General features: G+C 39.8%; 4 protein-coding genes across 5 annotated transcripts; 1 reads left to right on the top strand and 3 right to left on the bottom strand.

Annotated features, from left to right (window-relative positions):
- Positions 1-9,638: 9,638 nt before the first annotated feature.
- ADAT1 (adenosine deaminase tRNA specific 1) lies at positions 9,639-33,188 on the bottom strand. The gene is made up of 10 exons (XM_090259501.1): positions 33,132-33,188; positions 29,351-29,541; positions 28,976-29,044; positions 27,975-28,029; positions 27,384-27,514; positions 23,493-24,111; positions 20,954-21,099; positions 20,347-20,446; positions 14,161-14,247; positions 9,639-11,161 (listed from the first exon to the last, which is right to left on the bottom strand). Exons 2-10 carry the CDS (start codon positions 29,517-29,519, stop codon positions 11,029-11,031), a joined length of 1,509 nt encoding a protein of 502 aa, XP_090115627.1. The 5' UTR covers positions 29,520-29,541; positions 33,132-33,188; the 3' UTR covers positions 9,639-11,028.
- A 1,716-nt stretch (positions 33,189-34,904) lies between these two features.
- Positions 34,905-48,259, bottom strand: KARS1 (lysyl-tRNA synthetase 1). 2 transcript variants are annotated; one of them, XM_090261340.1, is made up of 15 exons: positions 48,166-48,230; positions 45,315-45,494; positions 43,690-43,849; positions 42,649-42,814; positions 41,759-41,852; positions 41,210-41,396; positions 40,997-41,122; positions 39,244-39,363; positions 38,062-38,224; positions 37,781-37,954; positions 37,537-37,622; positions 37,199-37,284; positions 36,581-36,707; positions 35,737-35,880; positions 34,905-35,182 (listed from the first exon to the last, which is right to left on the bottom strand). In XM_090261340.1, exons 2-15 carry the CDS (start codon positions 45,458-45,460, stop codon positions 35,084-35,086), a joined length of 1,878 nt encoding a protein of 625 aa, XP_090117466.1. In that variant the 5' UTR covers positions 45,461-45,494; positions 48,166-48,230; the 3' UTR covers positions 34,905-35,083. The 2 variants fall into 2 exon arrangements, with proteins under 2 accessions (XP_090117466.1, XP_090117467.1); XM_090261341.1 differs by lacking the exon at positions 45,315-45,494 and having other exon boundaries at positions 48,166-48,259.
- A 52-nt stretch (positions 48,260-48,311) lies between these two features.
- On the top strand, positions 48,312-56,275 carry TERF2IP (TERF2 interacting protein). Its single transcript, XM_090261342.1, has 3 exons — positions 48,312-49,118; positions 53,598-53,722; positions 55,062-56,275. The coding sequence occupies exons 1-3, from the start codon at positions 48,443-48,445 to the stop codon at positions 55,455-55,457; spliced, it is 1,197 nt and encodes a 398-aa protein (XP_090117468.1). The 5' UTR covers positions 48,312-48,442; the 3' UTR covers positions 55,458-56,275.
- Positions 56,276-64,237: 7,962 nt separating this feature from the next.
- DUXB (double homeobox B) lies at positions 64,238-64,852 on the bottom strand. The gene has a single exon (XM_090261080.1). It carries the CDS (start codon positions 64,850-64,852, stop codon positions 64,238-64,240), a length of 615 nt encoding a protein of 204 aa, XP_090117206.1.
- Positions 64,853-144,179: the final 79,327 nt, after the last annotated feature.

Genomic DNA, 144,179 nt, shown 5'->3' on the forward strand with positions numbered 1-144,179 from the left:
TCTGGAGCCGCTTGGGACTGTGCTGCCACTCTGTCACCCCGAGGCCTTGTTTCTCCTGCTGCTGGCTGATTTCTCAGCCCAATAGGCCTTGCGGTGCTGGGATAGAAGGGCATTCACAATGGCACTGGATAAGTGAAGAACAAAAGTAGAGCATGAAAATACCAGCTGAAAACGCTGTCACTGGAGGTCAGGACAGTTCACAAGTGGCAGTAATAAAAAAGGAAGTTGATGAAATCTTGGGGTGGCCAGTGGGATATACATCAAGAAGAACTCTTCTTTCTCTCAATTATCAGCATCTAATTCAATGAAAATGGACGAACTAGATTGTATGCATCTGTTGTTGGGCAAAGTTTGGGCTGCCTGCAGTATAGTTTCTCAGAGATTTCCTGAGAGGTTGCACATAAAGGTTTTGTTGTTAAACTGAAGAAAGATGCTGGGAAGGGGCTGTTGTCAGGATGCTTTCACTGCCACAGGGCCCACTGTGTCTGTCCCCATGGAGACACCGTGGGTTTCAATGCGCTTTTCATTCTCTGGGCTGCCTGAGCAAACAGCCATCACTGTTTCCATTGTGAGCTCGTCTCCTTCTGGAGCCAAGCCCAAGTTCAGGTAACATGTGCTTGAGACTACCATCTGGCAGCCTGGCTCCCCACTGGGGTGACTCTCTGCCTTTGCCTTTTCCCCATCAAGACAATTTTCTGCATTTGGAGGTTGAAAAGTAGTGCTGAACATGCTTAGTTCTAAAAGCTGAATCCTAACCCTGCTGGCTCACTGAGAAACAAGAAATCCACACCCAAATACAGGACCCAGGTTACTAAACTCAGAATTATTTCCATCCCTTCCTTGTTACAGACATTACTGAGGCCATAGGTGTCTCAAAGTGTCAATGGGCTCAGTTTCCTGGAGAAAATTTCTCTTTGTATTATCTACTCCAGTAAGAATTTTTATGAGAAATCTTACCTCACAGTTGAAAAAAAAAAAAAAAAAAAAAAAGAGCTTCCTAATAGCTAGGACCTCATTTTGTAGAACAGGTGACAGGTTAGAAGTCAGAGATTAAATACTTTCCCTACATCTCCATAGGTAGAGGCAGAGCTGGTACTAGAATATAATTACTTGAATATCCAGATTATAAGGGCTAGGTTTTTTTTTTAACATTTTTAATTTGAGGTATAAATTATATACAATAAAGTGCACAGATCTTATAAGTGTAGAGCTTAATAAAATTTGACAAAAGTTTACACTATGTACTCAGCACTTCAATCAAAACAGACTGTTTCCATCATCCTAGAAAGTTCCCTTGGGCCTTTTTCCACTCAACCCCAGTCTCCCATCTTCTTCCACTGCTGTTTTCATTTCTACCCCTTTTGATTAGTTTTTACCCCACTTTTAAGAAATGAAAATTAAATTCATGCAACTTTGCCTGCAGCCCTGAAATGTTTCTTTGCAGAATTTTCCTCCCCATTTCAGACCACAAGTATTACTTAAGTTTTGTTTTAGATCTGTCTGGAAAGCCTTCCGGGAAGTCAGTCTTCATCCCAGTACAGATCCATTTAAGTTTAAAGGAATTCATATTTAAAAGTTATGAAGACCAATTGTGATTCCTCAACATGTGGTAGAAAAAGAACTCTTCTTTCTGGACAATAAAGTTGCTTTCTCCAACCTATATGTCTTCTTGCCTCTTTCTGTATCCAACCACTCCTTCTGGGTAACTGCCTTTGTTTCTATGGAAAAAAATCAATTGAGCCCTTGAAAGTAAGCACATGTGCACACATCTTTCTGCTTGGAAGCCACTTACTGGTGTCAATTACCTTCCTGCTGCAATGGGACTTCTCCTAACAGCTCAACTGACTTCCCTAGACATCACAGGACAGTGGTAGCTGAAAATATAATAGCCAGCAAAAGAGGCTGAGAAACTGGAAACTGGGTGCTAGAGACTGGAAAACTTTGAGTAAGGCTTGCTCAAAGCATTGTCTTAAAGCCAAAAAATGTTGCCAAGGTCCAAGTGAAGGCAGCCTTCCCCTAACACAGACACGACCACGTCAGATGGGGCCTGCTTCTCTCCTAACCGCAGCGCTGGCAGCCAGGCTGGGTCATTTTCTCCACAGCAGATTCGTCTCCCCAGACAGTGAGCTAATGCTTGGCACTGGCGAACTCCATAAAAAAAGGCATTTAACCCCAAGCTTTGCGGAAGAAATAACTACATGGAATACATACACAAAATTAAAGCAAGCCAAGTTGTAAAAATTCTAAAGAAAAAGAATAAAAGCGATGTGATGCACACAGTCATAACATTAGAACCCACTTGGGAACACAGAACAAAGCAGCAATGCTGAAAGTGTAAACTCCCCTGAAAGAGCCAATTCCAGAAGACGTTTTGTTGGTAAAGAGATAATTCTGTGGAATTATAAGCAGAGCTGCTGAAAGCATGTGGTGAGTCCTTCTTTCCTATGCAATATCACTTCTGAATATTTTCTGGTGTTTCTACAGTTTAAAATAGGAAAATGTTTCTCCATTTTTAAAAAACTTTCTAGAATGTGTTTTTAAAATAGGTACTATATTAACATGGTTTGAAAATTTTTATTTCTTTTTAAAACATTTTATTGATTTATTTTTAGAGAGATGGGAATGGAGAACGAGAGGGAGAGAAACATCAATGTGAGAAACATTGGTTGTACCCCAACTGGGAACAAACCTGCAACCCAGGCATGTGCCCTGACCAGGAATTGAATCGGTGACCTTTCGCTTTGCCCAAAGACACCCAACCAACTGAGCCACTCTGGACAGGGTGGTTCAAAAATTTTTTTCAATGAAATATAACCCAATTTAAAAATGGGCAAAGGAGCTGAAAGACACTTATCCAAGGAGGACATACAGAAGACCCATAGACATATGAAAAATGCTCAACATTACTATCAATCAAAGAAATGCAAATTAAAACCACAATGAGTTATCATCTCACACATGTCAGAATAGCTATCATTAATCAATCCACAAACAACAAGTGCTGGCGAGGATGCGGAGAAACAGGAACCCTAGCGCACTGTTGGTGAGGATGCAGACTGGTGCAGCCACTGTGGAAAGCAGTATGGAATTACCTCAAAAAACTAAAAATGGAACTGCCTTTTGATCCAGTGATTCCAATGCTGGGATTAATACCCTAAGAATCTTGAAACACCAATTCAAAAGAACTTATGCACCCCTATGTCCATAGCAGCACTATTTATAATAGCCAAGTGTTGGAAACAGCCTTAGTGTCCATCAGTAGATGAGTGGATTAAAAAACTGTGGTGCATTTACACAATGGAGTTCTATGCAGCAGAAAGAAGAGGGAACTCCTGCCTTTTGTGACAGCATGGGTGGGACTGGAGACTATTGTGCTAAGTGAAATAAGCCAGTTGGCGAAAGACAAATACCTCACTTATAACTGGAATCTAACAAACAAAATAAACTAATGAGAAAAATAGAACCAGAGAAATGGAAACATGGAACAGACTGATAGCTGTAGGAGGGGAGGAGAGAAGAGGGAACAGTGGAAGGAACAGGCAGGGACTAATCAAAGAACATGAATGAATGCTATATAGACATGGACAACGAGAAGGGACTGACTGTGGGCTAGAGGAGTAGGCTGGGTGGAGGGGGCAAAAGGGAAAAAAATTGGGACAACTGTAATAAACAATAAAAAAACAATAAAAAAAATTAAAATGAAATATAAAGGGTTTTCAGGGACAAATATTTCTCCCACTCCTGTGCCCCAGCCATTCCATTTCCTTCCCCATAGGCCTGTGTAAGTGGTTTCTTGTGCATCTATCTCTTCAGAGATAGTTTAGCATATATAATCAAAACATAGAGGTCTGTCCAGAAGGTATCCATCCATGTACTATGAAAAACAGAGACATTTATTGAAGAAGATACAAGAAACACTGTACATAGGACAATGATGCCTCAGTCCCCTTCAAAGTAGGCACCTAGGGACCTCACACAGTTCTCCCAATCGCCATCAGATGCCCTGTCATATTTTCCTGAATCTTATCAGCAGTCTGAAATCTCTTCCCTTTCAAAGGTGGTTTTAGTTTTGGGAAAAGCCAGAAGTTGCAGGGCACCAAATCTGGGCTGTAGGGGGGCTGAGTCACCTGAGTGATTTGATGTTTCACCAAAAAAACTCTGCATGAGACGTGATGCAGTAGTGGGCGCATTGTCATGATGAAGCTGCCAATCACCAGTTACCCATAGCTGTAGCCTTCTGAATCATCTGAATAATTTCCATGGAGGAATGTTCAAGCTCAACACAAAATCTGATAAAAATTTGTTGCTCTCCTTGCTCAGTCATTTTGAATGTGACGGCCACACAGTACACATGCTCACTGAACAGTGTCTGCTGCCCCCACTGACTAGTACAGTGAAGTCATCATTGTTCACATGCGTATTCCAGTCCACTCTCCTTGGCTGCCAGGTTACATCGATGTCGTGCAAACCATTCTCATTATATTAACAATGGCTGGACTTTTTCCAGACATACCTCAGTATAACTTTCATCATCTTTTTTTTAATCCTCACCTGATACATTTTTCATTGCTCTTTTAGAAAAAGAGGAAAGGAGAGATAGAAACATCCATGCGAGAGAGAAGCATCAATTAGTTGCCTCTCAGACGCACCTGGACCGGGGATTGTATGTGCCTGGACTGGGGATTGAATGTACTTGGACCAGGGACCAAACCCACAACCTAGGTAAGTGCTCTGACCAGGAATTGGACCTGCAACCCTTTGGTTACAGGATGATGCTCCAACCAACTGAGACACATTGACCAGGGCTCATTGTTCTCTTTTATAGAAATGAAATGTTTTAATGCTGTCCTACATTTTGCTATTTTTTTTTTTTGCACTCATATTTAGAAAGAGAACTTTGAAGATACATTTAAGTAAAGCAAAATTATATGTTTATTTACCTTTTGACTTAGCAAATCCCACTTTTAAGTATATCCAAAAGATATAATGGCAAAAATCCAAAATATTTTATGTAGATTATTCACAGAGCCTTTCCAAAGGAAAGAATGAAATGTCTGCCAACAACTAATAAGAATAGTTATGCTGGGGGAAGGAAAAAACAGAGGTGAGAAGGTAGGATGGAAGACCTTTCTAAATATATCATTTTTCTTCTTTTTGCCTAATAACTGAAACCAAAAAAACCCCCCAAATAAACTGTGTGTAGATTTGAAGTAATAACTAGAGAGGAACTACCCTTAGACTAGGGTTTCTCAACCACAGCACTGTTGACATTTGGGCCAGCTAACTCTGTTGTGGGGGCATCGCCCTGACCATCAGGGTGTTTAGTACCCAAGGATCAGGTGAGCTTTCCTGACTGGCATCACTTTGAACATACTGTTATACTTCCTTGCTGGGAGAATTAGGTGCTGGATGGGCCAACTGCATGGAGACTTGTAAAATATAGAAAGAAGGGGCTTGCTGTGGCACAAGGAGCAATGCAGGGAAGCACAGGGAGCCAGGCATGGGTGAGAGCCATTAAAGTGAAGGGGAAGGAAGGGGCAGGACTGGGTAAGCAGGCTTGAGATTGGCTAGGTGACTAATCTCAGTGTACCCTGAGGCACAGAAGCTGTCCCTAGTTTTCTGGTACTGGTCCCTGGGAGATTAGGGCAAGTGGAAGGTGGCTCAGGGGTGAGGCCCCAGACAGGAGATGGTTGGAGTACCGGCTATGCATTGGTTGGCTTGCTTATAAAAGGTGCACTCACCAGTGAGTCATTTACCATCTCTAGGGATGGGCTAGTCCCGGGAGGGGCAGTCTCTCCCCGGCCAGAAAGGCCTCTAGTGTCAAAGCATCAGAAACACATGGTTAACACAAAGAGGACAAACAGAAGCTTGTACCTGCTTTCTCCAAGACTTCGCCCATGTATCTTTCCCCTCTGCTGACTTCAATTCTTTCACTGTCATAAATAGTAATTACAACAGCTTTTCTGAGTTCTGTGAGCCTGTCTAGTGAGTCACAAAACCTGAGCATAGTCTTAGAGACGCTCACACAGACGCTAAAACCATTAGGTGAAAGGGTGATAGGGAACTTCAAAATGGGATAGATCACGCTGATACCATTGCTTAGTAATGGAAAGTGGGACAACTAGATGTTATGTTCTTCTTGATAGGTGCAACAGAAGTATGCAGAATCATCTAAGAAGTATTAATGTCAAATGAACAGAATCTAAATATAAATCTAATCAGGCCTCTCCATATGACTTCAGATTCATAAGAAAGATGGGGAACTTAGGAACCTGTTATCAACACTGGAGGAAATATGCAGACAAATCCAGGATAGGGGAGATTCCACAGAACAAATGACCTATTTGTTCAGCACATAAAAGGAGAGTGAACTGTTACAGATTTTATGAGACAAAAGACAAATTATTCAAATGCATCACGTGGACTTTGTTTGGATCAAATTTAAACAAACCAATAGTCAAGCCATTAAAAAAATTCTTTTTTGATAGATGGAATGGAATAAAGTTCCCATTCTAGACATGACTTCTAGTTCACCTTAAGAGTATTTTTTTCCATTGCTCAAAGTATTCTTTCATAGAAGAACCTTTTACTAATCTTGTCATGGTGACAGTCAAGCAGTGCATTCTTGGAAACATCTCATAAACTGCTCTCTCCACTCCTCCTCAAGTGAGAGAATTGTAAGAGAACCTAGTCTGATGAAACATTCTACTTAAATGTTGGTTCTTCCTTAACAATACCAGTAACAGAGTGTACGAGCTGTTTTAGGGTCATTGAAACCAACACCTTACACAAGCTTGTCGATTGTAAGGTCTGTGTTGATCTGCCAGTCAGGCAGTTAGCAAATATTTGTTGAGTACCTTCTATATGTATATGCTGTGCTAGAAGTAGTGATTTATAAATAAAGACATAGAATAAAATAGAGAGCCCCCAAATAAATCCTCACTTATGTGGTCAATTAATCTACAAAAAAGGAGGCAAGGATGTACAATGGGGTAAAGAGAGTCTCTTCAATAACTGATGTTGGCAAAACTCAACAGATACAGTAAAAAAAAATTAAATTAGACCACATTCTTATATCACATACAAAAATAAACTAAAAATGGATTAAACACTTAAATGTTAGACCCAAAACCATAAAACCCCTAGAAGAAAACATAGCTGGTAAACTCTTTGACATTGCTCTTAGCAATATCTTTTTGGATATATTTTGTCAAACAAGGAAGCAAAAGAAAAAATAAACAAATGAGACAAACTAAAATGTTTTTGCACAGGGAAAAATAAGGACAACTGTAATAGTGTAATCAATAAAATATACTTAAAAATAAAGAATAGCATTACTCTGACCTTAAAGTATAAAAAAATAAAATAAAATAAAAATAAAATAAAATGTTTTTGCACAGTGAAGAAAAGCATCAACAAAATGAAAAGACAACCTACTGAACAGGGGAAGATATTCACAAATGATACACTGGATATGGGTCAATATGCAAAATATACAAAGGACTCATACAACATCAAAAACAAACAAACAATCCAATTAAAAAATAGGCAGAGGACCTGAATAGACATTTCTCCCAAGAGGACATACAGATGGTCAACAGACATATGAAAAGATGCTCGATGTCTCTAATCAACAAGGAAATGAAAATTAAAACTCACACCTGTCAGAATAGCTGTCATCAATAAATCAACAAATAACAAGTGTTGACGAGCATGCGGAAAAAATGGAACCGTTGTGCACTGTTGGTGAGATTGTAAACTGGTACAGCCATCAGGAAAAACAATATGGAGATTCCTCAAAAAATTAAAAATAGAGCTGCCAATGATCTAGCAATTCCACTTCTGGATATTTATCTGAAGAAAATAAAAACAGTAATTTGAGGAGATATATCCACCTCTCTGTTCACTGTAGCACTACTAGTAGTAGCCAAGATATGCAATCAACCTAGATGTCTATAAATAGATGAATGGATAAAAAGATACACACACACGCAGAGGAATATTTTTCAGTCATAAAGAAGAATGAAATCTTCCCATTTGTGACAACATAGATAGACCTAGAGGATATTAAGCCAAGTGAAAAAATTCAGACAAATACCATATGATCTCAGTTATATGTGGAATCTACAAAAACAAAATAAATAATTAAAAGAGAAACAGCCCCACAGATGTAGAGAACAGGCTGATCTTTGCCAAAGGAGAGACCGTGCATGGATGGGAATAAAAAAATTAAAGGCCCACCTATCTGGCTGTTGTGGGCCTCAAATTAATAATACATGTTAACCGACAACTATTTTTTCATACCTATTACATACCAAAGGCTGTTTTAGTTATGCAAATAAGCTATAACTAAGACAAAGTTCCTATCCTCAAGGAGCTTCTGGTCAAAAGACATTTTTGAGACAGAGGAAAACTGAACACAAACTGCATATTAGATATTAAAAAACTATTGTTAATTTTTTGGGTGAAATATGATGGTTAGGGTTCGCTTTAAAATGCTCCAAGAAAAATAATTGAAGGGGAGTTGGGGAATAGATCACATAACAGCATAAAGCTGATGGTTCTTAAGTCTGGGTGATGGGTGCCTGTAGGTCCACTGTTTTTTGTGTCTATTTAAAATTTTCTATTACGTTTTTTTAAAAGGTATTTAAAAATAGAAGCAGTTGTCAGTAAAAAAAATGATCTAATTAAACATAAAATTTTAGAACCTGCCAATATTGCAGAGATGTGATTTTAAGGCACAGTTAAGATTCTAAACTTAGGTTTTAAAAGATTAAAGTAAAATTAAAATGTAGAAATTTGATGTCTAATAACCACTCTTAGCTCTTGAGAAAACAGTCAGAACCCACGGTGAAGCTGTCTTTCATCTCTAGTGTACAGGATTTTTATAGCCTCTGCTCTGAAGTCTAAATTTAGGTTTTGTTTTTTTAATATTTAATTCTTTGGTGCAAATTTCACAAACTTACCATACAATTTAGGAATAAAAAGACATTACCCCTTTATATTCTCCTATAAACCTTTATCTTTTGAAATAGAATCTCATATGAGAGATATGCCTAATCTTCTGTGGATAAAAGTTCCTGCCAGTCAAGGTTTCCTAACTGCTCTTGTAACGTGGGATTAAAGGAGCATGTGGGAGAGCCTGGCCTTCAGGTAGTGGGGCTTTTATCTTTCCTTTCTGCTGTGTAACAGGATTTCTTATTAAAAAAAAAAAATCAAGGATAACTTGTTATGACAAACGTATTACTTCTATAATTTTAGTTTTTAAATCTTTTTTAGATTTTATTTATTTTTAGAGAGAGGGGAAGGGAGGGAGAGAGAGGGAGAGAAACATCCATTGGTTGCCTCTCGCAGGCCCCCAACTGGGGACCCAGCCCACACACAGGCATGTGCCCTGACTAGGAACTGAACCAGCAACCTTTCGGTTCACTGGCCAGCATTCAATTCACTGAGCCATACCAGCCAGGACACTTCTGTAATTAAAAAAAAAAATGTAAGAACATACACAAACTTGTATGTGAATGTTCACAGCAGCACTATGTACAATAGCCAAAAAGTGAAACAAATGTCCATCAACTAATGACTATATAAACAAAATGCAATATATACAAACAACTGAATATTATTTTTTATTCCATAAAAAGAAATAACGTAATGATTCATGGTACCAATTCATGTTACAACATCATGAATCACAAAACATTATGTAAGAGAAAGAAGCCAGTCACAAAAGATCAGCATTGTATGATTCCATTATATGAAGCATTCAGAATAGGCAAATCCAGAGACAGAAAATAGATTGCTGCTTGTCCTGGGCTAAAGGGCTTGAGGGGAAATGGGGAGTTACTGTTAATGAGTACTGTATTGAATTGAATAGGGTCCCCCCAAATTTAGAACAAAAAAAATAATGTTTAGAACTTGATTGTGGTGATGTTTGCACAACTCTTTGGATATACCAAAAACCACTAAAATGTATACTTTAAATGGGGGAATTTTATGGTATGTGAATTATAACTCAGTAAAGCTTTTTATTAAAAAATATTTAAAGTGATAAAGAAATGCTGAAGAACTGAAGAGGGCCTTGAGTAATCTCAACATGGAGAGCTTCTATTGTGAGGCAATAATTCAAGTGTGAAGAGGTGAAGAGTTAAAAATTAGATGTTAAACAGGCTTGGTTGCTAGGCCTGTTGCTGGTTTACTCTAAGGACTTTTGGCCTTTTAGACAGAACTCTTTCCATTGAAAGTCACAGAAAACCTTCTCAAACAGGCTTACTCAAGACAATAGGAATTCATCTCACATAACTGAAGTCCAGGGTAGGAACTAGCTTCAGGCATCTGTTTCATTCTTTGTTGCCTTCATTCTATGTGGTAGGCAAAGTTCCAAGAGTATGTGGCCTTTACGGCTCCTGATAAAAGAGGAGAGAGAATCTTTCCTGATAGCTGTTGCAATAATTCCAGGACTGTCCAGGGCTAGCTAGCTCACATTCCTGGAGCCAGGAGTAAGGTTTGCTTCAACCAAGTCTCATGGTTGCATAGTGTCCCAGTGAGCAGGAAGGGGTGGCTCTCTGAAAGAGGAAAGACTGCGTATACAAAATATATGTCCATTGTGCCAGGCAAAGCTCTAGAACTTGTTGGCATTCAAACATCAATTCAGCCCAATATATACTTGCTGAATTAATGTTGGAACACATAAAACAGAGCATCACTTTTAAAGTATCATATTTCAAATTCTTATTCCATAGTTTTGAGAAGCAATAAAACACAATTTAGGACAGATGCCAAGGTCATTAGTGAGATGCCATTTTAGCAGAGAGCTACTTCAATCAAGTATAGATTGTTCCATGTTCTGGAATTCTATCCCTCTTACACAGAAGAGATATGTTTCTCTGGAAGATGGCAGACTTTTGGTCCTGATTCAGCCACAAGAAAAGCTAACACTTGTCCAGCACAAAGGAAGAAGAAGGTGGTCTAGCATGAAGGGCAGGAAAACCCTTTGCTACCAGCAAGCTCTTTGCAAACTTTCCCTTCTCATTTAAACTGGTGATAGTCCGGTGGGTTTCTGATCCAGGCTCCAAATGCGTGCTTCCGGAGTGTGCTCCAGGCTTCCTGGTAGGCAGATGCCGCCTCCTTGTACTCTTGATATGTCTCTAGCTTCCGCATCCTAATGCACACAACATCACCAAGCACACGGTTTCTCATTGAACAGCTCGCAACCATGGCCAACAAGACATTTGAGCGATCAACTGGACAGAGTCCTTACAAGAGACTTAGGAACAGGAGAAATTCAGCATGCTTGCTTTCCTAAAGAGACTCTGTCCTCTTTGTAGGGAATTCACTGCAAAGTAACACGGATTAAAACAGGCAAGAATGAAAAGAATGCTAGTTTTGTCTGGTCCTGGTGAAATTAGGTAAAACAAGAATAACTATATATTTTTTGTTGGTTTAAAGTTTTCTAAGTGTGTATAATTTCCACCAGAGGATACAGCCATTAGAAACTTCTTGGCTGCTTTTTCCCTGACAAAGCAAAGCATTTTCTATTTCACCGTACTCTCCTCCTATAGGCCGACAGTCAGCACCCTCCCAACCCCTTAGTCATCTCTGACTGATAGAAAATGACTGATATGTTAAGAACTATTTGTAATACTTATATCCAATTTTAAAAGATTTTCATTGTAACAGACTCGTCTCTCCTTTCACCAAATTGAGTCAAGCTCCTCCCAGCTCTCTTTTCCACTTGGACCTTGAGCTCTGTCCTTGTAACTTATAGTTGAAGAAACTGACACTCATGTCTTATTGATCCAATTTTATCCTGCTTTTAAGTTGTATCTTAGCTCACTTCAGCAGAACAAAGTTGCTAACTGCAGCAAAAATTGATTTCAGTTGTTTGATCAATTTCCTACAGCTTTTTGTTCGTTAATGGATGGGATCTACACACATGACAATGTTAAACTTTACCTGAGCCCCAAGTTCCTAAAAAACAGCTATGGTTAAGAAATCTTCTGGATCCAACTGAGAAGAGGAGCTCCACAAAAAAAAAAAAAAAAAAAAAAAGAAAAAGAAAAAGAAATCTTCTTCCCACCCTTCTGTGTTCTGGGACATGGCTGACTGCAAAGAACTGCCCTTACCCAATGACTTAAATAAGACTCATGGATGCTCCCATTGTTTACCTATAACAAGGCTAGACATAGACTGTCCAAATTTCCATTCTTTATCCCATCACGATTAGCTGAAACCACTGACCAATCTCGACAAAATATTAGTTATACTTTTCTCCTTATTCCAGGCCTTAGAACTTTGATCAACCCTCAATCTGAGCCAGCCTCAGAATATGTTACAACCCCTTAACAGCCCCTCCTGAGAATGGACTGACAGCAAGAAAAGACATTTCCTGTTCAACTGTCCTATCATACTACCTACTCATCCCACTCCCCCATTCCAGCTGCGGTTCAGCTTGTTCACCTTTCTATATGAAAGAAAACCGCTTTCCATTTGCCCTTTGAGAAGCTTACAAAGCTTGTGTTTGGAGTGTTCTTGCTATTGCATCAGCTCTCTCCTACTGTAATAGACTCCTTCTCTTACTACAATAATCCTTTTAATTGAAGTCTCTCTTTATCTAAGTCCAGATTTGTTTTTAATACACAGAATGTACGGAAATCCACTCAGTTCCAGTTTGATTCATTTTTCTAGACAAGAAACAAGCAAACTGACCATGAGTGCATCAATACTGACCACAGTGTGGATGATGGTGATAACAGTGGCTAGCCTCTTCATATAGTAGTTTCTGGATACTCCTCTGCTTCTCTGCTGTTGTTTAATAAAAGATTTTGGCTGGTCTTTGTTGCCAGTTCCTGGCAGGGAACCTCTAAACCCTTAGAATTTCCCAGGTAATACGTGGTGGACCCCTCAAATCACAACTAAATTTATGCTTATGTTTGATGAGGTGACTCATGGTGGGCCACAGAGAGGTTCAGGATGGGGCTGGCCATGCCAGAAAGAGCAACAGTGTGGTCGGAGAGTTGGAGCACTGAGCCCCCTGATTTCACTATACTCTCCTACGGTGGGAGCAGGAGAGAAGACTGAGTTCAATTACATCCTATGAACTAGGATTTAATCAATCATTCTTATTGATAAACCACCCCAAAACTCTGGACCTTGAAGCTCAAGTCAGCTTCCTGGTTGGTGCTGAAAGGGTGATGCATCCTGAGGACATGGAAACATAATTTGGGACCCTCCCACACCTCACCCTATGTGTCCCTTTGTTTAGCTGGTCCTAACTTGTATCCTTTATTGTCAAAGGTAATAGTAACTGCAGTGCTTTCCTGAATTCTATCAGTTGTTCTAGGGAATTGCTGAACCTGAGTAGGGAGTGGAAATCCCAAATTTGCAGTCAATTGGTCAGAAGTGTGAGCGGTTTGGGGACCCCAAGCTTGTGGCTAGCATCTCAAATGAGGGCAGTTTGTAAGGACTGTGCCCTTTATCCTGTGAAATTTGGCCCACTCTGGGTAGTTAGTGTCTGAATTGCATCCACCCACCTGAAATGGTTTATAGTTTTCTACGTTCCTGTTTGGAGAGTGAATTCAATCATGGGGTTGCAGTTCACAACCAGTGATGTGAACAAAGTATAAGAGACCTGAGCCCTGGCTGGTATGGCTCAGTGGACTGAGCATCAGCCTGTGAACTGAAAGCTTTGCTGGTTTGACTCCTGGTCAGGGCACATGCCTGGTTTGTGGGCCAGGTCCCCATGTGGGGGCATGTGAGGGGCAACCGATGGGTGTTTCTCTCACACACTAATGTTTCTCTCCCTCTCTTTCTCCCTCCTTTCAAAAGAGACTTGACATTCCTAACTATATTGCTCTCCAAGCACTCATATTTCCTCAATGCTCTCTGTCTGAAGATGAAATGAAAGGAGGGCCTGGAATGGTCCTAGGCCCAATTGTACCCTAGTCTCTTGTGACTTTGTACCACCCAACTACCTGTCCTCCACACGTCACATCATATACATGTCAGCAAAGCAGAGCCATTGGGATGGAAGAGCATGTGGTCAGTAATAGGTGCCCATGGGCCTTCTGAAGCATCGCTCCTACTAAAGCTTCCTGCTGCTCATCAGTCCGAATTAAACCAGAGGTCTAACTATGAGAAAACATGGGTCAACAGCATCACCTGAGGGAGTCTGGCCACTTGTCCTCTGAAATACTGCTTAGCAGCTTCTGGAATGATCTAAAGAGTTCCACTTTGCTGATTCGAGATCTGTTTGGAAAAAGACAGAGGATTTATTAAGTGTTTGCTAAGTACCAGATCCCTATCAAGGATACCAGGCTTCACATGGTATTGGATGTGCCAGGGCCCCCATTTTCACCTGTACTTGGTAAGGAGAAAATCTAGACCTGAGGGTCTGATTAGGTTGAAGCACAGAAATGAATCTCATCTTAAATTTCTTAAGATGAGCATGAAATCATCAAGCTGACAGGTTCAAATGGGATAAAGGCAGAAGTGAAATGACTAAATTCCCTGTGGATACCTATCAGCCATGTTGGCTACCTCCTTTCAAGGGAGCTGGCCCCTTGAGTAATACTGCTTACAAGAAACTGAAAGCTTTGTTTCAGAAACTTGAGTGCTTCTACCTGTATAAAGTCCACTTCGATGAGCCATCTGAGGCAGAATCTCTAGACTACCCCTTTGGCATTAAGGGCATTTGGAGGCCAACCCACTGCTTCTAACATCAAGCTTCATAGAGGTCAGAGTTTGGAACAGTGAAGGAAGTGAGTGTGGATTCCTTACCAGCCCACGTGGGCCTCATTGGTTTGGTCCATCCATGTTGGCTGTGGCCCAGATAGTATGCGCCTCCTTCCTTTCCCTCATATACACAACTTATGAGCTGATCTAGAAGTTGGGAACTGTTGTGTGTGCCCCCAATATATAGTCTCATGTTTACACACCACACCCTTCACTGTTTTCACAAGCTGTACCATCAGCGTGGACACAGTGGCCCTACTGGCACCTGTGAGATAGGGGATTGTACAGTCTGTCAATAAACTCCCTTACCTGGCTGGGACCTAGCCTACTGAAGGAATCACTGCTTAAAGCAGAAGCCTGAGCCCTCACAGGCTGCTCTTCCTGGGCCTTAATTGTGGTAAGTGGCTGTTGGCACTCGGGAACATAAAGCTGCTTTAACATTTAAAAACCTCCAAAGCCAAAAAGCTAATGGAACTCATTTCATTAACAGATTAAAGGAGAAAAGTAATATAACTATGGAAAATGTATGCAGAAAAATCATTTATTAGAATTCAACATCTATCAAATGATTTAAAACCTTTTACAAATGAGGACTAAGTGAGGTATTTAAATTCATAGAGTATGGTATCTATAAAAACCTACAGCAAATATAGGTCCTTAAAATCAGGAATATGACAAGGGTCTTGCTTTTACTGCTTTTATCCAATATTGTACAGAAGGTTCTGGCCAGTAAGACAAGAAATAAAAGGAATAAAGATTGAAAAGCAAAAACCAAAGCGATTACTTGCAGATGAGTGTGATATTATCAGTTCTAGCCAGCATAATAAGTCAAGAAATGAATGGAATGGAGGATTAGAAAGGATATATTACTTGCAAAAGATTATCTATATTAAAAAATTCCAAAAGAAGTCTCATATAAATTAGCAGAATAATAAGCATGAGCAAAGTTGCTGGATACAAACAATGATTGCAGCAGGGAAACAAAAAACTGGTTGCAACAGCAATGCTCAGAAAATGAGTTAAAAATTACTTAAAATAGCATCTATAGTAGCCAACCTGTAAGATGGTGATTCTCGCCTTCTGGATTTCATGTCTGTGCAATCCCCCTGTGCCCCAACACTGAACAGGGCTGACCTGTGCACCCATTAGGAGGTGGCAGATGCATTGTGACCTCGGAGGCTAGGTCATAAAAGATACCATGGCTACTGCCTTGCTCTCCTGGCTCACTTGTTCTGGGGAAAGCCTGACACCATGCTGTGAAGATGAACACTGGTAGCCTCAGGGAGAGATCCAACCTGTGAGGAACTAAGGCCTCCCGCATGGCCAGCACTGACCTGTCGTAACATGAGTGAGCCGTTTTGGAATCAGATCCTTCACAGTCAAGCCTTCAGGTGACTGCAGTCCTGACTGACATAATGGATTGCAACCTCACGAGTCCCTGAGTCAGAATTATCCAGCTAAGCTTCTCCCAAATTCCTGCCCCAGGGGAACTATGAAATGATAAATGTTGGTTGTTGTTTTAAGCCACCGAGTTTTAGGGGGGTAATTTGTTACACAGCAAAGGATAACTAATAAAACAATTAAGGACTACGTCTAATAAAAGATGTGAAAGACTTATATGAAGAAAATTAAACTTTACTGAAATATATATATAAGAAGACCGAGGAAAGCTATACATATATATGTAATTGTTCTTTTAAAAATATTTTATTTATTTATTTTTAGAGAGAGGGTAAGGAAGGGAGAAAGAGAGGGAGAGAAACATTGATTGGTTGCTTCTCGTACACGCCCTGATCGGGGACAAACCCAGAACCCAGGCACGTGCCCTGACCAGGAATTGAACTGGCGACTTTCCGCCTTGTGTGATGATGCCCAACCAACTGAACTACAACAGTCAGGGCAGTAATTTTTTTTTTTTAATTACACATTCACGTTGATATTTTCAATCTAGCACTATCTTTACTCTAACGTACTTAGATACATTTACATTTATTTATTTTTTAATTCCTTTGTCTTTTCTTTTATATTCCAGTGAGCCATACAATGATTCTCTAGGATGTTTGGTATCTGGACAGGAAGGGGAAGAGAGTTTTCTACTTTATGGCAAATTTGCCTATAAGAGGCCGAGTAAAATTAAGCTTCTTAAAAATGAGGGTCCTGTCATCTTATTGCTGGTAAAACACACACACACACACACACACACACACACAATTTAAATAAAAGAATTCCTTTAGTGTTGCACTCGTATATTAAATGTCTCTAACAGCCTAGTCTGAGTTCATATTCCTTAGTTCTAAAGAAGGTGTCCCTGGATGCCAGCTCTCAGGGATGAGCAATGAGAAAACCTGCTTTCTCCACAGCAGTTGCTGGTCTTTAGAATAAAAGTAATGGATTCACAAATAATATGAAGCTTTATTTGACAAATGAAGGGGAAATCAATCTTAAGAAGGTATCTACTGCAAGCCCTGCACCATTCAGTTCTCATAACATTCTTGTGCAATAGATACTCTTAGTTACCCTTGCTTTATTGCTGGGGAAACGGGGGCTCAAAGAGGTAATTTTCCCAAGTTCACACAACTGGGGTAAAAGGGAGCCAGAAACTACAAAGCATCTACTTTTTCCACCATATACCCCCTGTTTGGAGACTGCCATCTAAATGGAGAGGCCTCCACAATGTGCCACAGACCTCAGATCATCTACCCCAACGTCCTTGTTTTACACATATGAACCCACTGAAGCCCAGAGAGCAACTGGGCTTGTTCAAAGTCACCTGTGTAGCTGGAGACGGAGCACGGTGAGAACAGGAGGCACTTGCAGTCACACAGAGAACAATGACACACCGGGAGAAGCTGGAGAACGATACTACAGAAATTTAAAGTAAAGATAATAATTTTGAACCAGAAGGCAGTGGTGGCTGAGCAGAGTTTTTGAAGTAAAAGAGGGTGTGGGTTCATAATGAAGAAGAGCATTTTAGACTTAAGCAAAGTAGCACACCGAGACCACAGTCGGGTGTGTAGGGCCGGTATGAGTTGCTGCTGGCCTGTCACTGCACAGCTCAGCAGCAGACACGTGGTTCCTGTTCCTCATGAGCTGCTTTGCTCACACAGCTTTGGTCCCTGAGAGGTGCTAACGGTGCTGTGAAGCCAGGAAGGCACGTGGGGGGAAAATGTCCAAAAATCTATACCTGCAACAGTTTTGTAAATATTACTCAAATCAATATGCTAGGCCACCAGGAGACAGGCCAAGTCTGCCATCTAGGCTGTTTGAAACTGGTTAATGGCTACAAAGAACAAACTTTTTTTTCAAAGAAAGTCTAATAAGAGGTAAGTTGCTGTTGTTTGTATTGAATAAGGCAAATAAACATGTAAAAAAAAATCCACCTGTGAAATTTAATTATAAATCTATAATGGCATAATACAAAATGGAAAATCAATTTAGACTGAAAAAGACTACCTGTAAATTGTGGGAGTCCTGCAAGAGTCACTCAGCACAGCTCAACCCAGAGTGAGAGGAAAATGCCTTTGGTGGAGAGGGCACAACCCCACAACCCCTCCCACCCTCAGGCTACTGCAGAACATCTGTGGCTCCGTGGGAGGGAAAAAGAGGGTAGATGAAACCAGCTGAGCATTTAGCAAGAGAAACTGGCATGTTAGATGTATGAGCCTCCAAACACACAACAATGAAAAGTGTCTCATGTCCAGCAGCTCTTAAACTCTACACTTAGCAAAAGCCAATTTGAAGACACAAAGTCCTATTCCCATGGTGCCCTTTTTGCCAATCACTCTGGAGCTTTATAAGTGATTCTTGGGTTCCAGTCTTGACCTACTAAGCCAGAATCCCTAGAGGAAAAGCACAAGAAAGTGTTCTTTTCAAGATCTCCCAGGGGAAAGAAAAATGTTTCCAAAAAATAGTGCTGGGACAACTGGATGCCAAAGAATGAAGTTGGACCCCCACCTCATACCTTATAGAAAAAGTAACTCCAAATGGACCAGCTATAAACATAAGAGGTAAAACTAAAAAACTATTAAAAGAAAACATAGAGTAAATCTTTGACGTAGGATCAGGCAATGGTTTCTTAGATATGACACCAGAAGCACAAATCACACACACACACACACACACACACACACACACACAAAGATAAAACAGACATAAAAAATTTAAACTTTTAAACAGTCTCAGAAAGTGAAAAGACAACCCACATAACTGAAGAAAATACTTGTAAATGTGTACTTAATAAAAGACTAGTGTCTAGAATATATAAAGAAATCTTGAAACTCAACAATAAAAGATAAATAAAACAATTCTTAAAATGGGCTAAGGCCCTGGCTGGGTAGCTCAGTTGGTTAGAGCATCATCCCAATATGCCAAGGTTGTGGGTTTGATCTCCAGTCTGGGCACATCCAAGAAGCAACTGATGAATGCATAAATAAGTGGAACAACAAATTGATGTTTCTCTCTCTCTCTCTCTCTAAAATCAATCAATAAATTTTTTAAAAAATGGGCTAAGATCTGAATAGATATTTCTCCAAAGAAGATACACAAATAGCTCATAGTATGTGAAAAGATACTCCACATCATTAATTATAAGAAAAATGCAAATCAAAACCACAGTGATAGCACTTCACGTCCACTAGAATGGCTTCAATAAAAATGACAGACAATAACAAGTATTATAAATGATGAAGGATAACTGTAACTCTCATACATTGCTGGGGGAAGTTTTAAAATGGTGTAGCTGTTATGGAAAATAGTTTGTATTTCCTCAAAAAGTTAAACCCAAGGTTATAATATCACCTAGGAATCCCACTCCTTGGTATACACGAGAGAACTGAAAACACATGTGTAGGTCCCTCCTGGGAGAACGCCCGCACCTTTCCCTTCCCCCTCTTCTTCCCCAATAGGCATGCATCTCCTAAACTCTAAAGGACTCCATGAGACATGCAACCAGGGAAATAATGGGCAGTGGCAGCTCGTCCCAGGCTAAGTCCCTGAACGTGGTTCCAAGGCCCCCTTTCTCTGACTTCCCAGTGAGTTGACAGCTGCCGAGCCTTGGTTCACTTCTTTCCTATAACATTTCTAGAGAGCCAAAGCGGCCCCGCCTAGGCTCTCTCCTGTTGCTTCTTCTATCCTAGGCCCTTCCTTGTTACACTATCCCTAGCTTTAATAAACATACCCTCAAAATAAAAAATATGTCCACCTCAAATATTGAATACAAATGTTCATGGCAGCATTATTCACAACAGCCAAAAAAATGAAAGAATCCAAATGTCCATCGATGGATGAACAGATAAACAAAGGTGATATATCCTTATAATAATTATTTAGCCATAAAACCGAATGAAGGACTGATAGATGCTACAATATGGATGATCCTTGAAAACATGCTAAGTTAGACATAAAAGGCCACATAATGTATATCCTATTTCTATGATGTGTCTAGAATAGATAAATCCACGGGAGATAGAATATAAATTAGGCGTTGCCAGAGGTGGGGGGAGGAAGGGGTGGGAGGTGACAGGGTTTTCTTTTGGGGGAGATGAACATGTTCTGGAATTAGCGGCGAGGCACGAGTACACAGCCACCATCGCCTTCTGCTCCAATAGGCTGTACCTGGCCTGAAGGCTTCTCAGTCCCCTCTTTGTTGCTCCCTGTGGAAAGCCATTGGCAGTGACATCCAGTGGCTGCTCCGGAACTGCACTCCAGCTGATGGCTACGGAAAGATAAGATTCCAGGGTTAAAACTATTCCATTTTCTATAAGTTCCAGAGGAGTTTAATAAAGATTTCCCTGCCTTTGCAGGCCCATGAGAGCTGGATATAATGTCAAATACAATGACTGTAACTTTGACAGAGTACAAGTGGTTTATTCATGATTAATCATCATCATCGTTGCAACAACTAACAATGACTGAGCATCTATAATATGCTAAACAGATAGTAAGTGAATGAAACAGAATTTCTCACTTAATTCTCATAACAATCCTGATAAATGATATTTTTATCTGGAGATGAATAAACTGAGGCTGAGAGAAAATAAGTAGGTTGCCCAGGGTCTCACAGAACATGAACCTGACACAGTGTGGGTGTCTCTAAAGCCCACACTATTGATCATTTCAGTGTTAAACTGCCTCCCCAGGGTGGGGAGATGTAGCCCATCCCAAGCCACTCTGTGGTTTGGGGACGAGTTACTCTAGGGTAAGTGGAACCTGGATCCCTTACCTGCTCCGCAAGGAACAAGTCGGCCTGGGCTGTCAGCCCTTTGTGCCTGCACTGCACAGCGGCTCTGATCAAACAGTAAATCTGACTGCTGTATTTTTACTTCTTGAACTCCAAAGCCTTTGGGTAAAGCCGAGATGTTCTGACACCTAAGTGGGAGGGAAAATGCATTCAGTTTCAGCGTGCTCCTTGAGGAAGAGAATATCTCAGATTGTGGGCCCCATTGCCACCACTGTGTCTTGGTGGGAGGCAAAGACCTTAGGAGGTGTGTGGCTTGTTTATTTACGGGAGGGAGGTACAGGGGTGTGACAACAGAATCTAAATCATGTGAACCTTATAGCTGGATGAAGATCCCTTCCCATTACTCTGAAGTGATACCTATTTGAGTCACCCTCAATGACTTCAGTAACAGCAAACTCCATTCCTGATACCAGTTTTGAAAGATCTGAAAACCTTAAGCAGAAATATTAACTTGTTGGCAATTGCTTCCTAGGGAATCCTTCAAACACAAAAGAAACCAAAATTAACCAAACTTCATTTGTTTCTCATACCATTCACATAAACTCAACACCAACAAGATGCTGGTTTACACTTGAGCAGACAGCAATTTAAAAGTTTCAGGGTAGGGGAAACATGGAAAACACAGAAAACATCTTGGGAAGAGTGGTTAGGGTTGCTTTTATTATTTTTTTAAACATTTTTATTGGGATATAGTTTATATACAAAAAGACTCACCCATTTATAAGGTATAATTCAATTTTTTAAAAAATATATTCATAGCATTGTGCAACTATCAACATAATGTAAGTTTATAACATTTTCATCATGCCAATACCAAACCCTGCACTGCTCTGGCTGGTGTGGCTCAGTGGATTGGCCATGGACCTGCAAATTGAAAGGTTGCTGGTTGGATTCCTGGTCAGAGCACAGGAATTGGTTGGTAGTAATGTGATAGGTAACCTATCAATGTATCTCTTGCATGTTTCTCCCCTCTCTTTCTCCCTCCCTTCCCCTTCCCTAAAAGTAAATAAGTTAAATCTTTAAAAAAAAGAAAAAAAAAAGAAACCTTGTACCAATTAGCAGTTACTTCCCACCCCCTTCTCCAGGCCCTGGGACCCACAAATCTACTTCCTGTCTCTATAGATCACCTATTTTGGATATTTCATCACATGAAATCATATATTGTGTGGTTTTTTTCACTTGGCATAAGGTTTTCAAGGTTTATCCATGTTGCAACATGTATCAGTCCTTCATTTTTCGCAGCTGAGTAATATTCCACTGTATGGATATAGCATATTTATCCATTCATCAGTCGCTGCTCATTTGGGTTGTTTCACTTTTGGGCTATTATGACCAATGCTGCTGTGAACATTCATGTACAAGTTTTTATGTGGATATATGTTTTCATTTCTCTAGGCTATGTAGCCAGAGTGGAATTAGTGGGTCATATCCTGGGGCTGCTTCCTGGAGTGCTTTCAGGAGTGGTCATTTGACACAGGCCCACAGGCTTTGCCTGGCCACAGCTCATCCTGCCCTCAGTTATCACAGCATCACTGGGTTCGGCTGCCTTCTTTAGGAAGACCACACTTGAGTGGTCATCCTTTGTCACTTATCTTTTCAAAAATTAACACTAATGTTTGAAGTTTTTTAAAACTTTAACAGCAATATATGTACACTCTGGAAAAATGAGAAAACAGTAATCACAATGAAGAAAAGGCTACCGATAATATCACATCTCAGAAGTAATAACATTAATACCTTTGTGTATATCCTCCTACAATTTTTCTATATGCATATGTACTTTAAGACCAACATAAACTTATTTTATCTTCTAAATTGCCCTTTAGACTCAGAGAGAGAAAGAAGGATGACAGCCATGGAGGGTGGTGGTTTAGGGGGTGGAGGGATCGAGCAAAAAGGAAAAAGGACTCATGGACACAGACAACAGTGTGGTGATGGCAGAGGAGAGGGGGATAAATGGTAATGGAAAAAACACAACAAAGGAAAAATAAAATAAGATAAATTGCTCTTTAAACACAATGAGCATCTTATCATATTAAACTTCTTCAATAGGAGTCTTAACAAAAATCACTTGTTCCATTGCTGGCCATTTTAGTGGTTTACCCTTTTCTTTTTTTTAGAAATGGCTACAAAGCTAAAGGCTTGAACACTTCCCTAATTACTTCCTTAAGTCAAATTTCTACAGTGGAACTGCTGGTTCAAAATGCACAGGTATTCCTTTCTTTCTTTTTCAATACTTTATTTATTTTTAGAGAGGGAGGAATGGAGGGAGAGAGAAAGGGAAAGAAACATCAATGTGTGGTTGCCTCTTGCATGCCCCCAAGTGGGGACCTGGCTCACAACCCAGGCATATGCCCTGACTGGGAATTGAACTGGTGACCTTTCAGTTCCCAGGCTGGCACTCAATCCACTGAACCACACTAGCCAGGGCTGCATGGATATTTGTAAGGCTTTCTGGACATACCCTCAGACTGCTTCCTGGAAAGACTTCCAATGGAGCCCTCCCTCCCTGCTCTCTCACCTCTCAATTAGTGCTCTCTGCATGGCATCCTGGCTGTATGGGCACTTCCCGATGACAACAGCTAACAGGTAGATGGGCTCTTCTAGGAAGTGCATCAGCAGTGACCCCTGGCATCCAAGGATGTTCCACCGTGCCAACTTGTCACTGCAGGACATGGAGCAAGTCCTGTCTCCCCGGCCTGGCTTCACTCGGAGCAGGCCCACCTGGTGATACGCAGCACCAGGCTTCCCCGAGTCTCCAGCTTCCCCAGGCACACACTTAGCTCCAGTTCTATAAACATCCACCACTTTGGCACCGCCAGGGGCCAGGCTAGCGACAGTGGTCAGTTCCTCTGAGGTGAGATTAGAGCTGCTGGCACTTGGTGGGACTAGGCCACTTTCCTGATTGCCAAAACTCTGATGGTGAGCCTCACCGTTGGCAACTTTTCTGGCAGGAGTCCTGGGCTCCAACTTCATTTTTTTGGTCACAGGACTGTCTGGGTCTTCACATTTCCTTTTATCTTCAGTAGCCTCCAGGTCACCACTGGCTTCTACTGATGGGTTACGGGCCCAGTCCCTACCTACAGGACAGCAAGGCTGATCTTCAGACTCGAGCATTGGAATGATGGAGGCGTCCCCACCTACAGGAGAAGAAACCCCTTAGACCAGTGGTTCTCAAAGTGAGAACTTGTTAGAAATGCAGATTCTTGGGACCCAGAGCAGACCTGCTGCGTCGGAAACTCTGGAGGTGGTATCCAGCTGTCTGTATGAATAAACTCTCCAGGTGATTCTTATGCAAGCTCAAGTTTGAAGACTATTGCTTTAAATAAAGCTTAATATTCTTCCAGCTGACCTGAGAGGAATTAAGATCACTTGCCCAAATTTCCCTAATATGATTTGTCTTGTTGATGACCTCTGACTCTCTCCTAGACTCAGTGCGTTAGAATTTCTGGAGGGGAGGGGTCTGGAAAACTGAATATTTTAACAATGATCCCAGGTAATTCTTAACACAGGAAGCTTTAGAAACACTAGTTTAGACCAGGGTTTCTCAGCCTCCACATTATTGACATTTTGGGTCAGATAATTCCTTGCTGTGGGGTCTGTCTTATATGTTATAGGATGTTTAGCAACCTCCCTGGTTTCTAGTTATTAAATCAATAACAGACTCTAGTCTGACCATCAAAAATGTCTCCAGATGTTGCCAAATGTCCTCTTGGGAACAAAGAGCCCTAAATTGAGAACCATTGGTTTAGAATGAGCAGTTTCCCAAGTGCATTTTGTGGACTGTTATCCCACAAGCCATACTGGAACACAGAAGTGGGTGGCTGAGTTCATGGTTAAATATTGGGTTCGCCAAAATTTCCGTAAGATGACTCTAGTAGTGCTTAGTTGTCTTTAACTTCATTCAAAACAATTTTGTTAGATTATATTGTGACAGCTGTCATATAGCTGTGCATTTTTTAAAAAACTTATCAAAATTCATGAATTTTTGTTTATCCATTTTAATATTGAAAATAGGAGAAAATAAGCAACATTTTCAGCATATAATGCTTTATTATTTCAAGAAAGGTAAAAACGAAACTGGATTGAGTATGGAGAAGTTGCTGTGACTGATCTAATGTGTCAAAAGAGGTTTGCGAAGTTTTGTGTTGCACATTTCTCGTTGGACAATAATGCGTAATGGTCGGATAGACCAGTTGAAGTTGATAACAATCAAATTGAGACATTAATTGAGAACGATCAATGTTATGCCATGTGGGAAATAGCCAACATACTCAAAATATCCGAATCGATAAAGTTGTTGGTGAAAATGAAAACTGCATCTTTTATTTTATGGAAAAAACCATACAGACATTTTGGCCAAGTCTATAAGTTTGGCAAACAATGCTTACAACTTCCCCATCTTGGAAATGTATGTGTATATCTTTAAATTCTGAAGTAAATTACACAGCTGGTGTTTCTCTGTGTTGGTTTAGGGATTTCTGACCTACTCTGTGCTTACAGGGAATCCCCCCCACCAAAAAACACCACCACTCCAGGTTAGTAAAAAGCACAGCTTCCCATTGAGAAGGGAGTTACTTCTTCAAACACTAACATAATGTGTTGCTTTTCTAAAATGTGTGAATAATACATCTGTAGCCTTATAACCCAAGAGTGGGAAAGGCAAGAGATCCAGAAGTGGGAGTGTTGCCAGAGAAGCTAGCTGGCAGGTTTCCAGGGACCTTGCAAGGTGACAGTGACTTTGGAGAATTCACCAGGGCTCACCTCCCACTCTGCAGGCTAAGAGATTTGATCTTGACAGATGCCTGAACTCGAGAGGCTGACTCATGCTAATAAAACTCATAAATAAGAGTCTGAAGTAGCTAACCCATGTACCAAATTATTTATTAGTAATGAGGAATATTAAGAGAGCCAGAGTCACATTCTCTAAGTAATGTTCTTTCTTTCTGCAGACAAACCATGGGTGAACATCACATTAAAAAAATTTTTTTTAATGAGCCAGGAGGTTAGATCAATAGTTCTAGTTTTTGATTTCCAAAGGATTTTAAGATCAAGAGAAGGTGGTCAACTTTTTATTCTATAAAGTAAGATCTTTAAAAATCCCAGTTACAATGATTAAAAATGACTAAAGTCTCATAAACTTTAAATGGAAAGAAATTAGCTTTTGGGAAAATTCATTACATAGTACTGACTTTTCTTATAGATCAGTACATTCTCACAGAGCAGTACCAGCCTGTGGATATGCTGTTTGATTAGGTGGGCATCAGGCTAGCTTGACCTCCAGATGCATCTGTCTCCACTAAGACTACTGAACTGACCCACCCCTGGCTACTCAAAGTGTGGTCCACAGGCCACCATTGGCACCAACCATGAGTTGATTAGAAATGCAGAACCTCAGGCTCCACCCCAGAATTTGAATCTGCATTTTAGCAAGATCCCTGGGTGATTCGTATGCATATTAGAGTTTGAGAAGCACTGAGTTAGAAAACATCCTTTGGTCCTTGAACCAGAGCACTCACTACCAAGAACACTGTGGATGATCCCTCCCTACCTCTGTGTCATTTTTCTGACCTTTGACTCTGACCAACTCTTTTTCAATGGACTTATTCTTTCTTAAGTTATATTATATTTTTTATATTAGTTATGATCAAGTCTTGACAATTATTCTGTCTCTTAGAGTGATTACCTATCTCTGCTCTAATTGAATGTATTACTCTTAAAGTTTAATACTCAGAAGGCAATCTTATATCCTTATCTCAAAGTTTTTTGGGTGAGGAAATTTTACTGCTATCACTGAGTTGTTGTCTACAAAGGTCAGAAATTATTCTTAATTTTCAAGACAGAAAAACAGAGGATGGAAATGATTATCTGTAGGCCAGGTCTGGTCTTCCTGTCTAATTCGACCACAGCACCTGAACATCCCTTTATATTTTATCAAAATTTGTCTTAACTAACCATGACTGTCAACATTGCCTAAAAGACTCTATTAGAATAAGCGAGGGACTAATCTTATTCTCTGCTATGTATCCAGTATATCATACTGTCCCTGACAAGTAGTAGAAAATATTTGTTTAATGAGTGAATGAATGAATAAAATGAGTTTGAACTTCTAAACCTTATGGTTGGCTTCAGAACTGGTGGGGTTTCAGTTTTAGGTTTCCCAGTCCTGACCGGGAACTGAGAAGTGAGCAAGTGTGTCCCCCCCCCCCCCCCCCCCCCCGCAATACCCTCAACCCGACCTTTTCTTGGCAGAGAAATGATTAGGCATACTGGCCTGTTCACAAAGAGGCATTGTTGCCGGTTGTAGCTACACTTCACCCAGAAGTGCTTTCTTGAGAAACCTATGTATGGATAAGACAAACATAAGGAAGTAGACAATGTAACATTAATCCAAAGGCTTGAATATACGTACAGGGTGTATGGCTGGAGAAAAATACAAATGACAGGTCTGGTTTGAGTTTCCACAGTCCTCTCTGAGTTCCTGGCACAAAGATGCTATCCTCCTTCAGGGCGGACACCAAGTAAAGTTGATGGAGAAGGTACCTAATGGGTGCAGGATGTTATCAGAATGAGCACCAGTCTCTGTGGTAAAGGGGAAGATTCTGGCTGGGTGATTATTAAGAAAGGAAGATCTACAAAAAACCAATGGGACTGATAGTGATTTGGAGTTATGAGAATGACCTAGGCCAGTGATTCTCAAAGTGTGGTCCCTGAACTGGCAGCATAAGTATCATCTGGAATTAGATAGAAATGCAACATCTCAGGCTCCTCCCTTGACCTGCCAAATCAGAACCTCTAGGGGTGGCCCAGCAATCTGGATTTTAACAAACCCTTTAGGTGATCTGATGCATACCCAAGCATGAGAACCACTGTACAGACTAGTGCTATTCAAAGTTTAGTTCACAGGCTAACAAAATCGGTTTAACCCAGGAGCTTATTAGAAATGCAAAGTCTGAGGCCCCCAAACCAGGCTAAATCAGACTCTCTGGAGATGTGACTTTACCTTTGGAAACTCCTTCTGGCTATGACCTCAGCATGGCTATCATTGAGGATGTCTCCTGTGGCAAAGACAGAACACTAGTGAAGACATATGGAACCCAGAGAAGCTCTGGTTTCTAAAAGCAGAACACAGCAGTTTCCCTCCTCCAGTACCCAGGATGGCCATGTAGCTCCTGGAGAGCTTTGCCAGAAAGTATCACAATAATTAATGTCAATGCATTTACAGAAGGGTTCCTCAACTCAGCACCATTGACCTTTTGGACCAGAAAAGTCTTTGTTGTGTGTGTGTGGGGGGGTCCTGTCTTGTGCATTATAGGATGCTGAGCAATGTTCCTGGCAAGCCAACAGAATACTCTCCTCCCACCCTTGTGACAACCAGAAATGTCTCCAGACATTGCCAAATGTCCCCTGAAGGACAAAATCTTCCCTAGCTGAGAACTCCTTATTTATAGGGAAATCTTTATCTGGAGGACAAGGGTCCAGATCATTTGTGCCCTGGTATCATACTTGTGCTCATGGTGATACAATTCCATGGAATTCAATCCATAGTGGTCCTGGAGCAGCTTCCTCATATACAGGAGGAAAAGCTAGGAAAATGGAGCGCACTCCAGAGGCCTTTGCTAACTGGAAGCAGAAGATAAAGATGCCAGATCTCTAAGGAATTTCCATGTTCTTTTTGGTCCTCCATTTAATTTAAGAGTGCTTTCCGGGGCATCAGCAAGATAATGTGGATTAACTAATCCCAGGGAACTTCTGGTTTGAGCATGAAAATACTGGCCAACTTTCAATCCACTCAAAAAGCATGTTCCGGGCAGCCTCTGCTTCCATTGTTTATTTTCATTCTTTAAATGAGTTCTGTCCTTCCAACTGGAGCGACAGTCAATGTGAACTGAAATGTCAGCCATCTCAGTAATATGACCCCTTTACCCTGAAGAGAAGAAAGGACGTGGACAATGTTTCCAAAGCTCCCTAGACAGGCACTGTTTAGATCCCATAAGGGCTTACCGCTCTTCCTCATTTTGGACTGGCCTATGCATTTTGTTCCTGTTCCCATGGAGACAACTTCCTTTGTCACTGAGGGGAAAAAAACCAAATCATTAAGCGAGCTTTGAGAAACTGAATGGTCCTCAGTCCTCAGGTGTAATAAGTCTGCACATTCCTCTGGACCAGAGCATTCCCGTAGGCTGACCCATGTAGGAGGAATGCTGCGTTCCGGCTGGGCCAACTCCCATGACCTGGGCACTGCGCCACCTGGCGGAGAGCTCGGGAACGTGCCCAACATCGCAGTTCATACCTGGCGACGACTCTCCCTGTAGAGCCATGTACAATTCTACCACCTCCTACAAGGAGAGGGAGAGTTTGTAAGAGAAAAGGTCTCACCTTGCACCTGTTTGTCAGGGCAGTCACAGACCTGGTCAGCTGTAAGCTGTATCTTCACCACGGCTGCTAGTAACGTCCATTCCCGGTTGGGCTCGGGCTTACCCTGCTTGGGCAGCCTGCTCCTATAGTGCTCATAACACAGGCTTGCAATCTCATCCGGGGTCCACATGGCCTGAGCTGGTCCTAAGACTCTAATCAAAAACCACAACCATCAGAAGCACAGAAGCCTTTCCCTCCCCCCTCTTCCTCCCCCACAGCTGTGCCTCTTCTAAACTCTAAGGTACAGGACTTGGAAGCATGGGCACAATGGGCAGTGGCAGCTCATCCAGGGCTAAACCCCTAAAGCTGTCCCCAAGGACCCCTTTTCTGACTCTCCTGTGAGCTGTCAGCAGCCCCACCTTGGCTCTCACATCTCTACCTTAACAAACGTACTCTCAAAATAAAAATTAAAAACAAAAAACAACAAAAGAAGTACAGAAAGGAAGACCAATGCACACTGCTACACCCTCGCCCCCAGTAACAGGCTTTCAGATGTAGCCCAACCATGTCATACTCGGATTTCTCTATCTGAAACTCCATGGGTGACTTACTCCCACTTGCCTGCCATGTTTCATCTTTAAGGAAAGATCAAAGAAGCCCCAAATCCCACCAACCCCAGAAGATACCCTATTTCTTCAAGGTGTTTTTAAATCCTCTTTTTCAGGAATTTTTATCTTTTTCCCTCCACAGATTGGCTCTTTATCTTCCTGTGGAAAACCTCCCACCGATACTCCTATCAGGAAAGCAGCCCTTTAATTTCTCCAATAACTTTTTTTTTTATGACGCAGAGGGGAGAAGTGACAGAGCCTAGTGGTTTCTCACCAGTCAAGTGTTCTCATAGGAAATTGTGAAGTGTGTGGGCTTTAGAGTCACCTTTTCTGGGTTCCAATGATAGCTTTGCTTATACTAACTGTGTGGAATTGTCTTTTTCTTCATCTGCTAAAATAGGGATAACAGTATTTAATCCACGGGGTTATTGTGAAGATTAAATAATATTTGTAAAAAGTAACTGCTGCCCTGGCTGGGTAGCTCAGTTGGTTAGAGCATCACCCCAACAGGCCAGGCTTCTGGGTTCAATCCCCAGTCAGGGTAAATACAAGAATCAACCAATGAATGCATAGCATCAGTGGAACAACAAATCAGTATTTCTCTCTTCCTCTCTCTCTAAAATCAATTTAAAAAAACTTAAAACTGCTATAATATTGAGCATACTTATTGTCAACTGTGATTAGTATTATTAAAAAGAAACTTTGATTTCCCTGATTGATTTGCCTTGAGCTCCTTGAAAGGGAGGGGAGCTGTAATGGGTACATAAGGACATGAATAAAAACCATTCAGCAGATCAGAAATTCTCCCACTCTTGACTGTTGACTCTATTGATGACCTCATTTGGACTCAAATATATGAAAAGCTTCTTGGTAGAAAATGAGATCATATGGCGATCAGGACATAGCTAAACATTTAAGGAAACAAACAAACAACCTTTACTAAGCCCCAATGCATGTACCTTCTGAAATCTGATTTTCTACAATAAGCTCCATACCTTGTGTTAAATTAACTACTTAAGGGGGACCTGAGACCAATGTGGCTCTAATGGCCATGGTGGCCTATGTAAGCAAATCAATCTAGCCTGTAAGTGCTTCAAGGCGTGGAGGAAAGAGGGGCCATATACTAAACCTGACAAGCTTGGCCATATACTAAACCTGACAAGCTTAGGGGAGGCCTGCACACTCTGAGACCAAAAGTAGCTACAATAGGTGGTCTGAACACAAAAATTCCTAACCTAAAGCCCTGACCGGTGTGGATTGGTTGGACGTCGCTCTGCAAAACAAAACATCACTGGTTTGAGTCCTGGTCAGGGCACATGCCTGGGCTGCTGGTTTTGTCCCTGGTGGGGGTGTGTGCAAGAGGCAACCGATTGATGTTTCTCTCTCACATCAATGTTTTTCTCCCTTTTTCCTTCCTTCCCCTCTCTCTAAAAAGAAATTTTAGTAACATTAAAAAAAAAAAAAAAGAATTTTAAAGAAGTCCTAACTAAAAGTGACTTATGGTGGGTAGTCACATCCTAGGCCTGTAGCTTCCTTGACGAAGTTCAATCTTTACCTTAAGTGAAACTGTCTAGCCTTTTTGCATCTAAGATAACATACTTTTGAAATATCAGAGTAACCTCCTTTTCCACAACTCCTCGTTGTTATCTTGTTCCCCATATACCAACTCCATGTGCTATAAATGTTAATAATTATCCTGTACCCATACATGTAAAAGGAGTGTGTTTTCTGGCCTTTTCTTTTTAATCCAATCCCAGAGACTTCCCTGCTTAGCTTTCTCCATCCCCCTTAATGTACATGGATTTCACGTAACCCTCCTTATGTCTCCTTTTATCTAATACATAAAATAAGCTGCAAAACTGCCATTCTCCAGAGTATTTTCTCAACCCACCATGATTTTGCTTCCTGGCAATTGTCAGTTTGGCTCAAATAAACTTTTAAAAATTCTCTGTAGGTTTGGACATTTCTTACCTGGATAAAGCTTACATCAAAACACTAAGGACAACCAATCACTAACAGTCAATTAGGTTTTAAGCTGTAGCCAATCAAATAATTTCCTTTCTTGCTGATGCACTTGGTCTTTCCCCTAGCTGTATCTGCAAAGTACTTCAAACCACTTCCGGTTTGGTGCTAGCGGATTGGTATTGATTTTTGCTCAGATAAACTCTTGAAAAATTAATGTTTTTTTAAAAAAAACAGTTCAGATGTGCAGTCCTGTTACTTCAATAATTGGTCATGGAAAATCAGACCATAGTGATTTAAAATAAGAATCTGTCAGGAACTGACAAATTGTTAAAGTCAGAAAACCAACAAGTCTCGCATCTACTGGAGCAAAAGAAAAGTTTGGGAGATGTTAAACTCCTCCATTTGGGCTTCCCTATCATTTCGGGGGCAGCGGTTGGTGGGGGGCTTTCACAGGGCAGTATATTTTATGAAGGCGGATACTCAGGAAACCAACCTGTAATAAAACCAGACACATCACAAACCATTAACAGTGCTCCCTGAGATGAACTATAACATCACCTCATTCGTAGAGTAAAAGTCTGGATGAGTGTGAACAATGGTTGAAATGTTTCTGATATACTGGGCCCACTACAGTTCAAATCCACTCTCTCCTAGGTCTTGAATAGCTTCTTCCAATGCAACAATAGCTCAGTTAAACAGGCCTTTCCCCTCACAAGACCGCTTGTTGTGACAATTGCAAAAAGCTTAAGAACCCACTTTCTTTTCAAATAAAACGAAGGTAGATCGGCTGCCAGCAGGGTAAGGGGTTTAAGCGATGTTGGGAGGAGGTTAAGCCTACTTCCCTCAGGCCTCCTTCTCAAAACCCTGTCAAGCTGGCCCTTTTCTCGAGTGGCTCTGAGTTCCTGGCTGGGGCCCATTCTGCCGGTTGCAAGAGCGACTCAGGGTTACAAGGCAGACCCCGGCCCGTGAAGCGGGGAAAACGTGCGCGCCTGCCTCCTTGAATTACGCGGCTGCGAGGGCACAACGCCCCACGCTCGCCCGCAGCAAGAGCTCTACATGCGGCGTCTGTTGGCACTTTCATGCAAGGAGCAGCACTTTTCCACGTGCCTCGCATCGTGGGTAGCACGGTCCTCAACGCCTCCCAGAAGCCTCACAGTGCCCCACCTCATCCCTGCTCCTCGGTCGCGTAAGCCCACCACCTTACGGACGCTCCCCGCCCCCCTGCCCACCTTTATGACACACGCCCTCGAGGGAAGTAGCGGAACCCCGGTAGCGTAGGATGTGACGTCACAAAGAGGCTGTTCTTCCAGGCCCCGCCCCCAGAAGTGCGCAGTGAACGCTGGCCCTTGTAGTCCTTCTTGAGGTAACCAGGGGGAGTGGTGCGTGGTGCTTAGTCCCGCAGCTTGCGGAGCTGTGCGCAGGGAGCGATGAAGCGGCCTGAAGGAGGCTGACGGCGTGGTAAGACGTGGTTCGTGTAACAGTAGAATGATATCGTGTCTTGGAACACTAGCCTGGATTTCTGTATGAAACAGCGCTGTCCCACAGAAATATAATTTGAGCCAGATATGTAATTTAATATTTTCTAGTGGAGATATTTTAAAGTCAAACGAAATAGGTGAAGCTAATTTAAAAAATATATTTTATTTAACCCACTATATCCAAAGTATTATTTCAACGTGTAATCAATGTTAAAAAATAGAGGCATTTTAATTATTTTTGTATACAAGTCTATAAACTCTGATGTGTATTTTATACTTAAAAGTACATCTCGATTTGAACCAGCCACATTTTAAATGCTCAATACCCACATGTGGCTAGTGGCTACTATATTGGACAGCACACGTCTAAAACCTTCAGAATGCTAGTAATAGGTAGAATAAGCTGTTTGGGTTGTATAATTCTGCAACTGTATACCTCAATTTCTGAAGATAAGAGAATTCACTTTTCTTCTCGTTACCACTCGAAAGTTAGTTAAATTTACTTCGTCCCATCCTTCTCTCTAGTTCAGAGGACAAGGACCAGAGGACAAGGACCAGAGGCCTTCTCCAAATGTGAGGACCCTGATCCTCATTCAGTCTCTTCAACCTCTTTAATCTGCAACTGACTCCCCCTTCCATCTTTAAAAGAGCTGCTCTTGGTGGGGGAATCTGGCCTTCCTGTTTTTTCCATCTCTGTAAACAGGGCAATTCTACTTTTCACTTGTTTAGGCCCCAAACCTTGAAATCAAATTAGGCTCTTTCTCACAAGCCACTTCCCATCAGCAAATTTTGCTGACCGACCCCAGGAACTCAGGCAGAGTCCCATGACTTGTAACTACCTCCATTACCTTAAACCACCCAAGTCTAAGCCAGCATGTCTAAGCCCACTGCAATAGCCTAAGTGGTCTCCCTATTTTTACTCTTGCCTTTCACATGCTAACTAGAACAATCTTAAAAAAACACTCCTTTGCTCAAAACCTAATGGCTCCCCATTCATAATAGAATACTCCTCTGCATGGTTTACAGGGACCTGTGTGATCTGGCCCTTCACTGATCTTCATTCACCACTCGTCACACCAGAACCTTTGCTCTTCCTCAAAAATGTGGTCCTCTAGTCTGGATTGCCCTTTTCTCTCAGGTCTCCATCTTCGGATCTATACTTAGTGACCTAAAAGAGGTTTGTCCCCATCCACCTCTTTCTAAAATAGCACCTGTCTCCTTACTCTGCTTTATTTTTCTTAGTATGTACCAATACCAGAAATAACATGTACTTGTCTCTTGTTGTCTGCTCACCTGATCCACCCTCCCACCCCCCCCCCCCCCCCCCCAGTAATCCAAGTTCAATGAAAGCAGGGACTTGTTTTTTGTTCACTGCTGAGTCCCTAATCCCTAGAACAATGCCTGGCACATAGCAGACACTGATATAAATTTGTTGAATAAAGCAGTATAATCCTAAACCTTCATTAGGCAGCAACCTGAGAAAAAAGTTGACATTCCAAAAGTGACAGAGTGAAGAGGCATGAGTAGAGACAAATGGTTTATTTGGTAACAAGGAGTAAAGGGGAATCCTTAATTCCTTTTCTCTCTGGTGACTGAACTGCGATAGTCAAATGGATAGCAACATACAAGAATTCCCCTGTAGTCCTTGATCTTCTGCAGAAGTGCGAAGATGCCTGAGTCAGGTGACTTGCAATTATCATTTTCTAGACAGAAGTGCCAGCTGTTGTGCTTTCCAATGTATTAGCAGTTGCTACATTTTCCTTCTTGTCTTCAGGTTTCATGGCAGGAAACAGAAGTACTTCCTACAAGAGATAAAATGCATTTTGAGGCTAAGAAATACTTTTTTTCACAGCTATTCACGCATTCTTTTTGCTTCTGGTTATTGTTACAACAAAAACCCAAAGACTTGTACATCCCAACTGAAAAGACAGATGTGTTCTTTAGTTCAACTAAGTTCTTTTCAGTTATAGAGGATGGAAAAGAACGCATGCATCGTGTTGCCCAGAGCAGAATGTAAAAAGAATCAATAAACATAGGGGTTCTCTGAAAATTTGATTCCCTCGTCTATAAAAATGGGATAACAACAATTTGTGCACCTCAAAGGGTGGGCTTAAATTAAATAAGATAATGCATGTAGAGAGCCTAACATGTTTCTTGAATCCTCAAGAAATGCAAACAATTAATATTCCTTCTGCCTCAAGTTCTGAAAGAGTAGAGGCTCTGATCTTCTGCCTGTAGTTCTGCTGTAACACCTTTGCCTGCCCCCTGCTCCAGCCAGAGCCTGCTCTTGGTCCCTAGGCCCCATGTCCGACACAGTGGAACTCCTCAGGGCAGTGTGCACGGAGGGCTGCTGTACCTTGATGTTATTGGAGTCTGTGAGAAACATGGTGACGCGGTCAATGCCCATGCCCCAGCCAGCTGTGGGGGGCAGCCCGTACTCCAGGGCAGTGCAGAAGTTTTCGTCTATGAACATGGCCTCATCATCACCAGCGGCCTTGGCCTAGAAGAGAAGAGGCCCAAACAGTGACACTATTCTGGGCTGCATCATCTCTCAGTGTCTGAGTCATCATGTTAAAACACTCAGAGGGACGACCATTCCAAGGATGCTCTGGACACCCCAGCACTTGCTGGGAACTGGGTTTCCTACTAACTCCCGGACAGAGCCTGGAGGTCAGGACTGATGAAATCTACCTCAGAACACACGCAAATTTCTCTGAAATGAAAACAGCTCCACTGAGCGGGGCTCTGTGAGCCCAGTGAGTCTGATTTTCAGACTCTGATGATTCTCAAGGGTCCTCTAATTTCCTGAAACCACCAGTCAGTGGCAATGTTAGTGCAGGATGTCTATGGGGGCCTTGTGTTCATTAATCTTTATCTCCCTTCACTGCCCCTAAGCCACTTCAATAAATGTACCATCTGAGAAAAGTTATGTTCTTGTTAGGCAAATGCATTTTCAAGACAAGTGTTGCACTTCCTACATAGATAATCATGCCTCAAGCTCCTCTTATGTAGAAATTCTGGGGCCAAACTAGTCAAGGTTCTCAATCTTGAAATGTGACTTCCTCTAGTGAAGCCAATGGCTTTATCCTTCATTTCTGTTGAAGTCACCAAGAGATGCGGACAATGACACAGACCTGGGTTTAAGCTAGTGAGTACAGACACTGATGAAATACGTCCCTCTGCTCACTCTCCTTCCTTACCTTGGCCTGGTCTTCAAAAAGCTGCCGCTGCCTCATGGGGTCATTCAGCTCGGTGTACGCATTGCATATTTCCTTTTTCATGACAAAAAGCTCAAAGCGCTCAGTCAGGCCCTTTTTAGAGCGGTGCCTGGGGACAACAGATTAAAGGGGAGGTTCACGAATAATCTAACATCTGGTACAAACATAAGTTCCTGAATTCCAGTTGACTCAAAGTGTTACTGAAGCCCACATGCATTCCCAGCACTACATCATTTGGTATAATAGTGAGGAGGGTTAGAGGGAGACAAGGAAGCACTAATTATCTTCACAAGAAACTTGTGAGGTAGACTGTTATACTGAACCACACCTCCTGTAGTCATGCCTTCTGTAGTCCCCATCACATGGACTCTGGGTTGCCCACGTGACTTGCTCTGGTCAATGGGATATCGGCAGAGGCTTGATGTGTTTGCACATTAGGATTTATCCTTTTGGAACTCTTCCTCTGAGAACCCAGCTGCTATATAAAGCCACTTGAGTTACTCTAGCCAACACTATGCAGAGAAGAGAGACTATTTTTATGCTTCTAAGGTCGGGTTGTTAAGCAGCAATAGGTGACTGACACACCATTCTTTATCTTACCATTTTGCCAAAGGGCTCATTATCTGCGGGTGGTCACAGATGAATGTAGGATTGATACATGTCACTTCCAGGAACTCCCCAACAAGCTTAGTGAGAAAGAAAAACAGAGCTAGAGATCCTTTCTGAATAGGCTGGAAGAGGCTCAGCTTCCACCCACACCTGAAGCTAGGGGAGTTTATCTTAAACTCCTCAATGGCTAAGGATTATATGAGATAACATCTATCACTATTTGGCACAGCAAAACTTGTTTATTCTCTTATCTCTAGTTCACCTTCATAGGGAGCAGGGGGCTGGTTACCACTGGATGAGGGCATGTACTGAAGTGCGTGGCCTTTTACCTTATCAAGGAGCCTGGCTGTGGTCCGGGGTGGAGGGCATTCAACAGCTTTTGCCACACAGATATCATCAAGAATTTTGCGAGTTTCTGTAATACAAATGTATGGGTTAGAAGAGAAGACATTACGCTACCCCCATTAAAAAAGTATACAAAGATAACAGTGTGGGAAATGCTAGCCCTGACACAATCTAATGCAGAGCTAAACAGGGAGGAGGGGCATACAATGGGGAAGCGCATCGTTTTACCTTCAGTTTCGAAGAGGGTGGTTTCTGGCAGCTTCACCCCTAGGGCTTTCTCAAGCTCTTCTACCATGCTGATTTTCTGGAAGGGTGGGGTGAAGTCAATTTCATAGGCTTGGCCCTCTGGGCCATCTGGATGGTAGGTGACCTTGTAACCGCCTGTAATGTGCTTTACCATCCCTGGGAAAGAAATCTCACTTAAATAGGACCTACAGGAAGTTCCCCTGAAAGCAGCACACCAGCCCCCTTGGACTTGTGTGAAAGACAAGAGAAGCAGGAGGGGTCACCTGAAATCATCTTCTCTGTGATTTCCATGAGATCATGATAGTCTGCGTAGGCCATGTAGAACTCACAGGTGGTGAACTCAGGGTTGTGAGTCATATCAATTCCTTCATTCCGGAACTGGCGTCCAATTTCATAAACCCGGTCAATGCCACCAACCACCAGCATCTAATAACAACATAGGGGATGGTCATGGTGCCTAATCTTAACGGCTCTGGTAAGTTTCTGTCTATAAAAGCTCTAACTTGGTTTTTACAGCTCAGGCATGATCTCAGGTCCCTACCTAAATGCTGAGTACCCTGATCTCATTAAGCCTTTGTAGTGGATAGTCATCACTTATTTTGGCTGCCCAAGACCTCTGAATACTGTTCCTTTGTCTGGACTGTTCCCCCATCTTTGAGTAAGCACCCTTCCCCTCCCCAAGAAAGAAGCCTCTACTGGGGTTAGGCTGCAGATATACGACCAAAGCTCCCTACCGATCAGATCCGACTGTGAGACTTCCAACAAGAAAGCTACTGAAAGAAGATGTAGGTATTGCGCAGAATTCCTTCTGGCCAAGGGGGCCAGAAAAATCTAGCTATCAGAGGTAGTAACTACAGAGGTCCTAAGGGCAGTGACCTAATGCCTAGTGCCAGGGCTATGAGCTGTGGTAACTGAGCCTAGTGGAAAAGATACTGGGTTCTCCATGGGATGATTTTTGAGCAGATTCAGAACCCTCACCATGTGGTCTCCAAGACTGATTCTTTGATTCTCCTGGAAACTGAGCTTCCTCATATATTTTAATATATTATTCTTTTGCTTAAACTAGTTATAATAGATTTTTGTTGTCTGCAACTAAGAATCTTGAATGACAGTTTTCAATATTTACTCTGGCAATTTGAAGGTAGTTATTTTGAACTTCTAGAGAAATTATTCAAGGAGAACTATAAACTTATAGTATAATGGAAACCAAAGTAAGTTAGGAGGATCTGTACACCTAGGAAAAACAATCCCTTTGCTCTCTGACCTGCAACACTCTACTGATCTTGTAGAGAAATTCTGTAAGTTTAACACAAGCCTGACAAAGTAGAATCTTCTCCTGGCTGTTCTACCCTCGCTGCTCCTCTTATTTCTGACTGCACCTGTCTAGCCACGGTTTCCCAGTGTTCTGCTTCTTGAAGGGAACAGGGCATCTTCTTCTTGATTACCTTATGGTAGAGTTCTGGGGCAATTCTCATATACAAATTCATGTCCAGCTCATTGTGGTAGGTGATAAAAGGCTTGGCCACAGCTCCCCCTGGGATGATGTTCATCATGGGAGTTTCAATCTAAAGGACAGGGAGAAACATTTAATTATTAGAGGTGCTCAACCAGAGGCCTTGGGGAAAGCTCATGTTATATCCCCAAGTAAAAGTTAAGTTCAAAAGTAATGCGCAAATGCTTGACAAAAAGATAGCTTGATTTTCCAAAATAGCCTCAATTTCTACAATGACAAACACCATTAACATAGTACATCAGTTCCTTGAATAACATTTCATTAATGTTAGTTACAACATTGAGATGCCACAGGAGCGTAACTCTTGTCTTATCAATTAGCCTATGGTAAAACTGATTTCATTATATGTTGTTTTGCTTGCAGTCACAGAATCTATCGATGATATTAAGGGAGGATTCACTGTACCATAAACTTTCACAAGCTGTAAGTGGGAATCTAAATGGGAAAAAGCCTTTCTTGAGTGCAATTCATTAAACTTCCAGTATTTATTAAAAGTTTAACTGCTTATATCCTTTGACTTAGTTATTCCACTTCTAGAAATTCATCCTACGGACACACTTGCACACGGAAACAAAGATGTTCACTGAAACATTGTAGAAGAAAATCAGAAACTTAAGAGAAAGACATACATGCAAAGGGTTCCAGAATAGATTAGGTGGGAAAAAACCCCAAACAGGTCCATCATAATACATATACTATGACTTCATTTATGTTTATTATTTTTTAAATTTATTGATTTTAGAGAGGAAGACAGGGAAAGAGGTGGGGGGGGCGGGGGGGGAGAGAGGGGGAGAAAGAGAGAGACATTAATGTGTTGTTCCACTTCTTTATGCACTCATTACTTCTTATATGTGCCTTGACTAGGGACTGAACCCACTACCCTGATATACTGGGATGACTTTCTAACCAACTGAGCTACCTGGCTAGGGCCACTGATTTCATAATAAAACCTTTCCAAAATGTGTTCCTCATCTACAACATGCAGTGAATATAGTATATGCATAGTAAATGGAGGGGAAGAATACATATCAAATGCAAGTTCGGGGAGGGAAGTTAGTTGGGAGAAATAAAAGGGGACTTTCAGTTTTGCTTCTATGTACTTCTTTATTGTTTGAATTTGTTTTATAGTAACATGCATTCCCCATTCTCATACAATTAAAATATATGTTTTAAAAATGTTTTTCCTGCCCTGGCTAGTGTGGCTCAGTGGATTGAGCATCAGTCTGCAAATTGAAAAGTCGCTGGTTCGATTCCTGGTCAGGGCACGTGTCTGGGTTGCGGGCCAGGTGCTCAGTTAGGGGCATGTGAGAGGCAACAGACTAATATAGCTCTTGCACATCAATGTTTAAGAAAGAATAAAAAAAATGTTTTTCCTAAAAAACATATTTTTAAATAAATTCAAAAAAATTTTAATGCTACAGAAAAGCAAAATGAGTTGACTGCACATTGAATATGGTATCAGTACTGTGTGGATGGCCTTATACTGTTCTTTATCTTAAGTAAGGTCCTGCCTTCCTATTCGGGGCACTAAATAAATAAGGTGGTACGTGATGCTGGCAAGAAAGGGGACTTTTCATTGAACATGAAGGATATTGACACAGGACATGCCTTAAAAAAGGGAAGGGAAGGAACAGTAAGAGGTAAGCACAGCAAGGTAGCCTATCATGAAAGGAACTCTCCATCACCTCTAGAAATCCCAACTCATCCAAGAAACTTCTTATATATGTGATGATCTTTGAGCGGATGATAAATTTCTGCCTCACAAAGTCATTCAGGATCAAGTCCAAGTATCTCTGACGATACCGTGTTTCCTAAACCAAAAGCAACAAGACAGAGGTCACTAATACATCTGATCCAATGGTATGATAAACCACAGCTGGGAGGTCCTGAGAGCTTACCTTGTCTTTGAGGCCAAAGTGAAGATGAGGTAACATATGCAAGCAAGGAGACAGCAGTGTGATCTCATAGGGAATGATGCTCAGCTCACCCTTCTTGGTTTTCCCAGGATTCCCCCGAACTCCAATTATGTCTCCCCGACGCAGTTTGTTATTGATACGAATAAATTCTTCTTCTGACTTATAATTCCTGAGTAAAAGGAAAATGTAATTCAGTACAGAATATTCCAAATGAAAACTAACCACTGTCTTACCTGGAACCCTCACTAAACTGTAATGCCTAGTTAATGTGAGCCCAAGAAAAATCTCAGATTCAAGATCAAGTATTAAAAAGTATTATCTTTTATTTTTAAGTGCTACACAACCCAAGAGCGGTCATTATTCTCTGGGTGACCACATGGCCTTTTTATTCTCTCTTCAGCTTTACCCAACCATATCCCACTTCTTCTAACCTTAAATACCAAGGGAAAAAGAAGACCACATGGGGTTTTGTCCCCAACTTTGTTGTTCTGGTCCAACCTAGCAACCATGTAATCGGATACTTCTATACACCTGGAATTGGCCATGACTTGCAACTTGACCCCCTCTCCTCGAAGGTCATAGAAGATGAGCTTTCCCCCAGATGCTCTTTTGGCATGGATCCTACCTAGAAAAAGAACAGCAAAAATATCGACTGATATCAGTGCCAAAAAGTCCTCCCTCTACATGTTTTATGTCTGGGCACGACATAAACCAAAACAATTTGACTTTAGCCTCTGTCTTTGTCCTCTAGACAATGCTGGATCCCCATTCCAACCAGTTAAAGATGTGCAAGTAGATCTGACTTTAAAGATATTCACTGGATTCCTAGAAGATGGTAATGTTGGTGGCAGCATGGATTTTTTTGATCTTCCTGAATTCTCAGATGAGAAAGTACAACTAGACAGGCAAGGCCAAAAAGCCATTAACAATTTACAACAAAATTATGTGGAAAAATATTCCCAAGAATCCCCAAATATAAGCAATGGGGTAAATCACCAAGAGCCCCAACACCTCTATGTGGGAGCAATGGGTGTCCAATGGGTCTGAGAACTGGAAATCTCCCAAATACCCATAGTTACTCACTGGAAAATGTGGCAGGCTAAATGGAAGATAGCAGCCGAAACTGGGAAGGGATCTGCCTACTGCCATATGAGTGAGTATAATGGGCTGCATTAAGGTGTCTAGGGGATGAAGCCCTTTAGTGTAGCCTGCAGGAACTCTCGAAATTTAACAGCCAGGGATCCCTTCTAGGACAAGGCCCCATAAAATTGAATAAAACTAGGGAAACAGACAAAGAGAAAGTCCAGCAAAAATGAAGGGGAAAGAGAAGCTGGAAATTTCAGAAAGTAAGCTGCTATATTTCTGAACACTTCACTAAAACACCAGAAGAGGGAGGTGAGTGAAGTTGGGAGTCTTCCTACCTGCCACCTTTAAGGTAATGTCACTCAGGTGGTCCCCTGGTTGCAGATGACTGTATTCTTGGATGAACTGAGTCAGCGAGATGTCTACATGGAACTTGTGTGGGTACGGGTCTTCCCCACTGACCTTCAGTTGGTGGATTGCTTGGCTGCGGATCTTGTAGTATTGCTATTGAAATATGAAAACAAAAATGACAATGCCTTGAGAAGCTGAACCTGGTCCATCTGGCAGAGTACTATATTCTGCCTCAGAGTGACCCTAATATACTGAGGTTTCTTTAACTGCCCCCACCCCAATAACCTTGAAATGGCAGGATTGGATATGGAGTGAGATTTGCACTTCAAAGCAAGATTCGACAAATAGAAAAATTGGAGTTCTACCTAAAATAATAAACTTAATTGGCACAAGTTGCTTGGTTACCAGTTCTGCAGACACACCGACATGGTGAATCATTTTCCCCCCACTTTCTCACACAAATCAGACTTTTCCTGAAGGCAGGCCCATGGGGCCCGGAGGATGGTAGAAAAGGAATATTCTGTAACAGGGGCCAGCAAACTTTTTCTGATGCAACTACTCAATTCTGCAACTTCAGACATTTTTTAAAAAATGGGCATGGCTGTATTCTGATACAATTTTATTTATAATACTACGGAAAAGGGATGAGAAGGAGGACGAGGGGGAGTGGACCTGGCCTACAGACCAGTTTACCAATCTCTGGTCTAAAGTATATCCTAGTCCATCTTTAGGGAGACACTTTCTCTGGAGCTGAATTAAGGCCCAGCCAGTTCCAAGAGGAAGCTAGTCATTTTGAAGTACTTAATTCTCCTAAATGCCTGTTGACATCCAATAAGAAAAAGCTCTGGGTCTGTGCTTTTACCCAGGGGGAGTGGCAGGCTCTCCCTCATTCTTTTGCAGTGACTCAGGGTCCAGTACCTATTCCAGTTCCTATTTTATCTTCTTGGTCACTGGTTCCCAGGGATTTGCCAGAAGCCCCATCAAAAGCCTCCCTGTGCGCAGCCAGGGAGGTAGTCCAGGGGACTCACGTTTGGGTCCAGGCCTTCCTCCTCAGCACCCACGTCATTGTCATTTGTGTGGTTGGTGGCAGCAGTGCTGGCCTGGCTTAGTTGTTTCTCACTGATCTCCTTCTGCTTGGCCTCCTTCTCCGCTATTTTCTTCTCAGCTTTCAGGCGTCTCTTGAGCTCACTGTTGGGAAGATGAAAATGTTCAATGTGACAGCTGCCTGAGGAGTCCTCTGCTATGTTCCGCCCCTTGGCACTTGTCCAAAATATGAGCAGCCTGGGGGAAATGCTCTTGCTCAGTTTTCCACCCCCGCTTCTAGTCTCTTGGTCACTAAACTCTATACGTGAGATATCTACTTTCCAGTCTGAGGTCCATGGCAAAGAAAACTCCTACATATTAGTTTATAAGCTAATTAGGCTAGGGAGCCCCTTGAGGCCACATCACCCACCAAGTTCGTGGTAGAGAGCATTTTAGTTGTCTGGTAGCTAACCTTGGTAGAATAGGCAGTTCCTGGAGTACCAAACCTGACATGATAAGGCACCATCTCCAGTCTGCCACCCCTCCTTACCCCTCCAAGGAGTGCATTAGTCTGAAGTGGGGAAGGGTAGCTTTTCAGAGTTCAAGGAGACCCTCCACTGATAATCTCTTTCTCTCAGCATTAAACAATGCACTGACAATGGCCTTCAGCATTAGTCTCACTCTGCCCACTGGAGCCTGGTTCTCACAACAAATTGGATAGAACAGTGTACAAAGTGGCATAGCATAGGGGGTAATATACCATCTTTGGAGTTAGATGCACTGAAACTAAATTCTGACCCACCTACCTATCAATTATGTGACCTTGGACAAGCGACTTGACTTCTCTCCATTTTGTAAAGTGGATTATAGACTATGTATGAAAGAGATGACCCTGTCCTTAACATATAGTAAGCACTATTTTAACCTTTTATTCTCTGTATGCAGGACAGAAACCTTACAGATTTGGTCAAATCTCTCACTACCCCTCTTGGTAGTTGGTCTGAGACTCAAAAAGTAAAGCAATTCACATAACTTATGATCTGAAACCTTGCTATATGACCCGAGAAACCAAATAAATCTGGATAGAAAGAAACCCTCTCATTATTTAAATAAAATTGACCATTCTTTCAAACCACTAATGTTAATAGTGTGCTGGGCTTATTGTGCTATAATTCGGTTGGGTCATGTAGTCCTATCTAGTTCTTCCTAGCATTAGTATAATAAACCCATTCAGCTATGTTTTGCTATTTAAATCAAATCAATTCTAAGGACAATCCAAAAAGGTCCTGGGGATAGAAATAAGACTGGATACCAATTTAATCTCAGCAGCAACCAAATTCCAGAAAGACAGGAAAGGGAAAAAACCTGAACTAGAAAAATTCTTCATTCATACAAGGATTTTGTTTCAGCACTGTTCTAGAATAAGAACCACAAGTCACCTCAAGAATTCAAGGACAGAGAATATGAATTTATTAAAGACAAAAGTGAGAAAGGGCTGTTTTTTGGTAACTGGGCTTTTTATTTCCTTAGCAACAAGGCCAAAGACTTAGCCAGAGACTTAACAGAAAAGTACCTAAGTAAGTGGAGAACGTTTGCTTCCAGAACAATAAAGAAGGTAATGGGCACCAACCTTCTTTTATTATAAAGTGGCTTGTCCTTGTGAAGCGCTGTGAAAGGAGCAAGTGGACCCAGTCGCAGCTCCCTCTGCCCCCAATGTGCCCAGGAGGTTTGGCGCAGGGACCCCCTAACAAGCCTTACAGCAGCTTGCATCAACATGGCAGAACACCCTGGAACTAATGATCACCACCACCTAACAGGAAACACAGAGATGTGGTGTCAGATGGGACAGACAATATACATAAATCCAACCAGCCCTCCTATTCTTATCGGTTGGAGAGTGGGAGGCCACAAAAACTTTTAGTGTTCCATTTTACTTAACTGAAAGCAGCCCCTAACACTCACTCTGCTGCAGCTGGAACTAACAGTGTTCTCAGACCAGGCTATGGTAAAAAGATGCATATCTGGGGTCAAAAGTCAACAGCAAGTAAATCAATAGCTTCCAGGTAGAAATGATCAGAGCATTCTAGAACACGGGAGACAGGACCTAAAGTAGTGTTTCTGAAGCCCCTGAAGTGGATTTCTCTCTTGGCACTGGAAAGCACATAAAATTTCACTGTCAACTGCAAACTCTAGATGAAACTAAAAGCAAGCCACACAAAACGACCTCTGAGTCAGGATAAAACTTGTTTGGAGCTGCAAAGTCACAGAATTATAGGGATCATGTTCTTTACTGCATTTCAACAAATTTGGCCATTTATTTGGAAATGAATCACCTGTCAGGCAGCTCATGTTTTTAAACTGGGAGAAAATAACTGGCATAAAATGGTGCTCACTAAACATTTAGACCAAGGAAGTTCCAAGAAGAATAAGAAATAGGGGAAAATATTAATAAAATTATTTTAGCCCACGGTCACTAGAATAATATATACCATCAACAGCAGATTCTTTTACATAACATGATGTATGGTGCAGTCAGTATAAAGAGCTTGGATTGTAGTTTGGTATCAGATCTCTGCTCCAGAGCTTCAGATCAATGATAGATCATACTTCAGGTATACACACTTCAGCAATGTATTGAAAACACCCAGAGCCTCAGCCTATTAAATTGCAAGACGGACACCTGCAAGGTTGTTACTGAAATTAGATGAAATGTCTATATAGTTCTAGCACAGTGCCTGACACATAAAAGCTGCTTTAAAAAGCAGCTATGATTAATCTAAGAAAAGTCAGTAGAAAGGAATTGGCCAGTTTCCTCACTTTACCTTTAAATCATACTATCAACTGGACCTTGCTTAGGACCTATCTGTGATTTACAACCCTAAAGTTCAATTACTGATGTAATAGATCAAGTCCAGTCAATCTTCCCAAAGGCAGAAGTCCAAGACTAGGTTCCAAAAATTAGAGATCCATCAGACACTCTCAAGACAACATAAACTTAGGTATTTCCTTTTTCACTTTTCTCAAATATTTAAAGAAACCCAGAGACACAAAGGAAACATCAATTTTTACTAGTTGAGTGCAATTCCATCAGGGCTCAGCAAGAGAATGGAGCCCTAATGCACTGAAGCAGCCATTACATGTAATGAACTAACTTCTCTCCTATGCTTCTGGAATGGTTCTATTTATTTTATGTACCATTCTTGGGAGTATTGAGAAAAGTCACTCAAATCACTGCCTATGTTCTGTGAAGAACCATGGTTAAGAGGGAGTGTAGTACGTATATAGAGAATACTGTATGAAACAGTTAAAAAGGTTGGCTAATCTTGATTTATTTATATTAAACTTTACACTCCAAGGATTTGGGATGATTAACAAAGTTATACTCATCAATGCTAAGTGCAGCTTGGTGTGCCCGGCTGAATAAGACAGTCCCTACTGCTAGATATTGGTCATTCTCTCAATACTCACAGGCCTTTCAATTACTCATATAAATAGGTGCATGACACTGATTACTTTAATATTGGGTTGGTCAAAATTTTAGTTTTTTCTGTACAATAGCTTTAGTAGTGCTTAGTAGTCTTTAAGTTTATTTGAAACAATTTTGTTAGACTGTATTGTGACAACTGTCATATCAGTGTGCATTTAAAAAAACATGACCAAACCTGGTGAATTTTTGTGCAGCCCTTTTAATACTGAAATGGAAGAAAATAAACAACATTTTCAGCATATTATGCTTTATTTCAAGAAAGGTAAAAACACAACTGAAACACACACACACACAAGATTTGTGCAGTGTGTGCAGAAGGTGCTGTGACTGATGGAACGTTAAAAGTGGTCTGCGAAGTTTCTTGGTGCTATTGACATTTTGGCCAAATAATTTTTCGCTGTGGGGCTGTCTTATATATGCATTGGAAGATGTTCAGCAGCACCTTTGGACTTCACCCACTAGAAACCAATAGCGGGAGATAGCCAACATATTCAAAATATCCAGATTAATAAAGTTATTGGTGAAAATAAAAAATGCTTCTTTTATTTTATGGGCGAAACTAAACGGACTTTTTGGCCAATCCAATACAGAAGGTTCAGAATGGCCTTAGTGAGGCTAAGGAAAATTAAGGTCTTTCTGAAAAGCTATTGTATTTAAATTAACATTTCTCCAACCTACTTATTGGGGTGTGGCCCTTCATTAAAAGAACGCGGATCTCGGAAAGGGGCAGGAAGGAGTACGTTTCGCTTTCCAGTCACCTCTCAGTCCTCGGCCTTCTCGTATTCCAGGATTCCGACAGGTGGGGACCTCACCAGCCCCAGGCTCCACAGCACACTGGGGAATGTAGTTCGCGGAGTAGCGGCCACGACCCGGCGTGTCCGCACCCACGAGAACCAGCAGGTAGGCCCCAGGCAACGCTGCACCTGCCGGAGCCTGGAGGCACTTCCTAGTCCGGACTCTCCGGCTGCAAAGGACTTAGTGACCGCACACTTACTTTTTGCTCAGTTTTGGCTCGTCTCCGTCCACACTGACTTCAGGACCCTGCACCGTAGCCATCTCTCCCAAGGCCAGAACGGAAAGGAATGAGAAGCGTACGGCAATTTCCAGGTCAAGGGCGAAGCCCCGCCCCTTCCGGAGAGGGGCGGTCCTCCATGTGCTGCCGCGGCGCAGGAGCACCGAGGGGGTTTGCAGCTGCTGCCGTCTCGTGGCGGTACCTCAGCTCAGTCGTTTCTCAGTGCCCGAGGCGTTAGTTCTAATTCCTGGCGTCAGCTATGGCGGAGGCAATGGACCTGGGCAAAGACGTCAACGGCCCCACTCATTCCTCGACTCTGTTCGTGAGGGAAGATGGCAGCTCCATGTCCTTCTATGTGCGTCCCAGCCCGGCGAAACGCCGGCTCTCCACGCTCATCCTGCACGGCGGCGGTACCCTGTGCCGGGTGCAGGAGCCCGGAGCCGTGCTGCTGGCCCAGCCCGGGGAGATGGCTGCCGAGGCGTCGGGCGACTTCATCTCCACGCAGTACATTCTAGACTGCGTGGAGCGCAACGAAAAGCTCGAGCTGGAGGCCTACCGGCTGGGCCTGGCCCCGACCGCCGACCAGGCACCAGAAACGAAGCCCGGGGCTCAGGCGGAGGGCGGCGCGGCCGCCGAACCAGAGCGCCCGCCGCTCACGGGGCGCATCGCCTTCACGGATGCGGACGACGTGGCCATTTTGACCTACGTGAAGGAAAATGCCCGCTCGACCAGCTCTGTCACGGGCACCGCCTTGTGGAAAGCGATGGAGAAAAGCGCCGTCACTCAGCACTCGTGGCAGTCCCTGAAGGACCGCTACCTGAAGCACCTGCGGGGCCAGGAGCATAAGTACATGCTGGGGGACGCCCCGGTGAGCCCGTCCTCCCAGAAACTCAAGCGGAAGGCTGAGGAAGACCCGGAGGCCGCCGATAGCGGGGGTGAGGCCTGCTGCTGCGAACGTGCGGCCTCTCTACCTGCACTGGTGCTGGCGGGGGCGGGTCGTCTCACCCCCTTTCTGTCCGCCGTCCATTTTGGCTTCTGTGGTGTCATCCTCCGGCCCCTCCCCGTTTTGACACCCGGGTAAAATTGCACCATTTCCTAACTTCAGTTTCCTTTCCCAATAACTAGGATATTGCCATGGTTTGCTAGTCAAATCGTACAAGAAGAGTACTATAAAATTCTCCAGTTTTCTTTCCCAGAAGCAATGGGGGAACAAGGTTCTTGGGTATCTTCTAAGAGATATTTGAGAGGCTCATCCTCTTTTACTGCAGTGAGTCTAGTCATCATCTGTCACCATACAAAGTTACATTACGTATTATTATTACTTTTAGAGCAGAAAGGAGAGAGAGGGGGAGAGAAACCTGGAAGGGTTACCTCTCTCCTGAGCCACTCCAGGGGTATGGAACCCGCAACCTAGGTGTGTGCCCTGATTGGGAATCTACCCTGTGACCTTATCTGCCCTCAGACCAACTGAGCCACAGTGGCCAGAGTCAAAGTTGTATTATTGCCTGTATTATCTATGCTAGCGATTTTCAGCCCTCGTGGGAACACTGGTGTGCTGCAAGGGTTTTTAAAACATGCAATTCCTGACTTTAGTCAGGGGCACTGACCTCTTTTCCCTTAATTGTCAAATTAAAAAATGACAACAGCCAACTGGTGTGAATGAATCAAAATTTCTCTTTTTTTTTTTTGGTCCGATTGGCAAAAAAATACTTTTGGTGTGCTGCAGAATTTTAGTAATTAGTTTATGTGTGCCATGAGATAAAAAAGGTTGAAAATTGCTGCTCTGTTCTGTACATGACATCCCCGTGACTGACTTACAACTGGAAGTTTGTACCTTTTAATCTCCCTCACCTATTTTGCCTGTTCCTCCCATTACCCTCCCCTCTGGCAATCACCAGTTTTTAAAAATATTTCTCCCGTGTTCAGGTATGTTTAGTGTAAATCATTTTAAAGGCATGCCAGATCAGTTTATTTTCATGTTTTCGTTTAATTGTGCATTCATACAAGAGGGTTCTCGTCAATTAGAAGTTCCTTCCTGGTCTCATGGGTGAAGTGAGTTTTTAACGCAGTTGAATTGAATGTTGAGATTGAGTTGTGGTTAGTACTCAGTGCAAAGCTTTTAAGATGCTTCCTTTTGCGTAATAATGTCTACGGACATCTCAAATTGACCCCCCCCCGCCCCCTTTTTTAAAAAGAGGCATGCTTTTTTCCTGCTTCCCTTCCTTATGTGACTATTCCTTGTAGCAGTTGACATCTGGGGAGGTAAAGTCTATTTCTCTTGTTCAGTATGCTTAGTAGGAATTTTGTTTTTGGTAAAAGTGACATTTCAGATTTATTCATTCAACAGATATTTGAGTGCCACTGTTATCCTGCTGGGATGTAACAATAAGTAAAAGTCCCTGTGGTCATGGAGCTTAACATGCTAGCTGGGAAGTGGTAAGTGCTATAGAGAAAAATCAGGGTAAAGGTTGGGGGAGGAGGTTGTTTTCTATAGGGTGATAGGGAAGGTCACTATGATAAGCTGATATTTGAGCTGAGACCAAAGGAAATGAAAGTAAGCCAGGTGGTTATCTGAGAAAGTGTTCCAGACAGTGAATAAGTGCAAAGGCCCTAAGGTGGAACTATGTTCTTGGAGCACCAAAGAGATCAGTGTGGCTGGAATGGAGTAAGAAAGATGGAGAATTCTAGGTGGAAGACAGGGTTAGGTGCATGGGTGAAGTAGATCATGTAGTGACTACGGGCAAGCCATTTATGACTTGGGGCAAAATTAGCCTGGATTCACCCAACTCACAATGTTATTTTGATGATCAGATATATAAATGTAAAAATTAAAATCCTAAAATGACTAAGTAAGTGTGAATTTACTTTTTAATATTAGCATGGTGATAATCCTGAAACCAAGAAGACTAAGAAAAAGGCTTCTGTATTTGAGTACTTAAAATTAAAAGCTTCTCATGATAAAGTCAGAGGACAAACTGGAAAAATAGTCTCAATACATTGCAACGGAGTGAGTTTCCTTAATGTCCAAAGAGCAGAAGTTAATCACTAAAATAAAAATAGTAGAAAAATGAGCAAAGGAAATGGAACAAGAAGTTTCCAGAAAAGGAAATAAGTAAATGGCCAGTAAACAAATACAGAAATGTTATTAAATAAAAGTAAACTAGACTGAACAGAGGACCAGATAACTCATGCCTAGATTTCTGACTCATGGAAACTGAGTGTGTCTTGTTTCTGTCTTTTTTAGAAAAGTGAAAGTAAACCAGAGCAGGGAAATATCATATTTTATGTATCAAACTGGCAAAAATTAACAAAATGGGTAATATCCAAAATTAGTGAGGTGTATGGAAACAAGTACACTCCTACGTTAATAGAAGGAAATTGGTACAGTTTCTTCGGAGGGCATTTTGAAAACATCTAACGATGTTTAAATTGCATGTGCCCTTAAACATGGCCATATTGCTCCTAGGAATTTATCCTACAGATATACTCAGTGTAAATAGAAAAGGGTGCATAGTGAAAAGTAAGTCTCCCTTTCCCCTGGTTCCTCTCCCACAGGCAACCACTACTACCATCCTTGTTATGTGTCCTTTTTGCTGATAATAATACTAATACACTAGAAGTCAGTTCTGCAGTTTGCTTTTTTAAAAAAATTTAATGATAGGTCTTGAAGTCTTTGTGTCTCTGCATTGCTTTGACTCATTCTTTCCTTATTGATTGCATTGTATTACATTATGTGAGTGGACCTGAATTTGTTCACTTATTATAGAAAATTTCAAACATTTACAAAAGTAGTATAATGAACTATACTGCATGTATCCATTACCCAACTTCACCTGATTATAGTTGATGGTCAGTTTTTTTATATCTATTCCTTTCAATCCAGACTTTTGGGATTATTTTGCAGCAAATGCCAGGCTTCACACCATTTTATCTATTTTGGCACATATCCCTAAAAGATAAGGCTTTGTTTTTTAATTACTATTTTTAAAATTTATTTTATTCTTGTGTACAATTCATGCATTTAAAATTTTTTATTGTGATAAAATACATATTACATAAAACTTGCCATTTAGTTTTAAATGTTCAGAACTTTTACAGAACTTTTCCACCATCCATTTCCAGAACTTTTTGATTTTTCAAAATTGAAACTGTATCCGTTAAATACAAACTTCCCATTTCTCCCTCTCCCTAGCTCCTGACAAGCTCCATTCTACTTTTTGTCTATGAGTTTGATCTCTCTACCTTATTATAATAAGTGGAATCAACATTTGTCCTTTTGTGTCTGGCTTATTTCATTTAGCATAATGTGTCAGAATTTAATTCCTTTTTAAGACTGAATAATATTCCACTGTATGTCTATACCACTTTTTGTTTATTGTTCATTCATCGATGCACAATTGGGATGTTTCTGTCTCGTGGCTATTGTGAATAACGCTGCTATGAATATGACTGTAGTAGTAGTTGTTTGAGACGCTGCTTTCACTTTTGGGGGGTAAAACCCCAGAGGTGGAATTGCTGGTTCATGTGATAATTTTACGTTTAATATTTTGGGGGAACTGCCATACCATTTTCCAATTACTTGTTTTAACACATGTATAGCTTTGTATCCAAAGATCAGGACATGGAACTCTTCCATCACAAAAACTCCCTCCTTCTGCCCCTTAGTAGTCTGTTTTTGTTAAGTGGAAGAGACAGCAAAGTAAAATCATTGAAGAACAAAGAGTAAAGGTGAATCAAGAGTATGTTTAGGGGGCCCTCCTTTCTGTTGATGGAATGTGGTAGATTGTGGTGCATCCCTTCCTCCCAGATTTGTCTTCAGTGCCTGGGAGAGCTGCCTTGCCCAAAGTCCTGTCATTTCAGGATGACTAATATCCAGTGGCTCATTTATATAGAATTGTGAAATCTTCGCTCCCTTGCCCCAGCTGGGTCACCTCTACAGGACCTTGCTAGCTTCAGCTGAGGCCTTGTTGGTACTCTTTCACAGCTCAGCTTTTCTTTGCCCATCCTGCTTGCTTCTTTTCAGTGGGGGTGTTCCCAGGCACACTCCTTAATGAACGCCTTACAGAGTAATCTCCATCTTGGATCTGCTTCCCAGAGAACCCAACTTATTCCACAGTTTTAATTTGTAAATTCTTCAATACAAGGCAAAAATGAATTAAGCTTAAAGAGTATTTTTATTTTACATATCAGAACCTAGAAAAATTATCAGTTTGGATAGTGTAACTTTTCAGAAGCAAGAGTAGAAGTTGTTGAGGATGCATGTATTATGTTTTTCTTTTTGATCACAAACATGTCTTCTAATGGAAAAAAAGTATAGGCTCACTTTTGGTTGAGAGCCCACAAAGCATGCTCTATATTTTTGTTTTCTGTAAAAGAGGCTTATTCTAATCTGGTACTGTTCTTCTCTATAATAGAGCCACAGAATAAGAAAACTCCAGACTTGCCTGAAGAAGAATTTGTAAAGGAAGATATTAAAGAAAGTGAAGAAGCAGTCAAAAAGATGCTTGTAGGAGCCACCCGGGAGTTTGGAGAGGTTGTGGTATGTTAACTAGATTGAACTCATTTTTTCTGTACCTCCATACTTCTCCTTTGAAATTGGTCATCCCATGTACCCTTTTTATACACCCAAGGCCCTAGAGGTAAGAGAAGTTCAAGACGGAAGAAGAACATGGAAAGTGGGACTGATCTAGGTTGCAGGCATGTAGCTTTTAGTTTTTGGCAGGAGAGATTGAGGGGGAGAGGTAGGAAAGTTGGGGAAAATTATTCTTAAACAGTATAAAGCATCCCATTTTGAGTACTTTGATCTCAGTATAAGTTTTTCAAAGTTTAAGAATGGGTTTATCTTTTAAAAATGTTTTTATTATTCTTTTAAAAGAGGAATCTTTTTTAATCAAGCGGATATAACTTTTTGTGTATTGAGCTTTGTGGGAAATTTTTAGCTCTTCCATATTCAGTCTAGCTTCTAATACTCTGTTGGAATCTCATATTTAATTACTGTTTTAGAGAAAGGCAGGAGCTGTAAAATAATGAGGAGTAATTGAAAAAGAAAGCCAAATTATATGGCCATAACTTCTTCAAGAAAAAAGATCTTTTAATTTTTTAAATTAACACAAAGAAAAGTGGTTAGTCTAACTGAGGAAAATGAAGTTTCTGTAATTGGTGAGAGAGGGAATGCACAAGAATTGGCAGAATTTAGGGATTTTTGCTTTTTGTAATCTGACTTTTGTTTTATTATTTGATATTAGGTTCATTTTCCATAAACTTCCAAATGCTCTCAACAGCTTTCAAACATGGCTTACATAGGTCTCTTCTCATATAAAATACTTTGTAATGTGCCTAAATGTATAGTATAGCTTAGAGGCCCTAGTACAGCATACTTTTTTATACTTATTACGTGGAGCCATTGGTAGACACTGGGGATGTAATGATAAGCAAAACAGATATAATTTTTGTCCTTATGGACTTTACAATCTGGGGATGAAGTCATACTTTTAACAATCTAACACAGATATGTGTATACATATACATATATTTTTTCATTTCAGTGTAGCTTCTAATGTTCTATTGGAATATCATAGTTAATTATACATATATATACACAAACATGCACATGCATGCACATATATATGCATCCCACCTGCACACACACTCTTTACCCTGTCACGTACATACTGCATGCATACGTACACACACACACACACACACATCCCAGACAAATAAATGTAAGAAGAAACATGGCCTGTTAGAGGAACTAAAAGAAGTCCAGTGTGATTGGAGTGCAAAGGGCAAGGAGGTGGTAGTTGGGAGAGACCAGATATTGCAAGAGTAAGCGTTTGTAACTGGGTAATTAGACTGGTTTTATTTATCACTTTCTCTAGGTGGAGGAAAGCCCTGATTTTGAAATACACATAACAATGTGTGATGATGATCCACCCACACCTGAGGAAGACTCAGAAACACAGCCTGATGAGGAAGAAGAAGAAGAAAAAGTTTCTCCACCAGAGGTGGGAGCTGCCATTAAGGTCATCCGGCAGTTAATGGAAAAGTTTAACTTGGATCTGTCAACAGTTACACAGGCCTTCCTAAAAAATAGTGGTGAGCTAGAGGCTACAACCTCTTTTTTAGAGTCTGGTCAGAGAGCTGATGGGTATCCTATTTGGTCCCGACAGGATGACTTAGATTTGCAAAAAGATGATGAGGATGTCCGAAATGCATTGGTCAAAAAATTTGGTGCTCAGAATGTAGCTCGGAGGATTGAATTCCGAAAGAAATAATTTACAAGATAATGAGAAAAAAGGTATGGCAGATGAGGAGATGTGGCAAAAGAGGTGGTAAAAATATTATGTGACCATTGAATTTCAGAGATTCTTATATTGGTGACACTTGTCTTCTGACCAGTGCTGTCATTACTCTGTGAGTCCTAGATTTTGTAGCTACGCAGAGTTGTATAGGAGGATAAAAATAAAAGATACTGGATACATTTAGAGCTGCCCCTGGCAGTATCAGTGTGTTTCTGAAAGGAAAACAGAGCCAGAGAGAAGTTGGTCTATATAATAATCTTTTTCTGGAATGAAACCTCTATTATATTGGTGACAGGAGCTAGTGACCAAGTGAGAGGAGCAGTGTTAGAAGACAGGTCTTTTTAGGAAGTGCGAATAAAGAGCCTCCTATTTGGCAGAAGCTCTTCTAGATTGCGATAGCTTCTAAATCAATACTCTAGAAATATGGAACATGGACTATCCCATACCCTTGCATTCCCCCAGTGAGCTCTGGTTTCTAAACTGCTTTGAAACCCTGTGTTTCCTTTGTTAAGAATATTTGGGGACCCTGCTCCTGGGCTGTTCTTTTTTTGAGTGCTGTCAGTCAAGTATCTAGCTTATGTTTCTTTACTTACCACCTAGTTTTGTTTAAAATACACACACAAAATCCTACAATCTCAATAATAGTCTTATGTGGTTATTAGTAATGTGTTCTTATTTATTGAGGGTAGTTTTATGCTAAGGCTGTGTTAGATTTAAAAATCACTTAGTGGACTAATTCCTTTTTGTTGTGTTGCTTTTGTTATTGAAAATAAATGGAACTTTGTATTTGAGTCTCCAACAAGTGTTTGATTGTATTCACAAAAACTTTAAAGGAACTGACGTTTTTGCTTATTATTAATTAGGTGAATAATCAATAAAGTGCTTCCATTTTAGAATTAATAGGCCATTAGAAAGATGCTAGTTCTTCTGGATGGAGCAACGAGAAGACCTGTGTCAAGGACTGTGAAAGATGGCAAAATAAGGTAAATTTCTGAGCACTAAAGGGGAGAGAAGCCAATCAGGAACAGTCAGGAACCATCAAGTGTGTAACCGAAGGTATCAGTGTGCCACCCATATCCTCTAGGCAGTCACCGTTCCAGCTCATACCACCAGCAGGAGTCCTACAAGCACCTGCTTGAGGCTTTGTCTCTGCTTGAAGTGCTGTGGAGTGGCTTTCAAGTAGTAGTACCTGGGAATTAGAGGGTGTATACCCAGCTTTCCTTGCTGACCAGAAAAATTACACAACTGAATACATATTTGAGAATTAACCCATGAGTGGGATTAATGGATTTCATGACATCTTTCAAAGGTCCTCAGCAGAAATAAACATAGTTTCCTACAGTGGTAATTGGTTTACAAATTCATCCTGCTTAGGCTTCCTTCTCTTGTCTCACATCCCCGCTCCCTAATAGTACACCCTCGAAGCACACAAATTCTATTTTTAGAGTCTGCTTCTGGGGGAACCCAGACTAAATAAAAGTGCTCAACCTTCTCACAAAATGTTCACAATACATCACCAGGACATAGGACTTAAGCAGCAAAGCGAGACGTTTATTCACGAGTCTGCAGAGTCGGGTGCACAGCTAGCTAAGGGCATGTGCACTGAAGTAGACAAAAGAAAACTGGTTTTATACTAATGCGATTAGCTCCTTCTCCACCTCTAACCCCCTCCCTTCCACCACCACCGCTCCCCCCGCCCCCGCCCCCTTTCTTCATTACTGGTTAATCTGGGTTCACAACCTAACATGATTACTTAACTCAGGGTGTGATTAACTAAGGGTAATTTAGTTTTAGGTCTGTCTCCAACTTACTTGCAAAATTATCTAGCTACATCTTCCCATTTCTCTGTGTTTGGTGATAACAATCTTCCTCCTTTTGATCCCAGAGATATGTGTGAGGAGCTTCGGAATGTCATTTCCTCGCCCCTTTTCCATGATTCATCTGTAAATTATCTCCTACTGGTTTGAGAGTCACTGGCTTGCTTCTTTATCCCTAACATGTTGAAAGGTAAACCTCTCCCAGTAGTACATAGCTCACTACAGTGGTAACTCTTTTTTTTTTTTTTAAGATTTTATTTATTTTTAGAGATAAGGGAAGAGGTAAAGGGAGAGAAACATCCATGTGTGAGATACATCAGTTGGTTGCCTCTCACATGCCCCCCAACTGGGGACCTGGCCCACAACCCAGGCATGCACCCTGACTAGGAAGCGAACCAGCAACCTTTGGGTTTGCAGGCTTTGCACTCAATCCACTGAGCTACACCAGCCAGGGCCACAGTGGTAATTAAATGGGGATGGATTGGGAAGGGTTGGGTGGTGGGCATTTGATGTCTTCTAGGATATCTATACCATAGTAAAGCTACCATAGGCTATTGACTTTACAGGACTAAAATTCCAGTTTTGTCAAAGCAGGTGAAAAGACATGTTTAAACCAAATACACACCAATTTATAGTGCTCCTAATAAACCACTAACTTTTAAAATACCTGGTTTTATAATTTCTCTGGTCATTTCATTTCTTGGACTGGGAGATATATGTGGGGAAACAAATTATGAGAAGTATCTTTGGCAGCACAGATCTAAGCAGGCAAATTGAGTTGGCTCTTAATGGTTAATGCCATTGAGCTATGGCTGCATTGACTCCAAACATAACCTGTTCAAGTCCGGAAGTTGAGATACCTCTCCTTTGAGTTGGCTTTTCTTTTCTCGACTTCATGAATCTGGCTCCACTTTTCTGCTTGTGCTCTGGGAGACATCATTTCTTATTGTTGTAGCTCTTGAATTCTGGGCCTTACTCTTCTTCCCCTACTTCTTAACCTCGTACTTCACCTTTTGAAATTTTCTAGGTCTTAAATAACTTCTACAGCTTCATTAGTGGCAGAAGCATTTCCTTGTCTTTTTTTCCCTGCAGCAGTGGGTTTTGCTCCTTGTAGTTTTCTTCTGTATTTTGTTTGTTTGTTTGTTTGTTTTGTTTTCTTCTATTCCTTTTAAGTGGAGGCGGTTGAGTTTTAAAAGTTTAAGCTGTGGCCCTGGTCAGGTAGCTCAGTTGATTAGAGCATCATCCCAGTGTGCCAAGGCTGCGGGTTTGAATCAACCAACGAATGCACAAATAAATGGAACAACAAATTGATATTTTTCTCTCTAAAATCAATAAATACATTTTGTAAAAAAGTATAAGTTGCTGCTTGAACTGTTATGATCTCATTTTTATTTTAATGCTGTTTGCTGGATCATGTGCCAACATGCCTTTGTGAGTGTGTTGTATTTTGTTTCATGCAACAGAAAACACCCAAAGGACTTTAAACAGTAGGGGATTTATATCTTGTATATATAACAAGAAGTCCTGGGGTAGGATGGCTTTGGGGTTTTGTTTTTCTTACTTTGTCATTTTTAGTTTGTACTGTGGGCTGCTCCCCTCATGGTTGAAAGGTGGCTGCTTCAGTTCCAACAGCAGGAGAGGATTTCTTCCAGGTGTTTCCTTGTATTGGGGGGCAACCTTTCCCAGAAGCCCTTCCTAAACTTCTCATTGGCCAGAATTATGGCACATGCCCCTTCCTAACTATTCCTAAATAAAATTGACTTGATGGATATAGATTAATCAAAGTCTGTTCTCCTTGGGCTGATTGTGTAATTTTTCCCAGGAATGTGGCCTGAAAGGGGAGGGTGAATACCCAGACAAAAGTCCGGGAGTTAGGGTCTGTATTTTGCTTCCTGAGCATATTTTCTTATAGCAAATACAACTTATGCTTTTCTATCAATAATAATCATCACCTCGAAACTTTGCGTATCTTCCAGATCTTTTCCTCATTGGATCTGCAGCTTCCATTATTATTGTCAAGAAGGAGAGCTTTCTCTAGTTGTTCTTTCGATTTTTCTACCTGTAGCTTTCAGTTTTGTTAATTTACTGGCACTGGGATCTTTCTGAAGAATATATCAGGTTGTTTTCTGAGCTCGTCACTTGCTACCTGGGGCTCCCTCGGACATGAACTCATAAATTTGTGTACAAAGATTTGAAGAGTTCTGCAGAGAACTTGCTGATGACTATTCTGTTGGATGGTTTATGTGTGTAATTGATACCTGTTGTCCACAATGCAGATTAAGTAAACCAGATTATTTTCTAACATTTTAAAGTAGGCAGTAGAGGCCCTGGCTGGATAGTTCAGTGGATTAGAGTGTTGTCCTGATACACCAAGGTTGCTGGTTCGATTTCCAGTCAGGGCGCATACAAGAAGCAACCAGTGAATGCATAAATAGCACAACAAATCTATGTTTTCCTCTCGCAAATCAAGTAAAAAGTAAATAAAATAGGCAGTGGAAAATTTTTAAAATAATTTTGTATACGTGTTAAAGTAGTTAAACAAGGAGGGCATTAAACTGGGGTAGCTTTGGTACCCTTGTAAACAAACCAAAACCTAAGCCAAAGCCAATGAATGAACTTGAATCTAAAAAAGAAGAGGAAATTGGATACACCAACAGGCATACCAGGGACGTGCACACAGAGGAAAGACCATTTAAGGGCACAAGTAGAAGATGGCCATCAACATAGCAAAGAGACTTAAGAAGAAACCAAACCCGTAGGCACTTTGAACTTGGAATTCCATTCTTGAGAAGTGTGAGAAAATAAATTTCTGTTTAAGATGCCCAACTGTATACTGTCAAATCAACACTATCAAATAATTATATCAGAGCCCTTTTATTTGTGGGGGGGTGTAGATTTGTGCCACTAATGTGTGTGTGTGTGTGTGTGTGTACATATGTATATGAGTTTTAATTCCCTGGGTGATAATGAAAGTACAGCTAATACTAGGAAAAATAACATGCTGAGCATAATTTGACCATAGATATTGATGTTGGAATATTTCGGCACCTGTACTTTAATGTGCAAACACATAGAGATACTCTTGCACATAGTGCATCAGTAAGGATGTCTATGTGTGTGTATTGAACTCATTCTGATACCTTCACATGGGAAGTAAACCAACCAATAAGACAAAGCAATGCAAACTGATAAAATGAACAAAGGAGTAATATTTTTCTAAGATACTTTTATTGTACCAAAGTAAACCCAAATACACTTTAATATACCAAAATCTGATTTTAGAAGTTACTATTTCAAAAGAAGGGAAAAGAGCAAGGACTTGCAGTCAAGATGGAGGCATAGGTAAACATGGCTTGTCTCCTCTCACAACCACGTCAAAATTATAACTAAACTATAGAAGCAGCATCACTCAGAACTGTCAGAAATTGAGTTGAATGGGAGTTCGACAACTATGGAATTGAAGAAATCACATCCATCCAGACAAGTAGGAGGGGTGCAGATGTGGAGACAAGGAGTAGCCTGGTCCCACACCCACGTGTGGTGGATTAGAATTCAGGAGGGCTATTTCAGGAGTGAGGAGTCCCAGCCCCGTACCAGGTCCCCAAACCGAGGGTTGCAATGCCAGGAAGGTGTCCCCTGGCAATCCCCTCAGCAGGGATTGAGTTGGTGGAAGAAGCTGCTGCAGTTCCTCTTAAAGAATCCATACCCAGACTTACTCAGACTCACTCTCTCAGCTCCAGCAGCAGAGTAGCAGCTTAAAAGGCACCAGTGGCATTGAGGTGAGAGCTGGTGTACAGCTTTCTCCCAGACGGAAAGGCAGGCAAGGGGCCTTTGAACTTTTTCTGAGCCCTACTCTGATAGAACCTAGAGGTGGCAGGCTATATCTGAGACTCCATCAACCTAGCAAACACTGTTTGCCCCACCCTGAAAAGCACCTGAGGCTCTGCTCCTCCTAATCTGCTAATAGTGGCTTTTCCATATGAATGGCAGGTCTTGGCTCATGCTTCACAACTTCCTAAATTCTCTGACACAAGCAACAGCCAGCCTCAGGGAGCCCCCAGCCAGCCCCAACACCTTGCTAAATGGCCCCAGGTCTGGCACTAGCAGCAGCCAGCTTAGGTTCACAGCTTGGCTTCATCTGGGAGCTGCCAAGCCCACAAGTAGCAGCCATTTCAGATTTCTTTATAACTCAGGCAGGGGTCCCTGGGAAGAACACAAGTAGGGGCTGACCTTGGTCTACACCACCCAGGAAACCCCAGAGACTATGTACCCAATAGACAGCTACAGACCACGTTGGAGCACCACCACCCTGCCCCTGCACAGCTGATCCTCCACAGAGGGCAGAGGTTGGTGGTCAGTGGCCACAGCCAGTCCTTGCAGCTGGTTGGCCTGGGTAAATTCTTCCCATTGACCTGCCCACAGCAATCAAGGCTCAAGTACAAGAGGAGCGTGTACTCAACCCACATGAAGGGCGCACCTTGAGTACCCAGCTTGGGTGATAGGTAAGGTTGTGCTGCTGGATCCTACAGACACCTACTACAGTAGGCCACACTACCAAGACAGGCAGTCATAGAAGCTTGACCTAATACATAGGAAAAAACAGGGAGGCTTCCAAAATGAGGAGACAAACATGGCCCAAATGAAAGTACAGATCAAAACTCCAGAAAAGAGCTAAATGAAATGGAGATAAGCAATCTATCAGATGCAGAGTTCAAAACACTTGTTATGAGGTTGCTCAAGGAACTCAGTGAGGATCTCAACAGCATAAAAAAGATCCAGTCAGAAACAAAGGATTCACTAACTGAAATACAGAACATTTTATTGGGAAACAACAGTAGAGTGGATGAAGCCAAAAATAAAATCAATGTTTTGGAACATAAAGGAGTAAAAAACAACCAATCAGAACAAAAGAAAAATGAATAGTAAAAAAAAAAAAAAAAGTATAGTGTAAACAGCTTCTGGGACAACTTCAAGCATTCTAACATTTGCATCATAGGGGATCCCGAAGGTGAAGAAAAAGAACAAGAAATTGGAAATCTATTTGAAAAAATAATGAAGGAAAACTTTTCTGGTTTGGTGAAGGAACTAGACATGCAAATCCAGGGAGCACAGAAAGTCCCAAACAAGACGGATGCAAAGAGGCCCACACTAAGACCTACTATAGTCAAAATGCCAAAGGTTAAAGATAAAGAGGAAAGCTTAAAAGCAGCAAGAGAAAAGCAGTTAGTTACCTACAGGGAAGTTCCCGTAAGACTGTTAGCTGATTTCTCAAAAGAAACTTTGCAGGCTAGAAGAGATTGGCAAGAAATACTCAGTCATGAAAAACAGGGACCTACAGTCAAGATTGCTCTACCCAGCAAAGCTATCATTTAGAATAGAAGGGCAGATAAAGAGCTTACCAGGTAAGGAAAAACTAAAGGAGTTTATCAGCACCAAACCATTATTACATGAAATGTTAAAAGGGTATTATTGAAGAAAAGATCAAAACTATGAACAATAAAATGGCAAAAAATACATATCTATCAACAATTGAATCTAAAAAACAAAGTAAGCAAACAAGAACAGAGACAGAATCATGGATACAGAGAGCGTTTTGATGGTTGCCAGATGGGAGGAGGGTTTGGGAGAAAGGATGAAGGGGTGAGGGGATTAAGAAGTACAAATAGGTAGTTACAGAATAGCCACAGGGATATAAAGCACAGTATAGGAAATGAAGTAGCCAAAGAACTTATATGCATCACCCATGGACATGAACAATGGTGGGGGCATTGCCTGAGGGAGTGGAATGTGCTGGGTGGAGGGGAGCAAAAGGAGAAAAATTGGGACAACTGTAATAGTAAAAATTATAATTAAAAAAAGAAAGAATGAGGATGGTTTCCTAGTTTTTAGATTAACCTATTGAATATAATAAAATGAATTTTATGCATATGTATATATACATACATGTAAGTATATATGAAAAACCTAGAAATGTCAAATATTAGCATTGATATAGAGCAATGACTGTATCATGTTATTATGTTTTCGTTGTAATTTGGTATGTTTAAGTAGTGAAAGGAAAAAAAATAGGTAAAAAAGTACTCAGTATTATGGGCCTATCCTAATTCATGTAATCATTCCTTATTTATGGATACTGAAGTAGTTTCTAGTTCCCAGTTTAAACCCTCAGAGCTTCAGGAAAAAGCTCAATTTTATAAACTTACATCATGAGGAAATAAAGCATTTCTTCATTTTTCACATGAGAAACTAATTTTAAGTTTGCCTTCCCATCTTGCCGGAAGGGAAAGAAGTGCCAATGTGTCCCTTGTAGACCTGTTCTCACATGACTTTGGTTAGCTTGTAGATTTTCCAGATGCTGGAAGGCATTGTAATTACAGAGAAGAGGTCATATTTGTCTGTAAAATGCATTTGTTCAGAAGGAGTCAGCAGATGCTTCCATTCCCTCATGCCCATGGTGTTTCCAGAGGCAGTATGGTGCTTGGAAGCAATCCTTTACTCTGAAATGAGTACAGAAAAGAATGGCTGCCCACAACACAGAGTAAAACTTTTATTTGGATTTCCGGGTGGTTTCTTTTCCCGCCTGCAGTAGTTTTGTCCTGAACAGGATGACTTCATTATTTATCATCCTTTAAATTGCACTGACCCTGTCTCTAAAGGAAAGAGGCCTGGACTAGGTTCTGTGAGAATGATGTCACTTTCCTTTTCCTGAAAGTGAGCTTTGCATCATGTGGAGTAGAGCTGAAAATCTTCAATGAGGCACAACTGGGATCCTAGAGTGTCCTTTTCCTGTGATCAGGACTCAGAAAAGGTTGTACCTTTTCCTGAAATTTTGGGGGCTGTAGAAGTTGACCTAAAGGCTTGAGGTTTCTACATATTGTTGGTGCAATTGGCCAAGGGGACGAGGTGGTTCTCCAGCTGACCTTGTGTGGTGTGGGCTCAGTGTGTCTCTTTTTGAGGGTCCCATTCTGCAATCAGTGCCTGGCAGTACTCATCCCACCATTGTATAATGGAAGATATGTCCATCTGATCCAGATCCTGTAATTGATGTTTTTTGTGCTCAGGATGAGGCTGAGAATAGTCCTCCAACTGTAGTACTTCTGTGGCAGACTGTTCTTTGTGATTCTGGCATTTGACTTGGTTTTGGGGCCAGAAAGGAGTGTGAATATTGGGTAGGTCCCCTCCTGGAGTTAGCGATATTGGCATGTAGTTTGTAAGTGTCAGAGTAGAGGGAGAGTTCTCTCCTCCCTGCACAGCCTCTATGGGTTGCACCATCATGACACTTGGTCCTTGGCTTACACAAGGGACAAAGGACACATGGGATGGGAGTAGAGCAATTAGAGGTGTTTGGTTCTTGCTGAAAGAATTGGAGGAAGGAAAATGATGAGACCAACCTGGGAGAGTGGACAGGTTGATTTCGTGCTGCTGAACTCTCAGATATGGTGTCCCATTTATGCCAGCTACCAAGGGATTCACAAGCTCACTTCCACTTTGCTCAGGGTATAGAGATCTTTGGTTCTGAAACCACATGTATGTGAGGAAAAGGGGAGACATAGATATCATAAGACAAGTAATTCTGGCTGTTTCTCATACTGTTTAAGACAAAGGGAGTGTTAATGTAGACCTTAATATCAGGATGGTTTTATATATATGAACAAACAAATTGAGGTCATAACACAGTCAGCAATAGATAAACTGAAATTGGCTGAAAAAGCACATGTTCTAGAATCCTCCCTTTAATTACAATAAAGGATTAACAAACAAGTTCTCTTGACCAGGGTGACAGTTTTCTCTTCTTTGAAGATCTATGCATAACAATATATATCTTGCCCTGGCTGATGTGGCTCAGTAGATTGAGCATCAGCCTTGAACCTAAAGGTTGCTGATTCGATTTCTGGTCAGGGCACATGCCTGGGTTGTGGGTCAGGTCCCCAGATGAAGGCATGCAAGAGGCAACCAGCTGACGTTTCTCTCCCTCTCCCTCCCCTCTCTCTAAAAATAAATAAATAAATAAATAAAACAGAAAACAAAAAACAAACAAACATATCTTATATATACTTGTATAAATCTGAACAAGGGTTAGTAAGTCTTTGAGGGTTTCTATTCTGATAAACCTATGAATGTGCTTCCTAGTATAAGCATTTAACATATATTAATTAAACCACTATCCCCATAATTTAGGTAGAAGGAACTCAATGGAGGTGGTTTTGTTCTTCAACTGAAGACATTTGACATGTCTATAGATTTTTTTGGGGGGGGGGTGTTTCACAAATGGGGGGAGCATAAGCAGGCAGGGTATTAAGTTGGTAGAGGCCAGGAATGCTGAGAAATATTCTATTAGGCATAGGACAGCCTGTTACAAGAAAGAATTCTCTGACCCAACATGACAACAGTGCCACGGTAGAGAAAACCTGACTGTTCTCAAAATAGGTATTAACTTTCATAATTTCCTACATTGCTGCTGCTGGTGATTTTAAATGGACACACTACTGACAATTTGATGTGAAAATTCTTCCTTTTGTAGGAATCTGACTTGCAATGCCAGGTTTTACCATCTATACTTTTGCCCCTTGATGACTGATAATTCGAGATAGGTTAACCCTTTTTCAGCAATCCTTGAGGAGGCAATATCATCGATATTTAGTGCCATAGACAGAACTTACTTGAATTCTTGATTCCTGAATGCCTGTTTGTTTAGCCAGTATTTTCCAGGTTGCAATACCAGGGAATTGGTCCCTGTCAAAGGCTTGAACTAGGATGTTTGATTGAGACCTTGTAATGGGCGTCTGGTCTTGTCTGGCTTCTTTTGGTAAGTATTCTAAAGAATAGCACAGGAACAAAAGGCAGTTCTAGGACAGTTTTCACATTTGAACTGGGAACTCAAACTTGAGAAGATAAAGCTGATCATACTTACTTCCTCTGAATCCCCCTGAGATGACACCATGCTTAGAGCAGCAAGATCAAAAGGCCCAGAGCCTTGCTTGCTAAGAACTTGCCTGTCTCAGCCAACTGTGGGACCATGCTTATTATTTCTGACACTATGGTGCCTAGAACAAATTGTAACTCTGTCCTAAGATACGGAATTTTTACGGAAAATGTGGATACAACATGTGGAATCATTTTTACCCTCAACTGGACCCACCGAAGAAATGCACCTGGATCTGTGGGTTCTTACCTTGAGTGGGATGCTGATGACTGTGCTGTTCCTGGGTTTGGTTGTTTCTTAAGAACCATTCAGATTTTCTCGCTTTTGCTCTCTGGTTTTTAAACCAACTCTGTGGGAGAAGACATGAAAGTCGTGTAACTCAGTCTGTGTCACTGCGAATGTCAGTGCAATTAAATTAAACCAATCAACTGCCGTTGAGATAATATCCATAAAAAAAAAAAGGCAATGTATTATCCTAGGGATAATGTAACTACTAGCATACAGTTTAGGACAGTGCAATCTGCTGTCAGCTCAGTTTAGCATTTCTTTTTATGGTCATCCTCATGGCATCCTAAGTAAATTTCCCTGAGTTGAGATACTGTTAGTTCTCTCAAAGGAATCAGTATTTCTCTCCTTCCAATCTCTCTCTTACAGCAGGTCTTCAATGTTTAAATGTCTTCTTGGCCGCCATCACCTCTTCATAAGAAATACCATTTCATAATACACAATGCATATGGATGTGATCTTGGGAAAGAATTTTTTAACCAGGTAGTAGAATTAGCTAGTCAAGAGATGGACTAACACTTGTCCACATTTCCTTATATTTTATCCCGTAGTCAGCAATAGATAAAGAGACTTCTAGAGACCTTGTACACCTCGCTGTGAAGCTACTGTCACTAATAAGTGAATTCTTTTCTTGTTTCCTTATTACTAGAGTCAGAATTGCAATGTAGTTTCTAATTATTGATGAATGTTTTACTTTTGTAATTCGATAATTTGTGATGAGTTAGATTAGTAATGACAACCAATATCCAAAGAACCACTCATATTCCAGGCATTATGCTAAAAGGTTATATCTGTACTCTAAATTAATTAATCAAAATATTTTTAGATACGTTTTAAGCACAGGTGGAAACTGGAAACTAATGAATTAATTAGTCAACACTGTGGCAGAACCAACCTCATCCATACATTGTTTTCTGGACTTCCCATCTTCCATATCAGTTCAAATGGGCTCAGTATCTTTCATGCAGCTAATCACCAGATATTCCCATAGGATGAGATTTGAATAAACTGTCTCTCACACTCAGAACAAATGAATTAAGAAGAAACAAAAATTTCTTTTTCCCATCACCTCATCAGATTTGAAGACCTTATAGCAATAACTTATTGGAGTGTATATATTTGGTACAAAAACCTGAATTCCTTATTTTCCTCTAAAAGCATATTTGGTTTTCATTTCATTTCATATTTGGTTTTACCCGGTATAATTGTATTGTTTACAGCTATCTTATTGCTAACTGAAGAAATCCAACTTAGTTTCAGTTTTACATTACTACTTCTATTCAAAATAATACAAAATGGGACTTTAATTCATACACTCCTGTTTATGAATCACATTTCAGATATTAATTTAAAAAAAAGAAAGCTAGTCTGAAAATTGGTGTGAGAAACGCTCACAATAAAAACCGGGACACAGGACTTGAGCAGTAAAGCGAGGCCTTTATTCATGAGTCTGCAGAGCCGGGCGCACCCTCACAGCCAGGAGAATGTGCGTGCCAAGTAGACAAAGGAAACTGGTTTTATAGTCTTGGCTTCCCCACCCTGAAATTGCCACCCTAAAGTGATTATCTTTTCCACCCTAACGTGATTATCTTCCTTGCCCTAAAGTGAGAGCGATTAGCTTCCCCGCCCTAATGCAATTAGCTCCCCCTCCCCTCTCCTCCTTCCCCGTTTCTCCATTACTGGTTACTCCGGAGTTACAATCTCACACCGTTATCTAAATGCCCCTTCTGTGGTTTGTAGATATGCCAGTGCTGTCAGCTCCCTTCTCAGAGACCCTCTAATTACATTTGCCCTTAAGACCCTCTAATTACATTTGCCCTTTGTTACTAATGACTTTTTACTGGTTTGGGAGTCACTATGTCCTTATTTCTAACATTGGGAATTTACATGAGTTCTTGCCGCACATTTTCCTCATAATTGGATATTAATCATTATTCTGCAGTAAATATTCAATACCTAATGATACCATACTATTATCAGAGTGATCGCATTTCCTACATTTGCTAAAATCGATTTAAGTATCTCCTATTGAGAGAGCCTGGGTCAGTATAGTCTCCTTCCTCCACCAAGGAATATACACAAACAATATTTCCCACACTGGTAAAAGATATACACAGAGTTTTTGTCCCTTTTGTTTTTAATGTTATGTAACAGGAAGAACCTTCTGAGCAACATGCCTGACATAAGAGAATTGCCTGACAGAGCTGAGCACAGATTTTCTCTTTACCTTAATGCTTGACAATTTATGAAATAGAAGCCCAATGCTTACCTGAATGTTATGCTCTGAAACACCAATATCCTTGGCCAACTGTTTCCTAGTAGCTGTATCAGGGTAAGGGTTTTGTTCAAACCATTTTAGAAGGAAGTACTTTTGACTCTGGTTGTAAAAAGTCCTGCGTTGCCAGGTTGCTTTTTGTTGTTTGCCTGATGAACAGAAATGGGAAGAGGAGTATGAAGGATGTATTTATGGATCAAAAGCTGTGTGAACATATGTCCTATGTTTATTTCAGGTTGAAAGCCTGTAGGTCCAATGATTATTCTGTATTTTTACTATAGGGATACAGCTAAAGTCATGCTAAGTTTGAGACATAGAGTTTGAATATACATACGATAGTAAAAAATGACAGGCTGTGGTCTGAGTTACCAAAGGAAGAAGTTACCCAAAATCCATAAAACTTCATGCAAAGAGGATAGCAAGCAGGAGGAGCTAGGAAAACTAATAAAAATACATGACACAGTAACACATGGAAAAAATTAATAGGATAAATACTGTACAGAAAAACTGGTACCTTGTGCTAAAAATACATTTTAGTAGAATTAAATATAAAATATTAGGTATTCCAGTCCTGGCCGGTGGTTGAGTTGGCTGGAGCATCATCCCATACACACACACAAGGTGTGGGTTCTATCCCTGGTCAGGGCATGTTCAGGAGGTGCTGGATTGATGTTTCTCACATCAATGCATCTCTCTCTCTCTCTCTCTCTCTCAAAATGAATAAATACATACTCTTGGGTGAAGATTAAAAATATATTTTAAAAAATTAGGTATTCCATATATATGTTTTTTCACTTAAAGTGTCAACTTTAAAAGTTTTGACAACCCACATTTGGGACTCATGGCTATCTCTTATGTCCTGCTATGTAACATCTTACTTTTTAAATTCCAAGCCTCCAACTTTAAAGCACCCATCAATCCCTTGATGCAACACATCACTGTAAAACACCCCTGGCTTCTCTAATTGTGACTGTGATTTTAACCTTAGTAAAGACTGGAAGATAGATAAAGTATGTGGTATTAGTAAAGAAGAGAGCAAAAAGCAGATGGCAACTTACCACTTGCAGTGCTGTTCAAACTCATCTTGGGAAGAGGTACCTGGATTCCACAGCGACGACAGTGGGGTACTAGGCAGCTCTCCAAGACACAGGGCTTATCAGTGTCGGGGGTGACCTACCTGTTTCTTAAATACTCTCCTATTTAATCCTTTAAATATTTCACACATTTAGAAAGAGATCTGAAGTAATCAGATTAAGAGGTTCTATTAGGCAGTTTTATACCTATTGTATCTTTCCAAAGATGACTTAGAATCTGTGCTTTTTAGTTTACATGACTATAACAGAGCGGGGTGGGGTGGGAGGGCTCCCTGAAGTCCCCACAGCCCATGGTTTAGGGGTGGGGAAAGGAGATAATACGGCTTTCAAGATACTTTGCATATCAATGGCAAGCTGATAGCTAGATAATAGCTGTGTTACCCGTGTAAAAGGGCGGATGGTATGGCTTAAGATAACAATGACAAGGTAATAGCAGAGCCTTTCCTGAAGGGAAGCTATGCTGCCCCCAGGCAAAAGGGCGGAGGATGTGGTTTAAGACACTTTTCATAACAATCACGTATAATGCTTGGGGTCAGCATTTAAAATTAGGGGGAGCCATGAGATAGAGCAGGCCATACTGTTTTAAAAGATCTAGAAGAGCCCCACCATCTGCCATGAGGTCCAGCATGGAAGAAGGGGCAAAGCGGTTTGAAGAATGAGGGGCCCCTCCACCTGCCATGAGGTCTGGTGTGAAAGAAGGTGCCATGATGAAGGAGCATGTTATAGCAGCCATGTGAGGAGGAGGATAATGTAGCAGCCATGTGGGAAGCAGCAAGCATCTGTGCAGTTTGTAGTCAGGATTTGGCCATGCAGCCTGGGCTAGTAAGGAAGCAGGCACGCTGCTGCTTTGATTGTGCTGTTCTAGGTGACTCCAAAGCCACCAAAGACTCTGCCTTGCAGACCCGAACTCTGTCTGGACTCTTGGAACTAGGGACATATGGAGAGGACGCTCTCTTAGGACGTGTGGCTTCCCTGGACTCCACCATGATCCAGAGTAACACAGTGCATGATTTCCTGAACTATTATATGGAGGCTGAGGACAAGGTACCCCAGATCCTGAAGGAGAAAGCTGACAGATAAGGGATGGGGAACAGTTTGGCTTGGTTTTGGTCTATAGCCTTTTGGGGAGCAAGGGAAGTGCTGGCTCTCATGGGAGAACAGGGCTCTGAGCCGGAGTGCTCCCAGTTGTTAGGGATAAAGAAGCAAACCCGTGACTCTCAAACCAGTAGGAGATAATTAACAGATGAATTTAAGTAATCTCAGTTTTACTTCTTCCTTTCCAATTTGGATGCCTTTTTTTTCTTCTTCTGTCTGATCACTGTGGCTAGGACTTCCAGGACTATGTTGAATAAGGGAAGTGAAAGTGGATATCCCTGTCTTGTTTTGGATCTTAAGGAAAGTGCTTTTAGTTTTTGTCCACTAATATGATGTTGGCTGTGGCTCCATCATATATGGCCTTTATTATGTTGAGGTATGTTCCCTCTATTCCCATTTTGCTGAGAGTTTTTATCACAAATGCGTGATCGATTTTGGCAAGTGTTTTTTTCTGTACCTATTGATATGATCTTTTTTTTTTCCTTTTTATTTTGTTTATGTGGTGTATCATGTTGATTGATTTGCAGATATTGTACCAAACTTGAATCCCAGGAATAAATCCCACTTGGTCATGGTGTATGATTTTTTAAAAACATTTGTTGGCGTTGTTTTTTAAGATTTTTTTTCATTTATTCTTAGAGGAGAAGGGAGAGAGAAAAAGAGGGAAAGAAAATCAATGTGTGAGAGATACATTAATTGGTTGCCTCTCGCATGCCCCTAACCAGGGAGCTGGCCCTCAACCTAGGCATGTGCCCTTGTTACAGAAACAGGGGAGTCCAAAAATCCCCAGAGTTTGCTGCTGGGGGATGGGGAGAAGTAAGCAGCTTTTCAAATGCTTCCACATGCCTGAGGCTGGTGGCTACTGTCTTTCTTATGCAAATGGCTTTAATGCATCCAAAGCCTCAGGCAGATGGGAGGAGTCTTGAACCAGGGGAGGTATGGAAAGCACACAGAGCCTACGTGAGGTTCTGTGAATGGTCAGAACTGTTTGCAACGCCCACTGCGTCAGATGACGCAGTCAGGGATATATAAGCAGCTGCAGATATTTTAGCTCGGACTCTCTCAGACGCTCGCTCTGAGACTCTCTCAGACGCTCGCTCTGAGACTCTCTCTGGCTCTCGCTGGTGCTCTCACTCTGAGACACTCTCGCTCTCTGACTCGGGCTCTCACTCTGGCTCTGGCGCTCTGACTCTCGCTCGTGCTCTCACTCTGGGACTCTCTCAAGCTCTTGTTCGGGCTCTGGCTCTCACTGGCACTCTGGCTCTCGCTCTGGCGCTCTGACTCGGGCTCTCTCTCTCTCGCTCTCCCGTGTGCTCCCTCCACGTGGCTTGGTGAAGGGGCCTTCTCCATGTGGCTTGGAGAAGGGGTCTCCGGGCTGCTTTAAGAGGCTCTCGCCATGCGGTTTTGAGGAGGAGAGGAGATCTGCGCGGTTTGCAGGAAGAAGGCAGTTTGCAAGGAGGCTGAGAATCCAGGTGGTCCTGCATTGAGAGCTGGAGGGCACCACAGCACAGAAAGGACCTCCCCAATCAGGATTGAATGATTGGCAGCTGCTGGTAAAGCTGAACTGTGTTCGGAAAGTAGGGAAACAGTTTCTCTGACTTTCTGAAAACTAGCCTGGTTTGGAAGGGGGTGAGGCAAGGATATGTGTTTGTGGGTATTTTAAAGAGCATAAGACTTAACAACAGAAATCCGCAAATAACTAAATCTATATAACTGTTAAATAAACAATTCTTTTTCTTTTCACCAAACTCTGGTATTGAGAGTTATAATTTTGGCGGCGGGCAATCGGGCCCCTAACTAAAGAGCCCGTGGGTTTGTTTTCAACTGGAGCAGCCCAGGGGTTCTGTAACACCCTGACCAGGAATTGAACCAGTGATCTTTCAGTTCACAGGTTGGCACTTAATCCACTGAGGCATACCAGCCAGGGCAGATCTTTCTAATGTATAGGTGAATTCAGTTTGCTAATATTTTGTTGAGGTTTTTTATATTCATGGTCATCAGGGATATTGGTCTATTATTTTCTTTCTTTGTATTGTCTTTATTTGGATTTGGAATTAGGATAATGCTGGCCTCATAAAACAAGGTTGAGAGTTTTCTCTTGAATTTTTTGGAATAATTTGAGCAGGATAGGTGTTAGTTTTTCTTTGAATGTTTAGTAAAATTCACCTGTGAAGCCATCCGGTCCAGGTCCAGGAATTTTGTTTGTTGGAAGTTTTTTGATTACTGCTTTGAGTTCATTAGTTGTGATCGGTCTGTTTAGATTTTCTCTTTCTTCTTGATTCAGTTTTAGAAGATTGTATGTTTCTAGGAATTTTGTCTGGGGCAGGCATTGAGTGAAGAGTGATTGAATTTGACCTGTGAATACAGTCAGGCTCTCGTGTCCTAACCCCCCCAACTCCCCCAAACCCTGAGGCACCTTTCAGAGTCAATAGTCAATATTAGGTTTCTTCAAGGAGTTTAGGAGGGTGAGGCAGCTGTGGCTTCAGAGTTAAATCTGATTCACATTTACAAGGGACAAAGAAGCCAGTGACTCTCAAACCAGTAGGAGATAATTAACAGATGAATCATGGAAAGGGGAGAGGAAATGACATTCTGTAGCTCCTCACACATATCTCTGGAATCAAAAGGAGGAAGATTGTCATCACCAAACTCAGAGAAATGGAAAGATGTAGCTAGATAACTTTGCAAATAAGTTGGAGATAGACTTATAACCAGATTACTCTTAGTTAATCACGTCCTTGATTAAGTAGTTAATCACGTAGATTGTGAACCTGGATTAACCAGTAATGGAGAAAAGGGGAAAAGGAGAGGGGTGGGGGAACTAATTGTGTTAGTATAAAACCAGTTGACTTTGTCTATTTCACATGAATGCCCCTGGCTGGCTTGTGCCTGACTCTGCAGACTCATGAATAAACGTCTAGCTTTGCTGCTCAAGTCCTGTGTCCCGGTGTTTTATTGTGAGCATTTCTCATACATTCAAGGCAGGAATAAAATAATCCACAATCTTTAACATTGTTATCCATTGGTCTCCTTTTGAGGTATATGTAATCACTATATATAATGGTAATAAAATCAATAGAAAAAAATCAAAATTATTTTAAAAGAAAGTTAAAATAAAATATTTACTTGTTTCCTGGATTTATTAAAATATTTACTAAAAACAAACAAAAACCTGTAATTACTCTGCTTGCAAATAGAGTAAAATGTAAGCAATTAATTTGGTGCTGCATGCAAATAATCTGCAAATATAGAACATTATGTATGAAGCATAAGCCCATGTGATTTTTATTCTAGGCATTATATAATCACTTACTAGCAATAAAAATAAAATAGAAAAATTATTTTAGTAGAGAGAAAAAGGGCATCTTGCTGTGGTTCTGACTCTATAGTTGTGTTACAGAAACAAGGGAGTCCAAAAATCCCCAGAGCTTGCAGCTGGGGGATGGGGAGAAGGAAGCAGCTTTTGGAATGCCTCCACATGCCTGAAGCTGGTGGCTAGTGTCTTTCTTATGCAAATGGCTTTAATGCATCCAAAGCCTCAGGCAGATGGGAGGAGTCTTGAACCAGGGGAGGTATGGAAAGCACACAGAGCCTACGTAAGGGTCTGTGAATGGTCAGAACTGTTTGCAACGCCCACTGCGTCAGATGACGCAGTCAGGGATATATAAGCAGCTGCAGACATTTTAGCTCAGATGCTCGCTCTCGGACTCTCTCTGGCTCTCGCTCATGCTCTCACTCTGGGACTCTCGCTCTCTGGCTCGCGCTCTCGCTCTGGCGCTCTGACTCGGGCTCTCACTCTAGCTCTCGGGCTCTCTCGCTCTCGCTCTCTCGTGTGCTCCCTCCACGTGGCTTGGTGAAGGGGCCTTCTCCATGTGGCTTGGAGAAGGGGTCTCCAGGCTGCTTTAAGAGGCTCTTGCCATGCAGTTTTGAGAAGGAGAGAAGATCCACACAGTTTGCAGGAAGAAGACAGTTTGCAAGGAGGCTGAGAATCCAGGTGGTCCTGCATTGAGAGCTGGAGGGCACCACAGCACAGAAAGGACCTCCCCAATCAGATTGAATGATTGGCAGCTGCTGGTAAAGCTGAACTGTATTTGGAAAGTAGGGAAACGGTTTCTCTAACTTTCCTAAAACTAGCCTGGTTTGGAAGGGGGGAGGCAAGGATATGTGTTTGTGGGTGTTTTAAAGAGCATAAGACTTAACGGAAATCTGCAAATAACTAAATCTATATAACTGTTAAATAAACAATTCGTTTTCTTTTCACCAAACTCTGGTATTGAGAGTTATAATTTTGGCGGCGGGCAATCGGGCCCCTAACTAAAGAGCCCGTGGGTTTGTTTTCAACTGGAGCAGCCCAGGGGTTCTGTAACAGTTGTAGGCTAAATGAAAGATGGGGTCAACTCGGAGGTGACTCACTTCTGTTTGTAAGCTGTATGGACACCCTTTGGTGCAAAAACATACCTTGTGGTTGACAGAAAGTGGGGAGGAAGTTCGGAGCCACATAAGGCCCTCTGTGGAGAATGTTCTGTGGACCAAAAAGGACTTCTTTGGAAAGTAACCTCACATGGTGATCTGATCATAAATTCCTAACTGGGCAGGTCAGGGTGGGTAGCCATGCCCCAGGCGCATAACTTCAGTAAAAGGTTTATCTTTGCCTTAAGCAAACCCTGTCCATTGTTCTTGTGCATTCAGGTTAATATGCCCTTAAAATGTCCCCTTTCAGATCCTTCCTTCTCAATGTGACCACTTTTAAAAGAGCATGTAATCTTGTTAACTGTCCTGCAACCCCATCTCCACCCTGCTTTCTCCCACCTTCTAGGACTCTTCTTTAAGTCCCTCCTTAATTCCAAATGCATAAAAGAAACTGCAGAACTGTAACTCTCCCGCACATTTCAGATCTTGCTTCCCAGCAATTGTTGTCAGTCAGTTTGGCTCAAAAAAACTATAAAATTCTCTGTAGATGTTGAATGTTTTTTATGTCAAGAATTCTTAGCTAATTTTTTCCTGAATTTTCAGAATGGCGGGGGAGACCACAGTCTTCTTCTCTGGAACTGCCTCTTAAGCCTCTAAAACATGTGATGTTTGCCAAGGCAAGGTAGAGGACCAGAGTATGGGCCACTGGAATTGTGATCCTGTGATTTGTTAAATCAAAGGACAGTCCCAGCAGCTGCCTGCCCCCCAGAGACACTCTTGATCTTGAGAAAGCTCTGCTGTGTCAGGATGGAGCTGGCCTGCTGGCAGGAACTTTTCTCTGGAGTCCTGATCTTTGGAGGGACTGTGGATCCTCATGCTGCTCTTCCTTGGGGATCTGGTCATCCTCTCTGGCCTCTGCCAAATGTCCTATTGGCAACATCAGGGACATAGAGATATTTTTCAAAACCTTACATTCTTCCTCACTTTTTCTTGTCTTAGGTATGATTTTTTTCCCCCTTAAGCTATGTAGGTACCTCCCAGCCAGGAGGCCTCTCAAGCTCATTGCCATGAGCTTTTCTCTAAACAGGCTTTGATAATAATGCAGGATTCTTTCAAATTTTCCCAAAAGAATTTTGGCTTCTATTATATTTTGTAGGTATCTAACTCTGCATTCCTGGCTGGTCTTCACGTCTGGTTCCGAAGGATTTGCCTGTGCCTTTCTTTGCAGGGTATATTCTCTCTAAATCAGGTATCTGGTGAACATTGCTTTTTTCCTGATGTAGTTCAAGGAGGACTTGAAGTTTCCACTGGAGCTGTGGCGCCTCCCTTTCTAACTGTGCCTTTATCTGGCTGCAGTGAAACTGTCCCAGTTTGGAGATGCTTCATATTACTCCTTTCACTGAGTATGCAGTTGGTTTCTTTTTTTTTTTTTTTCAAGAATAGTTAAGTAAACACTTAACTCAGTCATATCAATCATTGTCCTTAAAACTCCCCTTTCCACGTGGTCTCTGTTTTCCGGAGAATTTGTTACATCTGGTTCTAACCTCCCACCATCCATTATCTTCTCCAGGAGCAGAAGTCTGATCTTTCATATTCCACAATGTTTATCCAGAAGCTTGATCTGGCTTTTTTCTTGGAGTTTTGTAATATCCTTTTATTCTGTATGTAAATGTATTCCCTTGTTTACACATTTTCCTGATGGATTTTGAAGGATGTTACAGTAGCAGCTACTTGACTTTGGATGTCCTCTGCCTATACCTTCTACAAATCTAGCTCTTAAAATTGGTCTATGATATTTGAGTTAAGTTTTGTGTATGTTGTATACATCTATTTTATTATTTCAGTAGCATTTGTTGAAAGATTATCCTTTCCCCATCAAACGTTCTTGATGGAAAATCAATTTATATGTATGAGTCTATTTCTGCACTTTATTCTGTTGATCTGTTTATCTATCTTTATATCAATTATACTGTTTTGATCACCATGACTTTATATTAAATCTTGAAATCAGGTAGGTTAAGTTCTCCAACTTTGTTCTTCCTTTTCAAAACATGTAGGATATTATTCATCAGCATTTTTCAACCTTGGTTCTGTTGACATTTTGTAAAACTCTGTGGGAGCTGTCCTAGACCATGCAGGATGTTTAGCACCATCCTGCTCTCTATCTACTAGATGCCAGTAGCATCCTTCCCCACCATTACAATTAAAGATGTCTCTAGAATGTCTGCATCATGGCTGTGTAAGATGTGCCTTGGTTTTGTCCTCCCCGACAATAAAAATTTGGCATACATGCATGGGCCAAAGTGCCTTTGTGGGAGCTGTGGGATCCAGCACCATATGCCAAGGGACTCAGGAGAAGTATCACCCAGCTGTGCACTGGGTAATGGGCAGACTGACTGTGGTCCTGGCTGTGTACACTGCAGTGGCCTGTGAATTGGCCCCAGTCCCTCTTGGCCGCAGTCCAGGAGCCTCTGAAAACACTGATGAGAGAGCCTTTGTGGAAGTCCAAGCTTCCAGAGCAGAAGTGCCAGCACACCGTTGGTACAAAAGAGAAAAAAAATTACAGCTTTGGATGCACTGGAGTGGATAAGAATAGCTTGACTTTACCCACATCACTCTTTTCCCAAGGCAGCACAGTTTAGGGCCAAGAGATATTTTTTAGGTCTGTGATTTCTCCCACGGGGAAAAAGGAGGGCGTGTGAGTGAGCACCTGTTTCCCCAGCTGTGCGAGAGGTTGACAAAGTGGCTCATTTCTCTCTTGCCCCATCCAAAAGACTGAATCATGAGCCAAGTGACTGGGAGGCAGATGGGACTCTCAGAGGGCATAAACGGACACAGACCCTATCACTATGCCCTTAGACTCCATCTATAGGCCTGAGCATGAGCTACTAGGAACACCTCACCCGTAGACCCCCACCAACTGGTGCAGGTGCACCCCTAGTGCTCTGTATGCCTTGCCCACACCCACTACACAAAGCAGTTTTAGGTTTACAGAAAAACTGAACATAAAGTATAAAGAGTTTTTATAAGCACACAGTTTATAACATATAGTTTCCTCTATAATTATAGACATCTTAAATGAGAGTGGCACATAAAAAAAAAAGAAAAAAAGAAAAAGAACAATGGGGTAAAAATTGGGACAACCGTAATAGAACAACAATAAAAAAAGGATGAACAAATATTGACACAGGATCAATAATGTGTTCACTAGGCTTCCTCAGATTCCTTTCCTTGCACTGTAGCCTGGGATCTCTTTGAAGGCAGCAATCTGGGGACAATTGTAGGGCTGACGTTTTCTGTTTCACAGAACCACTGTCCTTTATTGCCTGTTTTCCACTGTCTTGCATACCACTGCGTGGTTATTTTGTCTTTCTTTTTTTCTGGTGGGAGGGAAAACTGGTTCCCTGTTAGGTATTCCATCATGGCCAGACGCTAAGGTCCTGTTGCGGATCTTTGAAACTATGGTAACAAGATTGTTTGAGGCATACCGCTAGGTGGCAGTATTACACAGCAAAGATGCTGTGTAGAAAAGGCGCTGCACGAAGCGTTTCTAGGTTCTTTTAAAAGATACCTGAAATTATATATTTGGGGAAGATGGCGTCCTCCACACTGAACGGGCAACCAGAGTGGCTGGGAAAAGGGATTTCATAACCAGGAGCGGAAGCTGGAGAACCTAGCACGTTAATGCAACCCCGGACCTGATCGAGGGCAGCATGACTGTACAACAGAGTTATGAATTAGGGCCAGAGACAGAATAAAACTATTAAGAAAGAGTGTTTCATTTGAATAGTATGAATTCTTCAGGATAATGTTGCATGTGACATCATTAAAATCTTAATCATTTTATTTTGTCAACTATCATTTAATCATTAAGGTTTTAATACTATAAATTGGATGAATATTCTCCATAGTACCTAGGACTATTTTTTGAACTTCTTTTAAGCCACTAAAACGCCCAATGGCTGAAACCATGTTTCCATGAACCATAATTTAAGTCTTTTCAGAGTTCCAATGCTTTTGATGTAGATCCTTTGGAACTAATAATACATTGTCTTCTTTTTACAAATCTGGCTTTATTTCTTACTAAAGAACCTGTTTTAATGATGTCTCATACAACATCCTCTGGAAGAACTTGTACTGTTCATATGAAACACTCCCTTCATGCACTGTTGTTGGGAATGCAGATTGGTGCAGCCACTGTGGAAAACAGTACGTAGTATCCTCAAAAAATTAAAAGTGTAACTGCCTTATGACCCAGAGATTCCACTTCTAGAAATATATCCAGAAGGATATATGCACACCTATTTTCATTGCAGTGTCATTTACAATAGCCAAGATTTGCAAGCATTCCAAGTGCCCATCAGTAGATGAGTGGATAAAAAAGCTGTGGTACATTTACAGAATGGAATACTATTTGGTGTAAAAAGAAGGAAACCTTACCCTTTGCAATACCATAGATGGACATGGAGAAATTATGCTAAGTGAAATACCAGAGAAACACAAATACCATTTATATTTGGAATCTAATGAACAAGAAGTAAATTAGCAAACAAGATTAAAACAGACTCACAGATACAGAGAACAGACTGACAGCTGTCAGAGGGGATGGAGTAGTGGGGCTAGGGTGATAAAGGTGAAGAGATTAAGCCAAAAGTGATTACAAGAGGGAAATATAGGAGAGGATAAAGGAAGGATAGATGGTGATAGAAGGAGACTTGACTAGGGGTGATAAACACATAATACAATATACAGATGATGTATTATAGAATTGTATTCCTGAAACTTATATAATTTTATTAACCAATGTCACCCCAATAAATTCAATAAAAAAAGCCAAAAAACAATAAATAAATAACTAAATAAACAAATATCAAATGATGCTTCATTTCTAATATGTTCTGAGTCTGACACTGAAAGAAATATAATTATTTCTAAATTTTAATAAATTCAAAATAACACATAAAAAATTGGTTAGGTGTGCCCTCCCCTCAGGGGAGCATGTATATGATTTTTCCCTTCCCCTTTTTCTCCCCCAGGTGCATTACCTTCCCCTTCCTGTCTCCTAAGCTCAAAGGGCCCTTCTTTTGCTTCTGTAGCTTGTTTCTTGAGCCTACGCGGTCCAGCTGGCTCACTTCTACTACCTCTGTAACTTTCTAAGTAAACTTTCTCTTATAATTTGAAAAAAAAAAAAGAAAAGAAAAGGCTGGTCATGACTACTTTCTGAAGGCAAGTCAAAAGAAGTGACAGAAGTGGAAGCAATAATGGCTAAACAAGCAGAAGTTTCAGTAAGAGACAAGAGGAAAGAAACAAAGTTTATATTCCACCTAAAGAAAAATCAGTTGTAAAACCTAAGGCATCTTCTACCGAAACTAAAATTGATATGGCTGCCATTAAGAAAAGGATCAAGAAAGCAAAGAATAAGAAACTGGGAGCTCTTAAAGCTGAAGAAGTTAAACTTAAAACGAAAATAGAAAAAAAGACCAAAAAAAGTAATACACACACACATACACCTTCCCCCCTTAACTAGAACTTATTAAGCTATCTCCTTTCATGAAGAATTTTGAGATTCTAGGGCATTAGTTGCCTAATGTGTAAGAAGTAATACTCTGATTACTTTTTTCTGAGTTTGTTTTGTTTCTTATAACAGTGTTTATCTGTGTATATACAGTTGTTCTTTATAAATATAAACTACTATATTCTGCATTTGTTTTTTGAAAAATTTTGTACTAGAGTAGTAGACATGTCTTTCTCTATATTGTACCTAATCTATTCCAGGCAGGCTTTGTCTAGCATGATGTTAGGAGTGACTGTTTAGATTGTTTATGTAAAGATTTGTGGAGTATGGCTATTGTAAATAGTTATCCATCAAGTTCAATGTCTGATGCCATTGGTTAGTCTTTGAATACAACCATGTCCCAGCATTTGGTTTTGAGGAAAATAAATGCAGATTTCTCAGGGCTCTTTTTCCTGATAAAAACAACAACAGAAGGGATATATTTGGTATTACATTGGGCACACCAGTCTGTTTTGCTGAGCTCCACTTTATTCCTATATATGTTGTGGGATTTTTACTTCAGTGTAAAATTTATGAAGGTATTTTGCCTCAAACAATACATGTTATAGATTGGAGTGATTCATGATTTTCTCCTAACTAGGACCCTGCAGCAGAAATAATACAGTTGTTACAGTAAGTTTTCTATCTTTAAATGAATTTTAGTGTATTTATGAGGGCACTGATTAACATTCATGCATGTCTGGTATATAAGCTCCACACAGAGAAGAATGATAATATGTGTCTTCTGCCTCAGAGGGCTCCTGTCCTTGTGGGGAGACACAGATGTGGACCCCCAATGACAGTACAAGTAGTGTTCTGGGGGAAGTCTTCCGGGGACCTTCAGAGAGTAGGTGACCATTTATCAATGTTTGAAAGATGTGTAGAAATTTTCCACTTGAGAAAGGGGCCAGTTACAGTTCATCCCCAACAGTGCAACTATCATACAGAAGGTGATAGACAGGTACTCAAAATATCACATGGTTGCCAGGAATTAGAACAGCGGGAGGAAGCAAAGATAAGAAAGGGGTTGGGGCCACATTGTGAAGGGCCAAGTTCACCACAATAAGAGTTTGGATGATACTTGGTAGCCAGTAGAGGTTAAATGATTGTTTTCAGTTAAGTGAGTGATGTGACTAAAATGGTGTTTTAGACTGACTATAGTCTCAAAACTATTTTGACCACACAGGCTTCATAATAAAGTGCTGTTATAGTAACTATCCCGTATATTTATATCTAGTTATTTATAAATTATACATATGTAGTACTATTCAAATATATTACATAGATTACAAAATACACAAATCTATGAAGCTTGTGGTAATAAAGAAATAGTGTTGACAATTTGAATTTTTTGCAGATTATATACCAGGTCTGATTAGATCACTGTTTTATGCCATAATGAAGCTGATTTAGGTGGAATAGAAGATATTTTAGTCTTGGTGTTCTCTTACTTCAAGAAATGCAGACATCTCAGTGACCTTCCATGATTTCTTTAAGCTATTAGTCCTTCAAATGCATATGTCTCCTTCACCCAATATGCTGAGTTTCTCAAGTGTAGCAAGGAGTGTTATATGTTTAGCCTCACTTTTGCAGATACCTTTATAGTATGAAGTTATAAATTACTGTTTATAAATTACATTGACTAACTGAAAGATATTACATACATTCAAAGAAGGTTTGTCTTCTAATATTAAGTGAAGTATTAAAATAGGTCTTTAAAGTAATAGCCATAAATAACATATCTAGACCATTTACAGCTAATTTATCCTTCCTAAATTGCATTTTGACCTTGTTAATTTGTTGATTGGAAAATTGCATCTGTTTTCTTACTTCTAAGTGTGATGGTGATTATCAGCCATTCAGTGGGATATTTCAGGATTCACAGTTCTTGACTTCTGTCTTCTGGACAAAGTTGTAAGTGTGCTTTCCTTTTTCATCGTGAAATATCAGAATTGTGGCCAGTGTTTAGGTGAATACCTTTTGTAAGCTGAACTAGGATAGCGCTACCATGTGTATAAAGGTGCGCTCACTAAATCTAATGAGAGTCTTATCAAAGCGGACCCCAGTGAAACCTAATGTGAGTTGAATGTTTTTATTAACATGCTCACTTGTTACCTGGCCTTCAAACATCTTTTACTGGAATATTTCATGTTCCTACGGTGTTCTTAGTATAGGAACTTTACTGATCTTTGTAGGTTTGGGGCAACTTGATGAGCTGACCCACTCTCTCTGTGCACTTTAGTAAATTGTCCTGCCCCGTCGCCTCCTATCTCATTATTTAACTGCATTTTTTCCATGGCATTTACCAGTATTTGAAATGATCTTATTTTCTTATGCTATGTTTACTTCCTCTTTCTTTTCATTAAAATGCAAAACTACAAGGGTTCAGAGGCCTTGTTTTCCTTGTTCATCATCCTGTCACCAGTGCCAAGAGTGGGCCTGGCACAAATTGAGTAATCAGTGCAAAATCATTTATTATGTGGGTAGAGGAACATATGTAATAGTACCTAATACTATGTCCGTTGTCATCGTCATCAATATCACGAAACATTTATTCAGCAGAGTACCTAGAGTTAATAATGCAGAGATGTACAGTTTAAAATATGTTGAGTGTAGATCTCATACTATATTCATACCCCTCCCCCCCAAAAAAGCAAAAACAAACTCCACAAAAGAACAAAAGAAAAGTTTTGCTGGTAATGGACATGTTCAAAACTTTGGTTGTGGTGATGGTATCATGGGTATATATATGCACATGCCCAAACTTATCAAAATGTATATGTTAAATGTGTGCAGTTTTTAAAATATATCAATTATATCTCGATAAAGTTTTTAAAAAATACGGATTTGTTAAGCAGGACCACAATGTTGCACAACCCCAGTGGGCTCTGTGTTTATGTCAAAAATCAGGCCCCACACAAAACAAACTGAAGCTAAGAGGGACCTGATCAAACGTAAACCTGTCATCAAAGTTGCTCCTGGATAATAATACATCAGTGGATGCCTGTATATTTGGAGTCATAAGGAGGATCCCTGGAGTAGTTCACTAAACAACCCCTCAGGGTAAAGATACCATGGAGTCCTTGGTACAAACACTGCTTTATGATAAACTGCATTCCAGGCTCTGAGCTCAGTGGCCCTTTCATTCTCTCAGATTCATAATTGCAGCAAACAACTTTTTTTCATAGAAACAAGTATATACGCAGAGTTGTTTTTTAAATCAAATTTGGATTAAGTGCAATCTAACACTAATTTAGAGAGAGAGTTAAATTTAATTGACTGATCTGGGTAGGATAAAATGGAAATAATTGTTGGACATGGTATTTAAATTTCATTACCTGAATTTCTTATTGCTTCTTTTCACATGAGAATTGTATTTGCAAATATGACATAACAGAAAGCTTTTCAAAAAGCTTTTCCTTGCATTTTCTCTCTGAGGGTATTGGTATCCTGTTCAAGGATCGGTGACTTAGGAGGGTGTAATGAGAAGATGAACGTGCCTCAACCTTAGGAGTGCCTCCAGCTACTGACTTTTTTCTTTCCCTTAGGCTGAATGAGGTGAATGTAGAATATCTTGCAGTTGAATAATCTGGATTGCTTTTAGGCAAGAATTTTTGTGATGTTATAAAAATTGAGATCTATAAGGAAATTTAACCTTCTGTTCATTCTTTTGATGTATTTTGCCTGAAGCATGGTGCTAGGACTTGTTATCTCAAATAGGCAATATAAAAATATCTTTCTAATTCACGCCTACAGTTGAAAGATCCTCATGGACTGAAATTACTGTGATCTATCAGAATTTACTATGTTGCAAAGATAAAATAAAATCACATGTCAGGCAAGAAATGGTGACAACAATAGACCAGCTTATTATGATGCTTAAAAGGAAAATGCTTTATTGGCGACACAGTTGGATCTTTGAAAGATAGAGAGTATGTGTTAAAATCAGAGAAGTCACGGGGCTGATGTTCATTCTCATTGACGTGTCTTGTTTGCCCACGGTAAAGGCCAGGCTTTTGGAATCAGTGGCAATATTTGGTTTATATGCATGTCTTTCGTGTTGTGGTTGTTGAGGTATAATTTGCATGCCATAAAGTTATCATTTTACAGTATACATTTCAATGGTTTTGAGTACATTTATCAATCCAAAAAGATGAAACCACTAATATGTTCTGTCTCTGTGGATTTGCCTATTCTGGACATTTCATATAAACTGAGTCATATAATTTTCCTCTTTTGTGTCTGACTACTTACACTTAGTAAAACTTTTCAAGATACATCCACATTGCAGCAAGTGTCAGTACTTCATTCCCTTTTATGGGTGAATCATATCCCATTGAGTGGCCATACCACATTTCATTTATCCATTTATAAGTTGATGAGAATTTGCTTTGTTTCCACTTTTTGGCTATTATGAATAATGCTGCTATGAACATTTGTGTTCAAGTTTTTGTGTGAACATATGTTTTCATTTTTGGCGTATATACCTAGGAGTGAAATTGCTGAGTCATATGGTAACTATGTTTAACTTTATGAGAAATAGCCAAACTGTTTCTCACAGCAGCTGTGCAATTTTTCTTCCTCATCAACAATGTATGAGGATTCCAAATTCTTTACATTCTTGTCAACACTTGTTACTTTTCATTTTTTAAGATTATAGCCATTTTAGTGGGTGTGAAGTGGTATCTCATGTAGTTTTTTAAAAAAAGATTTTATTTATTTATTTAAGAAAGAGGGGAATGGAGGGAGAAAAAGAGGGAGAGAAACATCGATGTGAGAGAGAAACACTGATTGGTTGCCTCTTCCTCTTGCACGCACCCCCAACTGGGGACCAAATCTGCAACCCAGACACGTGCCCTGACTGGGAGTCAAACCAGCGACCTTTTACTTTGCAGTATGATGCCCAATCAAGTGAACCAAACAGTCACAGCTCAGGTGGTTTTGATTTTCATTTCCCTAGTGAGTGATGCTGAGCACCTTCTTAAGTACTTATTTTCTCTATCATCTATCTATCTGTCTGTCTATCTATCTATCTATCTATCTATCTATCTATCTATCAATCTATCGAAATGTCTATTTGAATCTTTTCCCATTTTTAAATTTGTGTTAAAATGCAATAGTTGTTTACATGCTTTGGGTACTGTATTCTTATTGTCTATATGATTTGCAGATATCTTCTCCCATTCTGTGGGTTGTATTTCTTTGTTCTTTCTGGCACCAGATATGCAGGCTCTTGGTTCCAAGGCCACTGGTGAGATGGGCCGTGGAGGATGGTAGGGTAAATGAGGATACCATAAACCTTGCTGCTTTTATGATTTTTTAGCCATTTTTATTTCTTGAATAAATGCTCCTTTGATTACTACATGTCTTTGGTTAATATCTGGAGCTCTGACAAAGGTGACTCTGACAATTTTTGCCAGTTTTTTTTCATTGCCTTTATGAAGTGGGTTAATTTTTGGAGGTTCTTACTGTGACATTTTCCCTGATGTCACCTCAGTTCCATGTGCTATATTACAGTGAGATGATTGCTTTGCCTTTAGTTTTTTTCATGTAGCCTTGTCCAGTCAGAGGAAACTTCCTTTAAGTCCCTTGTCACAGTTTCTCATTGGATATCATCCTCTTCTACTATACTTTATAAATTGGCTGATGGATTGATCCATACATGAGAAAGCTGGCACCCCTTGTGAAGTGAAGTGAATTGCTTAGCTTCTTTCTCTAGTTGGCAGTTGAGCCTGGGTGAGAATTGAAGTCTTCTGACCGTCGATTAGAGCTGTAACAGAAATACTCAGTATGAATTCTTGTTTGCAATTTTCCCGAGTTTTATCACCCAGCCTCTATACATCATTTCCTTTTTATGCCTGGGCATATAGGCCAGTCCCTGTGAGACTTTGAAAATTATGAGATATCATAAGGCCCATCTACAGCCCCATATTTATTCTTGTGGATTTGCTTTTAACCTTGGTGTGATTTGAGGATTAAAAAGATTCCTAGTCTCCAAGAAGCAGCAAGGAGTTTGAACTATGTGAAACCTATATGGTAGCAGATACACTTCTATCTAACTTTCCCTGGTCTTTATTGCATCATGCTTAGTCAGACAACCTCAAGAATGGCTTCTATATAGTCAAAGAGAAAACAATGGTTTCAGGATAAAAGTTTTGTGCTGAAATGTAGTTACATAAATGCAATACATTGGAAGCCCTTGTTTTTAAGGTCCTAAAGGATTAATTAACAAATTAATTTTATAACAATTATGGTGCCTAAAAACCTGAGATCAAGGTGCTGGCAGTGCTGGTTTCTTCCAAGGCTTCTTCCCTTGGCTTGTAAAGGTCACTCTTCACTGTGTCTTCCCATCCTCTTCTCTCTGTGTCCTAATTTCCTCTTCTTCTAAGGACATCAGTTGTATTGGATTAGGGTCAGCCATAAGGACCTCATTGGAACTTAATTACTTCTCTAAAGACTCAGTCTCCAAATAGAGTCACATTCTGAGATACTGGGGGTTAGGGCTTCAGCATGCGAATCTGAACTCTAGAAATCATTCTTTTAATAAAAAATAAACACTAGCAAAGCAAACAACATATTCTCTCCACTTAGACTTGTTAAAGATCTTACCAATTAGAGCCAATTGTTAAATAGTCAGGAAGTTTGCAAGCCTGTTGGTAAACTGTTGATAGCCTGATCGTTGGAGTATTTGCACTGCAGAAATCAGCAAAAGTTACATTGATGATTTTGATTACCCAACCTCCTGTCTAAAGCTGGTTTTCGAATACACCATTGCTTGAATGCTACATATGTTTTTGTAGATTAGGTCACCTTGAGAAGTAAACCAGCTTTTCCTGAAGGAATGAAAGCTAGGATTTCTGTGAATTGGTAACAAGAATATATTCATGTAAAAATTAAAAATCTCTTTTGAAGACTCTGATTGCAGATACAAGATGTAAAGAGCTTGAAATTCATCATACCATCTTCACTACAAGAAGCAAATTAATCAAGTGGAAAATCAACAGCTTTTCTTAGATCCACCAGAGAACTGAGATCACAGGGCAAACCACAACACCCCCCTCCAAATGGGAGACCCAGATGAATACAGAGAATCACAGCCAATATCAGCACATAAATGTTTATAGAAGTTTTATTCATAATTTCCAAAACTGGAAGCAATCAAGATGTAGGGAATGGATAAACAAACTTGTACATTTATACGATGGAATATTATTCAGTGACAAAAAGAAATAAATTATCAAACCACAAAATGATATGGAAGATTCTTTTTTAAAAAAGTATATTTTATTGATTATGTTGTTACAATAGTTCCAATATTTTCCCCTTTGCTCCCCTCTGCCTAGTACCCCTGTTCCACAGCAATCCCACCCACCTTGGTTCATGTCCATGGGTCATGCATGTAAGTTCTTTGGCTTCACCTCTTCCTATATTATTCTTAACTCCCCCCTGTCTATTTTGTACCATCCAATTATACTTCTTAATCTCTGCACCATTTCCCCATTTCTCCCCCTTCCTCCTCCCAGCTGATAACCTTCCAAATGATTCCCGTACCTATGATTCTGTTCCTATTCTGCTTTCCTTCGTTGGATTTTGTTATTTTTTAGATTCAGTTGTTGATAGTTGTGAGTTTGTTGTCATTTTAATGTTCATAGTTTTGATCTTCTTTCTCTTAAATAAGTCCCTTTGACATTTCATATAATAATGGCTTGGTAATGATGAACTTCTTTAGCTTTACCTTGTCTGGGAAGCACTTCACCTGCCCTTTCATTCCAAATGATAGCTTTGCTGGATAGAGTAATCCTGGTTGTAGGTCCTCGCTTTTCATCACACTGAATGTTTCTTGCCAGTCCCTTCTTGCCTGCAAAGTTTCTTTTGAGAAATCAGCTGATAGTCTTATAGGCACCCCTTTTTAGATAACTCTCTGCTTTTCTCTTGATGCTTTTAAGAGTCTCTTTATCTTTACCTTTGGCATTTTAATTATGATGTGTCTTGGTGTGGTCCTCCTTGAGTTTAGCTTGTTTGGGACTCTCTGTGCTTCGTGGACTTGTTTGTCTATTTCCTTCACAAAATTTGGGGAGTTTTCCTTAATTATTTCTTCACATAAGCTTTCAATTTCTTGCTCTTCCTCTTCTCCTTCTGGCACCCCTATGATTCAAATGTTGGCATATTTAAAGTTGTCCCAGAGGTTCCTATGCCTCTCCTCATTTTTTTCTATTCTTGTTTCCTCATTTTGTACTGGTTGACTGTTTTTTCCCTCCTTATGTTCCAAATCATTGACTTGAATCTCAGTTTCCTTCCCTTCAACATTGGTTTTGTGCGGACTTTTCTTCGTTTCATTTAGCATAGCCTTCACTTCTTCCCTGATGTGTTTGCCATACTCAGACATATCTGTCAAGCCTGTGAGCATCTTTATCATCAGTGTTTTGAATTCTGCATCTGTTAGGTTGGCTATCTCCTCATTGCTTAGTTGTCCTACTGGAACCTTGATCTGTTCCCCCTTTTGGGCCATATTTATCTGTCTCCTCATCTTGACAGGCTTCTGTGTTTGTTTGCCTTGGTGTCTTAGGTGGAGTTATCATTCCTGTTATGTTGTAAGGGTTGGAGCCTTAGGTGTTTGTCAATACAGGGCGACCTGTTTCACCACATTGTGGCGCTATATGTGGGGGAGGGGGTCAGAGAGGGAGCAATGCCACTTGCTCAGCACTTGCCCATTTTCCAGGCACTTCTCCCACTTTCAGATGAGACTGGTGCCTCTCCAGCTGTTGCCCTGGCTGTTGTTTCCAGAGTAGGTGGGTCTTCGGACATTCTAGGGCTGTGGGGGCCCTTTAAACAAGTTGACTCTGCCGAGAGACTGGCTGTTTCTTCCTGTGCCCCAATACCCACTGGTTTGCACAGTCAGAAGCAATGAGGCTTGATTTTCCCTGGTGCTGGGATTGTGAGCTTCATGGTCTGGTCAGGAGCTAGGAACGCTCCCCAGGTGTCCCTCTTTTTAAAAACATGTGACGTGCTTTCTGCAGGCCTGCCACCACCACCACGGCCACCACACTGCGTCCTCTCCGCCCTGGCTCCGCCCCTGCTACCTGTCTGGATGAGTATTTCTTCTTTATATTTTTGTTTGTTGGACTTCCATGCAGCTTGGTTTTCTGGAACTTCTGGTTGTTTCTAGTTTTGAGGTAGTTGTATTACTTCTTATTTGTGGAGGGAGACCCAGCATGTCTGTCTAGGCCTCTATCATGGCTGGAAGTCTGGAAGATTCTTAAATGCATATTTCTAAGTGAAAAAAGCCAGTCTGAAATAGATTCATATTTTATTATTCTACTACATTTCATTCTGGAAAACTATAAGGACATAAAAAATTATAAGACAATAAAAAATGATCAGTGGTTATAAGGGTTTGGGGGATGGAAAAAGGATGAAGATGTAAAGCATAGGGATTTTTAGGGCAGTGACATTATTCTCTATAATACTATAATGGTGGACATAAAATTTATCAAAACCCAGTGGTTGTACAGAAATGTAAAACTTTATTGTAAACCATGGACTTTAGTTAATAAATATGTAATAATAATGTTTCATTAACTTTAGCAAATGTACCCCACTAATGCAAGTAGTTAATAATAGAGGAAACTATGTAGAGAAGTATGTGAGAACTTTGTATTTTCTACTCAATTTTTCTGTAAATCTGAAACTGCTCTAAAAGTAAACTCAATTATAAAAAACAAAAATATAAAAAATAATGTGTCCAATGTTTTCCTATAATCAGAAATAGTTCATTGAAACAAATTTAATTTTGAAATAATCGAGTTGTCCAAAAGAGGGTGCCAAAGACTTACGAAGATATCTTCTTTGGTTATGTGAAAGACAGTTAAATGATAGAATGAATAGAGTAAAAAAAAACAAGAGGCCCTAATATAAGTCAACATGCATGGCAGTTCCCTACATTTTGCCTAGGCTCCCTGTCCTCCCTCCTCAGGACTCAGATCCACTGCCTTTGCTTTTTGCTGTGTATGAGGGTGTAATTCACCTTGACGATGTGTAGCAGTGACTTGGATTCCAAAGAGACCTGCAAGATGTTGGGCTGTCACAAATACATTTGGACCATACTTTATTATTTTTTAAAATATTTTATTTATTTAATTTTAGAGAGAAGGGAAGGGAGGGAGAAAGACGGAGAGAAACAACAATGTGTAGTTGCCTCTTGGGTGCCCCCAACTGGGGACTTGGCCCACAACCCAGGCATGTACCCTGATGGGAATTGAACCGGGGACTGTTTGGTTCAAAGGCCAGTGCTCTATCCATTGAGCCACACCAGCCGGGGCTGGACCCTATTTTAAGACCCTATAGACAGACAGGCTTGTATAAATTGAATTTAAATGGGAGTTTTATAAGTTTGTAAGTTTTTTTTCAATTATAGTACTTCCAGTGGTGTATTATAAATTTAGAGACACTTTTCTCTTATTACTGTTGGGTCTTCTAGTAACAGTAGCCTTTAAGACTTTAATCTTGAATTTCTCTCTTCTTAGGACCCTGTAATTTGTGACTAAATGCGGGACACAATTCATTTTTTAAGATATCCTTTGGTAAATACTTTTGTCAAGGAGAGACTCTCCTTGTTAGGGTAATAATATGAGTAAACTGTTTATTTTTTGTTATATTGCTTTTTATAGTTTCAAAACATCTTTATTTTTTGTTGGTTATAAAAATGTAAAAAAATGATGTAAAAATACACTTATAAAACAATCAATTCACAAAATCCAAAGTGACTTTGTTACTTAATCTCATTTGCAGAGATAACACTATTAACTGTTATTTAGCTTTCTAAACATTTCTATATATGTTTAGAATGTAAATGGCTTACATTAACTGCATTCTCTAGTGATGTACTTTCCATGCCTAACAATGAGTGCTTGTTCTGTATAGCATCATTTCTTCTTCACAATAGATGTCTATGATTCCATTTTATGGATATATTATACTTTACATATGTAGTCAATACTCTGTGTATGCAATTTAGTTTAGTTCTTTTTTGTTTTGTGCTGTTAAGAGTACTGATTTAATAAAAAAAGTTTATAAGCACATGTTTATATATTTGTGTTATTATCTCCATTCAATTAATTCTCAGAATTGAATTCCAAGTTACAACATAAATTTTCATTTTGATAGGTATCACCATCCACTGCATGATAAATTTTGCAAATGTGAAGACCCAAACACATGAATGTTCCTCTAGGATTTTTTTAAAAAGCAGGAACAGCTACACATGAGAATGAATCCTTTTATTCAGGGCTGTCCAGGATGGACATGTCCCAGGGCCAGGCAGCATCTAGAATAGCATTTATCTCTTTTGGTAAATGTTTCAAAGTAATTCCCCCAGAATCATTGATAATTTTCATTTCAGCTATTTCTATTTTAATGGAGATGTCCTTTGACTGACAGTTGGAAATATTTCTTGAAGATCTCATGTTATGGTTCAGCTCCACTCCAGTGATTTAGTGATTTGAGTTTTCCAATCTTGAGCTCTCATCTGTGATGCTCTGGTTAGTGGCTGAAACTTTAATTTCAGGAAGGGTTTCTTCTCTGTAGTTAGCCAATTTTTTCAAAGTGCTTTAGTTTTTAATTAAAAACAGTTTACTTATATGTACAGAGCAACACCTGGGTGCTAGAGGTGTTAGAGATACTGTGCTGATTTCTGTTTCTAGATTTACTTTTAGTGAGCAACTCTTAAGTTTATTTGACAACAATCATTAACCAGTTTTTCATTGATGCCCACGCAGTAGAGGCATATCATGAATTATATATCTTCATTGACATCAGTGCTTTATGCCAATTTACCAAAATACCAATAAGATTTACATATTGTGATTGGTCAAGACCACTATATTTTCAGGAAAGAGCATGATTGAAACCACAGTCAGGCAAGGGCAAGTCATTTTATTTGGATAGAGTTGTTGGTATAGGTAAGAGAATGGTGAATGGTAGGGCTAAAAAAGTGTGGTGACATCAGGTTGGGAAGTGGCAAGAAATGTCAAATGTTGCTGAGTAGTGAGCATAGAGCTGCATATTTAAATTAAGGAACCAAAGAACTGTTAATGGATTCCCCAGAGTATAACGGGCAGTAGATGATATGATACTGTTAGAATTAGGCAAACCTAGGTTTGAATTCTAGCTTTGCCACTTACTGGATAAGCAATAGCTTAAATTTATTTATTTATTTATTTATTTTTTAGAGAGAGGGGAAGGGAGACAGAAAAACATTGATCTGTTGCCTCTTGCATGCCCCCAGCTGGGTACCTGGCCTGCAACCCAGGAATGTACCCTGACTGGGAATCAAACTGGTGGCCTTTCAGTCTGCAGGCTGGTGCTCAACCCACTGAGCCACAGCAGCCAGGGCAACAGCTTAAATTTATGAATGTGTTGGTAAACCACATGAAAATATCTGACTAAACAAAAGCTAAATATGTTGCCAGCAACCATAACCTGACATTCTTTTACCTGGATTTCAAAAGTGCCCATGATCACTCCACTACCACTTCAACAAAGAGAAGTAAAAGCTGGGAAAATCAGAATGGAAAGATACAGAAGTCATTTAGTGATGAATAAAATAATTTACATTTGCAAATTGTCCAACATTGAACCATGTGGACAAATTGCTGGAGTTCTCTTAAGTAAGGGACCCTGAAAGATAAATCTTATTATTTTCATGGTAAATCAATTCTGAAGATGAGAAAAGTGGAAAAATATGGAATTCTGCCTGAGTCAGTTTTTTAAGGGAGGGGCAGCAGAAATCCTGGAGCATTTGAGATGGCCTTCGAGAATAAAGAGGGTACTCCTTCCTGGAGCAGCAAGAAGGATTCTACCAGGCTTCCTGGCCCTTTGTTTCTTTTAAATTTCACAAAAATAAGAAAAAACAAATCTATTCTATAAATTTTCTTAGCCCTTAATCTGTAAAGAGAAAATCTTAGTGAACATTATTCTGCATGTGGATTCATACACAGAAGATTCACTTTAGACCTGATCTTGATAGAATTGTAGTAGGGGTGACATATTTTCTCTTTATTCTTTAGTGACTGAGCTAAGATGCGCTCATCTTTGTGTTTAGTGCTTTGGGGTTCATAGACAAGATGACCAAAGAGATAATGAGAATTTTAGAGCAAGAAGAAACCAAGATGAATCCCTCATATCACAGATGAAGATACTGAGGCCCCAAGAAATTTGCAATCTTATTTAAGAGAATTAAAAATTAAAACTTTAAATAATTAAATAGTAATATATAAGAGTATAGGAATAAATACTCTATTTTATATGGATTACATATGCTAGAGTAATCCAAAGAAAGGAGAGATCTATTGTAGTAGAAATGAAAAGAAATAAGAGCCTTGCATATACTGCGTGCATAAAGTGTGTAAGGGACTTTATTCATCTGATCTTAGGTCTAGTAGTTGTCCAGGAGATTAAAATTAGGAGGAAAGTGGTTCATCGAACTGAGGGGTCCAACAATTGCTCAAAGGTAGAAATTAGCCTTTCCATGAAGATGGCGCCCAAAGCGAAGAAGGAAGCTCCTGCCCCTCCCAAAGCTGAAGCTAAGGCAAAGGCTTTGAAGGCAAAGAAAGCAGTGCTAAAAGGCGTCCACAGCCACAAAAAAAAAGAAGATCCGCACATCACCTACCTTCCGGAGGCCTAAGACACTGTGGATCCAAAGGCAGCCTAAATATCCTCGCAAGAGTGCTCCGAGGAGAAACAAGCTTGACCACTATGCTATCATCGAGTTCCCTCTGACTACCGAGTCAGCCATGCAGAAGATAGAAGACAACAATACACTTGTGTTCATTGTGGATGTCAAGGCCAACAAGCACCAGATCGAACAGGCTGTGAAGAAGCTCTATGACACTGATGTGGCCAAGGTCAACACCCTGATTAGGCCTGACGGAGAGAAGAAGGCATATGTTCGACTGGCTCCGACTATGGTGCTTTGGACGTTGCCAACAAAATTGGGATCATCTAATCTGAGTCCAGCTGGCTAATTCTAAATATAAAAATTTTATTCTAAAAAAAAAAAAAAGAAATCATAACTTGTCTGGAAGATGGTGGTAGGAGCATTGAGAAGACCATTTAGATAGAAAAGAAACAAACCAGTGAGATTGAGAATGTCATGAGTATGAACCTTGATATCCAGCAACGGTAAGCAAACACTGGATTGACAGGCTAAATTTGTATTTTAGAAAGAATAGCTCGGTAATCATAAATTATACTGCAGCCATTGATAGCTGCCCTTGAAAAGCTTCAGATTCTACAATATGAGGGTTAGTTGTTGATTCTCTTCTCTTTAGCATGCTTGAATATTGGAGGAATCTTTTAAATATTTCTATGCTTTAATATCTGTGATATTGCCTGCCATTGTGGCAGAGTAACTTAAATGTATTTTAATTAACAATAGTAATGTATAGATTTTCCCTCAAGAATAAGAATAATTGCCTAGCATCTATTGAGTGTCTTTTATGTGCCAGGCACTGTGCTAATCTTTCTACTTCCATTATTGCATGAAGCTTGGAGAGGGTATGCAGCCCATTTGGAGTCAGACAGTTAGTAAGTGCCGAGGTCTGGACCTGAATTAATATCTTCCTATTTCAAAGCCTAATCTTCTTAAACCTATGTAATAGTACTCCTACCTTCATTTTTCTAAACGATCTGGGAAAGTTATGGTTATAAGTCTTAAACATTTGGAGAGAATCACATTATTTATCTTGCTTAGTCTCTAACTAGTACATTTTATAATCTTTTCTGATATTCTGAGAAAGTTTACCAGTGGTATATTACTACTTTACAAATTATCCATATTTCTTTAAAATTAATTATTGGCCCATTTCACATCCATTGGAAATTCATATCACTACGTAGTGTTGTATATGTGCCAGGGCTTCATAGTTTTCATTTTTAATAGATTAGAATATAATGCTGCTACCTCTTGTTCATCCACTTGTCTGTCCATCCATCCATTCATGCACCTGTCCATCCACATTTGTTGAATGCCTTCTGTGAGTTAGGTACTGATTGGCACATGTGTTGTCACTTTTTGTCAGTATTGTTTCCACTAGCTAATGAAACAAAAAAAATCCCCAAATTTTAGTAATTTCCCACTTACACCCTATATTTGTGTGACTCTTCTCTAAGCTGTGACTTTCCCTCTCTGAAGATCTCTTCAGTGTCTTCCATTGAATCTTTTATGTTTAATTGGCCATGTAGTGAAGGGTGAGGGAGTAGAGGATTCACCATTCAGTACCTAACAGACATCTGAGCCCAGAAGTGACACACATCTAGCTCACTCTCTGTTAGTAAGAACTAGTCATATGATTCCTAGCTGGGCACTTCTTCCCACCAAGAACTCCAGACCATGAAAGAGAAGCATAGATTCCTGTTGATCAGCCCATCATCTTTGATTGCTGTCAGTGCCAACAAATGCATATGGAAGTATTTGGTAAGCTGTGAAGTGCTTTTCAATTTTTTGGTACTGTTATTTCACAAATACAAATGTATTTTAAAGTGGAAAATAAATATACTGGGACTGACTTGACACATAGTTAAAGAATATCTTTTGTACCTATATCATCTAATCTTTGTTCAAGCTTGGTAGATTATCAGGATTGTCTGAAATATGTATTCATGGCCAAGTTCCACTCAAGGCCACCCTTGCAGAGATGGGGAAAGAGGAAGCATGACCTCATGTCAAATACCTCTTATTTATTCTTTTTTGAAAGGAGCCAAAGGATATGAGGACAGGGGCTGTGATATGTAATTTAAATGTTCACATTTTCAAATTGCAGTGCAATGTGATGTAATGTTTCAATGCAAATGCTAGTAAGTTTAGTATGAGTCCCTATTCATTTTGTGAACTGAGGTCAATTTTGTTATTCTGGGACTCAGCGTTCTTGTAGTTTAACTTTTGTTTTCCAGAGATAAAACAATGGTTCCTCCTGGCTTTAACATTCTCAAATCATATGAGATACCTAAAATGGGTATGTTTATTACACAGAAGTTTTTTATGCCTTAAGTAAAATGGCAGATTGGGAATATAGATTTTGTGGTTGCTTAAGAAGTGTTCTGATGCTGTACCTTCTGGCTCGATTTCATACCCTGCCCTGGAGTTTCAGTGAGAGTGGATTGGAGAAAATATTATCTTTTCTTATCTCTCTAGATTACTGGCATGTTAATTTCAGCTGCCATGTCAATGAACTGGTCTAACCATGCACTGGACACTAAGATGCCTGACCCTGTGGGCCCAGAAGTGGTAAGGTGAGATGCATTGATGGAATGGCTAATGAGACCGAGAATAGAGAAGGAAAAGTATGAATAAAGTTGACTATATGGCCTTGGAGATAACAGTTGACTTATCCCTATTACCAAAAACCAAATGTTGATAATATTAACATTATCAAAGTACCATGAAGAAAACCACTTAACAGATCTTGGTCTTGTCCCCAGAGAGCTTACATCTCAGAGATCACAAAAACAGACTAATTTAACCATTAAGAGACATTAAAAAATAATATGCTGATTGTTAAATATTTAAATACAAAATTTAAATGGTTATGCAATAATTAGTGGGCAGAATGTTCACTGATCAGCTATTGACACTAATTTAAATCTTAATATAAAAATTTTTGTTCTGATGTTTCAAAATGTAACCAGAGTTTGCAATCATTATTACGCACATTAACATATTTATGTACATTTTAAGAACAATTCAGAAATATTGTATATTTTGAGAATTATTAGTGATCCTTTTAGATTGTTAGTGCCTGATAAGAGGTACTAGCATGTTGATTGTTTATGCTATTTGTCTCTCAAATAGTAAAAAAAGACTACACATCAGTTTTAATTGTACACAGCAATCTGTTGTAGCACATTGTTAATATATGTTTTCCTCAAGCTCTAAGGACTATCTTGCACTCTCAACAATGTGAGCTAGCCCATATTCTTCCTTATTTTATTGCACCGTGAGTGGTGCAATGCTCTTGGCTTATGGGTGCCTTACTACTCTATACAGAGGGTGTGCTTTTCTAGTTGTTGTTGTTAAGAGATGTTTACCACACAGTGATTTTTCTGCAATTTATTGTGTGTCCTAGGGAACATTTTTTAACCCAAAAAGCCTGGCAAAATTGTGCAAATGATAAAAGTAAACTTGACCCCAAAGGGACAAAGGGTATTATCATGAACATTTAATAGAGTATATAATGACCAATAGATATTAGGGACTAATTGAAATATTTATGGAAGTCATAATAAATATTACTGCAACCAAGAGGGATTAGGTCACAAATTTGGACAGGCACCTGGAAGAATCTACGAGAAGAGGTGTGACATATTTCCAGGTAACTTGGGTGGGCCTTGCTAATGATCCACCCTAATAAGTGTATTTCCACGGGAACTAAGTATGTGGTGGGGCTAGGACTGGAGCAGTGACTGAATTTGAAAGAAGTGCTGAGCCTATGAGAGAGAGCTTGGCACAGTCCAGTGCTCATTCTAGCCTCTCACATTAATCTTTATAAAGAAGGAAACATGTCCCTCCAGGAGTCCTATAATGAGTGTGTTTACAGGCTAAAACTGAGTGGCAACAGTCCCCCCTCCCCAATAAGAGGAGCTGAGAGAGATGATTTTACAGTATTTTCTCTCATCAAAGTAACACAGGCTTGTCTCTTTCTTCCTGACACAGAAAATTGCATTTTGTCACCCATTTGTCAGTTCTTAGGGATTTTAAGATAATTAAAGAACATTATAGCAGGTGACAGCTGTTGCCGAATGCCGTGTTGCTAGTTCTTCTGCTTGTTGGATGCCCATGAATCTCAGATGATGATAGTTTGGTGCTCCAGGTTTAATTAGCTGGTTGTTTTGAATCTGTCTGGGCTTTCAGGTGTGGGGTTAGCAGGCTTGCATCTTGTTGAATCTGAGCTGTGCTCATCACTGACTGAAGGACCTGTGTCTGACCGACTTGTAGAAGGTGCCCTGATCCTTGTCAGACAAGAGCACCAAAGGGATAAAGATGTAGCTTTCTAAGAGAAATGCTGATTAGTTTCTTGATGTTCTTGCACTAAACCATGCTTTTGACTTTGAAATATATTTTCTGATTAAATCTTCTTCAAGGTCATCTCTTCTATTAAACAGCATGGCAATCATAATCCATTTGAATTTATTTCTAAGTTAGTTTACCAAAAATTTCCTGAGCTGCAGGGGAGAGGTCTAAATGGTCTTTACTCTGGCTTTCAATAGTATAGAATACTTCCTTCCCTTTTCCTGAAGGATTTGAATGCCATTACACCACTTCAGAGAAAATATAAACCCGGTAGGAAGCTCCCTGATTCCTTTCTCTTTTAGTCTCCCTAGGTGGGAGTGAATTTCTATGTATTTTCACAATTTGTTCATAAAAAACATATGTTAAAAACATCCCACATGATTTTATTTTTTAATTTTTAAAGAACATTTTATTTATTTATTTTTAGAGTGAGGGGAAAGGAGGGAAAAAGAGAGGGAAAGAAACATCGATTGGTTGCCTCTTGCACATCCCTAACTGGGGCCCTGGCCTGCAACCCAGGCATGTGTCCTGACTGGGACTTGAACCAGTGACCTTTCAGTTTGCAGACTGGCACTACCCACTGAGCCACACCAGCCAGGGCCCATGTGATCTTAAATTTATCTACCCAAATTATACTTGTTTTTAACTAATCTTAAAATAGTGGTTTCAGGAATAATTTTCAGGGTCATCCTTAACTTATAGAAGAAAGTTCATATCCAACAATATACTCTGAATCATTAAAATTAGTAAGTAAAAGTGCATCTATTTGTATTTTAGAATCATAGTAAAAACCTTCTGCTTATGGAAACTATTTAGAGTCCCTCAAACCAAACACATTCTTTCATACCTTATGCTATACAACATTATGCCCTTTTATTGAATCCTTTCCTTTATTTGTACATAAATTAAATTCCTGATCATTTTTTAAGGTTTGGCTCAGAGGCCACATCTTCTAAGTTCGAATCTACTTAGCAGACCTGGGGCCCTCTTCCTTCAGTTCTTCTTCCTCTGCTCTTGGCATGCATGTACATTGAGATTCAAAACCATCTGGGCAGTTTATCATCTACATTAACATGACTTTATTATTCCACTGTCTTCAACATAACTAGTGTTCTGTGATACTCCTTCCCAGGAAAATACAAGTTGTACATAACTTACCTTTTCATTATAAGGACTTCCAGAGAGTCTCATCAACTCATTTATAGAAAGTATCAGTAGACAGTTAACACCAGACTCTTTCAATCCCTGGACTAAAAATTCTTACATTTCTGTGTCCACTAATCCTAAACTATTTTGTCACAATCCCTATCCAACAGTAATCAGGTCTTTACATTGAAAGACTTGCCTTAAAGCTGACTGAATTTTCAACAAACATCCCAACTTTGTCCTTCCTTTTCTAGGACATTAATAAGATTCCATTGATGTTGTTCTCCCTTACCCTGGTAAGAATTACCTGAGCTTTGTTTTATCATCAGATGCCTTGGTGATAGTTTTGGGAACTAATGTTTGACACCATTATAGCCCAAGTTACTTTATCTTGTATTTGATCAAGTCCAAGGGTTCAGTATACAGTATTCCCTCACTTATTGTGGGGTATTATGTTCTAGATACCCCCACGATAGGTGAAAATCTGCAAAGTAGGAACCTTACATTTATTTTAGTATTTATATATTTTAAGGCTTTATAAATTCTTCCCACACACTTATAAGCCATACCCAGTCCCTTATTAGCCTTTTCCAGTCCCTTATTAACCTTTTCCATACTTTTATAAACACTATTTATGTTCTTAAACATATTCTACACTCTTAAGCCTATGTCACTTTAACTACATACATATACAATATCACAAAATCCTGTGATATGGTGAAAAATCTGTGATAAATAATTAAATATAATATTTGAAAAAATCCTGTGATACAGTGAGGCCACGATAAGTGAACCACGATATAGAGAGGGACTACTGTATTATGAACTCTAGAGGACAATAATTATTTCTTTACCACCATGCCTATCCTGGGGTCTTATGTCTAACACAGCATGAGGAAGAAATAAGCATCTTTTGGAAAAATAGACTTAGTGAATGGAGGGGAAGTTAATGTTTTGGCACCCAAAAAACATCTTGTTTGACCAGACTTGAGCTTTCCTGGTGTTTTTCCAAGTCCTCCTCAGCCTTTTTTAATGATCTCCATGCTCTGGCCCTAGTCCATCCATCTAACTGCATTTGCTGCACATTCTCCACTCTAATAGAGCTGTTCTCATCGGTCCATTCTTGTATGCACCTGCAGGTATTCATATATTCTATTCCCTGTGCCAGGAATGCCTTTCTCCTTGCCTGATGCTAAAGCTTGCCCAAAACTAAGGCTGACTTAGTTCTGAATTCTCCAGGTAGTCTTTTCCAGCTTTATCACTACGTTCTATTCTCTCTTTCCTTTCAATTCTTATAGTACTTGTATAGTCAGAATCTCACTAATTTTTGCATGATTTCTTCACAACTAATTTTTATTCTGCTATTTTTTGGTTTCTTGATTCAGGAAAAATATCTTATATTCATTCATTCACTTACTTATTCAACTAATGTTTATAGAAACCCACTATGGCAATGTAGTGTGATAGATACTGGGGATGTAGGAATATTAAGACGAAGTGACCTTATGCATTTTTTGGACCTCCAAGTTTTTAAACACAGGATAAAACGAAGCATCAATCTGTGGCTAATTCTTTTAGTTCCTTGGTGTCCCTCCAGGGTTTCTTTACATTCATCAAATCGTTCATAGACCCATAGAGAAACTGGCTCAAAATTTTGTACCCAGTTTTATTGTATATCCTAGCAATCTTGCTTTTAAAAAAAACCTTACTATAGAAAAACCTAACATCGGTTCTCAGTGATTACTGTAATTGATAACAAATTTTGATTATCTGGAGTAAGAAAAAATGACAAAAAAAAAAAAAAAAAAGAAATTACATCAACCTAAATATATATAAACTGTTATAGGACTTTGAATGTTGGCTGGTGGGGGGTGCTGAGAGAACAAGGAAAAGGAAGGGGTAGTTAGTGGACAGACTGCAGGTCAAGGTGTCTTTAAAGTAAGTAGCCAAATCTCCAAAACGTTGATCATGAGGAAAAGGATGAAGAGAGCAGAGTCCCAGCCAGCTGTGGCATTCCATGGGGCTGCTTTGTTCAGATCTCTGGGTGGTGGAAATACTTGTAGTAAGTGGATGGTGCAAACAGATTTCTCAGGGGTGTGTCTTCTCTGAAACAGTGTCTGATGTTACAGGTACAAATTCTGGTCCCTTGGAGAAGGGATCAGGCAAGGGTGGGAGGTGCTGGCTGGGTGCATTGTTGACAATCTAACTACATGAGAGCAAGCATTAGGAGGATTCTAGACCCTCTAGGCAAGACAGAATATCAATCAGAAAAAGAAGGTAGAGCTGTATTTCTTAGAAGAAATTGACTCGGAGGGAATGGAGGGAATGCTTAGTAACTGTGCTATCTATATCCAGGGGTTTCTTGCATCGAGGAAGCAAGACTACTGGCCACCTCCTGGGCATGGTGCCGGTGCATATTTATGTCCACATGTACATCCAGGCTCCGCAGAATTGGCTGTCTCTGACTAGGGCAGAAATAGAGCCGCATGTCAAGGACTTTTCATACCCAGAGGCAGTGCTGAAGGAAGTAGGTGGAGCTGGGGTCAGCTGGCACTGACATTCAGAACAACAGTTTAGTCTCTTTCTATTTTTTCTCCGTGGACATTACTTGAATAGCTTACATTATTATGTCTTTCTTCTTTTCACTTGGAAGGTAGAGAAATTAATTAGATGTGAAATAGCTCAAGGCAGAAACAAAGATCAAATATGAAGGAAAAGCAAGGTTAATAAATACATATGGATAGCCAATTCCTGAATATTCAAGGAAAAGAATCAAAGGAATTATTTTAAAAATGTAATGGCATATTAATGAAAGGTCAGGTGGTTTCACCTGAATTGGGATTAGTCTTTATGTGTGTCTCCTCCCCAACTCACTTACAAATAAAGTATTTAATTTAAGGAAAAGTAATACATAGTGAGGATCAATATGCAATCATTGAAGCAGAAATTATTGGAGAAAAACAGTGCAAATTGTAGTATTAAGAAGAAAATCAGTATACCAATTCGCCTACCATTGTATATGAACCTATTAAAACATAATTTGCAACTTTCATCTGCTAGAATATTGTTCCCTCTCACAAACAGGTATTGGCATGAATTCAGACACATTAACTATGTTCCAAGTAGTGTTAATTTATTTTTTCTCATATTCCCAATTACCACAGTATATTCATTTTGATTAAAAAACCCAGAGCACAGCTTAATTTTAACAATTAATTTAATTTAAAAGAACTATTTATTGAATTTTACTAAATTGTATTTTTTTCCCATAGAGTATTGCCATGTAATGTTGAGTTGTCAAACTTTCCTTTCTATTATTTCTAGCCTTTTCCCTCTAGGACTTTTTCACTCTTTGATCTGAAGGAAGCAATTGCTCCTCAATTTTCTTATTAAACTTCTTTTTACCTATAACTGATCAGAACACAGTCATTCCAGCAACAGATTTATTTAGACGACAGATACTAATTCAGTTACTGAGAAACTAAACTGATGAATCAGTTCTTAATACCGACAAACTCTTTTTTCCCCCTTCAAATGATAAAAGAAAGCTTATTTAGAAAGTTACAGAGGTAGAAGTGAGCCAGCTGGCTGCACAGGCTCAGGAAACAAGTTATAGAAGCAAAAGAGGGGCCCTTGGAACTTACGAGAGGGAAAGGCCAAGGTAAGGCGCCCAGGGAGAAGAAAAGGACTGGGAAAGGTGTGGATGTGCTCCCGAGCGGGAGAGCACCTACACACTTTGTTTTAATATGTGTTGGCCATGTCTGTGATTTTTTAAATTCTTGAGTTCATTTATATTTTCCATGTCTGCTCTGTCTCTTTTCCTTTAGCGGAGATAGATTCTGATCTGGGGAAACAGAAGGCACCCCTGGAGAGATTGTGTTCTAGGTGCAAAGCAGAAGACTGGCCTCTGAAAGCCCTTCCTTTATTTTGGCAGATGGCTATGAGATCTCAAAAATAGTAAGAGCTATTGTGACTTGTTTTCTCCAGCTCTTTAGAAAGGGGTTTGACACGTCTGAAAATCCATCTTGCACTGATATAAATTTGAAGATAATTTGCAAGAGTTAATTGATAATTTTTGTAGAAATTGTTCTCAAGTTTTGATGAAGATATCCTATTTTAAAATTGTATCTTGTCCTCAGATAATAAAATTGGGATCTTAAAATGGGCTTGAATGCTAAGCTTATTTTTTATAAGATAAAAAACCACACATTCTACATTTACTATAACTTTAAAAATAAAACTGTTCAAGAGAATAATTTTCTGTGCATAAAATGGAAAAGAGTCTTTTCAAAATGACTAGTAGAGTAATTATTACCATTTTTGAGCTCATATCACTGTCATGCTGCTATGGTATAAAATGAAAAAAAATATGGCAAATGCAATAATCATTTACACTTCCAATAATCAATCTAACAAAAATTTTACTGTTAGAACAAGCTGCTTTAACATCAGTTTTATTACCATTGCTATTATTAAAACAATAGAGCATGCATTAAATAAAAAATTAAATATGGCAAATTCTAAGTTCATTCTGTGGATGATGCAAAATGACTCTTTTAACACCATTGGGTCATAAATGTGGGCAGGCATGGTCTAGCTCAAAGCAAGAAGTACATTCTTGGTTCTAGTTACTGGAGGATACCATGGGCTCTTTTAGTATAGGTTAGTGTTCCAGTATTCTGGAGTGTGAAAGAAGAGTGTGGATTACTACTTAGTTTAGTCTTAGAATAGATTTATCCATTGGAATGAAAATGGATTAGGTGACCCGCCAAACAAAATCCATTCCATTGTTGATATTATATAATTCTAGTCTTTTTTGAAAATTACTGGTAATTCATAGATTTGATTCCCGTATCTTAGGACTTTATACTTTGTAACAGGCACAAGAGATATGAACACCTAAGAGTTCATCCAGGGAACCTACTATGTTTTCATCAATGCCTGGGTGCGTCTGCTGCTGCTTTGAACAACACCCAAGTAAAAAACAAGTCTTATCTCTGTTGGTCTATTGCCATAGTCCATGTGTACTGCAAACATGGCTGCTTTGCTACTCTGAGTGTAACATGAGCAGGGAAAGGCTTAAACCTCTATCTGTGTTGGTGGGAGGCAGGAAGGGAGAGCCAGAGCATTGATCGTGGCACAAGCAATAGTCATAAAACCCCTGATCACTCTCTTCTAGTCCTGATTAAACTGAGTGTTGATGGGTTGATTAAGGTCCCTTCTAAACTTCCCAGACATTGGCTGCCACCAAATGTTAGAGTCTTATAAACATTATGAACTAAGAGAAAACAGAAAAGTTAACCTCTTTTTATTTTATATCTGTGAAGAGCAAGCAAATTTTAAGTTTTTGCTTCCTACCTCTGAAGCATCATTAAATGCTATCTTGAAAAGGGCTTTTATTCATTTGACACCATTATTAGGATACAACATAGAGGCATTTATCAATAGGTCAGGTCAATAAATTAAAAAAAGTTCTACTCCTCCTTACCTCATAAAGCCAATAACTGACATCATTAAAGCGGTATGGTGGAAGGAGAGAGGCTTTTAAAGGAAGTGGATGTTGTTCAGACTCTGTGTCTGCCACTTACTAAATGGAAGGCCTTGTAGTTAGTCATCCTGAGTCTCAGTTTTCTCAACTATAAAATAAGGATACTAATACATAATTTATAGTGTTGTTATACCTGACACACAAGCAGTAGTTAATGATATAGAACAGAGTTGTAGGGATTTGACCTCAGACAGTTGAGAGATCGTGTTAGAACGTTTGTGTGCAGTTATTGCTCCTGTGTTGGAGGCTGCAGCTTGAAGCCAGCAGGATCAGCAGTTAGGAGGAAAGATGGGCAAGCTGTAGGGGAGGTAAGCACAAACTGGAGCTGCAGGGATGGTCTGAAGCCCTTGAAGAGGAAATGGAACCCACATAGGTCTCTCACTGCTTCCAGGTCTCCAACTTGAATGAGGTGGATGACCTGTATGGGAGCTGGCACCTTTCATTACAGAGCAAAAGAGGCACCTAGCCCAGGAGTGGGAGAAACTGAAGGAGTGGATCTGACAGTATCTGGAGGAGTTGTGGCCTGGTTGTTATAAAATGTTCTTTGTGGCTCTCATGTATCTAGAACTACACAGGAAAGGGGATTCTGGCAAACATGGTGTCAATGAGCTAAGTTGACATGGAACAAAGCCACCACAGTATTTATTGTTATTAAGAATTCTTTCCAGAGGTTCTTCTTTTAATCACCCAGTGCATTCTAATACCTCATGTGCAGTTGCTACTTCAATTTCTCGTAATACTCGGAGCTCTGACAGTGTAATTCTCTCCTTTTCAATATATCTCCATATCAGTGGTTCTCAATCAAGGCCATTTTTCCCCCAGGCCAGGTCTGGACACATTTGGAGCTGTCATGATGGGGGAGAGTGCTACTGAGATCTGATGGTCAGGGATGCTACATATCCTAAAATGTACACAGCAGCCCTCTCACAGTAATTGTTCAGGTCAAAATGTCACCAGTGCTAAAACTTAGAAACCCTGGTGTACAGTGACCTTCTCCTAACCCTATGGTTTCTGAGGAAGAAATACTTCTTGCCTAAAGTCACTTCCTTTACCTTTGCTTTTTGTTCGCATCACTCCCAACCCTTCAAGAATCTCAGTCACTCACACTTCTCCCTACGTTTTACCTCACAGGTTTAACAGAGGAAACAAATTAAAACAATCACATTTGCTCTCCCCTTAGATCTTATTGATTTTTAGAGAGAGATCCATTGGTTGCTTCTTTTTATAATGTATTTTACTGATTATGCTATTACTGTTGTCCCAGTTTCCCCCTTTGCCCTCCTCTGCCCAGTACCCCCATTCCCTCCAGCAATCACCTTAGTTCATGTCCATGGATCATGCATATGTTATTTGGCTACTTCATTTCTTATATTATTCTTAACATTCCCCAGCCTATTTTGTACCTACCAGTTATGCTTCTTAATCCCTTTACATTTTCCCCCATTCTCCACCTTCCCCCTCCCAGCTGATAATCCTCCAAATGATCCCCATACCTATGATTCTGTTCCTGTTCTGGTTGCTTGCTTAGTTTGTTTTTTAGATTCAGTTGTTGATAGTTGTGAGTTTGTTGCCATTTTAATGTCCATAGTTTTGATCTTCTTTTTCTTATATAGTTTCCTTTAACATTTTGTATAATAATGGCTTGGTGATGATGAACTCCTTTAGTTTTATTTTATATGGGAAGCACTTTATCTGCCCTTTCATTCTAAATGATAGCTTCACTGGGTAGAGTAATCTAGGTTGTAGGTCTTCGCTTTTCAACATGTTGGATACTTCTTACCAGTTACTTCTTGCCTGCCAAGTATCTTTTGAGAAATCAGCTGACAGTCTATGGAACTCCTTTTAGGTAACTCTGCTTTTCTCTTGCTGGCTTTAAAATTCTCTTGTCATCTCTAAGCTTTGGCATTTTAATTATGATGTGTCTTGGTGGGGCCCTCTTTGAGTCCAACTTGTTTAGGACTTTCTGTGCTTCCTGGACTTGTATGTCTATTTCCTTCACCAAATTAAGGAATTTTTCTTTCGTTATTTTTTCAAGTAAGTTTTCAATTTCTTGCTCTTTTACTTCTCCTTCTGGCACCCCTATGATTCAGATATTGGTACAGTTAAAGTTGTACCAGAGGCCCCTTATTCTATTCTTGTTTTTCTGAATTCTTTTTTTCTTCTTGTGTTCTGATTGAATGCTTTTTTATTCCTTTTTCATTCCCTGTAGATTTTTTAAAAAATTTCACTTAATATAACTTTCATTTCTGCCTGGGTCTTTTCTTATGCTGTTGCAGTACCCAGTGATTTCTTTGAGCATCCTGATAACCAGTGTTTTGAACTCTGTCTCTGATAAGTTGCTTTTCTCCATTTCATTTAGTCCTTTTCCTGGAGTTTTGTTCTGTTTTTTTTTTTTTCATTTGGGCAATATTTCTTTGTCTTCTTAAATTAGCAGCCTCCCTGTGTTTGTTTCTGTGTATTTGGTAGAGCTGCTTTTACTCCCGGTCTTAGCAAGGTGGCCTGTTATAGAAAAGGCACCTGTAAATCATGTGGGGCAGAGCCTTAGGTAATCTCCAGGGCAGCAAACCCCTTTCACTGGTTTGTGGCTCAGTGTCGGGGAGAACTCAGAGAGGGGACAATGCTGCTGCCTGGCCCCTGGAGATTGCCCAGGAGAAAACTCTCTTCCGGCACTTGCTCCCTTGCCAGTCACCTCACTTTCTCCCCTTCTCCCTATATGCTACTTGTGCCCTTCTAGCTATTGCCCTCGTGCTGCATCCCAAGTGGAGTGGGGGATGGATCTGCATGAGTCCTAAGTCCGTTGCAACTCCTTTAAGAGGAGTCTCTTGAGAATCCCACAGTTTCTTCTGCTGTCCCAACCCCCACTGGTTCTTTCAGTCAGAAGTTATGAGGACTTATCTTCCTGGCGCTGGAACTCTGGGGTTGGTGGTCTGGTCTGAGGCTGGGATCGCTTGCTCCTGAGGTATTCCTACTGACTTTTATTGGCCACAAGTGAATGTGGGACCATCTGTTCGGCCATCTCTCCCCACCTCTGTGCCTCTCCATGTCTCCACTTCCCCTATCCATCTGGATGAATGTGGATTCTTTAAATCCTTGGTTGTCAAACTTCTGTACAGCTCAATTTTCTGATGAATCCAGGTGATATTTGTTTTGTAGTCTAGTTGTAATTTTTGCTGTAGTTGTGTGTGGAGGTGAAGTGTATTTACTTACACCTCCATCTTGACCAGAGATTGGTTGCTTCTTGTATGTACCCTGACCAGGGATCAAACCTTTAACCTTGGCATATCGGGACAACTACCTCTTTCTTAAAAAAAAAAATTATTTATTTGTTTATTTATTTATTTTTAGACAGAGGGAAAAGGAGAAAGAGAGGGACAGAAACATCACTGTGTGGTTGCCTCTCACTCGTGCCCCCAACTGGGGACCTTACATGCAACCTAGTCATGTTCCCTGACTGGGAATCGAACCAGCAACACTTGGCTCGCAGGCTGACACTCAATCCACTGAGCCACAGCAGCCAGGGCTTCTCTTTCTTTAATTAGCAAACTCTATAATTAAATGATCCATGTTGGTTACTCATTTCCTTTATACCTTAAGCCATCTGGTATCTCTTAGCAAAACTTTTCTCTTTTAACTTAGTAATGAGCTTATTCTGGCCAAATTTGCAGATGTTTTAAAAGCAAATTAATTGACTTTCAAGTCAATTTCATTTTACTTCCTACATATACTGTCTTCAAATTCTCTCTTTTATCCTTGACTGAAGTCATCATGTTGAACTTCTATCTCCAATATTATAAACAAAACGTTTCTAGCCAACAGCTCCAAGGACTTCCAGGTTGCTAGATCTTATGGACAATTCTCAGTCCTCTTCTTCCTCACCTTCTAAGCAGCATCAGACATTTTTGCTCACCTCTCCTTTGAAACACTTTCTTCACTTGGGTTAGCAGAACTCTACGCTCCTGGTTTTTCTGCATCTACACTCCTTCTCAGCCTCCTCTGCTGCTTTCTCCTTTTCTCCTATGCCTTTTAATTTTAGAGGCTCCCATGACTGTTTTTGAACTTCTTATTTTATACCTGCAATCTCTTCCTGATGACTATTTTTCTATCTTAGTGCTTTAGATATGTTGATGACCCTAAATTTATAGCTGTAGACTAGACCTAGATGCTGCTCTCTGGATTCCTATATGTAATTATTTTTCTAAAAATCTCCACTTGCTTTTTTAAATGGAGATATCAATCTATTCTGTTAAAAACTGAGTTTCTGGTATTTTCTTGTTAACTACCTCAGGAAATGTCAACTCCATCCTTCCAGTTATCTACACTTGATGCTTTGGAATAATGCTCACAAAGTATGTCTAATAAATCAGAAAATATAATCAGTTCTGTCTTCCATATATAGCCAGAATCCAACCACTTTTCATCACCTATACTGCTGAATGACCACATTTGCTTCCTGGCCAATGCACCATTATTTTTCACCTACATTGCTCCAGTCCCCCAACTGTAATTTCCTTTGCTCATGCTTAATCTCTTCAGCACTGACACAACATTCTCCAGCCATACCTATGGCTTTCTCTCCAGAGCATGCTTTCATAACAGCGAATCTCCTAATTTTATTATGTCATGCAATCTGGACCATATGGAGGTTTCCCAAATCGAGTCCTGGCTTCTTTTTGCTTAGTAATTCTTTTCTCAAGTTCCTTTTTCTTCTAGTATTGTAGTGTAAATGGCAAGAAGAAACCAGCCTGCATCTTCAGTGCTTCACCTGGAAATCTCCTCAGCTAACTATTCAAATTCACCACTTACTAGTGCTGTTTCTCACACAGTGGTTGGTCCTAATTCAGTGAAACTCTCTGCCACTATATAACAATGATTGCCTTTCTTCCATTTTCCAATGGTATGTTTCTCATTTCTTTCTGAGTTCCTTTAATATTCACATTTCTACCAACATTCAGTTCATGGCAATATATATATTCTCTAAGATAATATAGGCTTCCTCTATCATAGTTCTCACTTCTTTCTGAACTCTTACTGGCATTGTTTTCAATGTTCATATTTCTACCAATTGTTTATTTAAAGCAATCTAGACTTTATCTATCAGGTGCCTCAAATTTCTTCCAGCCTTTGTCCGCTGCCAATTCCAAAGCCACTTCCACATTGTTAGGTATTTTTACAGTAGCACTCCATTTCTTGATATTAAAATCTGTGTTACTTTCTTGTGGTTGCTATAACAAATTACCACAAACTTGGTGGCTTTAAACAGCAGAAATTTATTTCTGGTAGTTCTGGAGGCCAGGAGCCAGAAATCAGAATTACTGGGTCAAACTAAAGGTGTCAGCAGGGCTGTGCTCACTTTGGAGGGCCTAGAGAAGAGTACTTCTCCTGTTTCTTCCAATGTATAGTGGATACCAGCATTCCTTAGCTTATGGCTGCATCACTACAGTCCTCAGGCCAGGAATTTCAAATCCCTCTTTGCTTTATTTTTATTTTTTAAAATTTTATTTACTTATTTTTAGAGAGAGGAGAAGGGGGTGAGAAGAGAGGGAGAGAGACATCAATGTGTGGGTTACCCTTTGCATTCCCCCAACTAGGGACCGAGCCTACAACCCAGGCATGTGCCCTGACTGGGAATCAAAGTGGTGACCCTTTGGTTTGCAGGCGGGCACTCAATCCACTTAGCCACACCAGCCAGGGCTCTTTGTTTTATTTTTACATTGCTTTCTCCTCTCTGTGTAAAATCTCCCTCTGCCTTCCTTTTCTTTTGGGTAAGACCAATTAAACAGAGATGATTTATGATATTCTCTAACCCAGCTTTTAAAAACTCTTCTGCCCATTGTTTCAGTGGAGTTGAGTTCAGTCTGGTCTTTCTTCCTTATTTCAATAACCTTGAATAAAGTCTTCCTCACCTGTTTAACTTTGGTGCTGCAATTTTTGCTTTGGCAATGGTTTCATATACTATCACCCTTTAATCATTTCCATCAAGACTCTCCTACATGAATGTAAAAGTGTTATTACTTTTAGAGAAAACTATTAAGTAACTCTTCATTTTCATTCCCCCTAAATTATAGCATGTTTATGCTTAGAAAAGCATGAGAGAATATGACTCTTAATGTCTTCTTGCTGGTTTTGTCCTCTTTCATCATTTCATTTTTATAAATTCTCCAATCAATACCCCCGTTATGCTTATTTTTCCTCATCTAAAGTCATTAGATGATAATTTAAAAATAATAAAGGTTTTATTTTACTCAATAATTAATGAGGGGATTAAGTAGATGTAGATGTTTATCAGGTTCAGAAGAAAATCCTGGCTTCTCCACAGTGGGGAAAGGAGGTCAGGTGAGTTTTTGGACAGGGAAGATTTGTATTTCTATGGATAAGAATTATTTTTCATTGCTATCAGTTATCTATAATTTACAAAGATGTAATATAGTTGCCATAGAATCAGAAACAGATAACATGGAGAAATGTTATAAACAATACATTGTTTTCCTTTGAAGCACAATTTTCTCCCTACAGAGCCTTGATTCACTTTTTAATATTGACACAGAGTTGCAGAATGAAAGGCCATAAAAATTTCTCAGGGTTTGGATAACTGTTTTATTCATAATACGAAAAGAATATAAGGTTAGAGTATTTTCAATAGAAGCAATCAATGTGCCTGAGAAAGGATTTAGTGAAAGGACTGTTACATTAAATAATGAAGTTCAGAATCTCAAGATGGAAGAAGCTTCAACTTTTGTGCTACTGATGGGTAAGGATGAAGAAAATGTCAATTTGACCAGGGTGCAAAAATTTTTTAAATTTAAAATAGAATTGGTCTGATGGATAACCCATGGGCCTTTTGAATCTCTGAAGTATAATTCTGCTAAGGACAAAGATAACTGAGCCAGACATCCCTGGATGAATCTGTAAGAGCTTGGGCAGGAGGCATGCTCAAAAGGGAAACCCAATGGGCATACCATGAAAGGGTGTTAAACTGGTGGGTTCATTGTGACCCCAAAAGTCCTCAGTGCCAAGTTCCATCAGCCCTGACTGATGTTTGCTCTCAATGTGGTGTGCGGCATCCTGTGGCATACAGTATTGTTAAATGTCCTCACATTTTAGGGACAATAGGAGCAATATGCAAATTAACCATGGGTAATGTTCCTGGCAATCTACAATTATGGGCATTTAAAATTTTTAGATGCAAACTAAACCCAAAATTCCTTGTAAATAGTGCCAGTTTGCCTCCAAATAACATGTGGCAGAGATAGAATAATTTACCATAAACGCCGGTACCAACAACAGTAGCTGGCACATATAGAGATGCTATTCAGTAAGTGTGTGTAATATTGACTGACTGGAAAAACATCCAAGAAGAGTTTCCATTTTTCTATGATAAAAAAATTTAATAGTTATTGAAATAGAAGTGGCTGACTTCAAGCAGAGTGATGGTGTGGCATTGTGCTATTAATATACATACTAACTATACTTTGATTTTCCTTAGTGATCCTATATGTTATTTATACTTAAATCCTCTCCTTATCACTGGGACACCAAAACGTAGAATCCAGGAACACATTGGCAGTGTAAGCGTAAATAAACATACACACTTCATGAAAATAACCCAGCCTTGGGAAATCTTTTTGCATATTGGAGATGAAGGTTTACCTAGAACCTTATGGTTTCTTGATATGTTTGTAGTTATTCACTATATGTATAATGTATCTTGTCTGCTAAGTAATAGGCTTATTGAGTTGAACAACATAAACATAAAATATATTGACTTCTTTGATCACAGAAACACTTTATTAACTACTTCTCATATAAATTATGAGGGTATCCAGTGCAGGCTTTTCAAAGTTGATACTATGCAGTACTTCTGCTCCTCCTTCTCCCCCTTTTCCTTCTTTTGCATGTCAGTAGCTGGTGGAAAGCTGAATAGGAGATAACATAATACCTAATACTAAAAAGAACCCTAACACAATGTGAAATATTGAAAGAAAATATTTTAAACATGCAAAAGATGATTTATCTGAATTTGAACCAAAATGAATAAACAAATTCTTCAGAAAATAGGAATACATTAAGGTATATTTTGAACACAGGGCTGGAAAATTATGTATCAAATTGTGCTCATGGTCTTCTCTGAGTGATAACTTTTGTTTTCTTTTAAATAATTTATTTTAAAATTTCTTTAAAAACCTTTTATTTTAGTTAAAATGGACATTTATTATTTCCATAATGAGAAACAAATATATATTCACACATATAAAATATATTTATACATAATATACAACCATGTGTGTACAACCATGTGTGTATGTGTATATATACCCTCTTCATTTTGTCCTGGCTGGTTTGGCTCAGTGGATTGAGCGTTGGCCTGTGAGCTAAGTGTCGCTGGTTCGATCTTCCAGTCAGGGCACATCAGAGAAGGAAAACTCTGACTCCAAAAAACCTCCGCTGCTTTGCGGCATACCTCTTCAGGGGAAAGGCTAAGGGAGTAAACCCCGACAGAAAATCCGGAGCCGGAGTCCCTAAGGCGGTTTGACGTTGTAGTCAACACCGGCAACTCCTGCGGCGCACCTGAAGCCAAGCTGTATTGACTCCATCTTTCCCTTGGATCCTTCAGCTGCGAAGAGAGGGGGGGTCTGCTGCATGGGCAACAGCAGACCCTCCATATCACCCTGCCCAGGCTCTGTAGCTTCAGCTTCACTGGAGAGGACACTCCAGCATCATCGCAAGATGTCGATTCAACACGGGAGGAGACAGATACCGTGTCACTCCCGAGTCGGACTGCACAGCCATTCTCGGCGGTGCAGATAGACTCTTAAGAAGCTACACCATCGTCTCTCGAGACGGACGGCTGCCGATACGATACCCTCTTCATTTGTTAATAGGCATTTAGTTTGATTTAAATATATCCTATTAAGAATAAATATTACATAGAATAAAGAAACATTATGTTATTATTGTTCGATATACAGTTACTTTTCACTTATTGAAATATATACTTTCAGATAATCATCTGAATTTTTACTTTCATAAAGCATGCATTCTAATTTATTTTTAGGCAATAAAAAATTCTTGAACATTTTCTGAATAAGTAATCTATTGACCTATTGTCATCTCCAAAGAAACCAGTAATACCTCTCTCACATACTCTTATTTGCTTTTTTTTTCCAAATTTTATTTGTTAGTTTATTTTGTTTATTAGATTCCACATATGAGTGAAATCATATGGAACTTCTCTTTTTCTGACTGACTTATTTCACTTAGCATAATACTCTCCAGGTCCATCTATGCTCTACAAAGGGTAAGGTTTCCTTCATCTTTTTTTTTAATCCTCACCTGAGGATATGTTTATTGATTGTAGAGAGAGAAGAATGGAAGGAGAGAGAGAAATATCAGATTGGTTGCCTTCCAGATGCGCCATGACTGGGGGTTGAACCTGCAACCTTTTGGTATACAGGATGATGCTTCAACCAACTGAGCCACCTGGCCAGGGCAAGAGTTCCTTCTTTTTTACTGTTAGTAGTATCCCATTGCGTAAATATATCACCATTAAAAAAAAAATTTTTTTTTTAAACATTTTCTTTCTTTCTTTTTTAGAGAGAGATGAAGGGAGAGAGAAGAAGAGAGAGCGAAACATTGATCGGTTGCCTCTCACCCGGGGACCCAGCCCACAACCCAGGAATGTGCCCTGACCAGGAATTGAACCAGTGACCTTTTGGTTCACAGGCCTGCACATAATCCACTGAACCACCCCAGCCAGGGCTATCACAGCTTTTTAATCCATTTATCTGCTGATTGGCACTTGCGCTGTTTCCAAATCTTGGCTATCATAAATAATGCTGCAATGAACATAGGAGTGCATATATTCTTTCAAATTAGTGTTTCAGGTTTCTTCAGATATACTCCCAGAAGTGGAATCACTGGGTCATAAGGCAGTTCCATTTTCTATCATTTTTACTTTTTGTTAATCATACCCCCATCTAGACCATTTGGAACCTATCATTTAACTGCTATTTTAAAGTTAAATTCATTGTATTTTTCTCAATTTTCTAATAAGGCTGATACATATCTCAGCTATGTTCCTCTTTAGTTTCTGCTAGAAAATATAAGAGGATTTTGGTAAGGACAGTTGGTCTATTTATTACAGGACCTTTAGGAGAGCATATCATGAAAGGTAGAAAACACAGCAATCTGCATTCTGATTTCTAAGCCAAACTTCATTCTGTTGGACAGAAAGCCCCTGTGCACAGCAAGAAATGTATCTGATGAATCAGCAGTAGACCTGAAATGTGATTTATATTGATGAAATAGTTGAGGCAGCTTTTTATTAGTCTTCCCCGCTTAGTAGTGGCAATACAGGACATCTAGTTTTGAGAAGTCTCTAGACCACTTTAGTACTGTATCTCCATTCCTATATTCAATGCCTTATTTTAAATATAGGCTTGCCTTTTATATAGTTGAGACAAGAAAAAGCAGAGATTCTTTTTTTTACCCTCACCTAAGGATATGCTTTATTGATTTTAGAGAGGAAGTCAGGGGAGGTGAAAAGAGAGGGAGAGTGAGAGAAAGAGAGAAAGAGAAACATTGATCAGCTGCCTCCTGAATGCATTTCAATTGGGGGTCGAACCCACAACCTTTTTGGTATATGGTACGTGCTCCAACCAACTGAGCACCCAGCCATGGCCAGAGATTCTTACAGGTAGGAAATCTGTCCTAGTGGGAAGTCTCCAGTTCCTTGAAAATTTAATAACATTTAAATTTAACATTTAATAACATTTAAATTCATGAGAAACTTTCTTGTACCCACACAGAACATTGAATTTAATGAGTCATTAGTCTTTTTTTGAAAATAAGGGAATATCCATCCCCCCTTTCAAGGCTTTTGCAGAAACTGCTTTCCTATATTTCCACATCTTATGACAATGTGGACTTGTGATTCAGACAAGAGTGTTACTTCCCTGGATGATCAGAGTTTCACTGCTTTTTATAACTCTGGAAGTTTTGTGCTTCCTTCCTGAAGGCAGCACTCTTGTTTGGCAGACCTCATGTTGGCAATTGACAGACACCTTTACAGACTCACTTGACATATTTGACAGGGAAATCATATCAACCCTTTGGTAGACAGAAGGGGAAAGTCATTTTAGCAGGAAAATGACAGTTATTTTGATCAGGGGCTTGGTGTTTGATCTCTGCATGTATCTGCTTGGATCTGAAGAGGAGAAAGTGTATGATGAAAATGATAGAAAATCAAAAGTCTGAGGATTGTAGATACTCCTCTTCAATTATTAGTAGACTAGTTTTTACTGACAATTAAAATGATTTAAGCATAAAGAAGTAAATCCTCAGATATGAAACACGTTTCTTTCATAGACCACCTTTGTGTTCAGCTGAGCCGCAGTTAACTCTGTGGTGTTCAAGACTGAGGAATGCAGCTCTTTTCCTCTTAGAATTAGTAATATTGACAGTGTATTTAAAATTTTAATGCAGTTGTGGGTTACAGGATTTGAGAAGCACAGATTTTCTTCCATACGAGGAAGAGAGTTTTGTAATATTTCCAAAGTATAGATACACCACCAAACTTAACTGAGTAACTGAGAAAATGTAAAAGAATATTGATATAAACCTGAGCTCTAACATAGAAGTACTACATTTGTCTGCCAAATAAATTAGGCCAGGTCATCTTAAATTCTTAACAGAAAGATATTCTTGTAGGTGAAGCCAGAGAAAGTCTATTCACAAAAAGAACAAGGCAATACAATACTATTTAGCTCCCTTTGTCTAGTGGAATATTTAAATTTATCCTGTGGAATTTTCTCTTATTCAATATGAAGAATTATAATAAAATATCCAAGTAGAAAAATGAGCCCAATTATCATTAAGTTTAATTACCTTTTGCTCAAAAACAAGTAAAGTATCACCATACTTCATGCTATATCAGCTTGAGTCCTAAAAAGCAACCCGGAAGTTCCTTTAATTGAAGAAATATATATAAATACACCTCTTTCAGTCTCTCTCACTGTGAGAAACAAAATTTAGAAGCATATTGTACAAAATCCAGAATTTCAAAATGTTTCTTTAACAAATAGTTTGCAATCATCCAAGAAGAAAGAGATGATGTATTTTTAGTGTGCCCTTCACGGAGAGTTTTATGAAGAAAATAAGCAGGTGGTTGAATTTTATTTTATTCAATTTTTAATTTCAAATGGTGTTTCAAACTTAATATTAAAAAATTAAAGGGTTACTTTGAATATGGTGTCCTCAAATGGTGTTATTTGGGAGTGAATAGACAGTATAGGGGACATGTTTGTTAATCAATTACTACTTTGATAATCATAAAATGAATAATATTGACTTTATCCACTGGAGTCCAAAAAGTTACTTATGATAAATAATAAACAAATGAAATGCTATGGGAACATGCTTGGAAAACATAATATGATTTGAGTTGGAAGATTATTTTCTTATGTTAGAAATTAATAAACTGGTTGTTCCAATAGGACTTTCTATGATGATGAAAATATTCTATAATACAGTGGCCACTGAGCACTTGAATCGAGAATAGTAAGACCAAGGAATTTTATTTTATTTTATTTTATTTTGGCTAATGTAAGTTTAAATTTAAATAGCTACCATGTTAGAAAATGCAGGCATAGATTGTGAAAATTAAGACACTAAAAGGAGGATGTGATCATGAGATATTTAGAAGAGTATTTACAAGTTGTCATTATAAATGTTAGAGTGCATTAATGAGAGAATAAATAAGGCTGATGAATGATGACATTCTTCATTTTTTAAAAACATCTCAGCACAAAATCTGTATGGAATTTCATAATTATTAAGTCTCAGACTGTCAACCAAGAAGCATATGCTGTATAAACATTTTAACCATAGAAATTATAGATATAGTATAAATGGTCTCTCAATGTCCCTTTCCCAATCTTTAAAAAACTTTTATTGTATTTTTTTCATTACCATTTATCCCTGTTATACTCCTCCTTGCTCCAATTCTTGTTTATTGTGTTTGGATCATGTTAATTTCAGAATTAGATATATATTGAACAGCTTGGAGTATGTAGTTGTGTGCACATTGCCTAGTCTATGGTTTTTTGAAAGCAAGCAGCTCAGTATGTCTCCAGCATCCTGCATAGTGAATGATACAGCAGTAAATGCAGTGAATAGCAGGCAGCAGTAAAAGGTTGTGAACTGATTGGTAGACTTTGCATCTGTTTATTGCTTTAATTCTTATCAAGAAAAGCTAAATGGAAATTATATGTAGAATATGAATATATTTTTCACTTTTGTGTGAGTCAGAAAAGTTTAGTGTGAATCTCTCCCCTCTGTTGACTTCCTGTCTTAGACTTCTGCATGTTAAATGCTAAATTTATTGCTAAGAGCTATGAGTCTTACACACTTGGAAGAGAAATGAATTTTCTGGAATGAATACATAAAATGTCTAAGGAAATGCATGTATTTTAAAATGTTATGTGACTTGCAAGTTGTCTTCACTTAGAAGCAAAGGCAGCCTTGTCCTTCATTAAATTGACCAGGTCTGCAGCAACAGAGAAGCCAGCATCTGCTTGATCATCTTTTTCTTAGTACTTGGCATACCCCTCATTAGAAAGAGCTTTCCTTCCTTATAATGTTTTTGAGGTGGTGGCATGGACTAGCAGAGCTCTCATAAAGAAGTTGCTGGTTTCAGCCTTATGTATATGAGCAGTAAGGACAGCCAAGTACATTGAGATGTGCAAGGGAGCACTGTAACAGGCCCTAGTTAACTGAGGATACTGATGTTTGGTGCCAAGCAAAACTCTGTTAGGCTCTCTTGAGTTTTGGGGAACATTCTCAATTAGTATCTCTGAAATAATGTTACAACCTTCTTGTGAAAGGGAGGACAGTGTGTTGAGATGATGCTCAAACTTCCTTGAGGGTTGCATTTATTTTTTACCAAATTGAATGTTGGTTAGTTTCTTTCACAATAAAAATTAATTGAAGAATTTGTTGGAATGGTTCTTCTGTGTGCTGAATCCAGTCCAGTGTGGTTTGTATTAAAGAAAGAGAATATCAATAGTTTGTCATTTACTAAGAATCTAAGGTGTCTCCTTGTGTTTTATGTGTTTTGATGGTCATAGAGAGCATAGGTAGTTTTGGGATCACCTTCTCTGGGAGAAGCCAGCTGTTGTGCCATGAAGGCATTCAAGCAGTCTGACAGACATCCATGAGGTGAGGAACTGTGACTTCCTTTGAACAACCAGTGTCAACTTGTCATCCACATTAGTGAGTCAGTTTGGACTAGATTCTCCAGCCCCATGAGCCTTCATGTTATTATAGTCCTTGCCAACGTGCTAACTGCAACCTCATGAGAGGCACTGAGTTAGAAGTACCCACTGAAGTTGCCCTGAATTCCTTACCCACTGAAACTGTAGATCCCACTTGTCATGTTGAAGTCCCCTTGTTGTAACAACTTGAAAAAAATATGAAACAACTGTTCTCAGAAACTCAGCCACAGACAGTGAAGGATTGTGATCCAGGGAAAAGGATAATAAATTATGTGAACCCTACAATTGCTTTGATTACCATTGCCTGAAGACTCTTTGTAGACCATGACACAAGGAAGGACGACCCAGGCAGGGTACAATAGTCTCACTGAGTTGAGGAGACACAGATTAGAATATGGGGGAGATAATGTGGGTGGAATTTTCAGGGCAGAGTACTAGAAAAGAGGGAGTTATGCAGAAAATGGCTCCAGAAATCAGAATAGGGGTCCTCTTCAACTTTATATCCATAGGATGAAATTCCATGAGGCAACACAAAGAACAGCGGGGAAGCTCTAAGATCAACAACTTCTAGAACTCAAGCAGGGCTGGGAAACAAGTTCTATTTAGCTAAAATGAAGGGATCTCACTGGAACCTGGTGATTATCCAAGAAACAGCTGAAAGGTCAGGCCTTAGTAGGAAGGCTAAACTAGTCCTAGTGTAAAGTCTATTCTAATCTAGCCCTAATAAAGCATAAAAGTATGCTGATTGTAAAGTTACATGCTGCCTGCTAAAATAAATGTAAACACTTTATGGAAAGACAAAACCTGACACCCAACAATATTACATTTAAGATAAAATAAAAATAAATAAAAAATTATAAGATATGCAAAGAAGCATATATATAATAAAATACAAAGCATATGATAAAATCATATTATTCAAAAGTACACACACACACACACACACATATACAATTATATTTAACCAAGAGAAAATCAAGCAATAGATATGTAATTAGAAATAGCAAATGTGCCCTGGCTGGTGTAGCTCACTAGATTAAGCACCAGCCTGTGAACTGAAAGGTCTCTGGTTTGATTCCCTGTCAGGGCAGATGCCTGGGTTGCAGGCCAGGTCCCTGGTTGGGGGTGCGCAAGAGGCAATCAACTGATGTTTCTCTCCCACATCAATGTTTCTTTCCCTCTCTTTCTCCCTCACTTCCCCTCTCTCTAAAAATAAATAAGTAAAATCTAAAAAAAGATTATTAAAAAATAGCAAAGATGACAGAATTAGCTCAAGGGCTTTAAAACCATTATTTTAAATCATTATGCTTAAGATCTTCACTTTAAACACAATTAGGAAAGGAATGGGAGATATAAAAAAATAAACCATGAACCAGTGAACATAAAAGTACATATATGAAATGAAAATTATACTGAATGGGAATAAGAGCAGTCATGGAAAAAAGAAAGATCAATAAACTCGAAGGTGAAAGAAAAATGATATAAAATGAAGCACAGAAAAAGTAAACATATTATAAAAGAACAAACACCCAGTAATTTGTGGGACAATACCAAGAATTTACATTTAATTGGTGCCCCAGAAAACATGGGATTAGAAAGAATTTCTAAAGAAATAATGGCTGAAAAATTTCCAAAATGATGAATTCTGTAAGCCCACAGATCTAAAAGTTTCAATGAACCCAACTGAGCAGGATAAATACAAAAAAAGAAAAAAGATGGAGCTACATGGTAATCAAATTTCTGAAAACCAGTGACTAAAAATGTCTTAAAAGCAATCAGAGATAAATATACAATACAAAATGGGCAAAAGAGGTAAGAATAATTTCAGATGTCTTCTCAATAACTATGCAAGTCAGAGGACAATGGAATTATGTCTCTATAGCTCTGAACAAAAGAAACAGACAAAAGATCTATAACTTAGAACATTAAATTCACCAACAATATCATTAAAAAAGAAGGTAAAATAAAAAAATTTTCAGATAAGTATGAGGTCTGTCCAAAAGAAGTCCAACCATTGTTAATATAATATGAATGGTTTGTGCAACATTGATGTAACCTGGCAGCCAAGGAGAGTGGACTGGAATGCCCATGCGTGAACAATGACAACTTTACTGTACTGGTCAGTGTGGGTGGTAGATGCCATTGAGTGAGCATGTGTACTGTGAAACTGTCACATTAAAAATGACTGAGCGAGCAGAGCAACAAATCTGCATCAGATTTTGCATTAAGCTTGAATATTCCTCCGTGGAAACTATTTGGATGACTCAGAAGGCCGCGGCTATGGGCAGCTGGTGACTGGCAGCTTCATCATGACAATGTGCCCGCTCACACATCAAGCCTTATGCAGAATTTTATTGAGAAACATTAAATCACTCAGCCCCCCTACAGCCTATGTTTGGCACCCTGTGACTTCTAGCTTTTTCCAAAACTAAAATCATCTTTGAAAGGGAAGAGATTTCAGACCATCGATGAAATTCAGGAAAATACGACGGGCATCTGATGGTGAATGTGGAAACCATGTGAGTTCCCTATTTTGAAGGGGACTGAGGCGTCATTGTCCTATGTACAATGTTTGTTGTATCTTGTATCTTTTTCAATAAATCTCTCTATTTTACATAGTATGTGGCTGGATTCTTCCAGGACAGAACATGTGCGTGCGCGTAAGATTTGTTACTAGCAGACTTGCCTACAAAAATGTTAAAGAAAGTTCTTCAAATATAATAGAAATCATAGCAGATGGAAAATTGGATCCACACAAAGGAATAAAAAGTGCCAAAAAAATGAGCAAAATTGATGCACGAAATGATGTTAATTGCTCACTGACAATGATGGAAGCAGAAACTAAAACAATTGATTCTACTTTTATAAGTGAAGTATTTTAACATGTATTTACTTTAATTTAATAAAGTACAAAATAAGTACTCATGAAAACAAAATATGGGGGTTTAAGGGGATAAATGGTAATGAAAAAATACAGTAAAAAATAAAATAAAATAAAACGGAAAACAAAATAAAAACACAATGACAACAAAAAGAGCAGGCATACTTTCACTGAATTTAAACATCATGAGGAGAGTGGCAGGTAACTGGAGAGAGGGCCTGCCTAGAGAAGGCGCACTCCTGCCAGTTCAGTCTGCTTAAGGTCTGCTGAGAGTATTTGCTGAAAAATGACAAAGACTGAGAGATTTCAGAAATAAATTGAATATCTGAGTTCTTACCAGCTGATACTCCCCCCAGATTGTGACATAGTTGGGAGAATTTAGTTGTTACTATGCTGGCTGCACAGGGTATGTGGTATGTGGTACCTATGTTTGCTGTTTCTTATGCCTCTGTTTCTGTTTTATTTATTTATTATTTATTTATTATTTGTATTGAATTTATCTTGGGGTGATATTGGTTAATAAGATTACTCTATAGATTTTAGGTGTACAGTTCTACATACATCATCTTTATATTGTATTGTGGGCTCACCACCCCAAGTCAAGTCTCCTTCCATCACCATTTATCCTTCCTTTACCCTTTGGTACCTCTCCCCAACCCCACTTTCCCTCTGGTAATCACCATACTGTTGTCTGTGTCTATGAGGTGTTTTTTTTCTCAATCCCTTCACCTTTTTCACCCATTTCCCAACACCCCTCCCCTCTGACAGCTGCCAATCTCTTCTCTGTATCTATGAGTCTTTTTCTATTTTGTTTGTTAGTTTATTTTGTTCATTTGATTCCACATATAAGTGTCTGAAGTTACCTCAAAAAATTAAAAACGGAACTGTCTTATGACCCAGCAATTCTACTTCTGGGAATATATTCAAAGAATTCTGAAATATTAATTCAAAAGAATATATGCATCCCTATGTTCTTTGCTGCATTATTTACAATAGCCAAGATTTGGAAACAGCCCAAGTGCCCATTAGTAGATGAGTGGATAAAAATGCTGTGGTACATTTACGGAATGGAACGCTACTCAGCTGTAAAAAAGAAGGAAATCTTACCCTTTGCAACAGCATGGATGGACCAGGAGAGTACTATGCTAAGTGAAATAAGCCAGTCAGAGAAAGTCGAGTACCATATGATTTCACTTATATCTGGTCTATATTTTTATTTAAAAACATTACAAATTGAGATATAATTGACATATAATATTGTGTAAATTTAAGGTGTAAAGTGTGTTGATTTGGTACAATTATAGGTTACAATGTAATTACCACAGCAGTGTTAGCTAACATCTCCATCACATTGCGTAATTATCATTTCTTTTTTGTGGTGAGAACAATTAGAATCTAAATCCTTAGCAACTTTGAAGAAGTTTATAATACAGTATTGTTGACTATAATCACTGTGTTGTGCATTATTTGCCCACTAGTTGGATGTTTGTACCCTTAAACAACATCTCTCCAATTTTCCCATCTCTAGCCCCATTTTACTTTCTCTTTTTATGAGTTTGGACAATGTGAGGGTTAGGGGTGTCAACTTGCTATATAGTCAAAAATCTGCGTGTAACTTTTGATTCCCTAAAACTTAATTACTAATAACCTATTGACTGAAATGCTTACTTATAATATAAACAGTCAATTAACACATATTTTGTATGTTATATGTACTGTATACTGTATTCTCACAAGAAAGTAAGAGAGAGAAAAGAAAATGTTATTAAGAAAATCATAAGGGAGAGAAAATACATTTACAGTACTGCGCTGTATTTATCGAAACCACAAGTTTACATCATATGTTTACAAGATGAATCATTTGTTAGTACCTACATTAATATTGTCTTATATGATACAAAACGCTGTAGATGTTATACGTATTACTAACACTAGACAACAAAAATGAAAAGACAATGTGAAAAAAATTCATATTTATTCACAGGTGTAATGATTCATGCATTGATAAAGAAGCAGCAATCTGATTGCTTATGGTAGTCAAGCGTAATTGATATGATTGCTTCATAGTTGTAAGACAATATCCAAAAATATTTCCAATATATTTACTGAAAAAACCCCATATATTAGTGGATTCATGCAGTTCTACCTATGTTCTTCAAGGGTCAACTGTATGTCTTTGTCTGACTGATTTTCTTAGCATAATGCCCTGAAGATCTAGCCATGTTGTCGCAAATGGCTGGAAATCTTGCTTGTGTGAAGAATATTCACCCAGCTCCTTCTGTGACTGGTTTTCATACTGCGCCCTGCTGCTTGCTCTTTGTGAGTATTTCCCCTGCCTAGGTTGGACAGGATATGTCTATTTTGTCCAAGTGCCCTTCAGAGTTATTTAATTAATTAAATAATAATATTAAAAAATCTTTTCAGAGTTGCTTAGCAACATGGTGCGCACTCAGCTTTCCACTGAGCTGGGGAAGGGAGGCGACAAGGGCAGGAAGAAGCTAGCTCATCTCAAAGGTCCTTTCTGAGTTGATCAGCACAGCTTGTTAACAGCCACTAATTTTTTAAAAATTATTTTTATTGCATTTTTCCATTACTATTTTATCCCCCTTATACTCCCGTCCTCGCCACAATCACCACACTGTTGTTCATGTCCATAAGTCCTTTTTCCTTTTTAAGAGCCACTAATTTTTTTTTTAAAGTATATTTTATTGATTATGTTGTTACAGTAGTTCCAATTCTTTCCCCCTTACTCCCCTCCACCCAGCATCCCCCTCCCCCCGCATCCCCCCCCAAGTCCGTACCCATGGTTCGTAAAAAATAACTATCCCTCCCTCTCAGATATTAAGACCCTTTGTAATCTTGTAAAGGACAATGGGCGAAGGTCTCAAGCTCCTCTAGCTGCTTCAAGCTGGACATGGTCGTCGTCCTACCTACCCTTGGGTCCAGAAATCCCTAATAATAGTGGGGGTGTGGAGGGGAGGGTGGCCTTCCCACATGGGGAAGGATTGTGCAGACTCCAGGTCAGTTGGCTGTCTCCGGACAACGGCGTGCTTGGTTTAGCAGGTTGGCATCCTTGTTGTGTTCTGGGGGGAACAGATTTGGCAAAAAGGGTTAAAAAGCATCATTCAATCCATAACTACTAGGTGACAAAAGGCAGGGATTAATTTTTCAATGTTCCACATTAGGAGAAAAAAAAAAGGGGGGGGGGGCTTCTTTGGAGGAAGGTGTGCTAGGCACATCTCGCCTGTCCAAAACCCTTTTGCCCATTATATTTAGTTTGGGCTGAGGGAAATAGTTTATGTTTCCCCCTTCTCAGACCTCTGGGCCCTTTCTGTCCAAGCCATTAGGATAGAAAAGAGAATTCAGTTTTAAAGTGAAGCCCACAGACCACCCTATTCTTCATCAACCCAGCCATTTAGTTCAGCCAAACCGTTGAGTCTCAGGAGGCAGCGCTGCAGAGAGGATTAAGTGAGCCTTTTGCGTACAGACAATCACTGAGGTAATGCGGTCATAGGCCTATGCCCTTTGAAAACAGAAAACACATGTTAATTTATGTAACATAGCCAACAAACAAGTCTCTAAATCTGTAAGACTGTCTTATTGGGAAGACATCCAGTTGCAAGGCACTTGACATTCTACTTGCCTGCAACTTGAATCTCTTTGGTGATATCACAGATATGGTTTAATTTTCAAGTGAAACCATTTTTTAAGTGAGAAGAAACTTTTAAGATGGTTAGCTGCCCTACTCTACAGTCTGCCACTGATCATTGTGATTTTCCTTGAATAATGATTTTTCTCCCTAAGATTACTCTCCTTGTCCTCAAAGGGGCTACATTAAGTCCATTTTTAATTTATCCTGTTCGTTTGCATAAACATAACAAGAGCAGCAAATGATCACTTATGATCTTTAGTTCTGTTTTGCTGGAACTTACCCAAGGAACATTTAGGGTGGCCCTCAGTCTGCTCTTCAGGGCACAGAAGCTGGGCCACATACCTGGCATTCATCCTTGCCTGTACACACCTGTCCTTTCCAAGTCTTTCTGGTTTTCCATTGTGCCTTAAGGTCCCTTCTAGCCATCTTTCAGGAAAACAACCTTCATTCTTTCCCTGGAGAGATTGCTGTGGACCGCACAACCAACCATGGCAGCAGGCCTTTTATTTCGCGGGCTTTTATTACCTTTGAGAGTCATTCCCAGTCATTCCCATGCCCATTTGCTTGAAATACTTTTTTCCATCCCTTTACTTTCAGTCTGTGTAGATCTTTTGTTCTAAGGTGGGTCTCTTGTAGACAGCATATATGTGGGTCATTCTTTCTAATCCATTCAGCTACCCTATGTCTTTTAATTGGAGCATTTAATGCATTTACATTTAAGGTTATTACCGATAAGTACTTATTCACTGTCATTTTTCCCCTTTGTACTTGTGTTCTTCTCTGTCTCTCTCTGTTTCTTTATCTTCTTAGAGCAGACCCTTTAGCATCTCTTGCATTGCTGGTTTGGTGGAGATGTATTCTTTTAGCCTTCTTTTGTCTTGGAAGCTCCTTATTTCACCCTCCATTTTGAATGAGAGTTTTGCTGGGTATAGTATTCTAGGTTGTAGACCTTTGTTTTTCATTGCTTGGAATATTTTTTGCCATTCCCTTCTGGCTTGTAGTGTTTCTGCTGAGAAATCTGATGATAGCCTTATTGGAGTACCCTTGTATGTTATTAGTTGTTTTTCTCTTGCTGCTTTTAGGATCCTCTCTTTGTCTTTGAATGTTGCCATTTTAATTATGATGTGTCTTGAGGTGGGCCTGTTGGGGTTCATCTTCATTGGGACCCTCTGTGCTTCCTGGACTTGCGTGACTCTTTCTCTCGTCATGTTAGGGAAGTTTTCTGTCATTAGTTTTTCAAAGAGGTTTTCTATCCCTTGCTCTTCTTCTTCTCCTTCTGGAATTCCTATGATACGGATATTATTACGTTTCATGTTGTCCTGCAGCTGTCTTAGAACCTCTTCAGTCTTGTTCAGTCTTTTTTCATTTTGTTGCATTGTCTGGGAGTTTTTGTGTAGGTTGTCCTCCAGCTCGCTGATCCGATCTTCTGCTTCCTCTAGCCTGCTTTTAATTCCTTCTACTGTGTTCTTCAATTCAGAGATCGTATTCTTCATTTCCTCCTGGCTCTTATTGATAGCTTCTATGTCCTTTTTCATGCTCACGTAATTTTCTGTGAGTTCCTTGTAGTTTTTCTGGAGTTCTTTGAAGTTTCCGCTGAGCTCATTCAGCTTCTCCATAATCCATGTTTTGAATTCCATATCTGATAGTTCGCTCCCCTCTATTTCATTTAGCACTCTTTCTGGGGATTCTACCTTTCCTTTTGATGGGAGGTTGTTTCTCTGTCTCCCCATTTTTTTGACTCCTATTGTTTGTTGGTGCTTCTTGGAATGATCTGCACTTCCTGGATCTGCCTCTGGTGGCGTCAGATCATGTACCAGTCTGGCCCTAGGCAGCCTGTTGGAGACTTCCAGGGATCTACTGCTGTTGTCTGTCTTCTTTGATTGTTAATCTGCTCAATCTGTGATTAGCTGTCAGGCTTAAGGACTGTGGGTGTGGCAGCTTAATTCCCGTCGGCAGGGCTTTTGCTTCCCCTCAGGCTGACGCCACTTGGAGGGGAATGGTCTACCCGCAGTACTGGGGATGAGTCAGCACTGGGACCCAGTCGGCTGCTCCTCCAGTTCTTCCCTCAAAGCCACCGTGCCAAACTCTCCCCAAGTGTCTCCAGTCCTCTCTGCCTTCCCTCTGCTTGAGCCCAGGGTAAGTGGTGGCCAAAATATTTTCGTATGTGATCCACTTAAGAGCTCTTTTTCTCCTGCTGTTTCTCTCCGGCTAGCAAGAAACCCTGTGGCTTTTCGCTTTTCACAGCTGATACTGTTTTACTTTCCACTCTGTTGCTGTAGGCTGGGAAGCCCAGCTGGGGGTTTAGACCCTGCCCTTCTCAGGGGGAATCCCCGGCTGCTGAGCTGTTTCTCAGTCCCTTCAGCTGCCACCCATGTGAGCCCAGCCAGCCCTTCCGCGTCTCCGCACTCCCTACCGGTCACGTTGTGATGTAGCGGCCTTTTCTGTCTCTCCGTGGTTATAAGACTTCTTTCCAGCTAGTGTTCGTTGGTTGTTCCAGATGATTTCTCCAAAATTAAGTTGTAAACCCAGACTGGTCCTGAGAGGAGGTTAGTGTAGCTTCCATTTACTCCTCCGCCATCTTGGATCTCTCTAAGAGCCACTAATTTTTGAGGAAAGATGAATATGAATTAGGAATCCTGGCTTAAGTATCTCTCCAGGAAGAGAAAACCCATTTTGATAAGAAGACTGTACTTGTCACTACTAAATTGAAATATTTGGTGAGAATTTCTATATGTGATATTTTCCTTGGTGATTTCTAAACTCACAACAGGTATTTAATGTGTTTCAATCATTCTGGCCACTTTCCCACAAGTTGCGTGGAGAATGTAAATCAGACAATTCTGCTGTACACAGATCTTTTTCTGGGACTGAGCTTCAGAATGAGATTGTTACTGGAAACAGAGAGGAAGGAGTAGAAAAGAGGTGCAAATGGAAACGATAGTTTCTTGAATAGGCTTATCCAAGGTGTGTATATTGCACATAGGCAGTCAAGTGTTAAATTATTGGATTTCCCTAGACTGTGTAAACATGAAGGAAAATCTCTTTATGTGATAGTGATGATGTGGCAGTGCCTCATTTTGTGAGATAATAGGCCCATTGGGCTGACACCCTCATGGTTTCAAGCACCTCCCCATTTGCAGGAACATGTACATTCCCCGGCTTTCTGTTCATCAGAGAATGGCAGCCTGAGGCCTCTGGGTGGTAGCTCCTGGTCCAGCTACTAACTGGGGATGTCCAAGACGCACCTTGTTATCTTTTCCCCTAGTGCAGCAGCTCCTGCTTACAGGACCAAAATCATAACCCCTCCTCCCCCCACCCCCCACCTTTTGTTTACCAATGTGCCTTATCCAAGGATAAAGCCCATTGCCACTCCCATCCCCTGAGGCAAAAGTGACTTTACATCTGTACTCTTACCTGGCTGCACATGCACAACCAGCCTGTGTGTGTGTGTGGTGTCCACATCTAGGCTCTTGTGAACAGACTCATCTTAAATGCCATTTGCTTTCCCTGCAACTACTTATGAAAACTAGCAAAGTGCTGGGCACAGCAGATATACCATACCACTTGTAATGCAGAAGCTCCAAATCGGGGAGCTGCTTAACTGTTCGTAATACTCAGATGGCAGTGGGTGCACTCCTCTGTAATCGGAGTAATAAATGGTATGTCCACATCTGCTGGTCATCGGGTGGATTTTTGGAATATTATGGACACTTAAGCAGCTCTCTGGTTTGGAGCTCCTACATTACACCATTAATTAAATAAACTGCCAAGTGGATATGAAGACCTGTTCAAAACAACTCAGAATATTTAGGAAAAAACACTAAATGACAGAGAATCACTGTTAACACAGATTCTAGAAAGGTACTCTTTGCCCATATACCCATATCTCACTGCATAATAAATAACATCCACTATTTTTTTAAAAAGGATGGATGAAGTTTTTAACCCAATATTTTATGCTGATGTTAAAATAATTTTTGAGTTTCTGAACCTTCTTACAATGATAATCATAGTAATAATGATCGGATGTAGAGAATTTACTCTGAATCTAGGTATACTCAAAGTTAACTCGGATATTTAAAAAGAATAATGGAGAGCAAGCTTGATAGCTGCCGGGGAGAGGCTGATTGAGCATAAAAATAAAAAAAGGAAAGAAAAGTCATGGACATGGACAAGAGTGTGGTGATTCCCAGGGTGAGGGGTGGGTGGAAGGAGGCAAAGGAGGGTTTAAGAGGAATAAATAGTGATGGACGGAGACTTGACTTGAGGCGGTGAATGCACAATGCAGTGTATGATGAGGGGTTGCAGAGCTGTGCACCCGAAAGCTATATAATGTTGTTAACCAATGTCACCTCAATAAATTCAACGAAAGGAAAAAAATTAAAAAGAATAAATTTTCTCGTACCAAAAGCCTTTACGCATCTGTAATGCTTCTTGAAATGCTGATTCTTCCCTTGTTAGCTCAGGGAACATTTCAGTTTGCCTGGCCCTGCGGTGTCTTTCCTTCTACATAATCTTGCCTTTCTGTGCCTGCATTAAGAGGCAGAGAACATGGCTTCCTGGTGGTTTCAGATGGAGGATGTCTCCCACATTATGCAGCACTGCCACTCTCCCTGCAACCACACTGGCTTAAGGGTGTTGCTTTTGTACCACATTGTAGTCATAACGGTGTAAGATAAATTTGTTGGTGGAGAAATTTTACTTAACCTTTATGGAGAGTTATTTAAAGCTGTCACAACCTTGGATTAGTTGAATCACTGGCACTAGTTGCATCGCTGTGATGCTGTCCACAGTTTTTTATTTTTAATAATAACCATCAATGATAACCATAAATGATGTGATTTGGCTTCGAGAGATGTGTTTAGAGTTCTAAGTTCTTGCCTGAGACATAGGGCTTAAGGGTTAAGAGTCAGAGGATGCAGAATCTCTACTTTGTATTCCTTTTTTAAAAAGTATATTTTATTGATTATGCTGTTATGGTTGTCCCAATTTTCCCCCTTCACTCCCCTCTGCACATACCCCTTTTCCAACTAGCAATCCCACCCCCCTTAGTTCATGTCCATGGGTCATACATGTAAGTTCTTTGGCTTCACCCTTTCCTATACCATTCTTAACATACCCCCTATCTATTTTGCAATTATGCTTCTTAATTCTTGCACCATTTCCCCATTTATCCCCCTTCCCCCTCCCAGTTTATGACCCTCCAAATGATTCCCATACCTATGATTCTGTTCCTGTTCTGGTTGTTTGCTTAGCTTGTTCTTGTTTTTATTTTTTAGATTCTGTTGTTGATAGTTGTGAGTTGTCATTTTATTTTTTATTTTTATTATTTTTTTAGTTTGTTGTCATTTTAATGTTTATTGTTTTGATCTTCTCCTTTTTCTTAAATAAGTTCCTTTAACATTTCATATAATAATGGCTTGGTGATGATGAACTCCTTTAGCTTTACCTTGTCTGGGAAGCACTTTATCTGCCCGTCCATTCTAAATGATAGCTTTGCTGGGTAGAGTAATCTTGGTTGTAGTTCCCTGCTTTTCATCACTTTGAATACTTCTTTCCAGTCCCTTCTTGCCTGCAAGGTTTCTTTTCAGAAATCAGCTGACAGTCTTATAGGAACCCATTTGTAGGTAACTCTCTTCTCTTCCTGCTTTTAAGATCCTCTCTTTATCGTTAACCTTTGGCATTTTAATTATGATGGGTCTTGCTGTGATCCTCTTTGGGTCTAGCTTGTTTGGGACTCTCTGTGCTTCCTGGGCTTGTATGTCTATTTCCTTTGCCAAATTAGGAAAGTTTTCCTTCATTATTTTTTTTCATAAGTTTTCAATTTCTTGCTTTTCCTCTTCTCTTCTGGCACCCCTATGATTTGGATGTTGGTACATTTAAAGTTGTCCCAGAGGCTCCTAAGCCTCTCCTAGTTTTTTAAAATTCTTGTTTCTTCATTCTGTACTGGTTGACTGTTTTTTTCTTCCTTATGTTTTATATTGTTGCTTTGAACACTGGCTTCCTTCCCTTCACTGTTGGTTTTGTGTGGATTTCCCTTTGTTTCACTTAGCATAGCCTTCACTTCTTCCCCTCTGCATTTGCCATACTCAAACATGTCTGTCAAGTCTGTGAGTGTTGTTATCACCAGTGTTTTGAACTCTTCATCTGTTAGGTTGGCTCTCTCCTCATCACTTAGTTCTCCCACTAGAACCTTGATCTACTCCCTCTTTTGAGCCATATTTCTCTGTCTCCTCAACTTGACAAGCTCTTGTGTTTGCCTCTGTGTCATAGGTAGAGCTTTTGCACCTGTTATATTCGTCAGTGCAGGGCGACCCATTTCACTACATTGTGGTGCTGTATGTGGGGGAGGGGATTGAGAGGGAACAATGCTATTTGCTCAGCATTCACCCCTTTCCTAGGTACTTCACCCATTCCTGTATGGGACTGGCATCCCTCTAGCTGTTGCCCTAGTTGTAGTTTCCAGAGTAGGCGGGTCTGCGGATGTTCTAGGACTGTGGGGGCCCTCTAAACAAATGGACTCTGCTGTGAGACTGGGAGTTTCTTCTGCCACCCCGACCCCCACTGGTTTTCACAGTCATAAGCAATGAGGCTTTATTTTCCCTGGCTCTGGAACCGTGAGCTGCATGGTCTGTTCTGGGGCTAGGATCACTCCCAGGTGTCCCTCTGGGCTTTTATAACATGTGACTGTGCTTTCCGCAAGCCTTGCTCCAGCTGGCCCCACCATACTATATCCTCTCCACCATAGCTCCACTTCTCCTGCCTGTCTGGATGAGTATTACCTCTTTATATCTTTGTTTGTTGGACTTCCATGCAGTTGGATTTTCTGGTAGCCCTGGTTGCTTTTAGTTTTGAGGTAGTTATATTCCTTCTTATGGTTGTGGAGGGAGGTGAAGTGTGTCAACCTATGCCTCTGTCTTGGCTGGAAGTCTTCAAAAAAGTCATCTGCTTTTTATTCTTTTATTTTAGCAAAGAAGATTTACATACCTGTGCCTCTAAGTCTTCCCCAGGTAAATGTTTTCCTTGATACTGTCTCTGCTCATCTCTTTTTCTCTAAAGAGCAAGGTGGGGAGTCACTTAGTCTTAATTCCTTAAAATTGAGGAAAACATAAAACACAGGTGTTAACGTAAAGTTAAAAAATACCCTGAAATATGAGGCAAAAAGGGTTTATTTGTGATCAAAGAACGGCAATCTGGGAACACAGATTCAGGCAGAAAGCCAAATAGTGTCCTGATTAGAGGGTGAAAGCAAGGGGTTTTATGAGGAAAAGGAAAGGAATGATTACATAAAAAGGAGGAAAAAATTTCTATTGGTGTTGACAAGCTGAGCTACTCTTGGCTATACATGATTGGTTACTGTTTTTTTTTTTTTCTTTCTCTTAAGTAGAAGGTGTAGAATCATCAGTCCTTATGCTCAAGGGAGTTGCCTTTTGCTGACTCAACAAACAATTTTTTGTAAAACAACCATAGTTTAGCCCTGTTCCAATGTTTGACCCAGTGCAGTTACTCTGGATTGGCTGCTCTGGTTCCATTTAAAAACAGCTGCATTTATGTCATTTTTTTTTTTTTTTTAATGCAGGAAGGAAAATACTTTTTCAGAGGTGGAGAAAAGATTCTTGAAGAGTGAGAGAGTGCTGTTCTGGCTCAATGTATACGGGGGGACATTTTCTTCTACCTAACTTCCCCCCAAGTTCTCCTTATTACCTAATTGTTAACCATTTATCAGCTGATGGTGGGCTTGTAACACCAGGTCTATTTTATTCTCCTGCAACCTATGCCAAGCACTGCAGAGTATTTGTAGTCACAAATACCATCAACATATATTAATGCTCAATCTTTAGTCAATAGGTTTTCCTTAAGGTTTACTGAAATCCTTCCTGCTGAAGTATTAAACAATTGTTGCAGGTCATAGATTAGAGGTGTGCCAGCCAGCATACATAGCTGTGACTATATATATAATCTGTAAATTTTTAGGATGATAAATCCTCCTTTTTGGCTCCCCATTGCCATTTTCAAAACCTTTTGTTATTTTTTCTTATAAATAACATATTGTGCTGAGCACCATGCCTTTCTTTAATTTATCCACATAACACACCAGTTGTTGGTCTGTGTAGTAGAAGAGAGTCCGAGTCATGAACTCATTCTTAGCTTGAGTTCTTAAAGCTCCCCAGGCTTTTCCATTATATGTGTCTAAAGCCATTTCTTCTCTTCCTATGTTATATTAGTACAGCTTTTTTCTTCCTGAAGGGATTACATCCACATCTGTTTCTATTAAACACTGCTCTGCTTATCTTTCCTTTTCTCCAAATTGTCAAGGGTGCTTCTTTCTTCTTAATTCTCTGTCCTAGTCTCATCTCTATGGAGATTTATCTAAGACATACACTGAGGAAATGTCTTATTAAAATGTAAATAGATTCTCAACATTTTAAACACATTCAAATCATCCAAATTTGGCTATTTGTGTGTTGAGTTCATGTTTCTATTTCTAAAAAAAAGTATTTAAAAATCAAAGATAGCAAATTTAATTAAATGGGGTTATTGCATGGTGGAGGGGGGCAAGACATTTGGAAGATTATGTATAATTGTTTTTATGGGACAGCTTTCTGTACAATAATACTAACAATTTATATTCTTTCTTACATTTGAAGGAAAAAACCTTTTTATATTTGTTTGAGAATAAAAGCGGTTTTATGGTTTTCTACCTGGTTGACAGAGCATTTTGTCCTTTCTTACTGCATTAAAGGACTCTAAATCCTGTTTTGACACATACAGGATGGAAGTGTGTCTCCTCTCCCCAACCTACTCTTGGGATGCAGTGTCCTTTATTGATAGGGATAAAATTCTGGAAATAGAAAATTGCGACTTGGCTGGTAAAACTCCTTATTTGGTTCAGATGACTATTTTCAAGATAATAAACAGAAACTAAATCAAGTGATATGACTCAAAACATTGTGAGCTTTAATAAATCGATATCTACAAAAAATAATTTTGGAATCAGAAGGCTCTACAACAGTGAGGTATTAGTATGGTGATGACTACATATAATAAAAGTTTCATAGGAACTATTTTAATAGCCATCTTTCCCTCTCTCCAATGCTCTCATTCCCCTTATCTAGTAAGCTCATTTCATACTCCATTTGAATCTCCAGTTACCCAGCACTTGGCTTCCTCTACTTTTGGAACCTGTGAAGATGCTGGCTATGGGCTCTAGAAGGGGCTGGCTGTAACCAAGAATGAAGATGAGGCAGCTGGCAAGCTGTCACCCAAGATAAAATGCAGGGAGCTTTGCAGATTAGAACCAGACTGTAGTCAGAGGTAGAATGTGAAATAACTTACACACATGGATGTGTGCACACAGCCATATACACAGACACATGCACACATAACCAGTGATTAAAGCAGAGTATTTTCTGAAGGAAACAAAAAATGCAACATCCCAGCAGTTAACGAAGACACACAATTTGTTCACTCATTTACTCATTCCTTCCTTCATGCTTTCAATATTTACGTTAACTCTGACTCAGTGCTCTGCACTAAAGAAGATGTAATTGGACAAAAATGACTAAATATCTTTAAGAAACTAGAATTTGGGGCAATGTTTCCATATATATGAGACTAAGTCATCATAAAAAAGCCTCACATTTAATGTCTTCAGAATGCTGGAGGGCACTGCTGGGTGCCTGAAAGAAGCCCACTCATTACTGGGCTTTGGGAGTTAGCTTGCCAATAAAAAAAAGGCAAACATGTGAAGAAAAATCATGGGGTGATGGTTCCTGTCAGGACCACATCTAGTAAAATTCTCGGAATTGATTCTTTTAGGATCAGTTACTAGAGATATAGGGGAAGGCAGTGAAATAATGGAGTAACTTGTATGTTTGCTTTCCTTGGGGCTGCCAGAGAAATGCAGCAAACTAGTTTGTGTTTGATAAGTAAAAAAAAAGATTAAGAACAGTAAAAGGGAAATAAAACATTAAACGGATTTCACTAGCTCACAGAAGATGAACTTCTCAGTACCTGTTTACTGGCTACATTAGTTTGTTTCTCCAAACCTGCTGCAGCTCTATATAGATTGTGTAAATGTTAGCTGAGATGACCCTAATGTGACACAGGGGTACACAAAGATGTGGATGTCAGCAGTGCATGAGTGCACATAGCAGGAAAATGTTTGAGCTTTAAAGGTAGAAACACCAAAACAGTGTATTAGAGTAAAATGTTTCCACTGGTTCAGCTGAGAGTTTGGTGAGTTGTTTTCCCAGACTAACAAAGGAAGGATGTTTCCTTTATGTGTTTGGGGTGGTTATAAAATGAATGTAATGTTCCCCAAAGGGGCATCATTCTGAGCATTATGTTTTCCATTCACACCAGGGGCACTGATTTATAATTACTCTAATGGAGTCCAGAATCGGGACAAATGGATATTCACAGCCCATTTTCTTCTTAGGCACTGAGTATATTGGGCACACGCCACCACATCAACTACAGGGTGCATGTGAGGTTTGTTTATTTCAGCTTGCTTGCAAAGGATGTGCGTTTCTAGGTCACTGATTCCAGCACAGTGGTGTTCATGGCAAACAGTGTATGAAGGGGGATTTATATGCAGTATAGCTGGATGGACTCTGGTTTGGTTTGCTCCAGTGGCTAATTCTAAATGAAATCTGGGCACCTACAGGTAGCATCTTAGCTAATGAAAAAATGCACTTGAGTTTGGACTTACTGATAGCTGAGTAAATTAAACTAAAACATACTGAACGGGCAACATGAAAAAAAAAAAAGCTATTATGAACAGCAAGAGAAGTGACTAAAATATCTCCTTTAGTTTCAGATTCTGTTTCACATTTTATTGTGAGGGAGTCTATTAGCAAAAAAGATAAGATTTCAAATTGAGATCTTCCAAGTGCCTGTCTGTCAGAGCATATCATCTATGAGATGCTGTTAGCTGTTTTACTAAATTCTAGGAGCACATACTTACTTATCTTTCTAAGTTGGCTACATTAAACCTTGATGGTATTCAGGTTGTTGACACATAATTTGTAAGAGGATTTAGTTTTCCTTACACTGCAATATGAATTCTGAAATGGAAATCTAATCTTAAAACTAGTGCAGGGAAATTCACAGAAACATCTTAAAACACTAGTGTGGGGAATCTTGAAATATTGAGAAGAATACCTTTCCAGGTGTCGGGAGAACTCACTGTAGAAAGAGCAGGGTCATTAATAGCTGATTTGCCGAGCCAAATGCAGGCCACATGGCATGTTTTAGGTGATCCAAAGAGTAATATTTGCTTAAGGGTGCAAATGTCTATCTTTGTATTGAACTCTGAAGCGTGTGCTGCGATATAAAATAGACATCTTATTTTTAGTCCTGGCAGGAAAATGAGGTATTATTAGGTATTATTGATTCTAGCTTCTCTGTTGAGTTTATAAAGAAATAAAGGACCTGAGGGGCTGTTGCCTGTTGTTGCAGGATCACTCAGGGCAAGTTGGCTCTTAAAATATTTAGTAATGTTATGTACACAGACACAAGTGCGTATACATATACATGTGTATACACAGGTGCAGGGATGGGCAAAAGGAGGTTTACAGTTGTGAGTATGAGAAAGTTTATTCTTACTTTATTATTTATTGTATTATTTATTTTGATTACAACTGTAAATCTAGTTTTGCCCACCGCTGTATATATGAAACTATGTGCATATGTACATGTGTGTGTGTAGTGCTCTGAATGGATTACAATGTAGACTCTGCTTTAGCCCACACACATTGTGCAGTTTTGGACAAGCTCTCTTGCTTTGAGATATCATCAGGTCACGAGGAGCCTGCATTCAGTCTCCGGTATCTTCTAGGCTAACATCTTCTGAATCTACTGAGAAAGAGTCTGAGTGTCTAGACTTTCAACCATATTATATGATGGAAGTCTGCTATTCTCTAGACACTGCCCTAGGTGCTGGGTACACCATAGTGAAGACAATAGACAGAAGAAGGTGACATATGAGCAACAACTTGAAGAAGGTGAGGGAAAGCGAAAAGACTATTCCAGATAAAGAGAACGGAAGGGTTGAGAATAAAGGATGAAGTCAGAATCTAGGTCATTGGGAGAGCATGACCTATTTTCTGAGTTATTTGGGAATCACTTTTAGGGCCTGGGAAAGTGACATGGCTTGACCGATTTTAAAATAAGCTGCCTGGCCCTGGCTGGTGTGGTTCAGTGGGTTGAGCATCCTCCTGCAAACCAGAAGTTTGCTGGTCTGATTCCTGATCAGGGCACATGCCTGGGTCGCAGACCAGGTCCCCAGGTGGGGGTGTGTGAGGGGTAACAGATTGATAGTTCTTTCACACATGGATGTTTCTCTCCCTCCCATCCTCTCTCTCTGAAGATAAATAAATAACCTGTCTGCCATGTTGAGAAGATTCTAGGTGGCTTGTAAGGAGACAGGGGAAGTAGGTAGAAAAATCAGAAGGTTATGACAGTAATTCTGTAAAGAGATGATGGTGCTAACACTAAGACATTAATGGAAGAGGTAGTGAGAAGGGGTCCGATTCTCTATGTATTTTGAAAAATACAGCTAGCTGGGTTGCTAATGGATTGTGTGTGGCTGTCACAGCAGAGGAGAGAAGCAGGACACCCAGGTTTAGAGCATTGAAAATGGAAGTATGTAATATCCATTTACTAAATGAGAAGCCTGTTGGAAGACCATGTTTGAAAGATTAGGTATTTGTTTGTTTGGGTGGGGCATGCATTCAATCTTAGACACAGAAACCTTGAGATGTCTATTTGCACTCTCAGCAGAAATGTCAAGTACACAGCTAGAACTGAGGGGAGAAGTTGGGAACTGTCAGTGTACCTGTGACATTGGAAAGTTGTGAGGTCACCAAGACGTGAGTGTGCATGTAGATATAGAAGACGTCCTTGGAAAAAGCCTGGTGCACCTACAGGGTTTGGAGTCAGGGACATTTGGAAGAACCATAAAGCAAATTGAAATCAGTAATCAGTGAGAAAGGAAGAAAGATGGGAAAGTGGCGTGACCTGGAAGTGAAGTGAAGCAAGTGTTTTGAAGGAATGACCCACTATGTCAAATATCGCTAAGTCAATGTGGGAGAAACCAAATTAAGATAGGAATGAAGGGGAAAAGGGCTTCTTCTACTTTAATCTTTCACCAACGGGGATGAGGTGCTGTTGCCTCTCCTGACCTTACAAATCCTAGAATTTTAAAACTTTTTGTATTCCCTTTTATTCTTTCTTTCAAATGGAAAATTTTCTCTCTCAAATTACCTTTTCAAATGCATTCAATATAAGAAACTTATGCTATTAATATTTTGTTTACCAATTACTTCCCCTGGAGCTACAATATGACTAGGTACACGAACTGTCTTAGAAATTATCATATGTTACTTGTTACTTTGCTACTTCATAATGTGGCTTGCCACTTTCTAGCTTGTAATATAATTTTCTGACTGCTTATGCTCTAAGCCAATGCTACACTAAGATTTATATATTAAGGTTTTTAGTGGTGACCCCTTGAGAACTGATCAAATGCTAGGCATTCCCAATTTATAATGGTCTAAAAGATCAAGTATTTACTTATTTATTTAAGCATTTATTTTCTTTTAAATTGAATTTATTGGGATGACATTGGTCAACAAAACTACATAGGTTTCAGGTGTATAATTCTGTAATACATCCTCTGTATTTTGTATTGTGTGTTCACCACCCCAAGTCAAGTCTCCTTCTGTTACCATTTATGCCCCCCTGTACCCTATTCTACCTTCCCTCTGGTAATTATCATGCTGTTGTCTGTGTCTATGAGATGGTTTTTATGTTTTGTTTTGTTTATTGTTGCTTAATGTCTTCACCTTTTTTACACCCAACTCTGTAAGCCCTCTGACAGAAGTAGAATCACTGGTCAGAAGGCAGTTTCATTTTTAAGTTTTCAGGGAACTCCATACTGCTTCCTATAGTAGCTGCACCAATCTGCATTCTCAGTGCACAAGGGTTCCCTTTTCTTCACATCCTTGCCAACACTTGTCATTTGTGAATTTATTAATGATAGCCATTCTGACAGGTGTGAGATAGCATCTCATTGTGGTTTTAATTTGCATTTCTCTGATGATTAGTGACACTTAGCATCTTTTCATATGTCTATTGACCATCTGTATGTCCTCTTTGGATAAGTGTCTATTCAGGTCCTTTGCCCATTGTTTAATTGGATTGTTTTATTATTTTGTTGTTGTTGTTGAGTTGTGTAAGTTCTTTATAGATTTTTGATATTAATCCCTTATCAGATGTATCACTAGCAAATATTTTCTTCCATTTAGTGGGTTGTTTTTTCAGTAGAACTTCCTCATGACCCAGCAATTTCACTTTTGGGAATATATCCAAAGAATCCCGAAATACTAATTCAAAAGAATATATGCACCCCTATATTTATTGCAGCATTATTTACAATAGTCAAGATTTAGAAACAGCTCAGGTGTCCATCAGTAGGTCAATGGATAAAAAAAGCTGTGGTACATTTACAGAATGGAATACTACTCAGCTGTAAAAAAGACAGAAATCTTACCTTTTGCAACAGCATGAATGGACCTGGAGAGCATTGTGCTAAGGAAGTAAGTCACTCAGAGAAAGACAAGTACCATGTGATTCACTTATACGTGGAATCTAATGAACAAAGTAAGCTAACAAAATAGAAACAGGCTGATAGGTTCAGAGAATAGACTGACAGCTGTCAGAGGGGAGGGGATTTGGGGGGTAGGTGAAAAAGTGAAGGGACTAAAATAACTAACTCATAGATGCAGACAACAGTGATTACCAGAGGGGAAAGGAGGGATAAATGGTGGCGGAAGGAGACTTGACTTGGTGTGGCAAACACACCATACAAAATACAGATGATGTATTATGGAATTGTATACCTATAACTTATATAATGTTATTAACTAATGTTACCCCAATAAATTCAATAAAAATTAAAAAAGAATTATTTTATAATGATATAAGTTCTTTCTCTAGGAATCAGAAAGCTCAGTGGAACTGATAAATATCCATTGATAGCCTGTTGTGTTATCTGTCTCTTCCTTCAGAGTTTTCAACCCAGCACTCTAACTTCTCACCTCTTAACAGTTTCCAAATTTAAAAAGAAAAATAAAATCTCACTGGAAAGATCAGCTTTGTGTTTTCTCCGAGATGAATCTTGATTCCCTATGCACCTCAAGACTACAGGACATTTGACTCTACCTCTTAAAATATTTTGACCCAGATTCCTAGCTTTCATTACAAACCAGGACCAGCACAAAATTTCCATGAAAAAAAAAAAATCCCTGCTGTTTCTACTATTATATCAGTCCTGCATGACCAGGAAAAGCTTTGCTGGTTACTCTTTTCCCCAAGATAGGATTTTGCCTGTGTAAGCTTCCAAGTTAGGATCTTAAGTCATAATTAAAAAGGAATTATGTACAAAATTAAGACAATGATGAAATGAAACCCTCCCTGCTGCCCTCTTTGTGGCTTTGTGTTGCAAAGAACTCTAAAGGAATTGAGAAACCATTTCAAAACAAGAAACAATGTGCTCCCACTTAGGATGCCCCTAAACCGGCCCATGCCCAAGTTACCTGGCAGATCAGATCAAAATTAGAATTCCTGTGTTGTACATCGTTCAAGCTAATTTGAACTGTAATTGCATAAACAGAACAATATAGTCGAAGAAGTGTGGTTTTTACAGACAAGGTATAATCATTTTCTAATTACCAATTAAAAACTCTCTACAGTTTATTAGAAAATAAAACCTTAGAATGTTCGGTGAATTACAGTATGCGGATTAGCCCAATTTTCTCTTGGAAGTCCTCAGGTGGCAGAAATATAAATAATTCACTGTGAAACCCTGCTTCTAATTAGTATCCTGAAGCCAAAATTCATGCCTCCATGCTTTGTACCTTCTCTCCTTCTCTACCAGTTTATTTAATCCAAGTTCCAGGGGAGAATGATATTGATTCCAGTCACTCTGAGCAATTGGTTTGTTGTGACTGCCGGTGAAAGATCAACTTTGTAAATACCAGTTATTCAAAATGGTTCATTTGCTAAAAGTTTCTGAGCAGCAAGTTAAAACAGTTGCCTATACAGACAGCCCACAACTTAGGATGGTTCAGCTTACTTTTTTTTAAAACTTTTCAGTGGTATGGAAACAATACACATTCCAGAGAAATCACATTTTGAATTTTGAATTGTGATCTGATTTCGGGTGGTGATAAGTGGTGTCATGCTCTCTTGTGCTGCTGGGCAGTGACAGCAGGCTGCAGCTCCCAGTCAGGCACACCATCACAAGGTTAAACAACCACTCTCTGCAGGGCGCTGTGTTGCCAGTTTTTTTGGATGGTGTTCTGAGCATGTTTAAGGAAGGCTAGGCTAAGCTCTAGTTCAGTAGTGTAGGTGTATTAAATGCATTTTGAATTACAATATTTTAAACTTATGATGGTTTTAATGGAATGTAACCCCACTGAAAGCAGAGAAGCGTCTATATTTATATAATACATAGGCACTGGATGAATAGTCAGAATACCCAGGTTCTAGCCTGGTTCTCATTCCTATCACTGTGGAGGAGTGTGTGTGTGTGTGTGTGTGTGTGTGTGTGGTGTACCATCAAAGGTTGTGTCTGTCCAGCCTAGTCAACTCTATTCTTGCCCCAGTCTTTGAGTCTGATGTTTAAAACTGGTTTAAATACCCGAAACTGGTTTTTGAATTGGTTCATTTTTATCATTTCTATAGGTCTCTCAAGAAAATGCTTTTAGTCTTTAGAAGGACCAAAATACATTATCTAGACTAAACATGTACTGTTTTATTTAAAGCCGCACTGTTCACTATGATAGTTACATGTGGCTACTTAAATTTAAATTAATTAAAATTAAATATAATTAAAAGTTCAGTTCCTCAGGTACACTAGTCACATTTCAAGTGCTCCAAAACTGACCGCGGTTAATGGATACCATATTGAGCAGCATGATGTAGAACATTTTCATCCTCTTAAGAAATTTTTATAGGCTAGTACTGACTTAAAACAAATTACAGCCCTGACTGGCGTGGCTCAGTGGGTTGGGTGTTGTCCTGTGAACTGAAGGGTCACCCGTTTGATTTCCTATCAGGGCACATGCCTGGGTTGCAGGCCAGGTCACCAACTGGGGGCATGAGGCAGCTGATCAGTGTTCTTCTTTCACACATCAATGTTCCTCTCCCTCTCTTTCTCCCTCCCTTTTTTTCTCTCTAAAAATAAAGAAAATATTTTAAAAAGTTACACACCTCAAAGTGCACAGAGTAATTTCCTTACCCCTCTAATATCAGAATATTTCAACCATTGTACATTTTGCCATAAGTTCGTGGAATATTTTTATTCACTCCTTTATTCACTTAGCACATATTTATCAAGTACCTAATATGTTCCAGGCATAGGAATAAATAAGATAAGGGACACGCATGCTATTCTTTCTTATTTGGTTCAAACAATTTAAGTATTGTGGGTATTGAAAATATCTTCCTTTTATACGATTGAGTGTTCTAATTAGGAAGTAAATTAATTTATATTGAACCTCCTAATACGACAAATTTGGGAAGTAACAAATACAGTATAAAATATAGGTGGGGAAAGTAAAATACAAGCGTATACTGATAGGTGATCTTAGAGCATGTCTATCATTGCTTAT

This window comes from Furipterus horrens, unplaced genomic scaffold (genome assembly GCF_987537825.1).
Source record: "Furipterus horrens unplaced genomic scaffold, mFurHor1.1.pri manual_scaffold_13, whole genome shotgun sequence".
In the NCBI taxonomy this organism is placed as follows: domain Eukaryota; kingdom Metazoa; phylum Chordata; class Mammalia; order Chiroptera; family Furipteridae; genus Furipterus; species Furipterus horrens.

Excerpts from the sequence above, each read along its gene's own strand:
- ADAT1 (XM_090259501.1), bottom strand. The coding sequence starts at position 29,519 with ATGTGGACCCCGGATGAGATTGCAAGCCTGTGTTATGAGCACTATAGG. Across the intron at positions 28,030-28,975 it reads GTCCAAAATGAGGAAGAGCG|GAGACATCCTCAATGATAGC; the intron begins GTAAGCCCTTAT and ends TCTTTGCCACAG. Across the intron at positions 20,447-20,953 it reads ACTTGTTCCTTGCGGAGCAG|CCATCAGCTGGAGTGCAGTT; the intron begins GTAAGGGATCCA and ends ATCTTTCCGTAG.
- KARS1 (XM_090261340.1), bottom strand. The coding sequence starts at position 45,460 with ATGTTGATGCAAGCTGCTGTAAGGCTTGTTAGGGGGTCCCTGCGCCAA. Across the intron at positions 36,708-37,198 it reads ATGAGCCCTTTGGCAAAATG|GCACCGCTCTAAAAAGGGCC; the intron begins GTAAGATAAAGA and ends TGTTGTCCCCAG. Across the intron at positions 35,881-36,580 it reads TTTTTGAAGACCAGGCCAAG|GCCAAGGCCGCTGGTGATGA; the intron begins GTAAGGAAGGAG and ends CTTCTCTTCTAG.
- TERF2IP (XM_090261342.1), top strand. The coding sequence starts at position 48,443 with ATGGCGGAGGCAATGGACCTGGGCAAAGACGTCAACGGCCCCACTCAT. Across the intron at positions 49,119-53,597 it reads GGAGGCCGCCGATAGCGGGG|AGCCACAGAATAAGAAAACT; the intron begins GTGAGGCCTGCT and ends TCTCTATAATAG. Across the intron at positions 53,723-55,061 it reads GGGAGTTTGGAGAGGTTGTG|GTGGAGGAAAGCCCTGATTT; the intron begins GTATGTTAACTA and ends CACTTTCTCTAG.
- DUXB (XM_090261080.1), bottom strand. The coding sequence starts at position 64,852 with ATGTCTCCCCTTTTCCTCACATACATGTGGTTTCAGAACCAAAGATCT.